The sequence below is a fragment of the Spermophilus citellus genome (genome assembly GCF_964194105.1).
Source record: "Spermophilus citellus genome assembly, chromosome: 17".
Classification (NCBI taxonomy): domain Eukaryota; kingdom Metazoa; phylum Chordata; class Mammalia; order Rodentia; family Sciuridae; genus Spermophilus; species Spermophilus citellus.
In genome coordinates, this window is record NC_138199.1 from 53,183,128 (window position 1) to 53,325,408 (window position 142,281).

General features: G+C 46.7%; 4 protein-coding genes and 1 long non-coding RNA gene across 6 annotated transcripts in view; 1 reads left to right on the top strand and 4 right to left on the bottom strand.

Moving 5' to 3' along the window:
- The window catches only part of GJD3 (gap junction protein delta 3), a 4,476-nt gene extending 4,065 nt beyond the window's left edge, over positions 1–411 (bottom strand). For both annotated transcript variants that reach the window (XR_014019506.1, XM_081272568.1), the window contains exon 1: positions 1–411. This exon is cut by the window's left edge. The gene's annotated coding sequence lies outside the window, so the exon portion shown is untranslated.
- An 11,505-nt stretch (positions 412–11,916) lies between these two features.
- Positions 11,917–37,921, bottom strand: TOP2A (DNA topoisomerase II alpha). The gene is made up of 35 exons (XM_081272797.1): positions 37,768–37,921; positions 36,500–36,655; positions 36,159–36,249; positions 35,605–35,668; positions 33,685–33,830; positions 33,402–33,499; positions 32,849–33,061; positions 32,351–32,524; positions 32,097–32,198; positions 31,857–31,994; positions 30,240–30,378; positions 28,148–28,305; positions 27,715–27,840; positions 27,217–27,327; positions 26,992–27,097; positions 26,793–26,902; positions 26,262–26,354; positions 25,290–25,404; positions 25,069–25,190; positions 23,778–23,926; positions 22,778–23,009; positions 22,458–22,592; positions 22,153–22,353; positions 21,752–21,947; positions 20,305–20,396; positions 19,846–20,010; positions 19,637–19,720; positions 18,284–18,466; positions 17,844–17,934; positions 15,766–15,918; positions 15,467–15,590; positions 15,028–15,071; positions 14,219–14,356; positions 13,292–13,491; positions 11,917–12,916 (listed from the first exon to the last, which is right to left on the bottom strand). Exons 1-35 carry the CDS (start codon positions 37,786–37,788, stop codon positions 12,788–12,790), a joined length of 4,599 nt encoding a protein of 1,532 aa, XP_081128923.1. The 5' UTR covers positions 37,789–37,921; the 3' UTR covers positions 11,917–12,787.
- Positions 37,922–40,743: 2,822 nt separating this feature from the next.
- On the bottom strand, positions 40,744–55,392 carry LOC308635755. Its single transcript, XR_014019257.1, has 4 exons — positions 55,296–55,392; positions 51,860–51,987; positions 42,088–42,144; positions 40,744–40,875 (listed from the first exon to the last, which is right to left on the bottom strand). It is a non-coding gene; the product is annotated as an uncharacterized lncRNA (long non-coding RNA).
- Positions 53,548–65,629, top strand: IGFBP4 (insulin like growth factor binding protein 4). The gene is made up of 4 exons (XM_081270487.1): positions 53,548–54,328; positions 61,212–61,369; positions 62,293–62,427; positions 64,406–65,629. The coding sequence occupies exons 1-4, from the start codon at positions 53,980–53,982 to the stop codon at positions 64,538–64,540; spliced, it is 777 nt and encodes a 258-aa protein (XP_081126613.1). The 5' UTR covers positions 53,548–53,979; the 3' UTR covers positions 64,541–65,629.
- A 13,139-nt stretch (positions 65,630–78,768) lies between these two features.
- On the bottom strand, positions 78,769–94,719 carry TNS4 (tensin 4; the record flags this gene model as incomplete). Its single annotated transcript, XM_081272311.1, has 12 exons — positions 78,769–78,910; positions 79,368–79,394; positions 79,858–79,926; positions 80,606–80,774; positions 81,622–81,696; positions 82,619–82,696; positions 82,816–82,908; positions 84,347–84,472; positions 84,788–84,874; positions 87,213–87,637; positions 88,630–88,993; positions 94,281–94,719. The coding sequence occupies 12 exons, from the start codon at positions 94,717–94,719 to the stop codon at positions 78,769–78,771; spliced, it is 2,094 nt and encodes a 697-aa protein (XP_081128437.1).
- Positions 94,720–142,281: the final 47,562 nt, after the last annotated feature.

Here is a 142,281-nt window from a genome sequence, read left to right on the forward strand (position 1 = left end):
AGATGCCCCCAACTGGAAGCCTAGATCTGCTATAAATGTTCCTTTTGAAGGTGGTCTTTGATGCCAGGAGGAAGTTCTTACTGGTGTTTAGGAGGCAACATACATCTAATGGTTTCTGGTTCCAGCTCTGCCACTTCTTGACCTGGATAAGTCATTCCACTCTTCTGGGCCAGGATCTCCATCCAAGGAAGCTGGGCCAGCTGACCCCCAAGTTTGGTCTGGCTCACCATCTTAATGCTCAGGTCTCAGCCATGTTACAGAAAACCAAAAGCCCTGTGCTTGGAAATGTCATGTGGAACAACATCAAGGTATCCAGAGTGACTGGCTTTGGTAGTTAAACAAAGGCTTTGGCTTCTTTTCTGCTTTTCTGTAATTTCCAGATTTATTATGTTGACCATGTTATATTATAAGCCTTTTTCATCCATCAGGAGGCTCTGAATCAATGGTCTCCTACTCTTGTAGGTGGCAGGAGAGGCTGTCTCATTGGGGAGGGGAGTTAGGATGACTGATGGGAGCCTGAGCAGCTAGGGAGTCCTAGGAGTCTGCCCAGCTAGCACACTGCCCCCGCTCACTTGCTGGACAGGGCCTGGAGCCTGGACACACCCATTTGCTCATTCAGTCCTCCTACCAACCCTGGCAGGAGGGCACTCTTTACAGCCAGGGAAACTGAGACTCAGAGGGTCTAAGCTACTTGCCTGCAGTCATGCCACCAGTCATGCCACAGCAGATCCTGGCCTCACACTCTGCCTGACTGGTTCTTAAGCCTGTGTGTCTTTCCTCTGACCTGGCTGGGATTCCCAGGTGATGTCCCAGAGCCTGCCACGTGACATTTCCTCTTTCAGTCAGCCACAGGGACCTGCATGGTTTTCCATTTGCTGATAGGGACCCCCTGGTCTGCTTTCAGGAAGGGGTGGGAAATGTGCCCTTCACCCCCACTGGCTCAGGGGCCCAGCCCAGCCTGGAAAAACGTAGGTGAAGCCCTGCGTGGGTGTGCCGGGGGAACCTCCCACCCTCCTGCAGGGGTGCCTTGGGAGTGGTCCTGGGTGGGGGGTGCTGCCCTGGATGAAGGCCAAAGGGAAGAGCACGTGATAGGGTCTCACATTCTGAAAACAGGATGTGTGGAGGGGGCACTGCTGACCTCTCCCTCCCCATTCTCCATCTGTCCTCAGCAAAGTTGCTGCCCATGCCCTGTCCTCAACCACAGGGGTTCAGGGTCACGCCTCATCTCTCCTGACTGTCCAGGATGGTCCCTGCCCCATCCCTGTGGCCCTGCTGGGTCAGGCCATTGGCCCAGCCTGGGAAAAAACCCAACTCCTGTCTGGCAGGAGTGCAAAGGGAGTAGAAAGGGGCTGAGGTGTGCACTGGGGGGGGGGTAGAGAGCCCATGGTCATCCTGCACTGTTCCCTGGCCCCCCAAGTCACAGGGCCAGACATAGGAGACACTATAATCTCCAGGGCCCATCCTCCTTCTCAGATAGTGCTGTCTGGGCTGGGAGAGGTGTCGCTGACAATGCCCAGAGCACTGGCCCCTCTTGGCCCTGCTTGAAGATGAATACAGCCCTTCCTGCCCTGCTCCAGTCTGTTCCAGACACTTCACCCTGGTCTGCTGGGATGTGAAGACACTTCCTTCATTAGTCACAAAGGGGCACACATAATGCAGCACGCACATGTTTGTACTTATCAAGTTAATACCATGCCATAGCGAGACATAAGTGTATTTTCTTCTCCCACACCCCTTCAATATTTTAAAGTCTATACCGAGCCGGACACCATGATGCATGCCTGTAATCCCAGCTATTTAGGAGAGTGAGGCAGGAGGATCCCAAATTCAAGGCCAGCCTCAACATCTTAGTGAGACCCTGTCAATTTTTTTTCCCCCAAGGGAGGGACTGATCCCAGGAACACCCTACCACTGAGTCACATCCCCAGCCCTTTTTATGTTTTTTTACTTTTGAAATAAGGTTTTGTTAAATTGCTCAGGCTGGCCATGAACTTGTGATTCTCCTGCCTCTGCCTACTGAGTTGCTGGGATTGCAGGCATGGGCAACCAGGCCAAGATCTTCTCTTAAAATAGAATAAAAAGAGCCAGGCATGGTGGTGCAGGTCTATAATCTCAGCAGCTGGGGAGGCTGAGGCAGGAGGATCTTGAGTTCAAAGCCAGCCTCAGCAACAGCAAGGTGCTAAACAACTCAGTGAGACCCTGTCTCTAAATAAAATACAAAATAGGGCTGGGGAGTGGCTCAGTGGTGGAGTGCCTCAGGTTCAATCCCTGGTAACCCCCACCCCAACAAAAAATAAAAATTAATAAGGACTGGAGATGGAGCTCAGTGGTAGAACACTTGTTAGCAGAAGGCCTTGGGTTTGCTACCTACTGCAGCAAAAAACATCTTCACAGGAAAGCTGCCTTTTAGTGAGTGAGGCTTTCCCTAGTGGCCCTACCTGAATGTAACCCCCTACTTCCTACCTCTTCTCAGCTTTATTTCCTCTGCACTGATCACTACATAACATACTTTGTTTTTCTTATTTATCCTGTGCAGCATCTACCCCGGCCTCCCACATTGGCACCTAGGCTCCATGACTGCAGGCTTTTTGGTTTTCTTCCCTGTCCAATCCCCAGCACTTAAACACTGGTGGAAGTTCCGTAATATCTATTGGGTGGGCAAATGGATGAAGTGGAGTGGGAGGGTTGGGGAGGATGCAGATCTATATCCTGGGTCCCACCCACAACTACTCACTCTGGTCTCTAGAGCTTGTGCTCCACTTAAGTGGCCAACTCAGTCTCAGGTCTATACTCAGAATGTGCAATGCGGGGCAGAGAGGAATCAGAGAACCCCTGTGGTTGAGGGCAGGGCATGGGCAGGAGTCCTCTCTGGCTCAGGGGGCCATGTGCCAAAAGCCTGGGCAGGGAAAGACAGGGAGTGGGCAATGTGCGCAGGTGGTTGGTTCTGGGCTACTTCACCAGGTACTTCTGCAACCTCCCTCTTCTCCCCAGCGCTTAGCCCCAGGCTCCCAACACACCCCTAGGGCTCTGCGATTTACCTACAACTGGGACCCGCTTCCTTTTCCCGCTTTGACTCCTCCTTTGGCTCTAAAGTTATTCAAGACTAGGCTTGGCTGTAGGAGCAACAAGAACTGTAGAACACTGCTTTCTCGCCAGGAAGGGAGACACAGGGGAGGGAGCGTCGCGCGGATTGGGCCAAGCCCCTCCCTACAGCGCTCTGGCTCCCAGAGAGGCCGAGGGCTGCCACATGACCTGTCTACGCGAAGTCATTGGTTAGGACCGGCTCTCTAGGCCCTGTGCAAGGGAGCCTGGGAAATGTAGTCTTTATTCTAGGGGAACTTGTACTCTCTCACTGTCCTATATCTGTGTCTGGCATTGATCCTCCACGCTGAGTTGGGGCGTCGGGGACACTCAGTTTTCTCCAAGTCCCTATCCTTACCAGCTGCCCCTGTATAGTTTCTCCTGGAGGAAGAGGGAAACTCCTCAGTCTGGTTTGTCACCTCGTCCCCAGGCCCTTCCAAGTGACTGCACCTCTGGCCTTTCTTCATGGGCCTCTGCCGAGCTCCATCCTTTCCCATCCTTGGGCAGAGGGGTCACTGCCTTCCAAAAGGAGGCCTCTACCTATCTTTTTCCTCCTTTTCACCCATTTTTTAGGTTACACATATAGCAAACTTACTCCGGGGTGGGTCCTGCGTTGGCTCATCTGACAGGCTAAGAGGCTTGGGAGTCGCTCTCTTCCTTTCCTTGAAAGCCCCAAAAGAACTGACAGGTGAGAGAAATGCTCTGAGATTAAGAGTGGGGAAAGGCTTGAGTCTTTTTTTTTTTTTTTTTAATATTTATTCTTTAGTTTTAGGTGAACACAGTATCTTTATTTTACATTTATGTGGTGTGCCTCCTGCATACTAGGCGAGCGCTCTACCACTGAGCTACAACCCAAGCCCCAGGTTTGAGTCTTTTAAGAAGCATCTTTCATGGGCTGGGGATGTGGCTCAAGCGGTAGCTCGCTCGCCTGGCATGCGTGCGGCCCGGGTTCGATCCTCAGCACCACATACCAACAAAGATGTTGTGTCCGCTGAGAACTAAAAAATAAATATTAAAAATTCTCTCTCTCTCTCTCTCTCTCTCTCTCTCTCTCTCTCTCTCTCTCTCTCTCTCTCTCCCCCCTTTTCCCTCCATACAGCCTTACATGGCCCGTTTGTGAAGTCACAATCCCTGGCCTGTAGCCAGGGGTCCTGATCCCTGTCTGTCACCCCAGCCTCATGATTCTAGACCTGGAGTGGTATTGAGAGAGGTCTCCAAGATTTCTTCCCTTCCAGCAGTTCTCAAGGAGGATGATGCAGGGTGGGATTTCTATCAGGTCACCTCCAGGTCAATTGACTGGCTGACCATAGGTGACTCCCTCCCTGAAAGCAATTCTCCTGTGCCCAAAGAACTCCGCTTGGAACAGGTCTTAGAATCAGATTACTGGGTGCAGAAGACAAGATCACTGTAGATAGAACCTCTTTTCGTCCAGCTAAAGTAACATTTATTGGTATTTCTTTTGACACTCACCAGGATGTACTGGGGACGCCTTGAGGCCGGTGAATATACTGTCTGACTCAAAAGAAATGCAAATCTGACCCCTGAAGGTATAGAGGAAAAATGTAAGTGGCTGTGGGGGGAGGGATACAAAAATGATACAAAGCTGGCTTTGAAAAGCAGTTCCTCAGCTTCTTATAAAGTTAAACATACACTTGCCTGGATCAGTGGCAAACACCTGTATTCCCAGCGACTAGGAAGACTAAGGCAGGAGGATTGCACGTTCAAGATCAACCTGGGCAATGTAGTGATACCCTGTCTCAAAATAAAATTTAGAGAAAGGGCTGAGATGTAGTTCAGAATCCTCTTGGGTTTGATCCCCAATTAAAAGAAGAAAAAAAAAGGATTAAATGTACACTTAACATATGAGTCAAAGATTCCATTCCTAGGTATTTACCCAAGAGAAATGAAAAAAAAGGATATGTATTCTAGTGATCAGAGCAACTTTATTCATAATAGGCCCAAGCTGGAAACAACCCAAATGTCCGTCAGCAGGTGAACGGATAAACAAATCCATGCAGTGGAATCACATTTAGCAATAACATGAAAAAGGCACTCTTAGGGCTGGGAATGTAGCTCAGTTGGTAAAGACCTTGCCTTTCATGCACAAGGCTCTGGGTTCAGTCCCCCCAGCACCACACACACACACACACACACACACACACACACACACACACACGGCACTATTAATACATGTAAAAGGGCTGAATTTTAAAAAGCCACTCTGCTAAATGAAAGAAGTCTGAGATAAAAGTGATCATATTGTGTGATTCTATTCATATGAAATTCTAGAATAGGTAAAAGTAACCTCTATTGGTGGAAGTCGGGTCAGTGTTTGGGGCCAGGAGTTGAGGAGACACATGTTTTGGAGTGATGGAAAGACTTTATATCTTCATCGTGATGGTGATTACACAGGATATATGTGTGCCGAATGTCAATCTGTACAATTAGAATGGCTGAATTTTGTGTATGTAAATTATACTTCAATAAAATAAGAGAAAAAAGCAGTGTTGATCTGTACTGAAAGTCTCTGATGGGGAAGTGAAAAACACAGAGTAAGACTGTCATCCTCGTCTGAGTCTCTCTCCCCTTCTCTAGATGGCTCTTTCCTCCCCCTTCTTCTCTTCTACCCTCCTCCTCTTCCCCTCACATCCACGCTGGTCCTCTTATCCCCCTTTATCATCTGCTTCTCTCCAGTTCTTTACGAAATAAAGTAGTTTGTCTTGTCCTAATAGTTTGAGTTTGTAATTCAGGATAAGGACTTCTGTGCTCAAACTTGTGATCCTCCTGCCTCAGCCTCCAGCGTCACTGAGATTACAGGCAGTGTGCCACGGCATCTGGCCTTGTGTGCAAAGCTTGGTCAACATTGGCTGTGATGCTGTTGGGCAGGTAGTGGAGTCTTTGGGAAGTGGAACCTAGTAGAAGGAAGGTAGGTCATGGGGGTGTGGCCTTGAAGGGAATATTGGCCCCTCTCTCTCACTTTCTTTGTATCCTGGCTGCTCCAAGCTGAGCAGTTTTCCCTACCACACGCTCTGCCTTGCTACAGGTCCAAAGTGACTGGGCCAAGTGACTATAGACTGAAACCTCTGAAACTGTGAACCAAAATAAATCTTTCCTCTTTTTTGTTTTCTCAGGTACTGACAATTGAACCCAGTGATGTTTAACCACTAAGCCATATCCTCATTTTTTTTCCTCTTTGAATTTTTTTAAAAATATTTTTTTTAGTTGTAACTGGACACAATGTATTTATTTTATTAATTTATGTGGTGCTGAGGATGGAACCCAGGGCCTCACACGTGCTAGATGAGTGATCTACCACTGAGCCACAATCCCAGCCTTTGTATTTTGAGATAGGGTCTCACTAAGTTGCTGAGGCTGGCCTGTAACTTACAATCTTCCTGCCTCAGCCTTCCAATTTGCGGGATTTAAGTTGTTTATCTCAGGATTTTTTGTCACATCAATGGCAAGTTGACTCACACAGCCTTCAAGTTCAATTTATACAATGTGTCATTCTGGTTATACACTTAGTAATTAAGGTATAGAATAAAAATACTTTTCACTTATTCCTTCTTTAATTCTTTCTTTTATTTTTTGAGGGGAGTACTGGGGATTGAATTCAGGGGCAGTCGACCACTGCGCCATACACCAACCCTATTTTGTATTTTATTTAGAGACAGGGTCTCACTGAGTTGCTTAGTGCCTCGCTTTGGCTGAAGCTGGCTTTGAACTCACCATCCTCCTGTCTCAGCCTCCTAAACCACTGGGATTACAGGCATGTGCCACCACATCCGGCTCACTTATTTCTTAATTTCTAATTATAATTTTAATGATCTAAACTTGCCTAAGTTATAAATAATAATTATAAACCTAATTGATGAATTTTTTAGACACTTTTAAAAAATTACTAAATTGCCTGATGTGACTGACCACTATCACAAGTAATATCTTCCTACATATTAAAACAACTCTTGCAAACCTAATAAACTAATTTTACAATTGTGGAATTGCAAAGTCTTTAAAATTTACAATGTGGGCCAGGCATAGTAATGCGTGCCTGTAATGCCAGCAACTTGGAGGCTGAGGCAGGAGGATTGCAAGTTCCAGGCCAGCCTCAGCAATTTCATCAGGCCCTAAGCAATTTAGAAAGACCCTGTCTTGAAATAAAAAATAAAAAAGGTGAGGGGGTGTGGCTCAGTCATTAAGTTCCCCTGGGTTCAATGCCAATACAAAGAAAAAAAAAAAGTCAAGACTGAGACAGGGCTGGGTGGAATATACCTGCCTGTAATCCCAGCTACTTGGGAGGCTGAGGCAGGAGGATCTCAAGTTTGGCAATTTATCAAAACTCTATTCCAAATTAAAAATTAAGGACTGGGGACTGGGGGGTGGCTCATTGGTAGAGAGCTCACCTAGCATGCACGAGGCACTGGGTTCAATCCTTAGCACCACATAAATGTAAAATAAAGATATTGTGTCCACCTAAAACTAAAAAATAATTTAAAAAAGAATTAAGGGGCTGGGGATGTGGCTCAAGCGGTAGCGCGCTCGTCTGGCATGCGTGCGGCCCGGGTTCGATCCTCAGCACCACATACCAACAAAGATGTTGTGTCCGCCGATAACTAAAAAATAAATATTAAAAAATTCTCTCTCTCTCTCTCCCTCTATCACTCTCTCTTTAAAAAAAAAAAAAAAGAATTAAGGACTGGGAATGTGGATCAGTGGAAGAATGCTTGCCTAGCATGCATAATGCCTGGGTTGGATTCTCAGCACCACACCAGAAAAAAAAAGTAAAGGGCTGGGCATGTAGCTCAGTGGTAAAGTTCACTCAACTCCACTCTTGAAATGAGTGGATATTGTGAACATATTCCACATTTTCTTTGTCCATTCATTTATGAGATGTGTTTACCGTTAGTACTGCTGTGCTGTAAACAAACTACACAAGTTGGCATTTAAAATATGATGACAAGTGCTCGCTTCGGCAGCACATATGCTAAAATTGGAACAAGACAGAGAAGATTAGCAAGGCCCCTTCTCGAGGATGACATGCCAATTCGTAAAGTGTTCCATATTTTTTTTGAAAATGCAGAATTTTGTTTAAAAATAAATAAATGATATATGACAATGTAAGTGCATGGAGAATTCTAGGCTCTCAGCTCCCAGTGTGTAAGAATGTAAAAGTAGAACTCTGTGCCACTGATGAGTGCGTGGCTGCTGTTTACCCTTTAAGTGGCCTGTTGAGCGGAATTGTACTATGTGACTGTTAAGCAATGAAAGGTTAGAAACCAACTTTTGATCTGAAGAAAAGATGACATGATTATTCTGTGACATAAAGTATAAAGGTTCCTTGCCCCTCACCCCAAATCCTTGCAGCATCTGGATCCCCTGTACCCAGGATTGAATACAGGAGTGACCCCCTACTGAGAGACATCCCCAGACTTTTTGAAATTTTTTAAAAATTTGAGACAGGGCCTCGCTAAGTTGCTGAGGCTAGTTTTGAACTTGAAATCCTTCTGCTTCAGCCTCCCCAGTCACTGTGATTACAGCCATGTATCACTATGCCTGGCATTGTTTTGGGGGCTGGGGATCTAACCCAGGGGTGTTTAATTCCTGAGCCACATCCCCAGACCTTTTTTTTTTTAAGAGAGAATTTTTTAATATTTATTTTTCAGTTTTCGGTGGACACAACATCTTTATTTTATTTTTATGTGGTACTGAGGATCGAACCCAGCGCTGCGCGCATGCCAGGCAAGCGCGTTACGCTTGAGCCACATCCCCAGCCCCGCAAACCTTTTTAAAATATTTTATTTAGAGACAGGATCTTGCTAAAGTTTCTTAGAGTCTTGCTAAATTGCTTAGGCTGGCTTTGAACTCGAAATCCTCCTGCGGAGCCACTGGGATTACAGATGTGCACCACTGTGCCCAGCTTGTTTTTTGTACTTTTTTTTTTTTTTGGTACTGGAGATTGAACTCAGGGGCACTCACCACTGAGCCACATTCCTGGCCCTTTTTGTATTTTATTTAGAGACAGGGTCTCACTGAGTTGCTTAGCGCCTCACTTTTGCTGAGGCTGGGTTTGAATTTGCGATCCTCCTGCCTCAGCCTCCTGAGCTGCTGGGATTACAGGCATGAGCCACCACACCTGGCTGTTTTTTTTGTATTCTTGATAATAGACATTCTGTCTGGGGTCAGATGGAATCTCAATATAGTTTTTTTTTTAATTTTTTTAATGTTGACGGACCTTTATTTTATTCATTCATTTATATGCAGTGCTGAGAATTGAACCCAGTGATTCACACATGTGAGGCAAGCACCCCACCACTGAGCCACAACCCCAGCCCCTCAATGAAGTTTTGATTTGCATTTCCCTGATGGCTAACATGGTAGAACATTTTTTTTTCATACACATATAATTATTTGTTCTTCTTTGGAGAAGTGTCAGTTCAGCTCATTTTTCCATGTTGTAAAAATTCTGCTTGGATTTGCAAATGCATCTCACTGCATATGAATGAAAGATAAAAACATCTGTGATCAATTCCTGATGTGATTCCAGTTCATTATGTTAGAACTATAATCCATGTTACTTTTATTTTAAATAAAAAAAAATTGGCAGTACTGGGGATGGAATCCATGGTGCTTTACCACTGAGCTACATCCCCAGCCCTTTTAAATTTTATTTTAAGTTAGGGTCTCAACAAGTTGCCCAGGATGGCCTAGAATCCTGCCTCAGCCTCCCAAATAACTGGGATTACAGGCGTGCACCACCACACCTGACATTAAACAAAATTTGAATTTTTATAGAATTTTCCAAAGTAGAATTACTAAGGATTCTGAATAAGCAAGAACAGATTATCTTCTTTTTAAAATATATTTAAAAAAATTTTTAGTTGTAGATGGACACAATTCCTTTGTTTTATTTATTTTTATGTGGTGTGGAGGATGGAACCTAGGGTCTCACACGCGCCAGGCGAGCACTCTACTGCTGAGCCACAACCCCAGCACCGCCCGCCTCCCATATTCTTTTTTTCTTTTTGGTGGTGCTGGGATCTAACCCAGGGCTTGGTGCATGCTAGGCCAGGGCTCTATCACCAAGCCACAGCTCAGCCCTATACATCACTCTAGAAAAAGTTAACCAAACATTTTTCTAGCTGAACACAATGGTACGCATCTGTACCTGGGAGGTTGAGGTAGGAGGACTGTGAATTCAAGCCCAGCCTGGACAACTGTTTTAAAGGGTTGGGGATGTAGTTCAATGGTAGAGTACTATATGAGTGGGGCCCTGAGTTCAATCCCCAATACCACCAAAAAATAAAAACCAAAACTTGATTGCATTTTGAGGAAATATGGTTGAAAACCACTTTTAAAAATCCACTGTAGCAGTAACAGGGGGAGATGTTGGACAGTGGCCCATGCCTGAATTCTAGCTACTTGGGGGAATTGAGTTCAAGGCCAGCTGCAACAATTTGGTGAAGCACTCAGTAATTTAGCAAGACCCTGACTCAAAAAACAAAAACTAAAAAGACTGGGGGCTGTAGCTTAGTGGTAAAGAAGTGCTCCTGGGTTCAATACCCAGTACCAAAAAAAAAAAAAAAAAAAAAAAAAGAAAGAAAGAAAAAAGGCTTACTAAATTGATTACTGAATCATTTATCCACTAATGCAATTTTAAAATCTCATTTCTCCCTTTGTAATTTGTATTAATTTATCTAAGCCATTTCTCATATGCATAGGAAAAAATACATTCTAGAAAAGGTCTAAATGATTTAAGTTTATTAAGCACTGCAATTTTATTTTTTTAGAGAGAGAATTTTTAAAAAATATTTACTTTTTAGTTTTTGGCAGACATATCTTTTGTTTGTATGTGGTGCTGAGGATTGAACCCGGGCCACATACATGCCAGGCGAGCGCGCTACCGCTTGAGCCACATCCCCAGCCCACACTGCAATTTTTGTCTCCTTGAATGCCAGTAGCTTAAAGATAACATGTAGAGAGTCAAGGAACAAACTTTTCTTATAGTTAGTAAGCTCTTTTCTAATCTGGAGCAAACTTCTTTTAAGAAATATTTCAGATTTTTCTTCTAATGAGGGTTTATATGCCTTTTCCCCCACTATTTATCTTGTAAACAAGACAGGGATTTCACCTTTGATTTGTAACCTGCTTTTTTTCACTCAGCAATGTCACAGAACAGTTTTTCTTGTGAATAAACACACATGATCACACTTAATAGGTACCTGATATTCTACCTTTACAATTTGTTTAACCCAATTGTTTTATCAGAAGTCCTCTATTGTTGGACACTTATTTCCCGTTTTATTGTTACAGAACTATATATTAGTATCTTCCTGCTTGGAAATAATTGTGGATTCATGTTAAGTTTTAAAAGAAATATAGGTAGGTGGTGTTGTGGGTATAAGTCAGTGGTAGAGCACGCCTAGCATGTAAAAGGTCCTGAATCCATCCCTAGCACCACAAAGGCTGGCCTTGAACTTGTGATCTTCCTGCTTGCAGTTTCTGGATTTGTTGGGATTACAGGTGTGCACTAGTGAGTGCACCTGGCTAAGGGATATATATATATATATATATATATATATATATATCTCACACATATTTTGGTACCAGGGATTGAACTCAGGGTCGCTTAACCACTAAGCCACACTCCCAGCCCTTTGTTCATGTAACTTGCAATCCTGCCTCAGCCTCCCAAGTAGCTGAGATTTATAGGGGCATGCCATTCTACCCAGTTTTTTAAAGTAAGGTGTAGTGTGGGTCATAAAAGGGGGCAATGAATGGCTTGCAATGTTTAGAACATTTTATTAAAGTACAAAATTGTTGGAGTTAAGCTAAATAGAAAAACATAGTAAATATTTACAAAAACATTGATAACATCACTCAAGTAACAATACACAAACAATGCATAGAAAGGTCTTAAAAGGTTTACAAGTTGAAATTATGAAGATTTCCCAAAAGGGATCTAAGGTTCACTGCTGAGAATGGTTTTAATGTCATATGTAAGATCTCTGAGCAAATGATATCCCCCACTCTGCAATATAGTGCTCCCTAGATATTAATCCTTTGGGAGATTCTGACTTAGAGGCAGCAGAGGGGACAAGTCAAAAGTTGAGACAGTCCTATGACTGGCCTGATATTCTCATCCTGTTGACTGGGTCGAGGTCATACAGATACAGTCAAGGTAATTTTCTTCAGCTTCTGATGATTTTCAGGAGGATATAAGCAATTTCTCATTCTTTGAACAAAAATTCAGTACATAAAGGCTGAACAGAAGAGTACTGGATTAGAACTATCAAGTTCTATCTGATGGACTATTATCAATAAAACAAAGATAATATGGAATTTATCATGCTCTATTTCATATTTAATGAAAATAGGAAAGAAGGCAGAGTGGTACTTTTAAATCAAAGTGCTCTAGTTTTAGCTTAATGAATGGTCAACAATTTCCTGAAGTGACCACCTCACTATTACTAGAGTCCAGAAGAATTTAAAATCAGACTTTAAAGACCAAAGAAAACAGATGTAACATACAAAGCAGAGAAGAAAACAATGCCCAGGAAAGAGTCACTACTCACTTTGCTCTTGACAGTTGTATATTAAAATACCTTCCCAAAACTAATTCAGAGGAGAGGAATTTAAGAATTTTAGGTGACTTTAAAAGCAGTCTTGGGCTCAGTAAGACCATTCCTTAAAATAAACACTTCATGTTTTAAAACAAATCATCCTCATCTGACTCTTCGAGGTACTTTATAGGTTTCTTTGCCCGTCCAGATTTTGCTCGAGGAGCCACAGTTGAGTCCAAGTCCAGATGAAAGTCATCGCTCTCCCCCTTGGGTTTCTAAAGAGGAATGGTCAAGTAATTTGCATAATGTAAACATGATAGCATAATTCTAATTCAACGAGTTTTCTACCTTCTACTAAGTAGTAAGAAATAGATCTAAGGAAACTATCCCATTGATATTTAAATAAGTGCCTTACTTAATTTTTTTTGGCACTAGGGATTGAACTCAGGGGCACTTTACCACTTTTGCTGGGATTACAGGTGTGCTCTACCATATCCAGCCATATTTAATTTTTCTTATAGCTAAACTATCCACAGCAAAAACTAATGAATTTGAGATTTAAAATTCTTAAAAATATATCAAATTAACAGGGAAAATGTAGTTAGGTATTTCAAAACATCTAGAATAAAAAGACTAAACAGAAATAATACCTTGCTTGCGGCTGCTTTAGAAATGACTTTCTCAAAATTACTGTCAGAATCATCAGAAGTGGATGGCTTCCTTTTGCGTTGATTCTTGGTTTTGGCAGGTTCAGGCTTTTGAGAGACATCAGAGTTCAAGTTTGGATCCTTCTTAGTTCCTTTTGGTGCAGCCCTTTTTTTGGGACCAGTAGTGGAGGTGGAAGACTGACCTGCAAGTCAATACAGGAAATCATCATGGCTGCTCTTAGGGGTGAAGTATTCTCATTGTGAGCTTTCTTTTCCTTTCCTTCCTCCTTTTTTTTTTTTTTTTTTTGCAGTACTGGGGATTGAACCCAGTGGGCTCTACCACTGAGTCACATCACTATCCCTTTTTACTTATTTTGAGACAGGGTCTTACTAGGTTGTCCAGGCTGGCCTGTCACTTGGGATCCATCTGCCTCGGTCTCCCAAGTAGCTGGGATTGTAGGTGTACACTACTGTGCCCAGCTCATTTTGAACTTTCTTTAACAACTTGAGGACTATATGTGACACAGGAAAAGATAATCTAATACAGATGAAAATATCTGAGAGTAAACCTATTAACTATCTCATTTGATTATAAAGATCTAAAACTGCTTCCATTTGGAAAAGTTTAATTTTAATATCAATAGTAGTAAATTTTTTCTGGGCCAGTGGTGAACACCTATAATTCAGTGTCTCAGGAGGTTGAAGCAAGGCAGGAGGACTGTAGTTTGAGAGCAGCCTGGGCAATGTAGTGACACCCTGCCTCAAAATAAATAAAAATACTGGAGATGTAACTCAGTGATAGTGTCCTTGAGTTCAAATCCCATACAAAATAATAATAATAAAAAAGTAAAATTTCAGTATAAAAAAGTTATGCCAACTTGGGAAAGCGAATTAGTTTGGTATTAATCTATTTCAAAGATTTAGGCTTACTATTTGTTGTTGTCTTCTTCACAGTCACATTCTTTTTTGAAGATGGCTTCTTCATTTCAACTGGGAGATCAGCTACAGGAGGGCTCGAAGAAGATGGTACGCTATCTTTAGTATCATCGTCATCATCGATGTCAATCACTTCAAATGGAAAGTAAAACAATATATATGAGCAACATATGAAATACATTTACTGGGCTGGGGATGTGGCTCAAGCGGTAGCGCGCTCGCCTGGCATACGTGCACCCCAGGTTCGATCCTCAGCACCACATACAAACAAAAATGTTGTGTCTGCCGAAAACTATAATAAACATTAAAAAAAATTCTCTCTCTCTCCTTAAAAAAAAAAAAAAAAAAAAAAAATTTACTGTTTTGTCCCTGCTATGAATTCCCATTTAGACATTTTCTGGAAAATTTATATTATGTTATTTCATTTTTATTTACTTATTTTTGATATTGGGGATCGAACCTAGGGGTACTTAACCACTGACCAACAACATCTCTAACTCTTTTACCAATTATTTTATTTACCAGCCCTAATTTCTGAATTCTTTATCAGCAAAGAGTTTTTATTTTTTTGTATCTAGCATGAAGCATAGTACCCGGGACAAGTGGTTGAATTAGTTTTAGTATATTAAACGTGGAGTGTATTTATGTGCAAAAACTAAATGAATGATGGTAATAGAATGCTAATACAAACTCATGTTTATTTTCAAATGAAGTACTTGGATATTATAGTCAAGATTAGAACCTAATTGGACCTGTGAGTCCCAGTAAAGTAGATGTCTTAATTATTTTTACTAAATACATACCTGACATGGTATCTTTCTGTGGCTTCAGTTCTTTTTCAGTATGTCTAGAATAAAAAAAAAAAAAAATATATATATATATATATATATATATATATATATATATATATATATATATATAAAATAAAATCCTGACAACCAATTCTAAGTATGTCAAATATCAAAGATTATCTAATTATTAAAAAAAATCAGAGTTGGGTACGGTGGCACACGCCCGTAATCCCAGTGGTTCATAGGCTGAGGCAGGAGGATCCAGAGTTCAAAGCTAGCCTCAGCAACAGCAAGGCACTAAGCAACTCAGTGAGACCCTGTCTCTAAATAAAATACAAAATAGGGCTGGGGATGTGGCTCAGTAGTCAAGTGCCCCTGAGTTCAATCCCCAGTACAAAAAAAAAAAAAAAAAAAAAATCAGGTTAAGATCTACATTAGATAAGATACATACTTTGGTGAAGTTTTGGTCTTAGGTGGGCTAGCATCTGATGGCACAAAATCTTCATCTTCAGATTTTTCATCAAAGTCTGAAAAATCTTCATCTGAATCCAAATCCATTGTGAATTTGGTTTTTGCTGTTTAACAAGGAAAGAGGGCAAGAGAAATATTTAATTCATAGACTGATGAAACATTTCATGAGCACATAAGCTTCACTTTAACCTCCTAAAAAAGATGCTTCAGTTTTTATGGGATTAAGTATCTTGAAGTTATTGGCCATAGCATATCCACCATGTTCTTTGGTCTCCTTACCTGCAGCTCTCCGTGGCTCTGTTTCTCGTGGAGGGACATCAAAATTACTTTCAGTACTGCTCATATCTGATTCAGAATCGGACCAGGGGTTTCTCTTTTTGCCTTTTTTGACAGGTTTAAACGTCAATGTAGTCTGTTTCTTTGCCTTGGTGCCTAGAAAGGAAAAAAAGATATTAACCATACATATATTCTTAGGCTCAGTTTTCTTCATCTATCATCCACCCATCCTTTAAATATTTATCTAGCACCGTGATGGTGCTGGGAATGTCAATAGTGAATAGAAATAGATGCAGCATAGAACTCAATCATTTTATCACACAAATAAACTCAATATGTTTATGTAAGGAATGTGGTATATATCCATAAATATCAGGTTTCTTTAAGAAAGAGATGCTTGAGCTGAGATGTGAAGGTTTAAGAAGCTAATTAGCTGAAGGTAAGTGAAGAAACATTCTAACTCAGGATGTTGCATGTATAAAAGTTCTGGGAAGAAATAGCATACTTAGAAAACTGCAAGTTCACTATTACTAGAAAGCAGAAGTTGGGGAATATGACCATATTTGCACTTTTAAAAACAACTTCTCTCAAGTTGCAATATGGAGACTGGAAAAGGGCAAGAATAAATGTAAAACAATGAAATGTACTGCTGAACTCAAGGCAAGGGAGACAGTTTAAAGTGGCTGCGACTATCTTGAGGGGTACTTAATAGTAAGTTTCCAAGTGTCTCTCATACCTATCCTTTGTTTATGTCCTTCATCTTGTCCCACTAAGATTATAAGTGCAGTTTCCTTACAGGTTTGATTTGGTTTTTTACCTTTATAATCTTTAGGAGCCTATATGGATCTCAACTTTTCTCTAGATCCCTAAAATGACTAGTATATGCTACTCAATTTTTTCTTTATAAATCTGAGGGTTAATTCCATGCTTTCCCACTTCTTGTACCTTCAGAATATTGGATACAGCAGTAGGTACATGAATGTTCAAAACACTAAGCTGACCTATTAGTTGTACAGTATAAATTATTTCTAGCTAGGTTTTAGTTAAACATGTGTTGCATTATAAGGTCAATACGTAATGTTGCAAAACATGGCACACATAAAATATTAAGAAAAAAACTAAGATATTTCCATTTGCTTTTTTTTATTTTGTGTATAAACTGATATATATGTGTGCCCACAGAATTGAGCACATATATCTATCTAAAGTAGATTCTTAAGAATAGATATAGATTCTATATTCAGATCAATCAGTAGGATAGCACTGAGAGTCCATAAATGAATCAACATTTACAGTCAATTGATTTTGAAAAAGGTGAAGATAATAGGGAAATTAATCTTTCAATATGTGGTACTTAGGGGGCTGGGGATGTGGCTCAAGTGGTAGCGTGCTCGCCTAGCATGCATGAAATACTACTTCACAATAAAAATGAATATACTACTGATAAATGTTACTATGTAGATAGATGACCCATGAAAACATGCCAAGTAAAAGATGTCAGTCACAAAAGAACACATGATACTAATCATATGAAATGCCTAGCATAGGTAAACCTAGAGACAGTTAAGTTTTTATTGATTGGTGGGAAATGGGGAGTGACTGATAATGGGTAGTTTCTTTTGGGGGTGATAAACTGTTCAAAAACCTCTGTGATTATACTGAAACCATTAAATAGTACACTTAAAATAGGCAAATTTGGTATGTGAAGATTGGTTAATTGAACCCTTGATTCTGTGTGGTATCATTACCTAGAATCCAGGGATGATGTTGAACTCTAGAGATGACCAAGATGTGGTCACTGGCCTCAAGAAACTTTATACTTCAACATTAAAATTGGCTAGAAAGTGAATTTTTTTTTTTTTTTTAAATATTTATTTTTTAGTTCTCGGCGGACACAACATCTTTGTTGGTATGTGGTGCTGAGGATCGAACCCGGGCCGCACGCTTGCCAGGCGAGCGCGCTACCACTTGAGCCACATCCCCAGCCCCTAGAAAGTGAAATTTAATAAACTGGTGGATGTTTTCTTAGATCTAACTTTTTATTTCAACTTTATACTGTTTTCTTTAAATTGTGGTAATACCTGGTTCTTTTTTCAATTTCTTCTCCAGTCTTTGTTTTAGGCCATCTGGTTCTACACCATCTTCCTTAGAGGTTCCCTCAGGATTTTCACTCTAAAAGACAGCAAGATATTAAAATAAATAAATAAATAAATAAATAAGAATGATCCAGTTCTATATACTGTATTGAAAATAATATAGAGTCGAATATATGAATATGTATATTACCAAAGAATGTTTTTCTTTGGGTTTTGGTTAAGAGCTCTTTGGTACAGGTATGATTTCTTCAAGATACTTAAATATTAAAAAACTAGGTGCTTAAGAAAAAAAAAAAAAAATCCACTGTCCTCTCCCCAGTGCTAAGGACTGAACCCAGGGCCTGTGCTTGCTAGCTCTTCAAGAGCTCTTCACTGAGCTACATCCCCAGTCCACAAAGTATGTGTAATGATTTCAAGAGTATTACCTTAATTTTCTTTTTAATTTTCTTTTCTGCCTCTGCTTTCATCTCTTCAGTAACTCGGGGAATGACTCTTTTTCCTCGTGGAGAAGGCAAAACTTCAGTCATTTGTGCTTTTTTCCCCTTTGCCTTTCCCCCTTTCCCTGGTAGTCCTACTTGTTCATCTTGCTTTTCCTTGGCTTCAACAGCCTATAAAACAGATGTAAGAACTCATTATTGTGTATAATTAACATGCGATAATAAAGGTAAATAAATGTGGAAATAGAAGATTGGGTTTTATATGTAATTCTATCACTTAACCTTTCTGAGGATAAAAAGGAGAAACTGTTAAAGATAAACCTCTCTCTGTCCATCTATATACACACACACATATACATTAATTCACTTGTAAGAAAGGATAAGTACATACTCACTAATGTACACTTACCTAATCAACTGATTAGAATAAGGTAAATATTTATACCAAAGTACCATAATATAAATTTGTGTGTTAAGTTTAATTATGAAGTGCAATTATTTTTCCTATGCCAACTTGTCCCCAAAATACTTATTTATTTATTTTAGTTGGCTACAACATCTGTATTTTATTTATTTATTTTTATGTGGTGCTGAGGATTGAACCTAGGGCCTCACACGTGCTAGGTGAGCGCTCTACTGCTGAGCCACAACCCCAGCATCCCTATGCCAACTTTTTCCCCCCTTTGTTGGTTCTGGAATTGAGCCCAGGGGCACTCTTCCACTAAGTTACATCCCTAGTCCTTTATATTTTAAGACAGTGTCTTGCTAAATTGATGAAGCTGAATTTGAGTTTGTAATCTCCTGAATAGCTGGGATTACAGGTGCTACCGTGCCAGCTATGTTAAAATAATTTTAAGAAACAAGTATTATTTGGAAGACTTAAGTAATAAAAGGATCTTCTGAAACTTTCTGATTGATTTGCCCCAAAAGGCTTTGCTTAATTTTAAGTTGACTTAGGGGACCGGGTGGGTCTTCTTCCACATTTAGGGTCTCTATCTTCTTAGTCCTAATAGGTCTTTCCTATTTAATTTTATAAAAGAGTCAACTCCAGTTCTTTCCTCAAAAACTTCTGTTCCTGGCCTCATATCCTTTATTCTAAGTAGCATTTAATTATCTGTTTTCTTGTATTATTTTGGAATGTATCCTTATGCTGCCTATATCCTTTCTATTGTCAACTGTAAAGTTTCTTGACAAAAAGAAGTATTATAGGAACACATTAAAAAACAACAAAGTGCTAGTTATTGAACCCAGGGCCATGTGCATGCTAGGGAAGCACTTGACCACTAAGCTGTACCCCTAGACCCTACAATATTTCATAAATAAAAACTTTAAACTACACACCTCCAATTCCTCAATAAAAGCAGCTAAGTCTTCTTTCCACAAATCTGATGGACTCTTTCTCTTTAATGAGTCCAGTTCTTGCTCCTTTAGAAAATTAACAGAAAATTAAGTCAACAAATGTGTATTAACAGCATTTTTATGTAGCCCAGTTTTTACTTTTACCATTATAATAATGTGAAGTAATATGCACCATCCTATCAATAACTTACCTTTTCATTTCTTTGTTTGCACAGTTCATCTTTCTTTTCTTTGGTTAAATACCAAAGGGGCATGTCAAGAAGGTAGTTGAAGGTTGGCCCAGAATCTGTTACAGAGTCACTCTTTTCTGTCTCCTTTTCATTGTCACTCTCTTCATTCTCTTCTTCATCTGGAACCTAAAGGACAAATTAAAATGTAGAATTAATAGAAAATGTGAAACACAAACATATCAGGTATTTTTATTTTTTTGGTATCAGGAATTGAACTCAGGGGTACTCAACAACTGAGCCACATCCCCAACCTATTTTGTATTTTATTTTGAAATGAGCTCTCACTGAGTTGCTTAGTGCCTCACTGTTGCTGAGGCTGGCTTTGAACTTGTGATCCTCCTCAGCCACTGGAATTACAGGCGTGCACCACTACACCTGCCCATACCTGGTATTTAACAAAACTGCTAACCAAGAAGTTACCTTTTGCTGGGCTTCTTTCCAGGCCTTCACAGGATCCGAATCATATCCTCTCTGAATTAGAACTTTAATTAACTCTTTTTTAGGCTTATTTTCTATTAAAAGAAAAAAATGTGAACAGAGATAAGGGTTTTGAGCAAGATTTTATGACAAAGTTTTATCACATTGTCAAAAGAATAAAACTGGAATTCAGATGGTCTCTGTTGTGCATATATTTGTACAACCTGGTATATCGCTTAAGTCTTCTCCTTAAACAACTGACAATTGTAAATTATGAGGGGCAGTCAAATCATGATGGAAGTTATGATCTAATTATAACTCTTACAAGAACAGAAGAGACTCAAACCTTTATTTAGAATACACTTCTACCTAAATTATGCTCCCTAATTTTTTTTATTTCTACATTTCTACTACCCATTCAAAGATTGATTTCTCTTAATCACGACAACACTGTAATCATTCCTTCCCTTTTTTGGGTAATACCTCTCTTTCTGTGTCTACTGCAGTTAATTTTTTATACTTTGACCTAAGAGTCACTAGCTAAACCGTTTTGGAGTACCACCTTTAATCAATTAACTTGACAGACTACACATTTAAACTTTCTATATTCCTCAAGAAGACTGGATAGTCCCTAATATTTCCTAATTCCATTCAGCTAAAAACATTCTTTTTTCCCCCTCTAGTCATGTCCAGTATCACTCATCTTAGCCTTGCCTTAAGCAAAAATATCTGTGAAATAAGGAGGATGATAGGCTAGTCTTCATACCCCCACTTTGGTGAAAATATTTTCTTTCTCATCACTTAAATCCTGATTTTGTTGCTTATAGAATTTCTTTTTTTTTCCCCTGGTGCTGGGGATTGAACCCAGGGCTTTGTGCTTTCGAGACAAGTACTCTACTGAGCTATACTCCCAGCCCCTAAAATTTCTTTAAAAAAGAAAATTCCTAAGACTTGTCCAAGAATTTAGTAGTCTGATTTACTTGGAAGTCATTTATAATCTTCCTTTCTTTCTTTTCTTTTCTATCAGGTTTATTATCTCTTTTTGTGATCAACCAGTTGATACAAGGTATTCTAGCTCTATTCATCCCTGTCTAAATGTCAACTAATCTTAATCTTTTTAAGATGCTTAATCTAGTGGGCTAGAAAATGTAACTCAGTTGTAGAGGTAGCAGGCTTAGATTCACAAAGCCCTGGGTTCAGTCTCCAGCACTGGAGTGTGTGTGTATGGAGCGGGGGAGGGGGTACAACAAAAAACCTCAATCTAGGAAAAGCTATCTCTTGAAAACTACAAATATTTAATCAGATATTTAAATGAAATGTATATAAATAACTAGCTGAACTAAATGGATTTTTGTCCTCCCTCCTCCCCACCATTGCTCTCACCAAAAATATTTAAAGAAAGTTTAGCATAACTGTAGTTTTAGTATAAGCAATTATTTAAAAAACATACCAATGATTATTTTGCCATCTATTTTCTCTAAGATAAAGCGAGCCTGATTGTTCAATTTAGCAGATTCAGCACCAAGCATTCCTAGAAGCCATTCTTTTCTTAATCCATAATATTTAAGCCTGAGTTCGAAGAAGTCTCTTAGAATATCCAACACTGTGTCATATTTCTTTAAACAGCCTACATGGTCAAAAAGCACCTGGAAAAGGAAAACAAGATTACAACAAAGAATCAATAAATTTGGTAAACTTTATAAAATTGCTATTTGCTATTAATTCTTAAAATAATCTGAAACCTCTCACAAAATAAGACATATCATCCACGTATGTATAATGTCAAAATATATTCTACTGTCATGTAAAATAAATTTTAAAAATACATAAATTAAAAAAAAAAAGACATACCATAGAGTTGCAGGTGAGACTAGTTTGGAGTTTGAAGACTTTGTGTAGCCCAACTCTCTCTGCCTCTGCCAATTTTCCCTCAGTCATCTTTACAACAAACTTCACAGTGGTATCTGTGTGGTATTCCCTGTAGTCTGTTATGAGAGGGGGTGTCTTCTCAGTGCCATTCAACATGGGTTCTAGGACCTGTTCTTTGTATGTCTGAAGAAAGAAGAAATCCTTTTGTAAGGAATCTCTAAACAGTCAACAGAAATAGTACAAAACAAAAAATCCCAACAAAACAAACAAAAACCACAATTACTTACTTGGGTCCATGTTCTGATGGGAAGTTCTGAGATTTCAATGGTTGTGGAATTAAGAATAGCTATTTCGCCATTAATCACATATTGATTTGGAGCCAGCTCTTCAATAGTACCTTTGAAGTTTTTGTAACTTGGAAGCTAAATTGACATTATAAAAAAGAAGGTCTTTTAAATGTGATACTAAAAACAGAAGTCACAAAGGTATAACAAGAAATCTAATTATAAGGTATGAAATAAACTTTACATTTGTATCCCCTTTAAATTGTATAATCCAAACTGAAACCCGAGGAAAGGTAATGTTGCTACCATGCACAGAATGTTACCATTGGCAAAGGTTCTTCTCCATCCATCAAACGCCTGATGTTATTTACAACTTCACGAACATCAAAGTTGGGAATTTTGCAGGACCACCCAGTACCAATTCCTTCAGCACCATTTATCAGGACCATGGGTATAATGGGAATGTACCATTCAGGCTCAACTCGTTGGTTGTCATCATATAAGAACTTCAATGTATGATCATCTTTTGGTGGAAATAACAACCGAGCCAAAGGGCTAAAGGAAACAATCAAACAATGTTATTGTACAAAATATTTGCTTTCTGAAGTAAAGGGTCACTCCGGGGTTTTTTGCCTGAGAAATCAGAAGTAAGGTCTTTCATTTACAAAGACAGGAAAACTAAGGATTCAGTTTTGGGTTTAATATTTGAAATACTTATTAGACATCCAAGTGAGAAATGTTGAGAGGGCAGTCAGGCATAAAAGTTTAGAAATCAGGGGAGAAGTCAGGACTGGAGATGTAAAGTTATGAGACTGGATGGATGGGAGATCATTTGGGAAGTGAGTTTAGATAGTAGACAGAGATCTGATGAAGGAGCCTTAGGCAGACCAGTATTTAGAGCCAGGGAAGATGAGAAGTACCAGCAAAGAAGGCTAATAAGGAAAAGAACTTCTATTGTTGAACAAGACAAATAAAGAAGAGTTTCAAGGAAGATAGTGATAACTGTGTTGAATGCTGCTGAAAAGATGAAGATAAAAGCTGAAAATCAACTATTTATAACATCCTACAGATTTGTAAAGTGAAATTTCAATTGCAATATTTAGGAAGAATCTAAGTTTTCTTTATTTGAACCCAAAGTCTACCTCAGGGATTTCAACCTTGACACTACTGGCATTTTGGGCTGAATAATTCTTTGTTGTGAGGAGCTGACATTATTGTAGCATCCCTGGCTTCTGCCCAGTATTTCCTAATTAATTGAATTTTTGTCTCACATCGTTTCAAAACTGGCCATGGCAAGTCACTAGAAATTAAAAACCTACTCACCTGAGCATTGTGAAGATGTATCGAGGGCTAGCAGAATCCTTGCCACCATGTAGGCGGGTACCAAACTGACCAATGGGTTGCAAGAGGTTCAGATTATTGCTACCCACAAAATTCTGAGCCAAATTGATGATGGTCATCATTAGTGACATCTGAGGAGGAAAAAGATTGATTAATCTGACCAAAAGTCTTTTAATAATACATATTGATTATTGTGACCAAGCCTCATTATAATCTTAGGTTTATAGTGATTGTTCAAAGATAGATGGCAGACCTAGTACCTAAACCTAAGACTTCCAGTTCCAAGTTCAGGGGTCTTTTTTAAGAGCAATTTTCTTTTAAATATTTATTTTTTTAGTTGTAGTTGGGACACAATACCTTTATTTTATTTTTATGTGGTGCTGAGGAGAGAAGCCAGAGTCTCACACATGTTAGGCGAGAGCTCTACTGCTGAGCCACAACCTCAGCCCCTCTAATAGCAATTTCTATCTATTAAATCCTATGAACTTGGAAGAAATAGTTTCTCCCCTAACCCTCAGCAAAATGAAATACTTTCACCTTTGTGTCATTAACACTTTGGTTATTTCTAGTCTAGCATAGATCACTTTATTCGATAGAATGTGTGTTGGCTTTCTGGATAAATTGTGATTATACCTTGAAAGTACATAAAGTATTTTATATTCATACTTATATACCTGGTACAGGTAGGCATTCAACAAATGTTTGCTGAGTGAATATTTATCAAGTCCTCACTATATTTTGATTTAAAATAGTAAGTAGGTCAACCATTACATTGAAATTTCTAGAAGCTTGTTAGTACCTCACTTCTAATGAGGCTGGCTTTGATGCTCCTGCCTCAGTCTCATGAGCCACTAGGATAACAGATATGTGCCACCATGCCTGGTCAGCACCCTTAATTCTTTAAAATTGTTTTACAGAGTAAGTGCAAAAAATGTAATTCAATGTTATGTAACTGCATAGTTTTACTTATGTCAATGAGTCCATACGAACATTTGTGACAACTTATAACAATTTCCCAGTTGATGGTCATTTTGGATGTCTAAAATTTGACATTGCAAAGTTATAATAAATATCCTTATAGGAATATTATTTCCAGAGATAAAATTGTTTGGTCAGAGGGTGATCACATTTCACTATAATTTAATAGACTATACCAAATTATTCCCTATCATGGATGTAACAGCTTATAGTTGCACCAAACACATTTGGAGAATGACCTTGAAATTGTTTATGATATAATGCTTTCAGGAAATATTATGGGCTGTATGTTTACCTCACCATGATGGTATGAGGACATTTCTGCCACTGATCCAGCTAATTGGGCAACCTTCACCTCTCGTTTGTCATTCCTTTTGAAACAAGTAAATAAAACCTTTCTTTGACCGGGTTTCAAACCTGTTAAGATAAAAGAAGGGCAAATATCAGCATTCTCAATTTAATCATTTCTGGGCACAAGATTTCTTCCTTACAAAAAAGACTAAAACTGGAACTCACCATCCACCATAGATGGGATAGATCTCTCATTATCAGAATTTGAGAACAGGATAAGTTCCTTGTTTATAAAGTCATTATATGTCAAATAAGTGGTAGCTTGCCCATACAAATAATCCTGAAGGATCAAAGAGAATATTACATTATCTGGTTTAAAATAAAACATTGGTCTTAACAATGCTTAACACAAAAATAATAAGCATCATTTCTATAATTCTGAAGCCCCCCAATATAATTATGCACAAGTATTTTATGTTTTAAAGATAATGCAAACTTAATTGCTATACAGTTAGAAAAAAGGTGCATTGTCTTTTAAATTATTTTTCCAGGACCAATACATTTATGCAATAGTCTAAATAAGAATATTTATAAAGTCATGCACAGTTTTAATTATGGAGATACATTCTGAGAAACACATTAGCTGATTTTGTCCTTTGAATATCATCGCTTATACTTAGACAAACCTATACAGTATGTGTATATAGATACACATGCCTAGGCTAAATGTTATAAATATATACTAGAGCCTATTGCTCCTAGGGCCATGATGAACATAGAAACCATGATGTTAAATGAAGCAAAAGAGAAAATGATGTCATCAAGAGACTTTGTAACACAAGATGTATAATGTTACTGCTGGTATAACATAGCATAATATATTATGCACTATAAATAATTGCATGTGCTCTACTTTTACATGAATGGTAGGTAATTCAACGTCTTTATTTACACCAGCATCGTCACAAACATAAGTAACACTTTGCAGTATGACTTCGTGGCTATGGTATTAGGAGATAAGAATTTTCCAGCTCCATTATAATCTTATAGGACCACTGTTGCATAAGTGACCCATCACTGTTATATGGTACATGACTATAGTTATTGATTATATTAAATAAGTTTAATTTGCTACAATATCAATTCTAAAAAGTCTACCATATAGCACATTTTGTGGGATATATTTAAAATTTTTACCTCAGGAAGGCCAAGTAACTTTCGCTGTCTTCTATCCTCCATGAAATGAGTTAACCATTCCTTTCGATCATCTATCTGCTTTTTGCTAAAGGCCTACAAAAGGATGGGACTGTTAATAATAGGTTCCAAAATATCTCTTCTATAAGAAATAAACAAGGGCTGGGGATGTGGCTCAAGCGGTAGCGCGCTCGCCTGGCATGCGTGCGGCCCGGGTTCGATCCTCAGCACCACATACCAACAAAGATGTTGTGTCCGCCGAGAACTAAAAAATAAATATTAAAAAAAATTCTCTCTCTCTCTCTCTCCTCTCTCTTTAAAAAATAAATAAATAAATAAACAACAAAAAATACCATTTTCTAAAATATCTGGTTCCTTCTCTGGGATATGAAAAATATTCTATTTTATAAAACACTCATATAAAGATCTAAATGTTTCAATTGACCAACATAGTAATTTCTAAAATTAGGGAAAAAAAAATATATATATATATATAATTTATTTATATATAAATAAAATATAACTCAAACTCACCAGGCTGATTGCAGCATCATCTTCAGGCCCAGTATATTTAAATTGAATACGATGTCTTTTCATATCTGCAAAGTATTCCTTAGCTTCTTTTGATGTACTGGTGCCCAAACCTACAAACCAAGGATACCACGTTATCCCATATGATCATGCATAATGGTATAAAACAAAATAAAGAATTTCTATGAATTTCATTACAAACCTTTGTAATACTTGACTTTCCATTTTTTATGGTTTGGAGTAGAACTTTTCCATTCTTCAAATTCAGGAAGGCTGTAGAATGCAATTTCTTGCTTGTTTTTAGATACCTATGGAAAGGACACATTGTAAAGTGGCTCACCTGCATACCAACATATATCATTGGAGATTCAGGTTTGAGGAATAGAGTCTTAGAATGTCTATTTTTGTATCCTAAAAATTAGTATACCTTTACAATGGGAGTGATAAACTCCTCCAGAAAACGATGTCGCAGAAGAGAGGGCCAGTTGTGATGGATAAAATTAATCAGCAAGCCTTTGATATGGGAACCATCTTGGTCCTAGAAATATTTAAAAAGCCAAAGCATAAAAGAACTGTTTAGAAACTTTAAAAAAGTGTTTAAATCTAAACTCACTTATGCTGTATGTAATATACACATGATATGAACATATCTGATTAGATATTGGTTGGAGATAATGAATAAAGCTCCTAGTTATAAAGTAATTTGTCTTTATGGTGGGAAAGCAATGTAACAGTAAGACATTAGCCAGTGTGGTATGTACACCTGTAATCCTAGTTACTCAGGAGGCTGAGGCAGAAGGATCACTTGAACCCAGTTTGACGCCAGCCTCAGCAAAATAGTGAGACTGTCTCAAAAAAGCAAATAAATGACAAAAAAAATTTTAATTTAGTTTAACAGTTTAAAATATTTGATAACAAATCTGACCTGATCTGTCATAATCATTATCTTCCCATAACGAAGAGTCTTTAATGAATCTTCATCTTCATAGTTTTTCTTATACTGAAGACCCACAATTTTGATGATATTGTTAATTTCAGCATTTTCCATGATCTGAAAGACACATACCAAAAGAGTAGTTTTGTTTATAAATTTGAAAATAACAAATAAGATGCTTGAGTTTTTGTGAGTTCCTGTATTTTGAATTGTTAGTGTATTAAGTCAGAAATATCTGTAAGATATGCTACAATATATATAATTTCTTCTTTTTCTGTTTTTTTTCTTTTAGAACCCAGGTTCTCACAAATGCTAAACACACAAAATAACAACCTAAGATTCATTTCAATGAGAAAATGGAGTAGAAACATGAAATCTACATTATAAACTAGATTTAAATGCTAAAGTTAGTTTTATACTCTACCTGTTTATGAGAGGCTTCTCGGACATTGAGTATTTTTCCTCTAAGAGGGAAAACACCATACTTGTCTCTCCCTACAACACCAAGGCCTGAAACAGCCAAAGTTTTGGCTGAATCTCCCTCAGTCAGGATAAGTGTACACTCAGTGGAGTTTCGACTTCCTAAAGTAAAAATACACAAATTAATTTTAGCACATTTAGTTCAATCCCAAATATTATGTTAATAGCCTTGTAACAAAACACATGAGTTAGAAATTCAATAATAAATTGGCTTAGGAGTAAAATGAGACAATAATTAGTTACATATTTTGGTTAAAATTCATAGTAAATAAAAAATACCATGCCCCTACCTTGTCCCTGGTTTCTCTGTCTTAAAAAAAAAAAAAAGGTCCTAAGGGCAATTCCTTTTTTTTAAAGTTGTTGATGGACCTTTATTTTATTCATTTATTTATATGTGGCGCTGAGAATCAAACCCAGTGCTACACACATGCTAGGCAAGCGTTCTACCACTGAGCCCCAACTCCAGTCCTCCCTGTTACCTATAATCAACCATGGTCCTAAAGTATTAAATGGAAAACTTCAGCAATAAACAATTCATAAGTTTTAAATTACGTACTGTTCTGAGTGGTGTGATGAAACTTCACAGTTCCACCTAGGTCATGAATCATTAGTTTGTCCAGTGCATCCACAATGTGTCTGTTATCTATCTACTTGTTAGTCTTTTTTTTTGGTACTGAGGATTGAACTTAGGGGGCACTCAATCACTGAGCCACATCCCCAGCCCTATTTTGTATTTTATTTATTTATTTATATTTTAAAAAAATATTTATTTTTTAGTTGGACACAATACCCTTATTCATTTATTTTTATGTGGTGCTGAGGATCGAACCTAGGGCCTCAAACATGCTAGGCAAGTACTCTACCACTGAGCCACAACCCCAGCCCCCCTATTTTGTATTTTATTTAGAGGCAGGGTCTCACTGAGTTGCTAAGCACCTCACCATTGCCGAGGCTAGCTTTGAACTCGCAATCCTCCTATCTCAGCCTCCCAAATTGCTGGGATCACAGGCATGCACCACCACACCCGGCTAACTTTTTAGTCTTTTAATAGCTCTCTTGGTTATCAGGTCAATGGTCTTGGTATCCCATTGCTTGTATTCAAATCCAAATGCTACACCACAATGCCTATATCATTCATAATGCCTATATAAACACTGTTAATATCTTACATCACAAGAAGGGAAAATACAAGACATAATAATAATGGAATAGCTTTTTTAAAAAAAATATTTTTAGGCTGGGCTCAGTGGTACTTGCCTGTTATCTCAGCAGCTCGAGAGGCTGAGATAGGAGGATCTAGAGTTCAAAGCCAGCCTCAACAATGGTGAGGAACTAAGCAACTCAGTGAGACCCTCTCTCTAAATAAAATACAAAATAAGGCTGGGGATGTGGCACAGTGGTCAAGTGCTCCTGATGAGTTCCTCCCCAGTACTCAAAAGTACATTTGTGTGTGTGTGTGGTGGTGCTGGGGATTGATCCTCTTGTACATGCAAGGCAAGCACTCTACCAACTGAGCTATATACCCAGCCCCTTATAGCACATTGTTATAATTGTTCTATTTTATTATTAGTTACTACTGTTAATCTTTTACTGTGACTATATTATCATATATGTGTGTGTGTGGGGGAGATAATATATAGAGAGTTGGATAATATTAATGGTTTCAGGTATCCTGTGGGGGTGGGAGGGTGTGTCTTAGAATATATGCCCTGAAGTTAAGGAAGGACTACTAGATCTAGTTTCTTAAATTTCTCATAATACTTACACTGCTGCTAAATTATCAGTTTGATATTATACTGAAGATATTTACTAGGGTTAGATTTGACCCATTCTTGTTTTATATCTACTCCAAATCATCTCAATGTTGTAACAGCCCCAAACTGAAAATGAACTAAATAACAGAAGATTAGTTGAGTTTTTAATTAAGTAATCTGTTGAATATTAAATGTCAAAGGGAAAATATCCATGGTATTCTGGTAATGAATAAACAACTGAAGTATGAGATTTAAAGTTTGGAAACATTAGTAAACGTGTACCTGCATCATTGGCATCATCAAGTTTTGGAATTCCCTTGATTCTGTTATGCTTCACAGCTGAACATTTCTTGTTTAGCTGAACTTGGGCCTTAAATTTCACCCAGTTTAGTACGCTTTCTACAATACCACAGCCAATTGCCTGAAAACAAGAAGATTCATATTAGGAAAAAAGAATTCTTTCTGAATTCTAGAATACAGCCAGGTGCAATGGTACATGCCTGTAATCCCAGTAGCCTGGGAGGCTGAAGCAGGAGGATCTTGAGTTCAAAGACAGCAACTTAGTGAGTCCCCACACAACTTAGACCCTGTCTCTAAATAAAAACTGTAAAAATACAAGTGGCTTGTTGGTACATACCTGTAATCTCAGTGTCTTGGGAGACTAAGGCAGGAGGATCACAAATTTGTGGCCAGCCTCAGCAACTTAGCTTGAGACACTGTTTCCAAATTAAAATGACTGGGGTACACATAGCTCACTGGCAGAGTACCCATGAGTTTAATCATCAGTACAAAAACAAACAAACAAAAATCTAGAATATGAATGAGCCCCCAAGAAAATGAACAATAATTTAAAGATTGAAAAGTGAAGAGAATAATTTCCGAACAGAGGTTAGAGGTTAGTATGTTGATTTTGTGATCTTTCTGTTTTAGGTTATCACCAGTGAGGGAAGCAGGTTCTTTTGATTAATTTAATAAATATTTACTGTGTACTTATACTGTGCTAGGTGTTAACATGGTACTTGTTCTCATGGGGTTTAATGATAGAAATAAGTGAGAAGAGTTATGATTAAATGAAAAGTTTGCTAAACAATAATACAGGTTCAGTGTTACATTGGAACCAACTTGGGGTGAAGAGTAGAAAATAAAGGCTCTGAGGAAATGGAATTTGGACTTCCTGAGTGGAAGCTATTGAAAGATTTCAAGAGGGTAAAAACAAAAATGTATGCTTCGACACAAGAAGGTCATTCAATAGCATTACAGGGCTGGGGCTTGGGCTGAGTGGTAGAGCGCTTGCCCAGCATGCATGAGGCACTGGGTTTGATCCTTAGCACCACATAAAAATAAAATAAAACAAATAAAATAAAGGCATTCTGTCCATCTACAAAAAGATGAAAAAAAAAAAAAAAAAAAGAGAGATCGAGCGAGCATTGCAAAGAAAAGCCTGAAACAATAAGAAAATTAAGAACCTGTTATAATAATCCATAAGAAATAATGGTGGGAGACTACTAAGATATTCAAGAGATGATTCATGTTTAGAGGTAGATAATGACAAGGATACTACCTTTTTTGAGGTACTAAGTATTGAATCCAGAGAGCTTAACCACTGGGCCACATCCTCAGCCCCTCCATACCTTCATTTATTTTTCAAAATTTGAGACAGGGTCTTGCTAAGTTGCCTAGGCTGGACTCGAACTTGCAATCCTTCTGCCTCAATTTTCCCAGCAGTTAGGATTATAGGCATGCACTATAGTGGGTTTTTACTAAAACAGGAAGTTGCTGTTGCTTTTTTAAAATTTCCTTTTCAGAATGGGAAGGCTTGAAGAAGTACTGTATGGGAGGAATCATTTCGGCAGAGTTGAAAAGGCAATTTTTGATTTTTATTTCTTTTTAAGTACTCACAGCTTTGATGAATTTTTCACTTAATTGGCATGTTGATCCAAAGCTTTTGGCTTGCAAAGTCATATTTTCTTTGGTCTGAGAGTCAAAGGTTGGATTTTCAATTAAGGCATTCACAAAAATCCACATGTGATTTTTCACCTGCAATAAAAGTTGATAAAGTCACTAAAATGTCCTAATGCTTTACTTAAAGATTTTCTTCTCCCTGGACTTTAGAAAAAGAGAACTGCCAAAATACCATACCTGATGTGCTTTTACTGCAACACCACCCTTGTTCTTCTTCTTCACTACATCAACAAGTTTAGTCACAATCTGATCAGCTACATAATCAACATGTCTGCCACCCTAATGAGGAAAAACCCCAAACTGTTAAAACTCAGCATCCTCAAATTACAATAGTCAAACACTTAAAAACATGTAGCTTGGATTCTTTATACCAAGACAGTCAAATATTCAAGTCTATTTCATTTATTAATAACAAGAACATAAGACATTACCTTGGAAGTAGCAATGCTATTGACGAAACTAATTTGCTGAAAGCCTTTTTCACTCATTGTTAGGCACACCTCCCACCTGTGGTTTACTTGTTCATGTATTACTTTCAATGGGTTGCCAGTTTCATCCAACTTATCCTTCAAATACATATCCACATAACTGCGGAATCCTTTTACCTATACCGCAATTAAAGGTAATAGTATTAACAAAAGTTATAACAAGTAGGTCCAATAACATTACGAAGATTTTCCAAAACCAATGTTCACTGAAGGACTGGGAGAATGGTCACTAAAGAGCACAAAAGTATTTATTTTAGGTGTTTCTTTGGGAAAGAAATTCCTTCAGTACTTTAAAAATGAGTTTATTATTTCATTATTGTTTTTTCAGGAACAAATATAAAGTGATCAGAAAAACAATTGTGAGGAAAAAAATCAATTTTGCTCTCAACAATGATCACAGATTCCCTTATGTCCTTAATTAACACTCAAGAAAATACTCACTGGCAGCTTAATTCCATTAAGAAAGACTTTGACATCTTTAGTGGATCCAGCAATATCATATGCTCTTCTAACCATCAATGCAACAATATCTTTGTCGAGGCTTTGCATTTTAAACTTAGACAAATCAGGCTGGAAGGTGATACAGGTATAATCTTCTCCATTAAAAGGCTTGAGCTCCATCTCACCAGCTCGTCCCATGTTATCCATCCAAGTCTATGGAAACAAAGAATAGGAAATTTTTTTTTTTTAATATTTATTTATTTTTTTAGTTCTCGGCGGACACAACATCTTTGTTGGTATGTGGTGCTGAGGATCGAACCCGGGCCGCCCGCATGCCAGGCGAGCGCGCTACCGCTTGAGCCACATCCCCAGCCCAAGAATAGGAAATTTAAAAAACTCAAATCAGGGTTGGGATTGTGGCTCAGTGGTAGAGCACTTGCCTAGCATGTATGTGACACTGGGTTCAATTCTCAGCACAGCATATAATTAAATGAATAAAAAAAAAGGTCATCAACATCTAAAAAAAAAAAAAAAAAGATATCTATTTACTTGCCTGTTTGAACATTTTCTTGTATTCTCTACTGGCTGTTTCCACAGTAAACTTGGTACTGAATATATTACATAATTTGGCTCCATAGCCATTTCGACCACCTAGGCAAATAAATTAAAAATGCTACTTTATTATCTCATCGACAACTTTATTTCTTAATTACTGGCAAAGCTTTTTAATTAAAAACATTTATTCTCATATTTTTAACCTTCATGCTACAGTCATTTAAAAAAGTGATTTTTTTCCCAGCAACAAATATGTTCTTCATTTTCCTTCAATCCTTTACCTGTTACTTTCTTTTCATCATCATCATAGTTACTAGAAGTTAAGAGTTGTCCAAATATAAGAGCTGGGACATACACCTTTTCAACTTTGTGTTCAACAACAGGAATTCCTTTTCCATTATTCCATATGCTAATTAAATTGTTTTCTCTAAGAAAAGAAGATTGAAAATTTTATTGTAAAAACAAATGTTAAACTAATACTTATAATTTAAAAATATTTAAATACCATTATTTCTAAAATATATAAATTTATGTCTTAATTTCATTATGACTCTTTTCATACATGCCTTCTAAAATTGAGCACGAAAACCTTTTCTTCCATGTTTAGTTACTGACACATCTGAAATAGGAACAGGAGTGGGGGATAAAGGGAGAAACCTTTCCAACATCTGTGTAGACACTGATAATATTGAAAAAATATAAAATTTAAAAAGGTTAGGATAACAAAGGGAAATGAATTATGCCCAATGGAAAGAACAAAATTTGGAAACAAGGGGCTGGGGATGTGGCTCAAGCGGTAGCGCGCTCGCCTGACATGCGTGCGGCCCGGGTTCGATCCTCAGCACCACATACATACAAAGATGTTGTGTCCGCCAAAAACTAAAAAATAAATATTAAAAAATTCTCTCTCTCTCTGTCTAAAAAAAAAAAATTGGAAACAATATTATACTACTTCTTTTTTGAGGTACTGGGGGGGTGAAACTCTGGCTCACACATGTTAGGCAAATATATCTCTAGTTCATGTCGCTTTTAGGAGGATCATCTGTATATACTTAGTTCCCTTAGCTTTCTCAACCAACAAAGCACACTATGAAACAGAAGAGAAAAACATTATCCATCAGAAACTTTCCTGCTTGCCAATAAAATGCTGAAAGCTTACTTGAACTTATTTCTCTTATTTTAGGATAATTCTCAGAATATTTAAGTTATAATGGAACATATACTATGGTTCTTATTCCAAGTAGTATTTAAAAAAGAAAGACTAAAACTAGCTCAACATTTTTTGAAAGATTATGATACTAAGCATTTAGAAAGTTTTGAGTAAGTAATCATTAGCACATTACTAAAAATAACCTTAAGCCTGGGTGCAGTAGATCACACCTATAGACCCAGTGACTCAGGAAACTGAGGCAGGAAAATCTCACGTTTGAGGCCAGCTCCTGTAACTCCGAGATCTTTTCTCAAAATAGAACTGGGGAAGCAGCTCAGTGGTAAAATGCCCCTGGGTCTTATCTCCAGTACATAAATAAATAAATAAATAAATCATAAAAAAAACAAACTGTAAGTATATTTTATGTGATAATTGACCTGGCTAATAAACAGGTGAAACAAGCACCCAACCACCCACGAAGGAATACCATCATTTAAAACCTGAAATGTTAGATCAAATTCTTCTCTATTGCCACCTGCTGGTTTGCTGTTTGAGTTGCATTTTGAGAAAAAAATTTAAATTCTGCAGTCATGAATGCTTGGAGTAATTATTGGAGATGTTTGAGACATATTTAGAGATTAAGTGTCATAATGTCTATACTTTAAAATGATTCAGGAAAAAAATACAGATTAAGTAAACATGAAAAAATGTGGACAACTAGCAGGGTATGGTGGTGCACACCTGAAATCCCAGTGACTCAGGAGGCTGAGGCAGGAGGATTGCAAGTTCAAGGTCCTAACCAATTTGGTGAGACCCTGTCTCAAAATAAAAATAGGCTGGTGATGTAGCTCAGTGGTGAAGTGCCCTCAGTTTCAATCCCCCCTGCCAAAAAAAAAAAAAAAAAAAAAAAAGTTGACAACTATTTGGTATTCATGTTATTTATTATTCTGCTTTTCTGTACTTCTGCAAATCTTCATTTGAAAAACAGCTAATTCCATTAGCAACCAAAGTAAATGCAAATAACAACAATGAGGTATTTAACAGAACTTACGGGTCAATAGTGACTCTAATACAAGACATTTTTGGGTCCCTTTGTTTGTTGTCTGCAGCATTAACTGAAAGAAAATAAAATATACATTTATAAGAAATTAAATCTTTAAGATGTGGGAAGAAAGCTGGATGTGTTGGCACATTTCTATAATTTCCAGTGACTCTAGAGGCTGAGGCAGGAGGACTGAAAGTTGAAGGCCAGCTTTAGTACAACTTACTGAGACTGTCTCAAAACAAAAGGGCTGGGGATGTAGTTCAGTGGTAAAGCACTCCTGGGTTCAATCCTCAGAACCAAGGGGAGAGGGTAAAATGATGTAGAAAAAACAAATCCCAAGTAACAAAAAAGTAGTATTAATAAGGTGTTAATTTGTAGCAATTTTTGTTCATAGAACTATTTCTAGGAAAAAACTCAACTTCTTGGACTTTAGTAGACTGCCTCACTTTTGCCAACTAATTATGTGAAATCACAGGAGGTCTGGCTACAGAGGATTTGACAGAAATGATATTTCTTATGAAGGACTTGACCAGTATACTTGTATGAAAAAATTTACTCACCTAGAATCTCATCAAAGATTTTGTACAAACCAGGAACAAAAGTGATTTCCCTATAGTTCATGCCAATGTCTTCATCGTAAACCCACATTTGCTAGAAATTGGACAAAGAAATAGGTATTTTTATTCTATATTAGAATATTATAGAAATAGGTATTATTATTCTATATTATTTTATTCTATATTAGTTGTCATTATTACTATAAAGCCTTATAAATGAAATACTTGTACATAAACACATACATGAACAATAATAGTTAGGCCAGTGATACTATTAACTGCAAACTAAACTGGAAATGTATGTATTTCAACTAACTAATTGCACTTAATTAGCTTGATTTTACCTGGGTCACTAATTCCACAGAGCCAATGTAAGTATCTGGGCGGAGCAATATATGTTCCAATTGCGTTTTCTTCTGGTAGATTCTTTCAATAGACAGTCTTTTCTTAGCATCTTCATTTTTCTTAATTTTGTTCACTTGCATATTTTCATTTATAGGCTAGAATTTAAAAAAAAAGAATTTTCCATCACAAATTTATTGGAAACAATGAATAAAAATGTACCTTGATACACTAGAACACACTATGTCATAAACTGGTATCTGTGAGTGTGTATAGGTGGACTTGACAAAAGTTTGGAACAAAAATGGCAAATTAAGTTAGGCACAGCCAAGGCTCCAGGTGTCGGTTTTAAAAAAACATTCTAGCCAGCAGGGTAGTGGCAGGCCTACAAACCCAGGGATTAGGGAAGCTGAGGATCGCAAGTCCAAGGTCAGCCTCAACAATTTAGCCAAACCCCCCGTTTCCAAATAAAAGGGCTGGAGTTGTTGGCTCAGTGGTAAAGTGCCCCGGGGGCACTTATCTCACCAAATGCATCTGACATGGAAACTTCCTGAACAAAGTTTTATTAAAAAAAAAATTAAATAAAAAGAATTTAAATAGTTGTAGATGGACAGAATGCCTTTATTTAATTAATTTATTTTTTTAACGTGGTGCTGAGGGTCGAACCCAGTGCCTCACACATGCCAGGCAGGTGCTCTGCCGCTGAGCCCCAGCCCCAGCCCTTGGACAAAGTTTTTGATGTCCAAGAAAAAAAAAAAAAAAGCACCCGCTTCTTTCCTTTACTGCACATTTACTGAATGCCTCCGCTATCCCAGGCAAATGATGGCATTTTGGAATGCCATCGACTCGACCCCTGGGCCACGTGAACATTTTGAACACAGAAAGGGCGCTTTGGGGGGGGGCGGGGGGAGCAAGGGATTCCGCCAGCTCTTCAATGGGAGCCGCTCACTGCCCTTGCTCTGCACCTTCCAAGATGGAAGGCATTCAATGTCCTTTTCAGCCTTGAGGGCAGGTGGGCAAAGGCTACAGCCTCCCAGAGGTGAACCCCGCCCCTACGAACTGTAACACCCTAGAAGGGAGCTGAGCCGATAAAGCCTCACTACCCGCATGGTTAGGGGCTTCAGCCTGTTCGCGATGCCCAGGGCCCAGAGGTGGGGGTCAACACCGAAGATGGGTTCCCAGACCTTCGCAGGCGGGTCCACAGTCCAGGAGCCTCACCCCTCACCGGCGGCCAGAAGCTCCGCCACCCGGCCCCTTCCGCGAGCTCTACCTGCAGTGGTGACACCTCCATGGTGATGGTCGTGAAGGGGCTCGAGAACCCCGAAAGCGACTAAACCGGCAGGATCCACGAGACGATCAAACACCCGGACGCTCCTCCACAGACGCGCGTCGGTTAGGAGAGCGCCTCCAGTGTCTCTAAAGCCTTCGCCTAGCCCGCCCAAATCAGATAATCCAATCACCGATTCTTTCTCACCAGCTCTGTCTAGAATAACCAATCGCAGCTGGTATTTCATCTCTACCAATGAATGTCTGAGTAGGCCAGTGGGTTCGAACGAACCTATTAGGCGAGGGAGGCGGGACTAGGGTTTTTTTTTTCAAAATACACCACTCGGAATCGTAGCGCAGAGACTGACAGGCAATCTGGCCACTGGGGAGGAACCGTTTATTCTCTTCTTGCCGAAAACGAAGGCGAGAGGGAGCTGCAGAAGCTGGAGGGGGCTTGTCTTGAGGCGCCTGGCCGATTAGAGAAGGGGAGAAAGGGGTGTGTATTTCCCAGCAACTAAGAATCTACTTCCGATCCCTGAAATGCTGCGCTCTGAGGTCGTTAGCAAGAAGAATAGGCGTTCCTCCATTTTTTCTGAGGAAACTGAACGCCGGCTTTCTTTCCAGGGGGTCTGGCCATTTGGTAAAGCAAACAGGTTTCTGGTTTCTGCTTCAAACCCGCCCCACCCCCAATAACTTATTTGCAAAGAAAAAGAAATTCTACTGATGTGGGTTTGGCTTCCATATAACGGAAGGATGTCCAGAGAGGATGCAAAATAGAGGGCAACATTCAAATCGCCAGCAGAGCAGTGTTGGGGAAGAACTGAGACAATATTTATGACGGTGGCCTCCCGGGCTGAGGGCGAGTTAGGGGCCTTCTTGGGGCTGAAACCTTTTCCTCACACAGCCCGTGAGATACCCCTACAGTTCTTGTGACTTTTGCTCTCCTCTGAGAACTCTTCAGGCCAGAGCAACCGTGCCAGTGTGAGGAGGAAATGCCAAAAGTGGACTGAAGTTTGCCCAAACCGCGCCCCCGTGTATAAATGTTCGAGTGCACTTATATTTTCTTTGCCAGTCCACGAGTTAAGACAACCAGGAGGAAAAAAAAAAAGATTGCCCTAACAAAATACTAGGGGAAAAAAATAATAACTGCACGATATGAATGTCTACTAATTCCATCAGAATCACTTCCGTTCATTACTCCCTTAGTCCGCCTGGGTTTCAAATCCAGCTTGTCAATTTGCTAGTTGTGTCATTTTGGTGAAGGAAGCTTCTTTGAGTTTCCTCTGCTTAAAAAAAAAAAAAAAAAAAAAAAAAAAAATATATATATATATATATATATATATATATATATATATATATATATATATAAAAAATGATTCACAAACTTTTAAACAATAGGCTAAAGCTGGGGATGTAGTTCAGCCGAAGCATGTTTGCTTAGCATGCTGGAAGTCCCCTGGGTTAAAAAAAAAAAAAAAGGCTATCAGAAATAGGAAGCAGAATCTGGTGGTTTTTAATTTTTTTTTTAAATTTCTAAAAGAAACCTGAGGGGGCTGGGGATGTGGCTCAAGCGGTAGCGCGCTCGCCTGGCATGCGTGCGGCCCGGGTTCGATCCTCAGCACCACATACAAACAGGGATGTTGTGTCCGCCGATAACTAAAAAATAAATATTAAAAATTCTCTCTCTCTCTCTCTCTCTCTCTCTCTCTCTCTCTCTCTCCTCTCTCACTCTCTCTTAAAATAAATAAATAAATAAAATAAAAGAAACCTGAGGTCAACCTTTCTAAAGTAAGCCCAGCAGGTCCGATGTCCACTCTGCTAGCCAACCCCAAGGGAAGACCAATGAGGATAGGGTGTGATGTGGCTCAAAGTACCTACCCTAGATTAGGTAGAGAGAAGTGATGGGAGGGGAGGGGAGGGTTTGGGGAGATAGGAAGGATAGTAGAATGAAGCAGACATTACTGTGTTATATATGTGAATACATGACCAGTGTGATTCTGCAACTTCTATACTCAGAAAAATGAGATATTATATCCCATCTGATTCAAATGTGTGATATGTCAAGGTCATTGTACCGCCATGTGTAACTAATTAAAAAAAAAAAAGATAGGATGACTGGAAAAGCTAAAGGAAAAGAGCTTTGGCATCCGTCTGGTTCCTGTCCTTTGGTTCCTGTTACCCAGCAGTCCCTAAGCATTGTTTTTTTTTTCTAATTTTTTTTAGTTGTAGATGGACATGATACTTTATTTATTTTTATGTGGTGCTGAGGATTGAACCCAGAGCTTCACACATGCAAGGGGAGCACTCTACCACTGAGCCACAACCCCCCCCCTCCCTAAGCAGGTTTTTTTTTTAGCTCCACTGTGCTGACTACATGTGTTGAATAAAAAAAGGCAACCTCAGTGTACATGACCACTAGAATCTCAGAGCAGTTATGATATCTATCTAGTCTATCTAGTTGCTTCTGCCCAGTCAGAAGGCTGACCAGGTCCTGGGCTCCAAGGCCAGTGTATCACTCTTCTGTAATTTGCCTAGGATAGCCTGACAGTCAGAAGTCAGTCACACTGCCTTCTCCCTCCTGGGGCACAGAGTCCCCAAGGTGGTAGGGGTGTGTGGGAATGCTTCCCCCAAGAATGGCAGTCCAGCCTTTGCAGCACTGAGCCTGTAACCTGTAGCTCATTCAGGTTGCAATACCCTGTAAGACCCATCTGGAAATGAGACAACAGGAATTTAAGAAGTTGCTCCCTTCGGATTTTCTGGGACCCAGTTTTAAATCTCCCCTTAAGTTTAGCATGATCCTGATTGTATGCATGTCTGTTCCAAAATCCCAGAAGTAGAACTGTGGAGTGAAAAGGACTTTGGATTTAAACACACCTGAATAAGAATAATACTGAGCCTCAGTTTTTCTCCCCATGTAATTTTCCTTTGTCAAAGATACAGAGGGCTGAATGAAATACGGAAGCACGTAGGATTCTTCCCTCTTGTTTCCTTTTCTTCTGGGCACAAGTTCTTTCTCTGTCAGACTACTGAAGGACGAAGTAGGTGGGGGGTCCTGTACAGGTGGGTCTGGGAATTCCCACCTGGAATTCCAGGTGTGTGGCTGACTCTAGTCCTGGAAGGAAAGAAGGGGTTGGGACTCAGTTCTAGGGCCTATGGTGGGGGGAGGGGGAAATTGTTGTCTTCATTATTTCCTATCTTCCCTCCCTACTCAGCAGGGGCCCAGCCTTTAGCCCCACCTGGCCTTCACCTGTGGGGAAGGTTGAGTATATGATCTTGGGTATATGATCTTGGGCAAGTCACTCAGCCTTGCTTTGCCTCCATTTCTTCACTAAAATAGGGATAGCTGGGTGTGATGATGCATGCTTATAATCCCAGCAATTTAGGAGGCTGAGGCAAGAGGATCACAAATTGGAGGCCAGCTTGGGCAATTTAACAAGACACTGTCTCAAAAAAAAGGGGGGGCTGGGGATGTAGCTCAGTGGTAGGGAGTCCCTGGGTTTAATCCCCAGAACCAGGGGATGGGGTGAGTTGGGACAATGAAAGTAACTCCTCATCTGAGGGTGAATCAACACAGGTAAAGTGCTTAGTGCATTGCCTGGCAAATAGCAAGTGCTAAAAACACTTTTGCAATTATTCCCTCTGCTGCTTTCCAGAACTTTCTCAGTCAGTCTCATAAGTCCCTTCTTCCAAAACCAGTCCAAAATTCTCCTCTCTAGGGAGTCTTCTCAGTCAATCTCTTTAGTTGAAGCTCATTCAAGTCTTCTGAAGTAAATTTGCCAATGTGCATGAGTTTCTTTCAAAATTATTCTTTGGTTGTTTTCTCTTGAATATGGTGTTTTTCTGGTCTCCCAGCTCAGTGGCAGGGGGAGAAGTACTGAGGAAACTGAGTTTCCACCATTAATCTGGGAGATCTAGATGAAGCCTTGTTCCCTTTCTCCTGTGGGCTGACTGAGCAGAAGGGGCTGGACTGAAAGTGTGGCTCTGGATTGGGGTTTGGACATGGATAAGCTAGAGCCCTCTGGGAATTCCTGGAACTTGACCTATGCCTGCTGGAGGCTTGGTCAGTAAGACCTGGGCAAACATAGTAAGCCCCTCACTGCTCCCTTATTCTGATTCTCTAGCCTTTAATGTTCTTCCTCTATACCCCACTAGAATGGAAGTGGCAAAGGGGGTGGGTCAGGAGACTGTGGTCCTTCCTTCTCACATCAAGGCCAGGGAAGAACTTCTCTAGTCTCTCAACTTCTCACACCAAGATGAGGCAGAACTGAATTGTGATCTTGATGGCCCTCGGGCTACTTGAATGCACACCCCCATTACATTTTACCTGGTCACTGTGGCACATGGAAGATCATCACTGAAGAATTCTGTCCAAGTCCTCCACCTAGACAGAACAACAAAAAGGGATATCTTTCTGGGCATGGTGATGCAAGCCTTAATCTCAGCAGCTGGGGAGGTTGAGAGAGGAGGACCACAAGTTCAAATCCGGCCTCAGCAATGGCATGGTGCAAAGCAACTCAGTGAGGCCCTGTCTCTAAATAAAATACAAATTAGGGCTGGGAATGTGGCTCAGTGATTCAGTGCCCTTGAGGTCAATCCCTGGTACAAAAAAAAAAAAAAAAAAGAGAGGGGGAGCATCTTGAGGTGTCTTCCCTCTGATGCTAATCTGACAGGCTTCCTTTCCACTGATACTGTTGTAGCCATCAGGGCCTGTTTAGGTCTACAGGGGCCCCTTTGCAGATGATATGAGGTACCAGGCAGATTAGAAAGGGACGGAGTAGAGTGAGGAGCAAATCTTTCATCTGAAGAAAAATAGAAAGCTATCTCTTGTTTAGGATGAAAGAAAATCGTGGTGTTCCCAAGGGCCTGCTTTTTTTGCAGTATTGGGCAAGCCCTCATGTATGCTTGGCCAGAGTTCTACCTCTGAGCTACATCTCCAGCTCTCTCTTCATCTTCTTGCTAATGAAAGGAGAGAAGCTATGGGAACAGAAAGGTGGGGATTGTTCAGAGAACAGAGATGACTGTCAGTTGGTGCAAGCCATTAGTCTTCTGCTCATTAGAGGAGGAAGCCCACAGACACCTTTAAAATCAAGCTTTTTTTTTTTTTTTTTTTTTTTGTACTGGGGATTGAACTCAGGGGCACTAAACCACCGAGCCACATCTCCAGCTCTATTTTGTGTTTAAGAGACAAGGTCTTGTTGAATTGCTTAGCACCTTGCTTTTGCAAGGCTGGCTTTGAACTTGTGATCCTCCTACCTCAGCCTCCTGAGCCACTGGGTCAAGCTGTCTTAAATTCTGGCCATCTCACTTTTGGGGGCCCTAGACCCTTCTCTTTTCCAAGGCCACATTTGCTCAGCAGGGGTAAATATTAATCTGGTCTGAAAAAGTGTCGGGGAGACACTCCCATTTGTTAGTGGGAGTCAGGGTGGGAGTAGGAGCAGAGGACCAGCATTCCAGGTAGCTGCTCCCCCACCTCTGACTTTGGAGTCAGAATAAAGTTGTCTGAATTGAGGAGGAGGATGCCTGGCGCTGCAGAATTCCATCTTCCAGTCTACTTCCCCCAGAGGATTCTTGGGGGCTGCTGGGAGCAGAGTTAGTGGGTAGATGTGGCTCTGAGACCTGGTGCAGCTTGACAGCTACTATCTCCCTCTGAAAAATGAATGAATGACTCTGTGGGAAGCCATTCTCGCACGTGATTGGGCACCTCCGAATGGGTGTGACGAGTTCTGGCTAAACTGTGTGGGAACTAATCCCCACCCTTTCTAGGTGCGAGAGCCTATCCGTGTGTGGGAGTGTGACTGACCATTGACCCTGAGACCAATCACTGACCCTGACCTTGGAATGCTGTCCCCCTCAACCTTCATTGGATGGAATTTTCCCCTGAATTTCTTGTTCCCCAATAAAAGGCCACTCTCTGGCGTGCCTTGCCTCTCTCTCTCTCTCCTGCTAGTCTGTGTAAACCTTGCTGCCCCATCAGGTGGCTCGAGGCAGGAGCCAGAGGGGAGAGCTGTCTCAGACCTGGTCAAAGAAAAAGGTAATTTGAGTTTGTGTGTTTATTTTGATCTCACTAGTTAACTTCTATGCTTGGAACCTCTAGTATGAAGCCAGCGTGCTGGTCGTGTGGCTGATGACTCAAGTTCGGGGAATCTAGAGCCACTCTCCAGGCTTTTCCTTTTCATCACATCTATTCATTCTTCTCTTCCTTTCTAGGTCTTGGTGCTACTGTATGTTTCAGTCCTTCCATCTCTTGGCTTTTTCTTTGCTATTACTTTGTATCCTGTTCTCTATGTTCTAAAGCATGACAGAATATTGGAACCAAGACACCCAAGAGGGTCATAATAGTGATGTCATCTATTTGTAATCTGCTTTCTGGCACATTTAGACTTTCACTTATGTAGATAGCTTCATTTGATGTAGCTAAACAGCCCTGCAGAGTGAAATAGGGATTGGCAACCCCATTTTACAGATAAAGAAGCTAAGGTCCATCATGTCAAGTGAAAAGCCCATAGTGCATTGCCAATAAGGGCAGAGCTGGGATTGGAACTCTTGGCTCTGACGCCAGATCAGGGCTGTCTGCCCCACAGCTTGTGCATCGCCATCTCGGGGCAGAAGGCTTCTCCCTTGTGGGTTTTCTGGCATCCCCCTGGTTTGGGGCCCAGTTTCTGCAGCTCTGGAGATCACCATGACTAACTAGGTGGGGTAAGGATTATATTGCTGGATTACTGGTTCCAAACATCAAGTCTTAGGAAATAGGGAGGGCTGAGGGAATAAATCTAGGTTTCAGGAGAGAAGATGAGGGCTGTGATTGGGCACTCTGGGCACTCTGTTTCTGGGTCCACCCATTCCTATTCTTCAGCCCTAAAGTTCCCTTCAGTCCTCTCTGGTCATCTTTAGGAGCACCCCTTTCTCTCTCAGATCAAGCACAATTCCTATTGCAGCAGAAAAGCCCCTGGCATAGGAAGCCTGGTGGGCACTGGGGCTTTTCTCCAAGAATCCCCCTCTTCCCACAGCTGGGGTTACATCTTGGGTCTGAGACTATATCCCCAGTACCCTGATTGAGGGTTTAAGAAATGTTAGGTTGGGGGCTGGGGTTATAGCTCAGTGGTAGAGCTCTTGCCTAGCATGTGTGAGGGACTGGGTTTAATTCTCAGCACCACATAAAAAAATACATAAACAAAATAAAGGTATCATGTCCATCTACAACTAAAAATATTAAAAAACAACAACAACAACAGCAACAAAAAACTTTCAGGTTGGTGCTAGAACTGAGTCACAGGAAGAACACAATAGTCTCTGGGCACATAGAGCCTGACCAGCTGCAGCTGGAAGGGCAAGGGTTTCAGTGGTAGCAGGGCCACCTGGCAAGGGGAGAAAGTGCTGTCTGGGTTTGGAAAACACTTTGAGGCCGTGGTGCTTTTGGAGGTAGGTGTGGCAGGGTGTCAGTTGAAGGCTGGGTGTGCCTGGAGCACAGGTTCTGTTGTTTCACAGCTGGGTATAAATCACATTGAATTGCATGTGGCCTTAGGCCAGTCTTTTTTGGGGAAAGTTAAGGGGTACCAGGAATTAACCCAGGAGCACATCTCCGGCCTTTTGTTATATTTTGTTAGAGACAGGGTCTCTCTGAGTTGCTTTTAGGACCTCGCTAAGTTACTGAGGCTGGCTTTGAACTGGCCAATTCCTGCCTCAACCTTCTGAGCCTCTGGGATTACTGGCATGTACTTCTGCATCCATCCAGCTAGGCCAGTCTTTTTACTGCCCAGAAACTCATCTATAAATTGGGTTTATATGGTTACCATGGTAATCAACGATCACATGGCTAACATGTGTTGAGATTTACTCTGTGCCAGGCAGCATTAAGTGCTTTACCCACATCATCTCGGCAAGTTTTCTTGTAGGCCTATGAGGCTGGGCTGGCATTATCTCTCTGTTACAACTGAGGGCACTTGAGGATAAGAGGAAATATGCCATTTGCCAAAGTCACAGAGCTAGTTAATGGCAAATCCAGGGTTCAGTGCAGGCATTTTGGCTCCAGGCTCTTAGTCTCACTCACTTGGCTGGTCACGACTAATGACTTGCACTGACTGGGCGCCTACAATGTGACAGGTGCCATTTTAAATGTTTTACACAGATTCATTCATCTTTTGTCTTATCGACCCTATACGATAGTCACTTAATAAGAAAGATGAAGCCACTGAGGCACAGACTAACATCTTGAATCTATTCCAGGAATCTAGTCCAGGCAGGCTGACTTGAAAGTGAATGGTGTAAAAAATAATTTATTTATTTATTTATTTATTTTTTAGTTGTAGTTGGACAAAATATCTTTATTTCATTTATTTATTTATTTATTTATTTATTTATTTATTTATTTATTTTTAAATTTTTTTTTATGGTGCTGGGATTGAACCTGGGGCTTGCTAGGCAAGGACTCTACCAACTGAAATACATCCCAGCTCTCATTTATTTATTTTTATGTGATGCTGAGGATTGAACCCAGCACCTCGCACGTATTGGGCGAGTGCTCTACTGCTGAGCCACAATCCCAGACCCTAAAAATATTATTATTATTTATTATTTTATTTATTTTTTAATTTTTTGGTGTGTGTGCTGGGTATTGAATCTAGGGATGCTTTACCAGTGAGTTACATCCTAAGCCCTTTTTAGTTTTTATTTTGAGACAGGGTCTCACTGATTTGCTGACGCCTCACTAAGTTGCTGAGGTTGCGCTTAAACTTGCCATCCTTTTTTTTTTAATATTTATTTTTTAGTTTTCGGCGGATATAACATCTTTGTTTGTATGTGGTGCTGAGGATTGAACCCGGGCCACACGCATGCCAGGCGAGCGCACTACCGCTTGAGCCACATCCCCAACCCCAAACTTGCCATCCTTTGTCTCAGACTCCCAAGTCACTGGGATTACAGGCACATACCACTGTGCCTAGCTAAAAAGTCATTTTTTTTTACTTAAAAAAATTGAAGTAGGAGCTGGGGTTGTGGCTTAGTGGTAGCATGCTTGCCTAGCACATGTGAAGTACTGGGTTTGATCCTCAGCACCACATAAAAATAAATAAATAAAAAATGAAGTCATCGTGTCCATCTATAAATAAAAAATATTTTTAAAAAGTTGAAGTATAACATACATATAGAAAAGTTAATGTTTAGTTCAATGAATGTTCACATAGTAAGTATACCATTTAACTAAGTAATAAATGTTACTCATATTCCCTGAGACTGTCTCCATCCTTCCTCTTAGAGGTAAACTTTATCCTGATTTTAAAAACTGTTTTGAATTTTATATAGAGTCATAGAATAGTAATTTTAAAAATATATTTATTTTTTAGGTGGACACAATATCTTTATTTTATTTTTATGTGGTGCTGAGGATCAAACCCAGTGCCTCATTCATATTAGGTGAGCTCTCTACCTCTGAGCCACAACCCCAGCCCTAGAATAGTAATCTTTTGATCAACATATGAGTCATCTATATTTTTGGATGTAGCAATAACTTATTCAAATATAGATTTACTATTCTACAATTGATTCCATTTTTGGCTATTGTATAGAGCACTTCTGTGAACACTCTTGAACATATGTTTTGGAATGTGCACACACATATTTCTATTGGGTGTATATCTAGAGGTGGAATTGTTGGTTGCTTCCAAGAGATTGTACAAATTTGTTTTCTTTAGTAGCATTATGTAAGAATCTCCTTACTTCACATCCTGGTATTGTCAGTATTTTAAAATTTTACCAATCTGTCGGGTATGTAGTGGTATCCCTCATGGTTTTCTATGTCTATTTATTAAATAAAGCAGAACTGAAAGCAAGTACCCATAACACCTACTACATAGCTTCTCATAATAATCCCATGAGCTAGGTAGGTATTTTGCAGATGGGCAAATGGAGATACACAGTTACTCCTTCTTGCTTTCTTCTCCTCCCATCCCCTCACCTTTTTGGGGGGCCCCTTTCTACTTTTCCTGGTGGTGTTAGGATTAATGTCTGGTCACACACCCTGGGAGGTCCCTCAGGCCATGATGTTCTCTTGGGTAGGGAAAAGGGGAGGAGGTTAGGGTGAAGTGTGCAGGAGTGGGAAGGATGAATCATAAAGGCTGTCAAGGGGGCTCTGGGTGTGGAGTGATGGGGCCAGAAGAGTCTGGGAGTAATTAGAAGGCATGACTCTAGTGCTGGTGGGGACAGGGAGGCATGCAGTTGTATATATCCAGGTATTGGGGATCTCTCTGGATCCCAAGCCCTTTCTCTGGGATTTAATGATTCTGAAGACCCCTCCATGGAATCTCTTTAAGCATAGAGACTTTTCAAGGATCTCTGTGGGTTCAGAGGTCTCATTAAAGTTAGGTGGCACTTTGTTCCCAGAGCTGGGAGAGCAGGAGGTCGGGCCAGAAAGCCCTTCAGGGAATGTAGGGAAAAGACAGAGAGTCTCCTTTGATTCTGATCTGTCAAATCAAGAGGTACATTGGTAAGAAGGCACACTTCTCTTTGACATGACAGGTCTCAGGAGAGGCAGGGCAAGAGTTTTTCCTACCCTAATATCTGGCTCTGTCTGCCCAGATTTTCTGTCTCCACTTTTGCAGGTGTCTTGCATAGATTCACCCAAGTTGTACTTTCTTCTTGCTTAAGTTCTGAGCCTGTGGCTCACTGGTGATGGCTCTGGCAGCAGAGGCAGGATGGCCCAGAGGAGGTGCTAGGGTTGTTGGCTGTGTGCTCTTTTTTTGAGGTGAGGTACCAGAGATTGAACTCAGGGACACTCAATCACTGAGCCACATCCCCAGCCCTTTTTTATATTTTATTTAGAGACAGGGTCTCAGTTGCTGAGCGCCTCACTTTTGCTAAGGCTGGGTTTGAACTCATGATCCTCCTGCCTCAGCCTCCAGAGCCACTGGGACTACAGGCGTGCACCACCACGCCCTGCTTAGCTGTGTGCTCTTGAGTGACCCTCATCATCTCTCTGGGTGGTATCAGAGCTCTCATTAAGCCCAACATTGTTCATTTGGCTAGTCTCTCGTGCAGGCCTCAGACAATGAGAAAGGGGTGCTGTTGGTGCCAATAGGCCTGGAGAGACTGCATACTCTGGAGGGTTGGGAGCCCTGCCAGAGTGGGACCTTGAAACCTGCAAAAGGACCTCAGAGGTTTCAGTTTCCTAGACTTTCAGAGCTGGAAGGGGCTTCACAATTCAGCAAATTCCCCTCCCTCTTTTGTACAGATGGTGGAACTGAAGCTGGGGAAGGGGAAGTGGTCACAAAGCTGGCAGGTAGCGGAGCCGGCTGGCCTGGAGATATGAAGCCAGATTCTGGCCAATGCAACTGCAACGGACTCTGCTTTCCCCTGCTCCTCCCCTCCCTTGCTCTTCACTGCTGAAGCCACAAGTCCTGAGGGAAGGACCCAGGTTCCATGCTCTGGAGCCAGGACCTCCCTCTGTGCCTTGAGGTCTCTGTGGAGATTCTGGCTCTACTGGCAGGAAGTAGGGCAGGAAGGTGAGTGTACTGATAGACTATTGCTCAGGTCTACACCTGAAGTGACCATGGAGATGCCCTACCTGGGACCTGAATGTCAAATCACATAGAGGGGAGCTGAACCCCCTACTCAGTGTAGACATAACAGACAGTCCAGGTAGTCAGGAGGGGGCTGGGAAGCCTAAGTTACCAAGAGGACTGGGGCCTAGTCCCATACCAATGCCATCGGTGCCTGATCCCCACACCACATGCACTCTATGTCATAATCTTCTGTCCTCATTGGTGTTTCGGAAGGCAGTGAGCCTAGGGGTTAATTGTGCAGTCTCTGGAGCAAGACTTCCTGGGTTCACATCCCTGTTCTTCCACCTTACTTGCCGTGTGACTTTGAGTAAATTATATACCTCTCTGTGCCTTAGTTTCCCCATCTTAAAAAAAGGATGATGATAGCACCTATGTCATGAGTTTGGGAAGCACACAAGGTCTGTGCGTGTTGTTTGCTAACTATCATTATTGTGTTTATTTTGTACACTCCATCAGATAGGATGCTCCCTAAAGCAAGCCCATCAGATTAGGGGTTCCTGGAAGGCAGAACTCTATGTCCTTATAGTTAAGCTGTTTTTCTTCCTATTTTCTTTCTTTTTTTTTTTTTTTTTAGAGAGAGAGAGAGAGAGAATTTTTTTTAAATATTTATTTTTTAGTTTTCAGCGGACACAACATCTTTGTTTGTATGTGGTGCTGAGGATCGAACGCGGGCCGCACGCATGCCAGGCGAGCACGCTACCACTTGAGCCACATCCCCAGCCCTCTTCCTATTTTCTAAGAGCCCAATGTATGCTTCTCAGAGGTTTTTGAAGTTGTACCAGCACTCTGAGCAACAAGCCAATAAGGGTGTGAGGTGTAGAAGAGGCCTGGAGCCTGTTGTGGGGGCCAGGGGGAGGGGTTCCTTCATCTGTGAATTAGAAGTAGCTAGCATCTTCCCGGCCCTCAGGAGCCAGGGAGAGGCAAGGCTGCTGCCGCCGCCGTCTATGTGTCTGTGAGTGGTATGTTGGTGGTGGTGGTGCTGCTTGATTTTCTATATTAGCCCTGAGCTGGGAAGGAGGGATGAGTTTTGCCTTTCAGAAGGTCCTAGTCAGAGCTCCCAGTCCCTAAGGAGGCAGCATTTGGGTAGAAGAAACCAATAACCAGCACCTGTACCTGTACCCAGCTCCTTGAGTTCCAGAGCCCTTGCCTCATTTTCCCTCTCAACCATCCTGTGAGAGTAAGCCTAAATATTTTCTTTTTCTCTGTGTGTGTGGTACTAAGGATTGTACCCAAATCCTTGCACATGCTAGACCAGCACTCTACCCATGAGCTTCATCCCCAGCCCTAGCCCTCTTTATAAAAATATTTATTGTGGAACAGGTTATCACCAAGTTGCCCAGGAGGGCCTCAAACCTGTGAGCCTCCTGCTTCAGCCTTCCGAGTGGCTGGGAAGAAAACCGAGAGCCTCATACACACTAGACCCCTGAGCTAAACGCACCCCCTCACCAGCCCTCATTTTTCTTTCAACAAAGGATGAAAATAACCCTTTATGTGGACAATACCTGTGATCCTAGTGACTCTGGAGGCTAAAGCAGGAGGTTTGCAAATTCAAGGCCATCCTGGGTAACTTAGCAAGAACCCTGTCTCAAAATAAAATAAAAAGGGCTAGGGATTTAACTCAATTGGAGGGCATTTGCCAAGCATGGGTTTGATCCCCAGGACTGGGGAAAAAAGAAAATAACCCCTCAAGATATTAAAAGGGAGATCTAAGATCACACAGCTAAGTGGCTATGCTGCAACTGAACCCAGGTTCCCTGATGCCAAGTCCCTTTATATACTGCCTCTCTCAGATACCACAGGCTTAGATGGGGACACTAAACCTGATCTTCTGAGAGTTTCCTTTGTTGGGGGTGTGGGGAGATAAAAGTCCTGTCACCAGGGATCTCCAGCCACTAGGGAAGTTAGTTTCCAATAGGAAGGGATGGAGGTAGAAAACATTTGGGGTCCTCTATGTGCTGGGTGCTTTGAACAGTTCTTTCTCTTTCTCTTGCTGCAAAGTTCCATTTTCTAGACAAGGCCTGAAGCTCAGGAGCTTAAGTAACTCTCTAGCGTGTTCCTAGTGACAAAGCTGGGATTAGAACCCAGTGCAGTCTGGCCATGCTGACACCCATAATTTTTCCTCTAGCATGAAAGTTGTGGCCCCAGCGCCACCTCCTCAGCAAAGGCTTTCCATGCTCTGAGTGTAAAATTGACCACTTATGCCTGTGGGTGCCCACAGTTCCCTATGTAAACATCTCTCCGGACATGTGTGCACCTCTTAGACTTATTTTATTTACACACCTGACTTTTGTCACTAGGCAGTGAGCTCCTTTAGGCACAGAGTAGTCTTGTGCCAAGACAGAGCACAAAGTCACGCATCATAGGTACTCAGTAATTGTGGGTTGCATGAATGGTGGGAAGTGCTTGGAAGGCCTCCTCCTGTTATTCTCCTGCCTCTTTGGAACGACCCCACCCCAGTGATGGTGGGGTGGGGTGAGGAAGATGCTGAAGGATGGACTGGGGGCCGGGGAGGTGTTGCGTCTGAGGTGTGGGCATCAGTCTCACCTGGATACCTGTCCAGATTCTTCACCCTTGTGGGCACTCATGCTCTATCCTTGGCATGCCTCTTGGCTCCGTCCAGCCTCTTCTCATCTTGCCTCCGGCCTCAGGACCTTTACCTTTCCTGGGTTCATCTAGGGGACAAGTCTAGCATTGGGATCAGAATCATCTTTCTTGGTCCATTTTATTTTCACAAGATTTTTAAGGGGTGAGAAGGGTGGAGATGACTTACCTCATTTTTACAGAAAGGGACAGTCAAACTCCAAATCCATCCATTAAATTGTGGCAGGAACTGGGTCCAGTGATAATGGAGGGGGATGGGGCAGAGGGGAAGTTTTCTGAATCAGGTACAGTTTGGGTTTCCCTCAGGAACTTGAGGAACCTGGCTCTATATGCCCTTCTCCAAGGCAGACAAGGTAGAAGGGACCCCACATTCTCTTTGTGATGGGACAGAGAAAATCCTAGACTCTTGTTCCTGGCTGTGACTCCCCAGCCCTTCTGCAGTCTCCATGGCTGCCAGTAGGTGCCGTCAGTTTGCAACTTTTTGATTTGTCCGACAGGTCCATTCCCAGGCCCTCTCTTCTCCAGTCACCCCAGTTGTCTGCAATTGCAGAAAGTAGGTGGCTCAACCCCTGTGAGGTGGAAAGACCCCTGCTCTTGGAGAAGCAGCAGAAAGGGGGTTCTTTGTACTTCAGCTTGGCAGTTTTGCAGGTTTCTAGGCCAAGCTAAAAATAATTGACAGTGGGCCACTAATGATGCCTGGACAGGCCCCCTTCCCCTAAAGTCAACTCCAGGCTAGTAGGAGCCTTTGTGAGGGAGGAAGGGTGAGTGTTAGGGCACCAGAGAAGGAAGCTAGGAAATGGGTGAGTTTCTGCTTCAAATGCTATTCTAGATCTCCTCCCAATCCTAGCATTGGGGCAAGGGTGGGAGATATGGCACCAATAAGATTCAAAGGAAGGGTGAGCCAGCCCTGACACTAGCCCAAAGAGTGGCACTAAGTGAATTATAAAAGGGCACTTCTTCCTCAAAACCTTGACTGCCATCTGCTGGAAAACCGTCACAAAAGCTATACAAATAAACAATGACTACAAGGAATGGTGCCCCCTGGAGTTGTTCAATGCACAGCTTGTACTTTGCAAGTGGTGATCTCCCAGGCCAATCTCTCTCCAGAGCCCATGTGGGCAGTAGAGGCAAACATCCAGGAAGGAGGAAGAGGCTTGGCACCTCTCTCCATGATTTGGGTTGATTCCATCCTGGGAAGGCAGGGTGGACCAGGGCCCAAGCGAACCCTGGGGAGACTGAAGGGGGAAGGTTCCCAGGGGGCAAGTGGGAAGAGAGCCTATTAGCGTCTTAGGGTCACCAGGCCTTTCCATGACCCTTGTTGCCCATATGCCTTGCGCCTTGCCCCACCTCACCAGTCCAGTGGTGGAGACTGGAAGAACTGGGGAAGGGTGGAAAGGACTCTGGTCAGGGAGACTGAATAAGCCGACCCCGGAGTCGGCTAGGAGGCCAGGTTCTCTTAAGGTTAGGGAGGTATCCTCCGAAATCGGGGAGGGAGCCAAACAGCAGCACCTTCGTTTCCCCTCTTCCTGCCTCCCCTCCCCAGCTCCAGTTCAGAGGCGCACTGGGCGCTTGCCACCTCTTCCAAACTGCGCCGCTTCCTTCTACGGTGCAAAGGACTTTCAGATGTTGCAGCGGCGGCGACTCAGGACAGCGCCCCCTCCCCCTGACGGCCGCCTCTCCCTGCCCCCCTCGCCCGCCCGGGCTCCCCCACCTCGGGGAAGGCGCTGGGGGTGTGGCCAGGGGCCGGTATAAAGTCCGGGGAGCTGGTCCGGGGCAGCCGCTCAGCCCCCTGCCCCCAGCCGCCCGCCTTCTGCCTGGGCCGGGCCGAGGATGCGGCGCAGCGCCTCGGCTGCCAGGCTCGCTCCGCTCCGGCGCGCTTGCTAACTTCCCTCGGCTCTGTCATTGCCCGCCAGCCGGGCCGCCCCGTTTCCCCGCGCTCTCCGCGCTCTCCGGGTGGGGTCCTCCAGGCGCGCCGGGCGCTGCCGCCGGGTACCCACGCTTCCCGCCCGCGTGCCCGCGCTCCCCGCCTGCGCCCAGCGCCCGCTCCAGGTCCTCGCGCGGTCATGCTGCCCCTGTGCCTCGTGGCCGCCCTGCTGCTGGCCTCAGGGCCCGGGCCGAGCCTGGGCGACGAAGCCATCCACTGCCCGCTCTGCTCCGAGGAGAAGCTGGCGCGCTGCCGCCCCCCGGTGGGCTGTGAGGAGCTGGTGCGGGAGCCCGGCTGCGGCTGTTGCGCCACTTGCGCCCTGGGCTTAGGGATGCCCTGTGGGGTGTATACTCCCCGCTGCGGCTCGGGCCTGCGCTGCTACCCACCCCGTGGGGTAGAGAAGCCCCTGCACACGCTGATGCACGGGCAAGGCGTGTGCATGGAGCTGGCGGAGATCGAGGCCATCCAGGAAAGCCTTCAGCCCTCTGGTAAGATCCCTACCCTCCCACACCCTTCCCAGTGCACTCTTTCTCAGTAACTTATTTCCAATTCATGGCTGGCTTGGAAGGCCCTTGAAAATCCCCTTTTAATTGAGGCGCAAGCAGGTACGTGGCAGGGCCCGACTGGCATGGGACAGGACCAGCCAAGGAAACTGCTCCTGAATTCCTAGCTGTAATTGCCACCATCAAGGGGAACTTTGTCTCATCCCTCCATCTCAAACATCCCAGGGGTGCCTATTTGTTTTTTTCTTTAATTTAATTTTGTGTGTGTGTGTGTGTGTGTGTGTGTGTGTGTGGTGGGGGGCTGGGGATTGAACCCAGGGCTTTGTGCATGCATTCTATCACTGAGTTACATCCCCAGTCCGCAGGGAGTGCCTATTTGGGAAGAAGGGTCTCAATGATAGGCCTGGCTGCTGATGCAAGAGTGGAAAATCAAGTGACTTCATCAGGTCAAGTCAGCCGTCTAGGTTCAGAAAACTGGGGGATGGAATGGGGTGTCTATGGGGGTTGGGGGCAGCTTTCTGTTCCTGATCCAGAGGCCACCCCTCACTCTTGCCACAGGTAACGTCACCCCTCCCTCAGTCTGAGGAACCAGGACATGGACTTCCTCATCCTATAGTGGGGTGGGTTGTACAAATCATAGGGACTTTGATGGTGAGGGGCATCAGACTTGCCCTTTCCCAAAACCCTGAGCTCCTTTCTCTTGCTTATTGAGTGGAAAGACAAGGGTCTTTCTGCCAGACCCTGGCAACTCTCCCTGCCCTGGTATGCAGGATCTCTACTCTTTTCTCCTGGCAGGTGCCATCTGAGGTGGCAGAAGAGAAGTTTTGGCTCCCAGCCCAGAATTGCAGAAACCTTAGGGGCATGGGATAGGGAATAGAGGAAGGGGGAGTGAGAAAGAAAGAGAGAAGACAGAAGACTCTGAGAAGACCCACTGCCCCAACCTCATTCTTACACTTTCTCTTTGTCCATTTCTCGGTTGGCCATTTCCAGTTTCTCCTTAGAATCCTTCTCAGTCTTTTTCCTTCCTTCTCTTGTTCTTTTGTTGTTTCCTGCCGTGCCTCTCGGCTTCTAGTTTCGCCATTACAATCTTTTTTTTTTCCTTCTCTTTCCACATTTCTTATTGGTGCATTATAGTTGTACATAATGGTGGGATTTGTTGTTACATATTGGTACATGCACACAATATAATAACAGAATTGTCCAGTACTGCTCCCCAGGAACCCCTCCCCCCACCCCTCACCATAGTATTCATTTTTTTAAAATATATTTTAATTTGTAGATGGACACAATACCTTTATTTTATTTTTATGTGGTGCTGAGGTTTGAACCCAGTGCCTCCCACATGCCAGGCGAGTGCTCTACCACTGAGCTACAGCCCCAGCCCCTCATCATAACATTCTGAAGTTCTCTTTTCACAATGTCTTCTGTGCATTATCAGTTTCTTTCCCTTTTTCCACATTGTTCGGTTTTCCTGCTTCTCTGACTTTTGCCTCTCTGTCTCTGTGTCCCTTACCATGTCTGCCTCTTGTCTTTCTGATCTCTGCTTTTTCGCCTCTCTGCCTCTGGTTCTCCTTCCCTCTCTGATTTTTTGCTCTCCCTGTGCCTCTCTGTGCCTGTCCCTTTTCCTGGTGCTTGAGGCTTCCATTGTTGCAGTCCGGATGCTGAGACTCTGGCCCCAAGCTTCCTGCCCTGGGTCCCAGACCGCTTCACTTCCTCAATCCTCTGTAGCTTGTTAGCTGGAGGAGAGCAGGATGCAGGGAAAACAGGAAGGAGGTGGACCCCAGGGGTCTGGGCCTCCAGCCTTTCTGCCCTTCCTGCCCCTGGGCAGGGAGAGATGGTTCAGCAGAAAACCTTCTAGGGGAAATGCCAGCCTGACACCCAGCACTCCTGGGGTGGGAAGTCCTGGGGGAGTAAGTCACTGATTTGGAGGCAGAGTTGCCAGTGGCAGTGAGAACAGGAGTGAGGGCTGAGCCCCTGGGTTCCCTGAGTACAGCAGGGCCACTTCCCTTTGAATTTCCATCCTCCACCAGCCAGTGGGTAACTGGCAGCAGATAAGGATGTCTGGTGGCTCCTTTTCTCTCATCAACTTGAACATAAAGCAGAAGAGCCCTTTGAGGGTCTTCTTCTCTGACTGGGTAGGAGAATCCTAGAGGAGGAAAATCTGATTCTTCAGGGGATCAGGGAGGGCATGGCATGGACAGTTTGTGATTGACATGTGAACATAATGCAAACCAGCCTTGAGAGATGTCTAGAAATGAAGTGGCTTTAGATCCCCTTTGGAAAACAGAGCCCAGGTCTCTGATGGCCTTGTCCTCTACCATGTTGTACATGCAAACACATAGAGAGGGAAAAAGAATCAGAAGGACCCTGGGGAAACTAGGTACATAACAACAAGCTCTGCCCATGCCCTCTCATCCCGTCATCATAGAAGTACTCCTTCTTGTGCCTTGGCCTTGGCCACACTGCACCATGGGAAGCGTACCCCCTAGGATTGTGCAGCATCTCTGCTGGGGTTCTGGTGAGATAAAATGAGCAGGGCTTAGACCCTAAACCCACTATCCTCTTTAGCTTTACACTATTAACAGACCACTGTTCCTACAGGCTCCCAGACTTGAGCCCTCTGGACTGGAATAGCTTGGTAGAGATGTCAGGTCATTTTTGTGCTTTCCTCTTGGGGCTGAGCTTCTTCGGCAGGTGGTCAGGGAGGATGGTCAGTTGGCAGGCTCCTGTCCCTGGCCTGTGATGGTTTGGGTGCCTCCTGTTAACCCCAGGGGCAGGCCTCTCCTTCCATCTCCAGCCAACCCTGCCCCGCTTTCTCAGATTGCCAGATTGTGGATTAACACTGCTGAGGTCACCAGAGGTCGGGGTGGGCATGTGCTTCAGAAGCCCACAAGTCAGCATCGTGGTACTGATCCCTCCACTCATAGAAGCTGGGGGAGTGTTCGGTGGGGAGATCAGGCCTAGGACAGGGAGTTCCTAAACTGGGCTCTGGGTCCCTCCAGGACAGGGTTAGAGAGCAGGCAGACTGGGTTAATTTTTAGTCAACGCAGCAAATATTGTCCTCCCTACTTCAGTACTGGGAATCCAGTCGTGTCATGGAAACAGGGCCTTCCCAGAAATTCTGTGTCTTGGGGGAGGGGAAAGGAGGAGCATGGCTGCTTAGCATTTTTTCTTTAGTATTGGCAAAGTCCAAATTATTGGTGCCTTGGCCATCAGAAATCTTTCCATTTAAAGACATAGGGGCAGCAGAGACATGCTTTACTCCTTCCCTCCACCCATGTGACTTCAGTGTCCCCATCTGCAAAGTGGGAATGGTAGTGGGTAATAGCATGGGGGGGGGCCTGGCATGGAGTAAGAGCTCAGTAAATTGGAGTAATGATGAAGATGGAGATGAAGAGCAGCTGGTGCTGGGACTGTGGTGGCCTCTAGGGCAGAGGAACCAAGGTAGGGGACATTCAGAGGAGCTGAGAGGGGTCGGTTGCCTTTGAGGGCCTTTTCCTGCTTTACAGGGATACACCAGGCTACATGCCTTCCTGAGGCTGGTGGCTTGGTACAATGGTGAGGGGACACTCTTGAGCCAGACCTTAAAGAAAGGGCCTGGCACCCCACACATGCGGTCTTGCCTTCTCCAGCCAGAGTCCAGGAGAAGAAGGAATAGAATTCTTGCAGGGCAGGTGGGTGACCCTCAAGGGCAAGGCCGAAACTTCTGTGTCTGGGTGGTGGGGTCCATCTGGTTCACAGCTTGGGGATGGGACTGGAATTGGGGAAAAATCATGGGGGTGAATTCAGGCAGCAGGAACTTTGTAGCCATTGATAACAAAGCTGTGCCCCCTCTTCTGCCCCTGGGCTGTGGAGCGCGGACCAAGGCTCCCTGGTACTGCAAGGCAGTTGGTTTAGCTCCAGCTGCCTCCAAGCTGGGGCTGGAGGAGAAGACCTCCCTGACCTTGGAAGTTCCACCTCCCAAACAAGCTTTCGGGAGGGGTCTGACTCCAGATTCTGTTCAGAGAAGAACCTGGGGGCCTTGGGACTTCTGCAGAGGGCACTATCAGGGTGAATACTGGAAAGTTAATGTTTTCAGAGACCCAGTGCTATAATATAACCCTTATCCCCTAAACCCGTGCCTAGGGGTGGATTCCTGGGGTGGTTCCTCAGTCTGCCAGTTAAGCAAAACTGGGCAAGGAAAAGTTACAGATTAAGTGGAAAGTCAACAAATTTATGTTACAGAGAGACTGGGAAGTCATCATGCCCTGCCTTGGGTCTACGTCTCTGACCCAGGGCAGGGTCAGAGTGCCTGAGTGCATGTGCTTGTGTGTACGTGGATGAGTGTGTCTGGACACGTGATTGTTTGTATGTTTGTGATTCTTGAGGTCCAGCCTGTCTGAGTGTGGGGGCAGATAAGGACTTATTCTGTGGACCTGAGTCCCCAGGTCAGTCAGTAAGGCGCTACTCTCCCAATCTGGTGGGTTCTACTCTTAACTTAGATGTGATCTAGGGATCAGTGGCTGGGCCAAGGGGCGACCAACAGTGGGTAGGCCAGCAGCCCTCTGCCTCAGCCTTGCTGAGAAAATCCTCTCTGTATTACATGGGGTCATTCCAACACAAGAGCATAAGCTATGTTTCCGGGCTTACCTTCTACCCCATGCAGCCCTGGGTTTCAGAGGGCTACCCAATTGTCCTCTTTAGAGGTGACCATTCCCAATATCCATGGATGATTCCTTGAGGTGTAATCCTTTGTGAGTTTCCACTCATAGAAGCTCCGTGCTGGAAAGCACAGAGGATCAAGCCTCTGCTCCCTCTCCCTCCGGCTTCCTAAGGCTCCCCCACACCAAGGCTAGGCATCTCCAGGGTGAGGAGCTCTCTGTTTTCTGAGACAGCCCCTTTCTTCAGAAAACGTACTCCTTGAACTCCCTGAGGCTAGGAACATTCTGTCCATTTACTAAGAGGGACAAGAGTCCCCGTGCAAAGTCATGCTTTCCTTCATGGTTGTGAAAAGAAGGCACACTCCACACTCAGGAAGAATGAAGGCCTTCTGGGTTGGAAAGGTGTCCCTAGAGTCAGTGTCCCGGGCTGTGGCTAAGGACCAGTGATCCACTCCAGCCTTTCACAGGTGGAATGATGAGGTTTTTGCTGGCACCTCAGCTTGGCTTCTGTCCCTCTGCGATGGGGTGCTAATTCTTTTATGTCTTCTATTCCCTCTTTCTCTCCACTCCCCAGCTCTATCCTGTACCCCTGAAACCTTGTGGCAGGTCTTGCTGCAGTGTCTTCTCTTTGGCTGGCTCTCAGGAGCTGGATGTGGAACTGGAGCCCCCTTTCGCATCTTTCTGGGGATGTCACTCGGGCAGAAGGGTGGCTTGGATGTATCCGCTCCATTCCCTCCTTCCTTTCGACTCCTCTTTCTAAGCCAGCTCTCCACTCGTGACACAATCTTCCATCCTTGGTGACTCAATTTTATGAATAACCTTCACAAAGACTTTCTGGTGGTCTAAAGTCTCCCTCCTCAGGTTTCCCTTTATCTATGTGCTTCCCTCCTCTTCCCCCCAAACTAGAAGAAAAAGAGAAGCACCCCCCCACCCCACCCCACCAGTGTTGGCTGGGCAGAAAAATACCATTTGACCCTGAGGCAGCTCTGGGACTGCTGCCATGCACGGAGGAACCTGCTAACTCCTCAGGAAAAAAATCCTGACGCAAACCAGATGTAACCTCTTGTCCGGCTGCCAACATCTGGAATGCTGGCAGGGGCTCTGCACTCAGGCCTTGAGCGAGCTGCCAAGCCCGAGCATTTCAGAGGTGGCTCTGATGTGCAGAAAGGCCTTCCAGTCCCGGCCTCCTTCTCCAGCTCTGCCCTGCATTCCAGTTTTGGCCGCCTGGAGCACATTATCATGGGGGGACTTCTGGATAGGGTTTCTCTGGAGCTCAGATGGCGCCTTCAGGAGATCCAGTGGAGGGATCTCCTGATCCAGATGTCCACTGCCTTGGCTCTGAGTGACATGACACCTAAGGTCTAGGGATGGGACAGTTAGAGATGGAGGGCTGGAGGAAATGTGCAGCTGTCCTCTTGTCCCTGGGGCCACACAGGTTGTCACTCATACACACACCCCCACCCCCACACTCACTTTCGCATGCAGGCAGTGGGGAGAGCCTTTGGGGTCACATTTCTCCTCACTCATGGACAGTCTGATTATGGCCCTCAGGATCCCTCACAGGCCCTGCCAGACATTTGGAAAGAGCAAGAATGGAGACAGGAAGAGCCAGCTGACTGAGAGGGGGATGTTGGGAGGAGCTGAATGAGGGAGACAAGATCCGGTAGGGGGCCCCCTGCTTGCCTCAGACCTCCCTGCAGGGCCCAGGGGACCCTCCTGCCATCTGGGCAGCTGCAGCTGGTGACTCATCTGTGGACTGGACTGGGTGGGGTGAGGGACAAGTCAAGGACTTCAAGAGGAATGTTCTCCTGAGGAGGTCCAGGGGAGTGGGGTGGGCTGGGGGGCTGCTTTCATTTCTTCCTGTCTCCCAGGTTCCCTGCTTTTCTCCAGCACCAGGCTGATGAACTCTGTGGAGGGGAGAAAGCAGGTGGGAGGTGGGGCTGGTGTGAAGCCCTGTTCTCTTCTTTTTTTGGGGGGGATGTACTGGAGATTGAACTCGGGGGCACTCAACCACTGAGCCACATCCCCAGCCCTATTTTGTATTTTATTTAGAGACAGGGTCTCCCTGAGTTGCTGAGTGTCTCACTGGGTTGCTGAGGCTGGCTTTGAACTCGTGATCCTCTTGTCCCAGCATTCTGAGCTGCTGGGATTACAGGTGTGCGCCACCGCACCTGGCAAGCCCTGTTCTGTTCTGGTGCTGACTTCTGCCCTTCTTGCCTTGACTGCAGACAAAGATGAAGGTGACCATCCTAACAACAGCTTCAGCCCTTGCAGCGCTCATGACCGCAGGTGCCTGCAAAAGCACTTCGCCAAAATGCGGGACCGGAGCACCAGTGGGGGCAAGATGAAAGTCATCGGGACGCCTCGGGAGGAAGTCCGGCCTGTGGTGAGGACCTCTGCCCCACAGATATGCATGTGCATGGACACCACCACCATCACCACCAGATCTGGACTCTGTTCACCCAGCAGGCATTGATATCTACTGTGTGCAAGATGCACTTCAAGAGAGAATCCTTACTCCTTTCTTTGCATTTCCTTCCTGCTCCTCAGTTATAAACATTGGTGTAGCTGAAGCTGAAGTGATAGTTCAATACTGGTATACTTCCTTGTTCTGATTGGTAAGAAGCAGGGTTCCAACCCCCCTGGTGCTTCTTGGACCTTCTTTTGGATTCCCCACCCCAGACTTCAGTAACTAAAGGGGGAATGCTGGCCAAAGCAGGGGTCCTTGGGACCCTGCTCCAGGGTCTGGCTAATGTCCTTTATGATACATGGTACTGATGGACCTGAACTGGGCCTTACAAGTTATTTATTTATTTAGTTTTTGGGTGCGGGGTATTGAACTCAGGGACACTCAACCACTGAGCCCTATTTTGTATTTTATTTAGAGACAGGGTCTCACTGAGTTGCTTAGCACCTCGCTTTTGCTGAGGCTGGCTTTGAACTCTGGATCCTCCTGCCTCAGCCTCCCGAACCGCTAGGATTAGCCCCCGCACCAGGCCACAAGTTTTTAATTCTGTGATTTTTGTCTATCCCTCCTGTGTAGACATCCCCCTGTTCTGACCTCCATAGGTCTCCACAGCTCCATTCCACACCAGGTCCCTTCCTCAATTTACACTCCTCCTTTATAGAAATTCTTTGGCTTGAGACCCTCTCCTCAGTGTCCCTCTCTTCCCCCCACTAATGTCCCCTGAGCCTGAGACCTTGCCTCCACCTCTTCAGGTCCCTCCCAGCTTCCAGGCATTCCAGGCCTTCCGCCCCTGTTTAGTTCTGAGTTCCAGAGCTCTCACTCCTCTCTCCTCTCCTCCCCAGCCCCAGGGCTCCTGCCAGAGCGAGCTGCACCGGGCCCTGGAGCGCCTGGCTGCCTCACAGAGTCGCACCCACGAGGACCTCTTCATCATCCCCATCCCCAACTGCGACCGCAATGGCAACTTCCACCCCAAGCAGGTGGGTCTTGGTTTCCTGGCTCAGCCCTGCCTGAGTTCCAGGGGCATCCTTGGACTCTCTGCAGGATGGTCCTGGGTGGAAATCTTCGGAAGGGGGTCCTCCTCAACCCAAACCCAATCCCTCCGCCTTCCTGAAGCCCTATCCCAACCCTGGAGCCTCAGTTCGCTCTTCCCAACCCAGATGAAGAGACTGAGACCCAGAGAGGTATAAAAGGGTCCTGGTTGGCCCGAAATCATTGCACTGAGTTCACAGCACAGATTCTCACCACTTCCAGGGATGCTTCTGTCATCTCTGGATTCTCTGTCTATGGAGTAGATGTCCTGCCAACCTCTGCTCCAGCCCTCACCCTGCTCTAGTCCTAGGAAGAGGTCTCCCTTGTCACTAATGTCTGATGTTTCACCTGGGCCCAGAAGGGTCCAAGTCATAAGGAGTCAGGGAGGACTCCCAGCCCACCCAGCTGAGTGGCAGAACCAGCTGGTGCAGCAAGGATGGAGGTAGAGCCAGAGTTAGCAGCCCCCTACAGGCATTTTGGTTGGAAGCAGAGGAGGGAGGGACAAGAGAGAAGTTATAAAGGCAGCAGCCTCCATATTCCCTCCTACCCTTACAGTGTGGGGTCTCTGACGGCTCTCTGGAGGCTAGGATGTCCCTCAGGGTTGCCCGTCTCCAGCCCATCTCTGGCCCATCAACAGGGTAGCACATCTGGACAGAGTGCTGGGGGTGGCCATGCAGCCCTGACCTGGGTCTCCTCCAGCATTTGTGGACATAGACACACATGCCTTTGTGTGAGCTGTGGGCACACATGCCCTCCCACATGCTGTGGACACGTCTACAACCTGGGTTGCCATGTGACCAGCAGAGGCCTTGCTAGGAGGGCAAAGGCTGCTTCTGGGTCTATAAATCCCAGCATGGCATGAGAAGGGCCTTACATAGTACGTAGTGAGCGGTGGACTAGAGGGAGCTCCCCAGAACCAGTGCCTGGCCCATCTCCAGCCTTTACCCCAACACAAATTCTATCCTTGTCCTTGTTCTGTAAGTTCCTCCACAATTAAAAAACAAAAACCTAATAAAACTAATAAACTACATCCCTGCCCACCCCCCTTTTTAAATTTTTAAGACAGGGTCTTGCTAAGTTACTTAAGGCCTTGCTATGTTATTGAGGCTGGCCTTGAACTTGCAATCTTCCTGCCTCAGCCTCCCAATACCCTGCGACTATAGGTGTGCACAACCATGCCTGGACAAGATTTTTTTGTTGTTATTTTTAGCAGTTTTAGGTTTACAAAAAATTGAGTAGAAAGTAGAGTTCCCATATCTTGCCTCCTCCTCGCCCCAGTCTTGCCTATTATTAACATCTTACATTAGTGTGGTCCATTTGATGCAGTTGGTGAGCCAATGTTGATGTATTATCATTAACTGAAGTTTAGAGTTTACATCAGCCTTCACTTTTTGTGTTGTACAATTTTATATCTTTTTCCTTCTTCCAATTTTTATTGCAGTGAAAGTTGTGACTCTTGACCCTTTATCCCAGGCCAATTCTGCGTCAACCTTCATTTGAATTCTAATTCTGACTCTGGACTATACTTTTATCTCCACCAGTGTCTTTTTTTTTTTTTTTTTTGGTAGTACTAGGGATTGAACCCAGGGGTGCTTAACCACTGAGCCACATCCCCAGTCCGTTTTGTTTTTTATTTTGAGACAGGGTCTCACTAAATTGCTTAGAGCCTCGATAAGTTGCTGAGGCTGGCCTTGGACTTGTGATCCTCCTGCTGAGCCACCAGAATTACAGGCATGTGCCACTGTGCCTGGCTGGACCCTTCCTTCTTGGCCAAGTTCTCCCAGTGAGCTCACAGAACCTGTACTCAGAAAGAGCCTTCACCTTCCGATGCCATCTTGGAGTGGCAACTGTCTGACTTGGGGGCTGGACTGGAATAGGGGCAGGCTGCCTGGAATCATCTGACCCCTCATGCCCTTGTCTTGGCAGTGTCACCCAGCTCTGGATGGGCAGCGCGGCAAGTGCTGGTGTGTGGACCGGAAGACAGGCGTGAAGCTTCCAGGAGGCCTGGAGCCCAAAGGGGAGCTGGACTGCCACCAACTGGCTGACAGCTATCGAGAGTGACACCTGCTAGCAGGCAGGGGGCTTGGTGCCCCCTACTACCCCCATGCTTGGGGGCTGCAGAGTTGACCTGGAGTGGAGTCTGAGTCTGGGTCCAAGCTTTGCCTTTGACCCAGAAGTTTCCCTTGGCGTGTGTGCATGTGTGCGCGTGTGTATGTTTATGGGCACGAGTGTGCCCTTGGGGTAAGCCAGAGCCTGGAGTGTCCTCTTTGAGCTTAGATAGCCCAAGAGGTCTGAGAGTGGCAATGGGGAGCCCCGTTGTGTTTCCAGATCAATCCTGGATTCATTCATGCATTCAGTCATCTAAAAACATTTATTGACCACATATTATGTGCCAGCTGTAGTTTCCAGCCCTGGGTACCCTTGTTCTGACTTCCTCTAATTGTGGCATATGAGCCATTCCCGTAAAGTGAATGTAGGCCTGTGGGAGAAGAGAAACCTCTTTCCTAGAGTCAGAGAGAAAGAGAGACATGCATATTGTCTCTTCCCTTATCTAGTCACAGGGTGGGAGCCAGCTCAAGGACCATGAGACCTAGATCCACACCCAAGGCTTAGGCTTGCCGGGCTCCCCTGCTCTTCTTCCCCACCCCCCATTCCCCATTGTGGGGGAAAGGACCTGGGAGACAAACCTGCTTTGGGGCCTGGGTGTTGTGCCATCTGCTTGATTGCTTGGCAGCTGAGACCCTGTTTTGAGGGAGGGAGAGGGGACAGAGGAAGGCATGCAGGACAGAGGGTTCAGGTCAGGCTATGCCTTTGAGCAGTCAGGTGGGAAAAGGGATTGCAAGGTTGGGTTGAGTGTGCCTGATGGATGATGTACGTGTTGGGGGATGAAGGGCTTGCCTGGGGTCTTGTTTCCTATCCTGTTTGTGGTCACAGCTATGAAATCACCAGGGTGACCCCGTCTTTCCAGTGGCTCTGCCTTCCTCCCAACATCTCTTTCCCCTACACCTTCCACAAGTCCCTCTGAGCATTTTCTAGCTTGACTGGAGACTTAGGGACCCGCTGGTCAGCTGGGGTGTTTGTCTTTCTCCTCCCTCCTGCCTCACCCCCACTTTTTTTTTTAACAAAACCAAAAAAAAAATGTCCAGATAATTGTGTTTGGTTGATTTATTTACTATCAGAGACGTGGATGGACCAGGGGTGGAGAGAGGTGGGCACTGTGGGGTCCCCATTCCTTCCTGCATGGCAGAACACTTGAGAGGACAGTCCTCCCTGAAGAGGCCTGTCTGGGCTCTCAGATTCCTGGTGGGCGGACTGGCTTCTGAAGGGAGGGTGTCGCCAAGGACAGCCCTGTTGGGACAGAGCTGCCTTCTGGATTAGCTGGTATGTGGAGCTGGGGCATTTCCTAGGGCACGAGGCAGATTGGGTTTGCATCTGGAGTTGATTTATTAATTTACTGGGGGGGGGCAGGGGGCACTCCCTGCCTTGGGAAAGGGGCGAGAACTCTGCAGCACATTCCACAGCTCTTTACTGGGGGGTGGTTTTGAGTTTGATTCTGAGGAGCTGGGAATGGAGACATCCTTGACCTGGCTGTGGGCTCTCAGTGCTAGCCCCTGCTTCAGAACTTGTGGCCACGTGGATTCCTGGCCATCTTGCAATACCCCTCCTGCTCCCACACCTCTTTTTGTGTAGGGTTAGGCTGATCTCTCACATGGGGGTCCCTTCCCAGGAGGCCACAGACAGCCTGGAGACCCTGTGCCCTGAGTGCTGCCTGCTGGGGAAAAGAGTGTGTCCTGTCCCTCTCCTCCCCCATTCCGGGGTGCTCCCAGGCTTGTGACTACACTGGCCCCTGACTTCCTTAGCACCTGTGCTACCAGCATCCTGAGCCCAGGGCTGCTGTCTCCAGCTTTCTAGCAAGTCTAGCTCTGCCTCAGCGGGCGCAGCCTGCAGCCGCCTGCAGCCATCTGGTCTCCCAGGCGCCAGGCTGCTGCCAGCAGAAGGAGATAAAGAACAAAGTGGTGTTGAGAGTAGCTCCCCGGCCCGCTGGCCACCCTTCCCAGAGCCCCCTCCTTCTGAGGCCTGGGCCAAGGCATGTTGGGCTAGGAGGTGGTGCAGCCCCAAGATTAAGTTTTAGGTCCTGAGTAGAAGGATCTCTTTCCCTGAAATGTATCTTTCCAACCCCCTTCCCAGTGCTTGAACCCTTGGCAGGTTGTGGGAGTTTTTTTTTTTTTTTCCCTTGCACGGGTCTCCAAGAAAAGCAGGCTCCAGCATAGCATTCACTGGGCCCGGGATTCAGTCCCCAGTACCACACACACACACACACACACACACACACACAGAGCTGATTTTTAAGCAGAGTCTGTGTGGAGGTAGCACTGTGTATGGCCTGGGGTGTGTCCGTGTGACAGATACACGGTCATGGGATTTGTGTGGGGGGGTGCGTGTGTGAAGGTAGCCTGGTGAGGCCTGGGAGTAGGGGCTTTTACCCATGGGTGTAGATGAGACACATTTGTGTGGTGTTTGTGTGGGCAGTGTGAATCTGAGCGCGTCTGTGTGAGGTGAGAAGAGAGAACGAGACATTTACAGAGCCTGTCACTTCCTTCTAGGCTATGGGTGAGTGGACCCTCACTCATTAGGTGTCCCCATTGAAGGTTTTAAGGGAGTTGTCTAACACTGGAGAACAGAGCATATATACTGTTGAGGGGGTTCCTCACTCCACCACTCCCCTCTGAGAGCTGGTCCCATGACCCTGGGGCTAGGTGCTAGTGTCAAAAGCAAATAAAGCTGGGTGCCATGGCGCTTATAATCCCAGCAACATGGGAGGCTGAGGCAGAAGGATTGCAAGTTTGAGGCTAGCCTGAGCAATTTGGTGAGACCTGTCTCAAAAAATAAAAAAGGTGGTGGAGTGGGCTCACCCCCAGTACCACAAAGAAAGAAAAAAAAAAAGGAAAAAAAGAAAACAATAAAAGCAGATCTATATTTGCATGTAGGGCCTTCCACCCTGCCTTCTGCTTTTGGATAACCTTGAATGGTCCCTTGAGTTCCACAGGGAGTGTCCACACCTCTGGCAGCACTGGAGGGAGGTGATAAGGACCAAGTCCTGGTGGGGGCCACCCCACTACACCCGGAAGAACCTGAGAACTGAGGTCCTGCGTGCTCGGCTCTGCCTCCCCAGGAAATGACCCTTTCTCCTGCCTTGGAGCAGGGGGATGGGCACGCTGTGCCGTCCCGGGTCCCCTAGCCCACTGGTGCCGATCTACAGCAAGCATTTGGTTTCCATTTCCCAGCTCATTAGGGGAGATCAAGCCCTGATGGGCTGGGGGCTGGGTTTTCCCGCTGGCAAGAAGGCAGGTGGGGGAAGGGAGGAAATGCAGAGCGTTGAACTGACTCTCCTGGATTTGGGCAGCATAATCCCCGAGGGATGGCCAAGCCTCCAGCCTGTTCCCCATCAATGTTCTGAGGTTCAGCAGCTGCCACCCCTTCAGCTCCTTGCAGGAAAAGCCCATTGTCCCAACCCCTTGGCTCTCAGAGCCAGATTTTGCCACCAAGCTGCTCCAGGAATGTCATGAGGCATGTAGGATTTGGGGTGCCTGCTCAGCCCCCCCCTTCCGGAGGGTATATGGCTATGTGGTTAATGACCCTGAAACATTTCCAGCCAGAGAAACTCCCCCTGCATTCCAGGCCCCTGTGGCAGTGTCACCTCTGACCCAGAAGTGGTTGGATGGAGCTGGGAGGCTGCAGCAGCTGCCTTCTGGGTCCTCACGGAAGAGGGGGAAAAGGGGGCAGTCTGTGGTTGTGAGGGAAGGACGACAGGAAGGAAGGGATTCAAGAGGGAGAAGGAGGTAAGCAGAGGAGGGTCAGTGGAGCCGGTGGCTTTGTCCTACCCCTGGGGGTGGACAGATATCACCCTGGCCAACCAAGGGTCTCATTAGATCCTCACTATTGGAGTGACCTGTCCCCTCTGTGTCTGAGGCCCCAGGGGTTGGGGAGGGCTGAGGTCAGAAAGAAGATGGGGGGGGGGTGTGTGCTGCAGATAATTAGAAACATGCTCTACTGAGTGAGCTGGCGCCACCAAGACCACCTCTCCCCTCCCCTCCCCTGTCCTTTCCTCAGGTCCCCCACCCCCTTCCTCTGGACCTGGACAATTCCAGCCAGACTGGGGGAGGGGCCGGTGGAGCCTGGGGGGAGAAACTCCGTGGGACTGGCTCCCCGGGCCCTTACACAGTCTCTAAAGTGCAAACAACATATTTTTGCTATGCAGTGGTATTTAATTACACATAAAAACAGAGCCATTAAACTGAAATTAAACCCTTGTTGGAATCACTTAATTCAGGGCATGACAAATTGCTTTCAGTGGGGGCGGCAGTACAGTCCCCTGGGGAGGGGCGGAGGGAAGATGGAGATTAGCGGCTTCCATGGATGGCTGGGTCCCATCATTCTCTTGGCCCCCTTGCCAACTCTGCATTCGGAAATTAGGGCCAGAATCCTTTTCCTAAAGACCACCCAGGCCAGGGGGAAGCCTCTAGGTTTGTTCAGGGTGACAGGAACGAAAGGATGGGGGAGTCACTAAATCACAGTTCAACCCGGTTTTAGACGGCCCGGTCCATTTTATTGCTAGGGATGTTGAGGCCCATCCAGAGCCAGGATGAGAACTCTGGCACCAAACCCTGTCCACTGAGGCTGCTAGTTGAGGCTCGTATCCTCTGACTCTGGCCTGAGAAGAAGTTGAGACTGGGGCCGTCCTTCGTGCTGACTGTGGGAATCAGAGCAGATCCTGATGGCTTCCCGGAGGGCAGCTTGGTGTCCACACTCTGGAATCAGATACCAGGTTACTTACTACCTGGGTGAGCTGGACAGTTGAGACCTCTGGCTCCCTGAGCCTCGGTTTCCCTATCTGTCCAGTGGGGCTGATGCTTCTATTGTTCAGAGCTGCTGTGAAGGAGTGGGCATAAGGCATGCACCAGGCACACGGGGCAGATTCAGTGAATTCTAGTGGACTTCCTTCTCTGGACTCTTCCCCGTGAGCCGTGAGCGCCAGCTGGGACCTGATGGCTTCCGGGACCTCTGCTTGCTCTTTATTTGCAGCCCTTCCTCCTCCCCCCAGCCCCTACTTTCCTTTCTTCTTTCCTTTGTGGTTTGAAGGTTTAAGTAGGGACGAGGTCAGGGATCTTTTTTCTTCAGTACACAGGGAAGAAAAAAGGTGGCCCTCCCCACCCCCACAGGATTTCCCTCTGTCTTCCAGGGGCCATGGGAGACTCATCTGGGAGGCGAGAGGAGACAAATGGGATGGGGGGTTCATTCTGGGGAGGAAGCACTGGGGTTGTGATCCGGGTTGCTTGTCCTCAGGCCTCCCTCCCCATGTTCCTCTGTGACCTGGGAACCTGTTCTCCTGATTGGAACCAGATGTGTCACTGTGGCTGGAGGCCTGTCTGAACAGTCCCCACACCAAGAGGGGCAGGGGGACACACCAAGGGGAAATGGAGGTGTGGGAGGCCGCTCTTTGCTGGGTCTGGGGGGGAATGCCCTCTTCCTTTTCCTTCCTCTCCAGGTTCACAATCTGGAAATCTATTAGTCGGTGGAGGCTGGTGATGGGGAGGTGTCAGCTTAGGACAAGCCTGTCACTGAGGCTTAGGTGGCATTCTTGTACCTTAGGATGACATCCTCTGCTCCTACTTCCCCAAGCCTGAAGCTCGGCTGACGGACCCATTGCCAAGTGGGGACTGACCATGCCCCTGGTTTCTTGGAGTGGCCTGAAAGCTATTCCCCTCACCTCTTGCCTCTGTGGTCTACACTGGGGGCTGCAGTGGGAGAGTGGGGGCCAGGCTAGGCCCAGGCTGGGGCCCAGGGTACCCGTCATTTCAGGCCTGGTGATTCCCTTGCGGCAGATGGGTCCCCTACTAGCCTGGCAGCCACTCAAATTCTTTACAACTATATTTCTATCTGTTTTCCTGAGAACTTGGGGCACAGAGGGCTGCATGTGAGAGCCAGGCCGGGCCGGGGGCAGGCCAAGACAGCTGCTGCGCAAAGCCAGGTTGCTGAGAGAGCCGGAATAGCAAGGAAACATGAAGCTCCAAAGAAAGCTTCCCCAGCCCGCAGGGGTTGGGGCAGGGGCCCAGGGCCCAGGCTCAGGGTCTCTGTCTCCTTTCCTGCTCTTGGTCTGTGAGCAGAGCCAGATCTTCCAAGCTGGAGCAGCCAGGAGGGGAGCGCAGCCTTGTCCCCACCCAGGGGAAATTAGAGCTGACTGCTCAGGAAATCAATGCAATTTTCCAGCATCATGGAAGGATAGTTGGACAATAGAGGGTTTTTTTTTCCCCCAAAAAACATTTAAAAAAAAAAATGGTCCAATTGCCTTTGGCTGAGCTGTTTCCCAACTTCATTTCTCAGCTGCAGTTCAAGGCTTCTCATTCAAAATGACATTTGACTGCTCAGTGACCCTGGCCCTGTCGGCGGCCATGCTAGGGGTCAGGCCAGGCCAGCACAGAACCTTTCCTCCCAGGGTCTGTGGCCACCCTTACTTCCAAAAGCCCCTGGAGCCTGTTCTGAAGACCAGCAGGGTGTGGGACCCTCTCTGGGCAGCCCAGCCCCTCACTCCCCAAAGACAGAGTGGATTTAGGGACTGCTTATTCCTAAATCCCAGGCAACAGGCCTTCTAGGGTTTATGTTCTAATGGAAATTGGCGCCTTAAAAGTGTAAAGAAAGTTTTTATTTTTTCCGCTGGGGAGAAGGGAGGTTGCCCCTGGAAGGCAAGAGGCCCTTGTCAACCCTGCATGGAGATGTTCTTGGGGGCTCTAAGAGGGAAGAAGGCCCTGTGGGCTGTGGAAGGGCTAGCTTCCAGTCCTACTCTCTGCAGGTAGTGGCCTTGTCGGGGACAGTGGTCACTGGCAGAGGTAGACAGTCAGCACAATCCAGACTAGAGGGTGGACCATGGGGGGCATGGGGGGAGCAGAAGTTGCCAGGAGGCAGATTTGGAGGTTCTGTGGTGAGTGGTAGCAAAGGAGCTAGGGGAGAGAAGGACAGTGCCACTCTGGGGAGGAGAGAGCAGGGCTTATGTGTGGGGGTGGGGGAACGGAGTGTGGGGGGCTCTAACCCTACTGGCCAAGAAAGGCTGGGAGCAACTTCAAGGTCTCCCCCTCCTTGTCACCAAGGTGTGTGGGTGACGTGCTTGTCTGAAGGCATACATGAGCTGATGGCAGAAGAGGTTAGAACCAACATCTCCCAGGGAGGCTAGAGGGAACCTTTGAGCCCCTCCAGGAAGAGACCCTCAGGTACCAGAAAGGCGAAGCTCAGTCATGGCTATTGTTAGGGAAGAAGGAAGGAAGGAGGTACCTGACTCCATGTAAAGGTATGGATGTGTCTGAGCACCAAGGGGCTGTGGGGGCCACAAACCTAGGCACCAAGGAGAGGGTGTCTGTATGGGCCAGGCTCAGTGGAGAAGAATTTCCCCAAGGCCTTGACTAAACTCCTCAGAGGGCTCACTTTGAATGCCCTGCATTTGCCTGTAAGTCTTTCTATCCATAGCTCTTCTCTAGCCCCTGTTTTATGACTCCCACCAGCCTCAGGGCCTTTGTACATGTTGTTTCCACTACCAGAATCACTCTTTCCCCTGCCTTTCACAAGGTGGCTCCTCAGCTTTCAGCCTTTAGCCCAATGTCACTTCCTTTGAGAGGTTGTCCCTGGCCATCCCGGGTAGAGTATGTCCCTTCATCTTACTTTTCTATCATACTTATTTTTTTTTCTACATTATGTTTTCACAATTGCTATTTTTCTCCCTATTTTTCTAAAATACACAACTGCCTCATTTATTTACATCTGAATATCTGGAGCCTGGCACACAGTAGGTGCTCAGTGGATGTTGATTAGATAAATTAATAAAAAAGACAACAGTTGAGGAAGGTGGTAGTAGGTGGCTGGAGGCCAAGGCCCCCTGCTCAGTGCTGTTTTCCCCCTCCCCTCCTGTCCTGGTCCTGCTGGTCCTAAGGGTGGCTCTGGTGGCAGGAGAAGCCTCACTGAGACAGGAAATATCAGTGAACAGGAGAGCCAGCACTTGGATAGCCTCTGGGAGAGGAGGTTGCTGGGGAGATGTCCCAACTTCCAGGCAGAGTGGGGTGGTGATTTTTTCAATATCCTGAGCAGCCTGGGGCTAGGGACAGAGGTGGGGCAAGGATGGGGCTGCTAATGGAAGCCGAAGGATTTGGCAGAGACACTGGAAGCAGACGACTCTGGTGTGCCTGGAGGCAGGGTACTGGATCTGATGATCCCTGATTTAATACGCTGTCATCTCCTTCCGCATCATTGTGGGTTTGGGTCCAGATAGCCTGGGCGCGAATCCCACTTTGTCACTTATTATGTTTGGACCTTGGGTAGTTTACCTAATCTCTCAATCCTCAGTTCCATATCCATCAACTGAGGATAAATAATAGTACTTACACAGTGTTGTTTTCAAGATTTAATGAGATAAATCTGGTCAGGTGGAGCATGCCTGTCATCTCGGGGACTCAGGAAACTGAGGCAGGAGGATCGCGAGTTTGAGGACAGCCTCAGTAACTTAACAAGACCTTGTCTCAAAATAAAAAAAAAAAATGGGAAGGGCTGGGGATGTAGCTCAGTTTGTAAAGCAACCCTGGGTTCAAGCCCCAGTAGTAGGGAAAAAAAATTAAATGAGATAACATGTGGCAAAGCTTCTAACAGATACTTCCCAAAGGTCTCTTGTGTGCGAGGCACTGTACTGGGTCCTGGGATTCAGCAGTGAACAAGATGAGCCACTTTTCTCTCGAGTCCCATTCCTGTGATATGGCGCTTGGCATACACTGAGTGCTCAATGACAGAACTGTCATTCTTCTCATAAGGAACGTTTATTTGTGCAGCGTCCCACAGGCTATAAAGTAGGCTCACGTCTGATGTATTTTTTTAGGCTTCCCACATCTTAATTTTGTGAGGTGGGTATTAGGGCTGAGGAAACCAAGGCTCGGTGCCCGGAGAAGTGACTTCTCCCAAACCACGCAGCTAGTCAATGGCTGAAAGGATCTGCCACCCAGATCTGCCTGACCACCCAGGCTTCTAATTCTTGATGCTAAAGAGGGAAAGGGAAACGTGTGTGTGTGTGTGTGTGTGTGTGTGTGTGTGTGTGTGTGTGTGTAGGTGGGAGTGGGGTGAACTAAGGATATGTCCCATTTTAGTGTTCACTGAGTGTCAAATCTGCCATTCAGGGTGCATCCTGGGGTGCTCGGAGGCCCCACCTCCTGCCCAACCCCTGGCTGACCTGTTCTGCACTGTTCTGTTTGGGGTTCAACACAAATTTGTGCAATGTGGAATAAGCAAGCCTGGGTCAGTCTCCCTCCTCTTCCTCTCTTGGCTTCCCTTCCTTCCCCTGAAGAGTGTCCTTGTCCCGACCTGCTCCCAGCCAAGAGACACTGCCCCCACCCGCGTCCTGGCTGCAGCCAGCTGGGGAGAAGTGAATGACTGAGGGCCAAGGCCCCCTGCTCAGTGCTGTTTCCCCCCTCCCCTCCTGTCCTGGTCCCTCTGGTCCTAAGGACAGCTCTGGTGGAAGGAGAAGCTGGCTGGCTGGCTCCGAGGAGCACAGGGTCTGCCTTCCTGGGGCCAGGAGCTCCAGCCTGATAGGGACTGGGGGGATGGAAGGGGTGAGGGACAGTGGAGGGCAGGACCCTGGCTGGAGAGGGCTCTGGATTGAATTGTTTCCTGCAAATTTACCTATTGACGTCTCCCCAGTGTGACTGTATGTAGAGATAGGAATTTTCGGAGGTAATTAGGGTTAAATGAGGTCATATGGTTAGAGTCCTAATCAGGATTGGTGGCTTTATAAGAGGAAGAGAGAGTTCCTCCTGGAGGGCACCTGTGAGCCCACAGTGAGAGATCTGTAAGCTAGGAAGAGGGCTCTTTCAGGGCCTGACAATGTAGACTCCCACATCTCCAACTGCAGCCTCAGAGCTGTGAGAAAATTTCTATTGTTGAAGACACACAATGGATAAGAAGTACTACAACAAAATATGGTAGCCCGAGATGAGGGAAATGGGGTCCCTGGTCCTCTTCTTTCCTACATGATCCTCAGCCTGCCTCTTTCCTTTTCTTCCTCTTTCATCTACTCCCTTACGTCCCATATTCTTTGGCCACGTTAAACATGGCACACCTTGGGTACCATGTTCTTTAGCCACACTAAACATGGCACACCTTTTTATATCTGTGTGCTTCACATACAAATTTGCCCATCTGCTTGTCTGAGAGTGCTGGGCAGTAGGACGGGAGTGGACTTGGAATGCTGTTTCTCTGCCACTTACAAGTTCATTCTTTGAGATTCATTTTTCTAATCTGCAGAATGAGATTAAATATAGAATATGACTCACATTGCATTTAGCACATTGAATCCCCACAATAAAAGTTGGTTTCTCCCCTTCTTTGCATGGCAAAGTCCTATTCACCCTGGAAGACTCTCCTGTCCTCTGAGGGGATAAAGTTGATCTTGCCTGTTTCTACTTTCACCACCAAGCCTGCATGGCATTTGCAAACTTTGTTCATTTAAAAAATTTTTTAAAAAAATTGAGCCAGGTGTGGTGGCACATGCTGGTAATCCCAGTGGCTCGGAGGCTGAGGCAGGAGGATCACGAGTTCAAGACTAGCCTCAGCCACTTACTGAGGCCCTAAGCAACTCAGTGAGACTCTGTCTCTAAATAAAATACAAATTAGGGCTGGGGATGTGACTCAGTGGTCGAGTGCCCTTGAGTTCAATCCCTTGTATCCTCCCTGCCAAAAAAAAAAAAAAAAGATTTTTTAAAATTGATACTGAGGATTAAATCCAGGAGCACTTTACCACTGAGTTACATCCGTTAGTCCTTTTTATCATTTATTTTTGAGACAGGGTCCTGCTAAGTTGCTTAGGGACTCGCTAAGTTGCTGAGACTGGCTTCCAACTTGCGATCCTCTTGCCTCAGCTCTCCTGTTGCCAGGATTACAGGTATGTGCCACTGTACCCAGGTAGTAAATATCTATATATATTTTTTTTCTTTTTGGCACCAAGGATTGAACCTAGGGGTGCTGACCACTGAGCCACAATCTCCAGCCCTTTTAATTTTTTCTTTTGAGACAGAGTATTGCTAAGTTGCTGAGGCTGGCTTTGAACTTGTGATCCTCCAGCCTCAGCCTCCCAAGCTGCTGGGATTATAGCATGTACCACCACGTCTGGCTTGCAAACTTTTTTTATAACGCTGTCATGTTTATCTGTTTCACTAGTTCATGTAGCCGAAGCTTGCTGCCAGAAAACATTTGCTGCATGAATTGAGGCCCTCTGAGTTGAGGGCCCTTAGCCACCACCCCTTGCCCTGGCTCTCAATCCTCAGATTATTGGGTGGCACCAGGGTGATGGCTCAGAAGCCAAAGATGAAACTTTAGAGGTGAGCAGCGTTGGCCCACAATGAGACACGAGTGTGGGGAGGTGGCTCACCAGAAGTCAGAGGTTGTGGGTGAGGAGCTTTAGCCTTCCAGAGAGCTGGCTTTCCAGCTGGAGACAGGAGGCAGGGTGGAGGGATGTGGGAATCTGGGTTTTGCAGCGGGGTCTGCAGCACAGGGGCTGCCTCCTCCCTTCTCATTATCCCCAGCAGCTGGGCTTTGCTGTGGGTCCAGCCGCCTGGACAAAGAGGCAAAGGAAGGAAGTTGGAAAAGAGCAAGAGGGAGGGAAGGGTTTTCTGGAAAGAGTGAGGATGGGCTTGGGGTTGGAGGGTTGGGTAGAAGGCTGATGAGAAGGGGCTAGGAAGGAGAGAGGAAGCGAGAGAGGGACAGTGAGGGAGGGAGGTGGGGTCAGGGTGTATAGAGATGAAGAAAGGGATGGGAAGGATGGAAAGACTGAGGGAGAGGGACACGGGAGGGGGGTCCAAGGACTGTGAGACCTGGATCCTCCTGGAGAGAAGACCGGGATGCCACTGTGTGGGTGCGAAGGCCCTCTGCCCTCTGACTCCTGGTTCCCCTCTGCCTCCAGCCCTCCCACTCTTACTGGGCTGACTGTTGTGCCTATCAGCAAAAGACTGAGTCAGGGTCTCTGCTAAAACTTCTTGGAGAAAAGATGAATGATGATGGCAAATGCTGCAGAGATGGTCACCTTCCATGAGCTTTGTTCCTGACTAGGCTGAAAGGCCCAGATGCAGAGGGGCTGAGAGGAGCTCCAGGCTGGAGAGGCAGTTGGGAGGGGGAGCAGGGGCTGGCCAATGGTGGATCAAGGCTGTTGGGAAGGTCTCTTCACAGGCCCTTTGGAAGAGCCCCTGCCACTGAGGTCACATCACTCAGGCTCTGCAGGACAACAGATAGCCCGGCAGCCCTCCCCCTGCACTTGGTGACCTCATGGCATGCCCTACTATCTCAGGACCCGGGACTGGAGTGGGGAGGGCTTCCAGTTAGCAGAAGCTAGGGTAGAATACCCGAGGAGGCTCAGGGTGGGATGAAGGGGCCACTGTCCAGTTCTTCAGGACTGAGCTGGTAGCTTGGGGGTCATTTGGGTTCGGATATTCTTCTAGATTCCTGTTGAGCTGCTTTGCTTCCCTGGACTCTCCTCACAATGCAGGAGGCTAAGTGAGACTTTGGAACTCATCAGGGTGCCATAAACTCACCTTAGGCCCTGGACATAGGGGAACTCCAATCCTTCTGTTTTCTGCACAGAGGCATGAAGAAGGAAAGGGGTGTGCTGGGCATGTGGGGGACAGAGTGGTTTAAGCAATGGGTTGTGACATGGGAATCAGTGGAAGCCTGTATTTTTGTGGCCAGGGGAGGGAGGCACACCTGATTTTCTCTGAGATGTAGTCACTACCTGATAAGCTGAGTCCCCTTCTCTGTTTAACATTCCATCTCTGAGGGGACAGCCCTGAGTGCCTCTGGATCAAATGTTATGCAAAGACAGACACTTTATTTTTATGATGGGAGCCATACGGGAACCCATGAGTTTACAGGGGACTACGCCAGCAACCCTCTTCCCCCTGCCATAGGACTGAGCACTGTGACCTTGAGGACCTTGGCAGATTCCAAGGGTGGCGCAGTAACTGACCACAGCCTGGGTGGGCTGGGCTCAGCCTGTCCCGCAGCCCAGGGCTACTCCTGTCTGGTCTGGTTTCCTGGTTGAAATCATAACCTGTCAGGCCCAATCTTGGCCAAAGATAATGATGCTCTGGCAGAGCTAGTTCGAGGTGGTAGGTGTTTGCTCTGCATAGAGCCAGAGTGGGCTTCTTCCCTGAGCCTCCCTTTCCAGCCGTGGTGTGGTTTCCTTAGGAACCTGGGTCTGTTAGAGAAAAGGCTCCAGCTTCTGGGTTGGTTTAGTTCTGGGCAAAGATGAACAGGAAAGGGCTCAGCTTCTTCTAGCTTCGAGGAAGACGCCTCTTTGCATTCCTGACTCTCTGCTGCCCCCTTGTGGCTATGAGGCCAGTTGATGCCACACAGCTGTGGAGTGAGTGTGTGTGTGTGTGTGTGTGTGTGTGTGTGTGTGTGTGTGTGTGTAGGGAGGACTCAGCAAGACTGGAGCTGAGGCAGAACCACAGAGAGCTGCTCTTACATTTGCTCTAGAAAGGGGTCTTTCTACCCACATCTACCAGATGTAGGTTGTATAAGCAACACTAGGGAAGCTGAGTTTTGGGCCATTTGATTACCAAGTAGGGTTAATGCTCATTTGCAATGGGAAGAGGAGATTAGACAGAATGAACAACTGCGTCTTCTCTGATCATAAGGGAAAGCCCCACTCCTCTACACCAGAGCTGCCACAACCACCACATCCTGGTCAACTTGCTGGGCTGGTGGATGCAACAGGCTATCAGGAAAGGGAGGGAAAGAAGACAGTCTGTCCTCAATCCTCATAAACCATCACCAGCCTCAGACTGGGATCCTCATGGGTCACAACTCAGAACCTGTTGTTTGCCATGAGACAGGGGCCACAGATCTGTAGCTCCGACTATTATTCTAATTCTCTTCTAGCTGATAGAGTCAGAGGTTCTTGGAGGTGATTTTCAGTAGTGGTTGTCAGATGTGGGTGTGCCTCAGAGTCATGGAGGAGCATGCTGAAGATGCCCACTAATGTCTCAGAAGAGCAGCTGGTCTTGTGTACCAGACTCCTTTTTCAGTTGAGGAAACAGGCTCGGGGGGGTTACTGCTGAAGGTCAGAGCAGGTTCAGGGTTCCAGCTGGATAACTGTTCTCCAGTCCAATAGACTCTTCTATTAGTGTAGCCACACCCCACTGTTCAGGGGCGGAGATGGCTCTTGGACAAGCCCCTCAGGATGTCTGGGAAGGTACACAGGAGGCTCCCTCCTCCTACATCCTTTCTGTGTCCTGCAGCAGAGCAGTCACCAGGTCGATGACCTGTGAGGCTGGCTGGACCATGTCATACTCTGCAAAGAGGTGGCACACGTTCTCCTGTGGTTCCATCTGGCTCTTGGCCACAAATCCAAAGATCCTGATGGGAGAGTGCAGTCTGAGTTGGTGGTGGGATGCAGGGGGCATCAGGCTGATGGCACTGGGGTGGGATAGTGGGTCTATACCTCATTCCTCCCCCACACCTCCCCCAGGCAATTTGCTCCAGCACCTCATTATAATGGAGCTCTCTTAGGGAAATGCCTTCTCTCTGGGTTCAAGCTCTGGGTTTCCTCCATTTTAAGGACAGGACCTCTGTATTTCCTTGTTAAGAGTAGAAGCTCCTTGAAGGCAAAGATGTATCTTGACCATCAGCTTGGGGCATCCCTGTAGGCCAAGGTTCCCTGACGACAGGGCCTGTCCCCTCCTTGACACCATGAGCTTTTAGGGTTAAGAGGAGGCCTCCCTTCTTTCTGAGATCCTTTGCTCTGTTGGGTCTGTCTGGGGCCCTGCCACAGGGACATCTCTTAGGGTGGCTGAGGGGGTCAGGAAAGTCTTACCGAGAGGGCTTGCAGTACTTCTGCCACCTATAGGAAAGGAACATGAGACACTGAGGAGGGAGGTTTTGCTTTATTCTGCAGGACCCTGGATGAGCGGTGACAGGGCCTGGCCAGTCAAGTCCCCACCCAACCATGCCCCTCCTGCCCTCATTCTGTCACCCCTGACCTCTTGGAGTTCATGGTTCCTTCTGCCATCCCAATCCCAGAGTCATTAAGAAAGTTGGTGGGGAGCCATGCCCTGGGTGGCCTTTTTTTTGGTACTGAGGATTGAACCCACGGGGCATTCTACCACTGAGCTACATCCCCAGCCCTTTTTATTTTTATTTTGAGCCAAGTTCTCATGAAGTTGCTTAGGGCCTTGCTAAATTGCTTAGGCTGGCCTTGAACTTGCAATCCTCCTGTCTCAGCCTCTCGAGCTGCTGGGCTTACAGGCCTGCACCACTGTGCCTGGCTGGCTGGCCTTCTTATTTTGACCCAGTTTTGAACTTACTTCCGTTGCTCAGGGTCCATGCTGCAGAAACGGAGGGTGATGAGTGGGTAATGGCGCCGGAAAAACACCCTGGTGGAGGCCAGGAGAGAAAGGAAGCCGATGAGGGCCTATGCTGGGCCCACATTCTGCCTCCAGCATCTCTGGGTCCCCCAAAGCTCAGATGTCCTATCCTCCAAGAAGTCTCCCAGTGAGATCCTTCTGACTGCTGTGGCCTCCCCATTGTGCTTGTGCCTCTCTACTCCCACCCAGGGCTTCTGCCTGTGTCCTCACGTTCTGGTCCTCTGCCATCTCCCCACCATGTCATTAACTTTTTAAGGATGGAGTTACATCCTGGTTCTATCTTGTATCTCCCAGATAAGTGCCCAGCTCAGAATCGGGCTCCTGCTCGACTGAGTCCCTGAGCCCCAGGAAGCAGTGATCTCATTCCAATCTGTGTCCCAGCAGTCAGCCAGCATCTGGCCTATGAACGATGTCCCCTCATTAGGCGCACACTTAATCAGCACCCAGTGAGGAATAGTTAATTCCATCTCCAAAATCAGTCACCATGAGGGAGGCTTGGCAGGGGGTCATTGGAGACAGGCCTGGAGAAGACAGGGAACTTGCCTGGAGTCACCCAGCAGGTCACCAGTCCCATCTGGTCCAGGACCCTGAACTCTGCCTTTCTCTCTGATACTCAGCATCAGTCTCACCATCCCTGCAGCCCTACGCTGCCCATCCCTGCAGCCCCAGGACGAGGGAAGGCCCTTACTTCCTCTGGACGTCAGTCAGGGTGATGCCCTGCTCAGTGACTTTGAAGTGGACCACAGTGGGTGTGGGGAGGACCTCTCTCTCCAAGATAGTTGAGATGGCCTTCTGCACGGCTAAGGCTCCCGTCAGGGTCTCCACGCTCATGGAGCTCAGGTACAAAGTGTGGCAGCCTGTGGGATGCAGATATTGCCCGAGTCTGCAGCCAGGGTCCTTGGAGTGGGTGGGGGAGTCACCAGGCCCAGATCTTCCCTCTGCCCAGAGCCAGGGGAGGGGGATTTCTTCTTCAGAATTCTCATGAGGTTCCCCTTAGAACTGGCCACCAGATAGGCAGGGAGAGGGTGACAGAGAGTTGAGGCCAACCTCAGAGGACTTTTGGACATCTCTTGCTTTGTGTTGCTCTGGCCCTTGGCCCTTTGGGGTGGGTGAGGGAAGGGAGGGGATGTTGCCTTATGTCTAGGGTCACTCAGGAGAACTGCCTTCTGTCTGGACCTATCCCGCCCCCAAACCCCATCCCACCTCCTCCTTTGGTGAGAGCAGGGAGAGAAATTAAGAATATGGAGGAGAGACATTGTGTCTGGGGGCACAGAGTAGGAGCTGTCACGGAGACAGGGCTGATCTTTATCTGGCCCTTGGATGAGGGATGGTGGTGGTGGGGTGGTGGGTGGGGGTGGGAGTGGGGGCAGGGTTCTTTCCTGTACTGACGCCCTCAGGGCTCCGGATACCCTTCAGAGGATCCCCATCTAGACACCTCCTCCAGGGCAGGTATATCAGACCCATACATGTGTGTCCGTGTTTGCACAGGATGGGGTGTAAGCCCTGCTAGCACCCCACCCACTTCCCTGGGGTCAGTGCCTGCAGCCTCTCATCTTCTGGTTTAAAGGGGGGCCGGGGGCTGTGACACCTTGTTAAACTGCAGAAACAAAGCCATGATGGGAAACATGTGTGGGCCTGTGTGGAGGGCTGGGAGGGGCCCTCTGGGGGCACAGCCAGGCCTGGCGCCGCCCCCACACCACTCACCCGCAGATTTCTTCAGGCAGGAGGACGGGCTGTCTGTGGAGGAGTCCGAGGCCACCCCATCTGCGCCTCCCAGTTCTGAGCCAAGGTAAAGGAACAGGCCCCCAAGGGGACGTGGATGGAATGAGTGGACCCCCTTCAGAGGAACAGGCCCCATGAATCCCTTTGAACATCTCCTACCTCTACCCCCACCCCACCCCCACCCCCAGGAAGTGACTGCCAGAGAAACCAGGTGTGATTAGGGTAATTAGGCAAACAGGGCCACTTTGGGCTCCCAAATGCATTGCTTGGAAGTCTTTTGATCCCTTCTCCCCCTGCTCCCTGCCCCCACAGCGCCCCCCCCCAGCCCCCTCCACCCCCCTCTCCATCTCCCACCCCCCTCATGGGCTTGTGGGCTTGTCCTCATGGGATCCAGACCTCACTTCTTTCAGAACCCATCCCAAACCCAGGCTTTTCTTTGTAGAAAGTAGAGGTGCTTTTACACCTAACTTCCCCTGCCTGTCCTGAGGTGACCGGCTCTGTCTGGGCTGTGCATTTTGGATAGGGCTTGCTGATAGTCCTTGGGTGTGACTTCGTGGGCCTTTGGGCCAGAGTGAAATGGGACATAGCAGTACTGTCTACTTCATAAGGTCCTGGTGGGCAGTGAATGAGTGCGTGCTCAACCAATCCCGGTGGGATGGCGGGGGGAACCACCTCTGTTTTTAATTCATCTTTTTGGGGTAAAGCGTTGTGCTACGGGCCTGGTGGGCACTCTTTCCTTCCACCTACATCCCAATGTTTTAGGGAGGTATGATGACGATTGTTCCTATTTTATAGAAGAGGAAACTGAGGCTCAGAGGTGCACATTCTCAAATTCACACAGCTAAGGAAGTAGAGCTAGACTTTTGTTCATGACTCTAAAGAAATCCATAAACAGGGTAGAAGGTGACTATCGAGAGCCTTCCTAGAGGAAACGGACAGGTTTGGCACTCGACATTGCCTCCTTTAGGCTCAGACCTACCTTTCTGTGGGATGGCGAGTTTGCAGGGCAGGGCCAGGGCCATGATGGAATGCTGGCACACGAAGGCAGAGAGGCTCCCTGCAGGAAAACAGGTGGCCCTGCATGAGGAAGGCTCTCCTGACCCACCGCCCGCCTACCGTAGTAGCTCAGAAGAGTGAGACCCCCACCCCAGGGGCCTGGAGGTTGGGGCAGCTCACCAAAGTAGGGCTCCTCATCTGCTCCTTTGAGATGAACCCCTTTGGCAGAAGACTCGATGAGGAAGTGACGGATCAGATCATTGCTATCCTCACCTGGACGAAGGAAGAAGAAGGAGTTCCAGAGCCCTGTGGTAGCCAAACCCAGTCCAACTCCTTCCCCGACCCACCTCCTCCAGGGCCATCCAAAGGTTATCTTGCTGTCCCCTGCCTTGGACAGAACAGCAGTGGAGATCCTACGTTCAAGGACTCCCCCAAAGTGGTGCCAACACATTTGCTCAAAGGCTTCTGCGTCCAGTCATTTCCCCTTCAGGAAAACTCTCTCTTGGTTAAGATTTATCAGGGATGGTCCCAATTACTGTTTAGACTAAATATCCGCTCTTCTGTCTGGTTTCTGTCTCTTTCTCCACACCCCAGCCCTGATGCTATTATTTTCTACTAGATCATCCCTGCCAGAGCCAGGCTGGCCCTGGAAGGGTACAGAGTGCCCTCCAGACCATAGATTCCCTCCTCCATATGGGTTCCCTGCTTCTTGCCAGGCTTCCTTGATGACCAATACTCGTCCCAGTTTTCTTGTTCCAACAGTGAGATATGGCATAAAGAACGCAAGGTTGGGCCAGGTACTGGTGGAGCATGCCTGTAATCCCAGCTGCTTGGGAGGCTAAGGCAGGAGGATCGCAAGTTCAAGGCCAGCCTTGGCAACTTAGTGTCAACGTGTCTCAAATTAAAAATAAAAAGGGCTGGGGATGGTAGAGGGGCAGAGAGCTTGCCTAGCATGCACACGGTCCTGGGTTCAATCCCCAGTCCAAAAAAATAGAATATAAGGTTGGAGTTTTCATTCTCCCTCTGACACTTAATTGCTCTGGGGTCATTACCTCTGAGCCTCAGTTATCTCATCTGTTAAATGAGAAGTACAACCTGAAGCTTGGGGGAGGGACTGGGACCCAGGTACCTTGTACTATAATTATGTGTTTTCCTCTCTTTCCCTAACGCAGTGGCCTCTGCGTGAAACTCCTCTGTATCCCTGTTGCTCACACATTGCAGAGACCTCATAGATGTGTGCTGAGTTATCGGACGAGCATGTGAAATCATGAGAAAGTACGTGATAAGCTATCACATGTGTGATAAGCCATTAACACACGAGATAGGCTATCACACGCATGTAATGAGCTATTGCACAAATGTGATAAGCCATTCACACATATTATTACATTAGGTTGATGAGACAGGGGTGGCTACCCACAAGAGCAACCTAGGGAAGGGCTGAGGTCTTCCTCTTCCTCTTCCTATTACAAAGGGAGAGCAGGGAATTTGGGGGTATTCAGGAGGACAGGGATGCTGGCAGTGAAAGGTTTTTTTTTTTTTTTTTTTTTTTTTCCTGTGGTGGCTCAGGGCTGGAGGCAGCTGCTCCTACCCAGACTTGCTATGGGACTGGCCCAAGGTCACCCTGAAATCTAGCATCAGGCTGGGATGGAACCCACCACCCCTCATGGCCTCAGTGAGGCCTTGAGTGAGCACAGAGACAGGTGCGTACCTGGTCGGTTGTGGGCAGACGTCGGAGCCTCTTGCACCTTCAAGGCGAGGCCGAAGGAGCCTCGGTATGAGGAACTGTCCCTGATGACAAAAGCCCCTGGCTCCTCCTTCCTCAGCAGCTCGATGGCTGGAAGAATGCTGGGGTCAGAGGCAGATACCACTCCACAGGAACACTCTCTGGCCCCAGCCCCCTAGGGTCTTCCCAGAGCAGTCATTACAGAATTACCTTAGCTCCCAGGACGTCCTCTGAATTGTCTAATGTCTACCATTTTTACTGTAGGTCCTATTTCCTCTTGAGGTCACTAGGACTCTCTCCTTCCCTGGGCCTACTCTTTGCTATTCCCTTTTTTCCAATGACTCAGGCCCCCATCTGCCTCATGTGTGGACCCAGACCTGATTCCTAGGGTCAATTGTCCGCTGAAACACACGGCTTCCTTTTTACCTTGCTCTCGGGTGATGCTTGGTTTAAACCAGTATTTAGATGTGTCCATCACGAACTTCATGGTGGGCTGCATGTCCCTGGAAGGACCTGGAAACACAGAGGAGGGAATTCTGTAGGTGAGCTGGAGGGTTGCTGAGGGATGATCATCAGAGAAGCCTGGAGACCCTCTCCTGCTCCTCCGCCCAGAGGTCCCATTTGACCCACTCTCCCTGCCCCCATCCCCAGTTATCTCCAAACTGCCTAAAGAAGCAAAACCAAACAGAAGGGTTCCAGGGCTTGGGTCATCTGGGACCGGAGAAGTCCCCTGTATCCTTGGTAATGAATCAAAAACAAATAGATAACAAACCTGACGTTGCCTGGTGGGGACTGAAATAGGGATAGATAAAGAATTCTCAGACGCATGTTTGGTTTCACATTGTTCTTAGCAATTCTGAGTTCCTTAGAGTATATTTGGCTTGGGAAAGAAAATTAAAGGAAAGATGAAGAGCAAGAAATTAGCAGATCTGTGCTCAGAGGTTGGGAGCCTGAGTACTTGACTGACTTGGAATAGTGGTTCAGCTCTTGAAGCCCAGAGGAGACAGAGTGGGCTCTACAACCTCTGATGATCTTTTTTTGTTTGTTGGCTAGTTAGTTTTTTGTTACTGAGGATTGAACCCAGGGGTGCATAACCACTGAGCCACATTCCCAGCCCTTTTTATTTTTTATCTATCTATTTATTTTGGTACCGGTGATTGAACTCTGGGGCACTCAACCACTGAGCCACATCCCCAGCCCTATTTTGTATTTTATTTAGAGACAGGGTCTCACTGAGTTGCTTAGTGCCTCGCTAAGTTGCTGAGGCTGGCTTTGAACTCTTGATCCTCCTACCTCAGCCTCCTGAGTTACTGGGATTATATGGTGCACCATCATGCCCAGCTTCTGACCGTCTTTAATCTTCTAAGAACATAGGAAATTAGAATGAATTTTGTTTTGAGAATGTTTTTCAGAATTTGATAAGATCCTGGAGTACCATTAGTGATATCCGGGCATCACCATTGCAGGATGGAAATATCACCTGTCTATGCAAAAGTGCTCTTTGAAATGACAAAATGACCATGTTCCTGGCTTCCTAAGGCAGACAGCAACGGTTCTTAGTTTCGGCACTTTTTAAAAAATATTTTTTAGTTGTCAATGGACCTTTATTTTATTTATTTATATGCGGTGCTGAGAATCGAACCCAGTGCCTCACACATGCTAGGTAAGCACTCTACCACTTAGCCACAACCCCAGCCCTTAATTTCAGCATCTTAAGAAGGTGTGTGGTGGTCAGTTGAGAGTAACTCATTATAAAAAATGCACTACAATCACTACATGATTTGCCCAAGAAAGTGATCTGACGGATTCAAAGTCAGGCCTAACGTACCATTTTCTCCCACTTGCATTGCCTGGGAGTGAGCAATAGGCTAGTGAGCACCTCACCCCTCGGCTCCACCTTTGGAATTCCTGGGACAGAGATAACCCAGGAAGGGGGAGCTGGGACAGCGTGCCTGGGGCTCTGCTCTGCCTGTGGGGTGTTGTGGCTCAGCCTTTGTGTTTACTGCTGTGGGTTCTTGTTGATTGTGCTCTTCTTGGACGCCTGCAGTCACAGACTCCGGGAAGGAGGGTGTTTGCTGTTTTGTGGTTTTCTGTCTCGGTATGTGTTGTCTCCATTCCCTGTGCGCCCCCTCTGTGTTCTCGTCATCCATGAACGTCAGAGTGAGCTCCGACGCGCCCTCTGGCTCTCCCTGGGTTAGTCATCAGGCTTGCTCCTTCCACATCCCCAGGGTTGCCTGGCTCTGTTCTCTCTCCTCCACCCCCACTGCCCCACCCTGGATCTTGCCATGGCAATCTATCTTTCATACAGCTGCCAGCGTGAGCCACCAAGCCAGCCTCCCCCCTGTCTGGGACTCTCTGATGGTCCCCTGTTGCCTAAAGTGTAAAATCCACTTTTTAACTTGACATTCAAGGTTTTTCACAATCTGCCTCCAGATTACTCCCAATGACCTGCACCCAACATTCTAAGCATCTTCTAAATGTGTTCTGTGCGTGGTGACTGTGGAGTCCCTGTTCTCTCTGCAGGGAATGCCCTTTCTCTCCTTCCCTGGACACAAACCTCTGATCTGCTTTCCCGATCCAGCTCAGAGTCACTTCCTCTGTTCTCCAGACTGTAAGCATCACTCCTTCCTCTGTTGCCCCATAAGCTCGAGTGTCTTTACTTGTGCTTATCTGACTCTGTAGTGATTCTTGCTTTTGGTCTCCTTTCTAGACTGTGTCTTCACAACCTGGCCCAGGGCCAGGCACATAGTAGGTACTCAATAAATGGGTTGACTGGCTATTATAGAAATCCACTGATGCTTTGTCTCTTACCCTTAACCAAACCTTTCAGCACTCGAGGTTTATAACTTACCCTCTGGGGACGTGGTGAAGGAGGCATCTGGCAGGGTCTGGCTGTGGCTCTTGGTGGCTTGACGGGGATGGCTGGAAGAAGCTGTTCCAGGCTGGACAAACCCTTGCTGTCCTGGTGTCCACTGGGGTGGGGGAGACTGTGCTTGTGGGCAGCCATTGATCAGCACAATGGGTATGTCCACCATGGAATTGGTGACAGATGGGGGGCAGCTGCTGGCATGCTCCTTGGCCAGTGGAGGAGAGTGGTTGGCTCTGGGCTGGCCCATGCTCAGAGCAGGGTTGCTGGGGGCCTGGACATCACTGGGTCTCATAAAGAGGGACACTGGACCAAGGCTGTGGAGGCTGGAGGAAGAGCTGGCTGGACTTTCCAAGGATCTAGAAGATGATTGAGGGCTGGAGATGCTAGACTGGAGGAGGGACTGGCTGCTGCAGGGGAGAGACCAGGAACAAAGTGTTAGGGAGTCAGGGTGGACACTTAGGGCCAGAGCCAAGTTCCAAAATCTAATGATTTGGGAGCCATGGTTTTGGCCAAACAGATCATATCCTGCTACCCCAAACCCAGATCAAAGAGCAAAGAGCATGACCACGTTATCCCTTCCACACAGATCCTATGCTGAAGGTCAAAGAAGTCTAGCCATAGGGTCTTTGGTCATTTTAAGTAGCCCATAGGCTGACCTCCTGCAGGCTGCATGGCTTAGGCTGGCTTGAATTCCCTCTGCCTTTCCAGCCAGGCAGGTCTGCCTGAACGGTCACACTGGTCTGTCCCCTGTGCATCATTCCCAGGAGCCTTGCAGTCAGGGTGAACATGGATTGGGCACATCCATGCTGATCCAGGGGCAACATCCCAGTTGGAGGAGGCCAGCTCTGCATCCAGCTGGTGGGCATGGCTGCAGAAACCCTGCAGGATGGGGTGTGTTTGCAGTTGTATTGCAAGGCCTGGGGAAAAGTGAGCTGGGACCGTCGCAAGTAATGCCCAGGTATGGGGGCCTCCTTCTACTAGGTCTTGCCAGCAACAAAGAGTATGTCAGCACAATGGCTTCTCATTCCTGAACGTTTATTTCAGGCCTCCAATGTCTACATACATCCCTGTGGTTTGGAGTTTTAAAAAGCCCTTTCTGGAGATGGGTTGTGCCAGGGCTGGAGAGGAGACAGGTGAGCCTTATCAATGCAGCGGCTCCATTCCCAAAAGGCAGATAGATGGGAACACAGTTTTTGAATTAGATTCTAAATGCTTGAGGAAAACACGAAATCCCAATGGCTGTGATGGCAGAAAAGACAATAATCATCCTTTTAGTCTTAGTGCATGCTCAGATTTTGCTCAGATAGAGCAGGGTGCCCGCGGTGATTTTAGGATCTGTGTGGAAGCGTGTGCGTGCGTGTGCGTGCTGGGGAGCAAGGTTGGAAACCAGGGAACCTACCTCCCGAACACATAGCTGACATCAGATGCTGGACTGGCTGACAGCACAGAGACCCTGCTGCCCCGCTGTGAAGCCAGGGCCCTCAGTGGGGAGCCCAGGCCATGAGGGCCTGAAGCTCTGCTCCCCACGCCAGGGATGGAGACGCTGGGTGAGGCGGAGGGGTGAGGGGAGGCACCCCGGCCTTGGTTCCCAGAGAAGATGAGACTGTCGCTGCTGCTTCGAGTCTCTCGGGGGATATCTCTGGAAAGGAGGGGGCCACCACTGCGTGGAGAGCCAAAAGGCGGCGTGACAGATGGGCTGGAGCAGCGCTGAGAGCCATCGTGGCACCTCGATTGGGTGGAGTTCACTTCGATGTACTTTATATCTTTAGGGAGAAAAAGCAGAACATTGGTGAAACCCAGGAGCCTGGACGCTCAGGATGGAAACGCTGGAAGGAGCCTGAAGATCCTCGGGTCCCTCCTCTTTTACACAGATGCGGAAACAGGCCCAGAATCGGAATTAACACCCAACTCCACCTTCAGGGCTCAGTTCCAAAGTCACCCTTTCTGCGATGTTGTTCCTTGGGTGAGGAGAGGCAGTGGCCTTGGAATCAGATAGACCTAGGTTTGAGGTATGACTCTGCCACTTGAGATCGGAGAGCTCAGTCAAGTGACTTTACCACTTAGAGCCTCAAGATCCCGTAGAAGGAGGCTGCCTTGCCCAGCCTCTCGGTGACACAGGAAGGATGAAACGGATCTGGCACTTAGTAGGTATTTAAAATCTGAAGGATCATCTCCATCTTTCTGATGGAGAGGCTTCCAATGCCTTCCTCAATCAGGATGCGTAAGGGCTGCTTCTCTGTACCCACAAATGAAGGCCAGAGTTCTCAAGCCCGGTCACACCCTAGAATCATGCAGGAGCTTATAAAAGTCCCACTGCCCCATGCTAACTAGATCAGGATCTGAAGGGTCCCCCAGATCTCGGGTTGGTTTATGATTTTGCTTTCTTAGTTTCCCAGGTGATTCTGATGCTGGAGCCTTAGCACCACATCTCTTGGGAGCTGGCCATTGGCAGAACCTCAGGCTCTACCCTAGACCTTTGGAATCAGAATTTGCACTTCTATGAGACCCTCTGGGCACCTGAGTGCAGAGTAGAGTTTGAGAACTCCTTAAGAGCAGGGCTGGCTGTGTCACAGGCCTCCCACTGCGGCTGTCCCCACACTCATAGCTGGTTCCCGTGAGCACAGGGTGGGTGGGGGTGGGGGGAGCTGATGATTTACTCCTGGGCCCCAATGCGGGCATCCAGGACTCTTGGGTTTCCGACACCCTGTTCCTCCTCCAGAGATGGAGTGAGGTGCCCTGTGGTTTTTCCTGTGGGGAGGATGGACACTCTTCCTCCCAACCTGGGGCAGGAGCGCTGTCCTGGTGCTGTACCAGCAAAGGTGGTGGAAGGTAGGGGTCGCCAGCTACCCGCTTCTGGAGGGCTATGAGTCAGAGTCAGGGAGAATCCGCACCCTTGGCTCCTGTCTGCCGGCCTCCCACCTCCCCTGGGCCTGGCACATTCACATCCCTCCCACCCCAAGCCTGTGGAGTCCCAGCCTGCCCCAGCCCGCTCCTGGGTAGGGCCTCCTGGCCTTGCTCTCGGTGGAGCCTCTGCCTGAGCCTGTTGGAGCAGGGTGGAGGAGGGGGGATTGCGTCAGGTGAGCGGGACTGGAGGGCTGACCTGGGCTTGCTGTCCTAGCCTGTGCAGTAACGGCTTTGCAGTCACATGAACTTGGGTGTGAGTCTTGGCTTTGTCACTTGGCAGCCAACAGGCACTGGGTTAGGTTTCATAACTTCACTGAGCCTCAGTTTCCTTTTCTGCAGATTGTTGATTTAAACCCAACCTTCGGGGAGTTTACATGCAGAACGGAGCTGGAGCCTGGTCCAGGGCGGCCCTTGAGGCGGGGAACAGCAGATGTCCTTCTCCTTAGGAAGATGAGGGCACGAGGGGAGCATTTTGGGGCACTATATTATAGGCTCTTAAAGAGAAGAAATCTAGACTGGGGTGGATTCTTCTGGAAGACTGGCAAGTGCAACTTCTCTTTTTATAGGATTTTATAGTGTTTATATCCATAACTACCTTTGGACCTCATAACAGTCCTTAGGCAGGACAGGTATTGTTGTTAGAGAAGGTAACTGAGGCTTAGAGATAAGTAGAACTGTAGCTAGCATTTATTGGACAATTTTTTTTTTTTTTAATAAAGACTGGTATTTGAGTGCTACATACCAGCGCTGCTGCAAATAAGTTAACTGTATTGTCTCATTTAACTCTCACAACAACTCAATAAAAGTAGGCAATATTACAAATGAGAAATCAAGGCTCAGGGAGGTTAAGCGAGCTGTCCAATGCCACACAGCTAGGGAGTAGAGGAACCCAACTCCTGCTCCTGAGTTCTTTTTATGCCTATGTCAGGAAGAGGAGTGGGCTCCTTGAGACCTCATTTCAAGGGACCACTTGGCTTTGGGGAAGGCTTCTGGGCCTGATAAATTTCCTGGTCCCCTGCTTCCTGGATCACACAAAGACCCCTGGGGGATGGGGGGCTGAGCAGGCAGCGCAGGGTGGGAAGAGAAGGAGGAGCCCTGGCACCCGCTGCTGTGCTGAGGTGGATGTGGCTGGAGAGGTAGGGGCCCCCACCCCAACACTGGGGCACAGTCGCTGTTTACAGGCCTGTGGGGCAAGTCTGAGCAGTGCAGGGTGGATGCGGGCGCCAGCAGCAGGCTGGGCAGGCCGAGGGAGGGCACGTGGGTGGGGGGTGGAGAGACGGTTATTAAATACCCTTCCCTCGGGACTGGCAAGCTGCCTCGCCTGGCAGAAATTGCTGGAAAATGAAATGTGGGGGCCTGTTCCCAAGATGGGGTGGGAGGTCATGGGAGAGGAGAAAGGAGGGGTTTGGTGTCGGATTCTAGGAGCCACGCTCCCTGTGGGAGGGGGACCCTGCAGGGCAGGCCTAAGAGAAGGTGAGCAGGAGGCAGAGAGGCAGGGGACTCAGGGGAAGGTTGGCCAAGTGCTGGGGAGGCTGAGCCTCAGAGGCGGGGCCCTCAGGCTACCTCCAAACAGATATTTTGTGATGCCCCAGCTGGCAGAAAATTAGCCTCAAGAAATAGAAAACAATGGGAACAAGAACTTTGTTTTTGTTTGGGGGGATGCTGGGAATTGAACCCAGGGGCATGAGCCACATTCTCAGTCCACTTTATTTTATTATTTTTTTGTAAATTTTGAGACAGGGGTCTTGCTAAGTTGCTGAGGCTCACCTTGAACTTGTGATCCTCCTGCCTCAGCCTCCCAAGTCGCCGGAGTTACAGATATGTGTGCCATGCCTGGCAGGACTGTGGACTTTGGAGCCCAGCAATGTGGGGTTTGAGGTCTGACCTAACCTCCTCCTGGCCAGGGGCCATCACTTCCCTCCTTGAGTCTCAATTTCCTTGTCGGTAAAATGAGGTTACCACTATTTCCTTTATGGGAGCCTGTATTACACAGTCTAAGTTTAAAAAAAAAAAAATCTCTCTCTCTCTCTCTCTCTCTCTCTCTCTCTCTCTCTCCCTCTCCCTCTCCCTCTCCAGGGGACATGTCAGTATAGGATGGCCAATGGTCTGAACTTTGCCAAGGTGGGACAGGGAGGAACAGTGAACACCCTCCAATGAACATAATATCAGGATCCTCACCTTCAGCACCCCCAAAAGAGAGAGGATGAGATTACACAGCAGTGTGCGTGCAGGGGAGCCCTCCATATTGAATGTGTAACTCACCACAATTCCCAGAATTAGTTCCACTGCCCTGGGCCTGTGAGAGCTTTGTCACCAGTGCTGGTGGTCTGCAGGTGGGCTTGGGGAGACCTGAGATGCATGGGAAGGTAGCAGACCCCGCGGTGGACAGGTGCCTGACATTCTTAGTGATGGTAGAGAACTTCGTCATGGGAAGGTAACCTGGCTGGGCTCTCTTAGGAGGTAGTGAGCGCTTAGGCCTGAGGAGTGTCTAAGCAGGGGTTAGAGGAGAGGATATTTTCCCTCTCTCTATTAGAAGGAGCTAGAGCAGACCTAGGCAGCTTTGGGGGCACCCTCTGACTTCTGCCAGCTCCCTGATCCCCAGAGTTAGGTGGATCATTTTCATAACACTGGGCACCCAAGGACATGGACCACTGCCCATTGGCCCCCTCCAGTGGGGGAAGTGCCTAGATGTTATCAACCCCCACCCCACGCATGTGGATGCCGTTCAGAGACTGGTCTTGCCCTGGCTGGCCTTGGACGTGTGGAACCCCTGCCTTGGGGCATGAACATTAAAACCCTGGGCTTGCTCCTGCCAGTCGCGATTAGGCCCAAGACGCTTCCCTGCAGTGACGTGCCCACAACTGGTCTTAGGCCGCAGGAAGGCTCCTGAGGGAGGAGGCAGCTCCTTTAATAGGCCTGGCAGGCCATGCGTGGTGGGAGGAGGGGAGCAGGCTGGAAGCCAGGGGCGGCCTAGGGCAGAGGTGCCAGGCTGACCTCCACCCCAGAGCCCAATCCTACCCTGGGGCTGGGCCTCCATGCAATCCCAGCGTTTAATAAAACAGCCACCATTTGAAATGACTCATGGCGTGCCAGGGTTTGTGACTACCAGCTAACAAATGCTACTTCTTTTAATCCCGGCAACACTCCGTTTTTCAGATGGAGTTATTATCTCTATTTTATAGACGAGGACTCGAAGACACAAAGAAGTGAAGTAAACAGCTTGGATAAGGTCTGCCCAACTCCTTGATTAGGCTCCTTTCTCAACCCCCTCAACCTGTTTTTTTTCCCTTCTGTAAAATGGGCATGAAGTGCTCATCTCATGGGCATGAGCTGGGAGGATGAAGGATTCTATATAGAGAACTCAGCACAGAGTCTGGTAAATAATTCATACTTAATAAGTGGAAGTTAGGATAGACTCTCTCTGTAATTCTAACTGTGCCCTTGCTCCCGCTGATGGTTTAAACTCCCAGGAAGCCTCAGTCTTCCTGTCTGACCAATGGGGCTGCTGTACTTTAACCCTTATCCTCAGAGCGCACATGAAGCTCTTTGTGTGGGAAACTGAATCCAGATGTAGGGCTTTCCAGATTCCCTTGGACTCAGTGGCGAACGGGTGTTGGCTTGTACCAGCTTGTTAAGTGCTGATTGTTAAATTTGCAAGATTTCATCCAGCTAGCTGGTTGCTAAACTCCGCCATTATTAAAGCTTACATTATTTAAAACTTGCGATGAAATAATTTACAGTCCTATCATAATTTCAGGAGGGCCCCAGTCAGGACCTAAAGAGAGACACTGTAGAATGTACGGTTCAGGGACTCCACATTTATCAAGCTCTTAACTCCTAGGCACGGCATTGCACAAACTACTTAGATGGATTAGCTTACTGACAATCTCAAAAAAAAAAAATTAATACAAAACATGTTTCCATCACTTTCCAAACTCAGGAACCAAAGAGAACTGGATAGTGAGGGAAACTTGTATTTATCCCTCTTGTGTAGCAGAGAAGAACAGAGCGGTTAATAACTTAGTTAGAGATGCACTGCACCTCCCCACAGGGGAATGTCTCCTGTTCCTCTGATTCTATAGGACAGTCCTTCTGCAGGAGCTCCGGACCCCAGCCCTCCTGCTGACACTGTGTCCCAGTCCTTACCCAGGGCTTCAGTTTCCTCTTTCTTGCTCCTCAAGGTGGTGCTTTGGGCAGGCTCAGCCTGGGGACCACCAGCCCCTGAAGGAAGCAGCTGAAAGGTGGGGTCCAGTTCCAGGATCATCTGGTTGAGGCTTTCCAGTGAGAAGTCAATGTAGGAGTCAAGGTCCTGTGGGGTCCCCATGGCCTGCTCACCTGGGCTCTGCTGGAAGCTGTGGGCTTTGGCCTCTGCCTGTGGGGTCTTCTGGAGCCTGCTGGGGGGCCCCTTGCAGGGCACGGGGGCCATCAGGGCCTGAGCTCCCCAGCCTTCCGTGGTGTAATAAGGACACTGGGGCGGCAGGCTGGAGCCGGGCGCTGGGTGCAAGGCCCTTCTGGGTTCTTCACAGGGAGCCAAGCCGACTGCAGGGCCTCCCGTCAGCAGGGGGCTGGACATCACCTGGGACATGGTGGGGCTGGCGCGCCAGGCGGTCTACCTCTGGCTCCCAACCAGCTCACTTACATCCCAGAGCTATCACTTGCCAAAAGGAGATCAACGGACCTGAAACAGGTGAGGGTGGGAACTGAGTTACTTCTGTAGGGAAAACTCCTGCCTCCATTGCCCCAAACAAGGGCATATTCATTCATTCATTCATTCATTCATTCATTCATACATTCATAAAAGCTTGGGGGCCTGAATTTGCACCCTGACTCTACCACTCACTAGCTGGGTAAGTTTGGGTAAGTTCATTAGCTTTTCTGGGCCTCAGTTTCCTCATTTATAAAATAAGCTGATATTTATGATGTGTTTGGGCCAGTGTAGCATGTCCCAAGCATTCTGCAAGTGATTGTGAGATAACTTCAGGAGACACTTACAGAATGTCTACTATATCTGAGGCATATTTATTCAATAGATTAGCTAATGTTTATTGAGGAACTGTTATGTACACGGGCCCTGATACTTACACATAAAGCCCTTCAAAGTCCTCATAACAACCTTATAAGGTAGGTATTATTTTACAATGAAAGAACTGATACACTGAGAGATAAGTGACTTGCCCTAAAGTCACACTGCCCTCAAGTGTCAGAGCAGGACCAGACCCCAGGATGCCTGCTGTTTGGGCCCTGCACTTGGGCCAGTGGGTGAAATAGAGAGGTGCCCAGGTCAGCTGCTGGGAGCTGATGGGGTGGAGAGGAAGCAGGTTCTGTGGGTGCTGGTGGGGAGGTCAGGAGGAATTCCTAGAGGAGGGGATGTGGAGAGGAAGATAAAGAGGAAAAATAGGAACTGGCTGGGCAAGGCCTGAGGGAGTGAGGAGGCGGGGCAGCGTTCAAAGCAGCAGGGAAAGGTGTGCAAAGGTGAGCAGACAGACAGGGGCCATGAGACGTCCCAGAGCATCCGGGAAACAGAGAGCACCTGGATGGACGGAGGGAGGGCTGCTAGCCAGACCCTGCAGGGCCTTGCAGGCTTGGCTCAGGATAGCCAACTCAACCGGAGGGCAGCCAGCGGGGAGCCGCAGAAGTGTTTTGAGCTGGGGAGTGACATCATCAGACAGTATTCGCTCCCTGAAGGCTCATGCAGGAAAAATATGTCCCAATGTTTTAATTTCCCTTACTGTGGAAGGTTTTCCCCAGGTGGGGATGGGAAGGAGGTAGCAGGCTGCTAAGAAAACTGGAGCTAAGACAGGCTGGCCACACTCCCACCACCTGCCCTGAGACTTGATGCCTGTCCCCCTCAACTCTCTCCTTTTCCATGATGCCTCCTCCACATTCTGCTTCAGAGTCCGACTAGTGCGGGAAAAGGCAGTTGAGGCCAGCCTGGGACAAATGATAGGAAAGCAGACTCTGGAATTTGGGGGTTCACACTCGAGTCCAAGATAAAAAAAATCCTACTGGTGTGACTCTGACTCTCAGTTTCCTCATCTGTGAGATGGGGGATGAGAACTCTGCTTCCTCCCAGAGACGACTGTGGAAGCAAAGAGGTGCTGCTTGTGAAAGAATCAGGATGATTCTGTTTAGCAATTGGGCTCATGAAGAATGACACCCTCATCATGGTGGGTCCCATTCACTGAGAACTTGCCAAGTGCCAGGCAGTGATCAACATCATTTGCATATGAGTTGCCTGTGGGAACTGAACCCTCTCACAGTCTATTATCAGCCCATTTAGCAGATGAGTATACTGAGACCCAGAAGGGTTAAGAAAACCGCATAGGCCACACATCCAGAAAGGTGGTGGAGTTGGGCTACCCACCCAGGCCTTGGGAACTTGACATCTTAACTCCTTGCGCCATATGGAGTTCAAGTACAGAGTATCACCTGAGGTCCACACAGCGGCCTAATTTGCCCAAGGTTGTACAGTCAGTTAATGACAGAAACCAGGCCTTTCTCTCCCCTCTTCCTCCTCCCGGGGCTCCTGTAGGCTTGTTGCCAAACTTCTCCTTGGCCGAGACCTGGAGGGGGTGGCGCCACCCCTGAGCGGGGAAGTGTGTCTATAAATGGCAGTGGAAAGGAGTCGGCCTCTGCGATCCTTCCCCGGGGGCAGCCGAGGACACAGAGCCGGAGCTGCAGCTTTTTCCACATGGACTCCAAGTGTCCTGGGTTTGTTGGGACAGGACCCAGGAGCACCCTGCAGAGTTCTCCAGCCAGGCCCAGAGAGAAAGAAGGCTGGGGCCACTGACTTTGCAGAGTGCACCGGGGGACTGGATCTCCCCAGGACCAGGGCCCAGGAGGCCAGTCTACTGATTTGGACCCAGCTTTTGTGCCAGCTTGGGCCAAAGTCCTTTCCTTTCCGGGAGGGTCTCATTGGTCTCCTCTGCATAATGGAGACATGATAATCACAGACCCGTAAAACTTGTTTCATTTTCACAGTTGTTCTGTGAGGAGGGTACAGGCTGAGGGTTTTGCTCAGGGTCATGCCACCAAGGGTGGAACTGGGGTTTGCATCTGGGCATGCTTGGCCCCCTGGTACCACATGCTCACCCTGGGCTGCTGTTCCACAGCTAATGCTGAAGCCCCCTTCTACCTGCCCCTTCTGGGATTCTGGAACTGAGTGGGTCAGACTGGGATTGAGCAAAGGGCACAGTCTCTCAGCTCTTCTCCAAGCTCTTCTCCAAATCACCTCTAGACTCCCCAGTGGCCGGGGCTCACTCTGGTGTTCCTAGATGCTGCTCCCTTTCCAGCCCCACCAACGCACTTGACCGGCTCGCTCACTCTTTCCTGGTCTTTCCCGCTCTAAGCCGGAGGGGAGAGTTCTTGGGCTCGGACTGTGTGTGCATGAGTGTGTGAGTGTGTGTGTGTAGTGTATAGCGGTGGGGAAGGCTCCTGACGGCTCTGCCCTATTTATGGGTCTCTCTCAACTTCTCCCTCTTTAGATGCTGGCTCTAGTCTCTTTCTTTGTTCTGACAGAGGCCAGAGCCAGGGGAATCCTGGGACCCCGACAGACCTCCTCTTGCCCTGGTTTACTCTCTTTTCCTACAAGTGCAGGTCAGTGAGAGGAGAGGGTGAAGCCTGAATCTTCCCCAGAGCACATCACCCCAATAGCCCAATCCTCTCCCCACCAACCCTCAAAGTGCGCCTCCTGATCATCCCTTTCCTTCCACCCAGATCCAGTGAGACAGGACCTGGAAGGGCAGGCAGGGACTCCTGGGACCAGACCCCCATTCCTGCCTGACTCAGAAGGGCACGGTGCTCTGGCTGGGAGGCAGGTTCTGTGTCCAGTCCCTTCTTAAGCGTCTGTGAACTCAGGCCAGCCTGTTCCTCTCCCTGGACCTGGGTCCTCTCAAAACCCACTTAGTTCCCCTAAAGTTCTGACCTTGGGGTCTGTGATCCTGAGACCACCTCTAATCCACAGTCTCCTCTGCATTTCTCTCCACCTTCCCTCTGAGCCCCAGGAGAGCTAGAGAAGCTGAGGGTAATAGGTGAACTAAGTCAGGGCCAAGGGGCTGTGTCCCTCAGCTTCCTCAGCTCCTTAGAGAATGCATGCACCTACCTGGTGTCCGTGGTTGGGCAGGCTGCCGTGTTCACTACTGGCTCCAGGGACCAAGACGCTCAGAGTCCAGGTGAGGAGTAAGGGGAGGCTCCACCTCACCTCCAGACCTGCCTTAAGAGCAGCCCGCCCTTCCTGGCCCTCCCCTACACGTGGCTTGACAGCACCAGGCCCCGCCCCTGCTGTGTACCAGTGAGCTCAGGTGGGGCCCCCTGTGCAGGCCAGGGGAGGGGAAGCCCTGGTTGGCGGCCAGCCCTGGTGCGGGTTGGGTGTGTGTGTGTGGGGGGAGCTCCCAGCCTCCCTACTTGGCGCTCTGGGTGCACCACGTGGTGAGGGAGCCCTTGCTTGGACAGGATGTTGCCAGGACCAAGGTGTGCGGTGGGCCTCCTTCTCATCCAGTGTGCCCGCCTCGGGGAGAGACCATGGGTTGGCAGAGCCGGCAGAGAGGGAGAACTTGGCCTTGGCAAAGCAGGACGATAGTGGGCAGCAGACCCTTCTCCAGCCCCATCCTGTGTTTCCAGGGGTCCCACCGCAGCAGGCCCAGGGAAGGCGCCTGCTGGTAGCAAGCTGGGCACAGATCCTGTCTTTTCTTTTTTCTTTCTTTTACAGTGGTATCTCCTGGCCTGGAAATCAGGCTTCTAACTTGAGGGCAGGAAGCTTGGATACCTGAAGGGCTTTGGAAGGGGCTTGTGGTCCACTTATTCATTCATCCTGTGTGTGATCTGGTCTGGATGAGGGCAGGAAGTTGCTCCCTCCCTTTTCATGGCTTCCAACTTCCTTCCTGGGCTGGGGGAGGGGGTGTCCCAGGATGTTATAAGACGATATCCAGCCATGGTGGTGGGGGGCAGTGGTGGCAGAACCCATCTGGGCAAGTTGGTCTGAAGTGAGGGAACAGGCAGTGTCTCCATCCCAGAGACTCATAGTGACCCCAGTAGGTTATTCTTAGGGGCGGCTTGCTCAGTGCCCCCACCGTACTTTGTGCACTGTTTTCTGGCCTTACTGTTTTTGGTGCCCCGTGGTTTTGCTTAGGCATGATGAGCCTGCACTGGGGGAGGCCAGTGAGGGAAGCTGTACAAGGTGCTCTCTATTGATGGTGGCATTTAAAGGTGCCCTTGATGTCCATGCAGCACAGCTGGCCCAGGGCTGGATGAGCAATTTTGTCTTTGAATGAAGACAAATCCCTTGGGGCAGATGTAGCTGCAAACTGAGAGACCTTAGCCTCGAGGCTGTAGCTAAGGACAGTGGTGGGTGGGAGAGGCAACTTCTGAGTCTCTTGGGAGGAAGGGGCAGGTGTTAGGAAGATGAAGTGTCAAGCCAAGATTGCATCAGCTCCCAGCTACCTCTCCTGAGTCCCGAGGACAACCTTGTAGCAGTTTAGGGCCAGTAGTTAGAGGTGCCTCCTTGTCACAGGCTCCCATGCCTGAGGATTACAGGTTGACTTTTTTGATACCAGGATTTAACCCAGGGGCACTTTACCACTGAGTCACATCCTCAGCCCCTTTTTATTGGTATTTTTTATTTTTTTTGAGACAGAGTCTCTCTAAATTGCTTCGGGTCTTGCTAAATTGCTGAGGTTGGCCTCAAACTTGCAATCCTCCTGCCTCAGCCTTCCTAGTCACTGGGATTTTGGTATGTGTCACCACGCCCGACGGTGGGTTGACTTTTGGTTCACATCCAGCTTCCTACAACTTACCTGGTCCCAGATAACTGATTCTGGTTTCAGCAGCTCGACAGACCCTGCCCGGTCCCTCTCTGGCCTTTGACATGATCTGCCTTTCCAAGGGGTAGAATGGAATTTCTTTCTCTATCGATTGGTAGGATTATGCGATTTTTCTTCTTCAACCTGTTGATGTGAAGGGTTATGTTAATTGGTTTTCAAATGTTGAACCAGCCTTTCACATCTCAGATAAATGCTCCTTGGTTATGGTATCTAATTCTTTTTTTATTGATTGATGGATTTGATTTGCTAACATTTGGTTGAGTTTTGCATTGATGTTCATGAAAAATATTGTTTCATCGTCATCCTTTCTCGTAATAGCTTTGGTTTTGGTGTTAGGATAACACTCGCCTTAAAAAATGAGTTGGGGGGCTGGGGATATGGCTCAAGTGGTAGCGCGCTCGCCTGGCGTGCGTGCGGCCCGGGTTCAATCCTCAGCACCACATACAAACAAAGATGTTGTATTCACCGAGAACTAAAAAATAAATATTAAAAAATTCTCTCTCTCTCTCTCTCTCTCTCTCTCTCTCTCTCTCTCTCTCTCTTTAAAAAAATGAGTTAGGAAGGATCCCTTTTCCCTCTATCTTCTGAAAAGAGACTGTAAAGATTTGGTACAATTTCATCCTTCAATGTTTGGTGCCTTCACTAGGTGAAACCATCTAGCCCTGGCATTTTCTATTTGGGGAGGTAATTACCATTACTCCTCCTCCCTTATTCATGAGGGTTCCCCCCTCATGGATTCAACCAACTGAGGATTGAAAATAATAGCTGCTGGTCAGCATAGTAGTGGACCTTGGGGTTTAGAGCAGTGTCCACCTTGGTGGGCATTGAGAGGTTGTTGCCAAAGTGGCTTCCTTAGTTCTGGGGGTCAGTTATGAAGATGGTTCTTGAAGTCAACAGACCCTGAGAAGCTCCTGATCCTCACAGTGCTAGAGGGGACCCTGTTTGGGAGTCACTCCTGCAGGTGTGACTGGCTCTATCTCCTCCAAAGATTTGATAAGCATAGAAAGTAACTGCATGAAATTCGCTCTGCTCAAATTAGCTGGTATGACTTTTTTTTTTTTAAGAGAGAGTGAGAGAGGGGAGAGAGAGAGAGAGAGAGAGTTTTTAATATTTATTTTTTAGTTCTCGGCGGACACAACATCTTTGTTTGTATGTGGTGCTGAGGATCGAACCCGGGCCGCACGCATGCCAGGCGAGCGCGCTACCGCTTGAGCCACATCCCCAGCCCGCTGGTCTGACTTCTGTTGTATGTAGGTGACGGATACAACGGGTTGGCAACAGCCAGTCAAGGTCATGTAAGTTGGTCTAAACAGCGTAGATTTTCTATTGGGTACAACAGAGATGTACGAGGAGCCTTTAGGCGGGGAAAGAACAGAGAGGGAATGACCTGAATGTATCTGAGCCTTAGGAAGTTCCTTTTGCTACTAACCTGGGCACTTAGCCTCCTCGACATTCTAGGCTTTCTTTCTTTCTTTTTTTTTTTTTTTGATTTTTTAAATATTTATTTTTTAGTTTTTGGTGGACACAACATCTTTGTTGGTATGTGGTGCTGAGGATCGAACCCGGGCGCACACATGCCAGGCGAGCACGCTACCACTTGAGTCACATCCCCAGCCCCTCTAGGCTTTCTTTGCAGCATATAAATCTAGAAATAATAGCAGGAAGGACTTCCTAACAGAGGCAATAGGGACAGTTTCAATAACCAAAACCCAGGCTCTGTATCAAGATCCAGAGAGAGCAGAGCAGATGAAAGTCCAGACCTGGCACTCTGGGTGTCTGAATTCACTCCTAGTCTACACTAGCAGTTTGCTGGAGTCCCTCTGTGCACAAAGAAAACCCCTTCTTTCTCCCGTTGAGTGGGAGGGGTAAGGAAGAATGGAGAGAGGTTCTTATTCCAGGGGAGGAGAAAATGGCCTTCACTCTCTGCTGTCTTATTCTTTTGGACCTTTGACTTCTTACCTATAAAACTCACGTGCCTGAAATCCTAGCTGACCTTTCGCCCCTGCAGGGGCAGGAAAAGTCCAGTCCAGGAACATCTTTATTATGAAGGCCCACACCCAGGAAAGGGTGGGCCCACATAGTCTCCACCCAGAAGTGGAGGGGGCCTTTTGGCTCTGCCAATATCCTTGAACTTCAATTTTATTGTTTACATATCCCATCAGTTAAAAAAAAAGTTGAACCATCACTCTGAGATCCATTTATTTATGAATTATACACGTAGAACCTTATAAATTATACATGTGAGCTACATCCATGAATATAGATTAGTGCTTACATTATAAAAATATATGTACATTAAAATATATTATGACCACTATACGTATATCCATAAACGACATCTATTATGTGCATTATAAAACTGTAAGTAGAAATGAAAGAACATATAATAAATATAAATGAACAATATTTAAAAGAAATTTTCATGGTGTTTCATTTAATAGAAATCCCTTTTGCTCTCACAGTAGGAGCAATGTGATTGAATAGGCTTGTTTATTTTTGAAAATTCTGGTTTTTACACTTTGTGGGACAGTGATTTGAATGTCTCATTCTAAATCTGGTTTATTTCAATATTCAATTTTAATGGCTGTCACAGCTGAAAGGGAGGCCTCACAAAGACACCTAGATCCAGATGGACGAGGTGCATTGTGGGCTCAGCTCATTAAATCATGACATTAATTTTCAATTTTCAATTCCATCCTCCAATTATGCAAAGGTTTTGTTCAAAATTGGCTTGCAAATTTCCATATTCTCTCATGTCAATCAGTTGTTCTTGCAAAGAAATTGGAATATGTTGCATTTTAATACTTTCAGCAAATGGATTTCAAACCCACTCAAACTCTTCATTTAGATTTTTAAGCAAATTAAAATTTTCTTTTTTTGGTTCGCTGTTTGAAGGGCAGATATGAACGATCTTGGGAATACACAAGATTTTCAGCAAAAAAAAAATAATATATATATATAAAACAATGGGAATACTTTCAAACTTTATTTCCAAATGCCTTATCATATCATATTCCTTCCCCCAGAGCTTCTTCCTCCATAACTGTTTAATCTTCACCTCTATCCTGATGAAAAGAGATTTCATCTTTGTAAATCTCTACTGTAGCACTCAACAGGCTGAACTTACTTTTCCTTTATGATATCATAAATGAAACTGAGTCTTTGGATTGGGAAATGCTATTTTCTTGCTGTTTCAATGCTGAAATCTTTTGGGGTCGTTTGTCCACCTCCTCCCACCACTTTTTGTTTTTTTTTTTTTAAAGAGGACTAACTTAGTTTGAATCAGACATTATAAACTGTGATTTCAGCAGACTGGGCCCATGTAGATGTCAATACATAACAATATGTTGAAAATCAAGCATCAGAGCGAGGGTATGGCCGTGAAGTTCTCTGCCTGGTGGAGCATACTCACCCCTTCCAGAAACCAAATAATGCAGGGGACAAGACTGGCTGACAATCAAGGAGTGAGCCAAGCATGGTAAGCCTAACACGGGAGGATGAGGCAGGAGGATCTCAAGTTGGAGGCTAGCTTTAGCACCTTGGTGAGACTCTGAGCACACTAATGAGACCAGCTCTCCAAAAAAAAAAAAAAAAAAAAAAAAAAGGACTGGGATGTGACTCAGTTGTTACATGCCCTGGGCTCAAGCTCAATCCCTGGTACCAAAAAAAAAAAAAAAAAATGGAGTGAGGAGGCCTGGGGTCAGGCTGTATATTAAATATTAGAAGATCTGAGTTTCTTTCTTTCTTTTGGCTAGAAATTCATATGTATTAAATCCTAAAATTTTCTTTTCTTTTTTTTTTTTTTAAAGAGAGAGGGAGGGGGGGGGAGAGAGAGAATTTTTAATATTTATTTTTTAGTTTTTGGTGGACACAACATCTTTGTTTGTATGTGGTGCTGAGGATCGAACCCGGGCCGCACGCATGCCAGGCGAGCTCGCTACGGCTTGAGCCACATCCCCAGCCCCTAAATCCTAAAATTTTCTTTGCACAATCTGTGCAACTGTACTTGGAGATCAAATCTCTGTGGACTGAGAGGTTAACTGAGGTTGGGGTGGAGATTGCTTAAGGATCCCATTGCCAGCAGGGTGACAGAGCCAAACTCAAGTCCTTGCCTTCCAGAGCTCCCCCCATACCTTGACAGGGTGGGTGTGCAGGTGGTACAGAGGGAGCAGCGCAGACCCATCCTCAGAGTCTCCCAGTCTACCCACACTGCACGTGGTTCCGTGGTCCCAGGAACATCTGTTCCCTTGGGGCCCGGGGCTGGAGCCCGGATATCTCCTCCTCTCTGTACTCTCTGGGGAGCAGCACTGTGTGGGTACCCAGAGCAGGTGAAGACGGGCTTCTGATGAGAATACCCTTTTCCTTTCTCACCCTCTTCCTCCCTTAGAACAGAGTTAGGCCTCTTAGACACAGTCTGCATCACATGACCCTCTTTAGACCAAAGAATTTGTACTTGGCTTTGGGACCTAATTGGCTGATTCTTACACCTAAGAGAAAGAATAAGCTACTTAGCTCCACAAACCCCCAGCTGGACGCACAGCCCTGACACCCTTCATCTGTGTGCTCCAGCCTCTCCCTCTCCCCAGGGAGGGAAGGTATAAGGACACTTTGGGGGACCTTAGTGCTTGTGGCTTCCCATGTCTGGGAGCAGCAATGACTCAAGCTGCTGGGCCAGGGGCTGACCAGGAGAGAGGGGTCCCTGGCCAGCTGAGAGAGCTCACAGGTGGAGGTGAGCTCACTGGGTGAACAGCCCTCCTGCTGAGCCTGAGAGACAGAGTACCGTGCTGTATGTGTTCCTCAAATTCAAATTCCTTGTTCCTTTTGAGCACACAGAGGGACATTTCCCAGCCTCCCCTGCAGTTAGATGTGGTCACGGATTGAGTACTGGCCAGTGGAGTGTGGCCAAAGGGTTGTAAGCCATGCTATGACTGGTCTGGTTCTAGAAAAATTTGCCTTGGCTGGCTTTCTTCCCTGTCTCCTGGTAGGATGTGGAAGGCTCAGAGGAGGGTGTCAAGGCCTCACCTTGGTGGGGTGGAATGGGCCTGGGTCTCTGCAGGCCTCTGAGCCGCGGAGCCACACCTCCTGCACCCTCAGGAGAAAGACGTCTTTATGTGTGAAGTCACCGAGATGCTGCAGTGAGCTCAGCAGTCGTGGCAGCCTGGTGACAGTGCCTGACCTCAGATGGGAAGTCCAGTGCCTTGAGTTCTTTAGGATTTTTTTTTTTTTTAAAGAGAGGGGGGAGAGAGAGAGAGAGAGAGAGAGAGAGAGAGAGAGAGAGAGAGAGAGAGAGAGAGAGAGAATTTTTAATATTTATTTTTAGTTCTCGGCAGACACAACATCTTTGTTGGTATGTGGTGCTGAGGATCGAACCCGGGCCGCACGCATGCGAGGCGAGCGCGCTACCGCTTGAGCCACATCCCCAGCCCCTCTTTAGGATTTTTTTTGAGATAATGTAGGAGTTAAAGGTTTGGGCTCCAGTGGGAAAATGGATTCAAATTTCTGAGCCTCAATTCCTCACCTGTGTGTAGATCAGGGTGTGTGGGGGCAGTATTGCAATGACCAGCACACCACGCATTCCGTGAGTGGCCACTGTGATTAGATTCATTGGTCCTGAGGGATTGTGAGGGAGTCCTCCAAGGCAGGGCCTAACTTTGGTTCATCTCTCTGCATTCCTGCTGGGACAGTCACGATCTCTGGTGACAGCTGGCCTCTGCTCCAGATTGTGCCTGGTCTAGAGGCTGCGGAGACTCAGAGCTCTCAGCTGTAATTTAAGGCCAGTTGGGACAGGCCAGAGAAGGATACCAGCAAAATCCTCTCAGAGAGACTCAGAGGGATTCTGCCTGGGATGCAGTTGGTTGAAGGAGAAATGGCAGCATGTGAAGCACAGAGGCAGAGGGTGTTAAGTCCTGAGGAAGAAAAGAGAGCTGGACATGCCTGGCTGGAGCAGGTGTCTCCTGACATTGTCAAGGTCTGGAGTAAAGTTATAAGTACCCAGAGTGTGGCAGGCATATCCCAAGACTTCCATCCCCTGGTTACTCAGTCAACACAAATTCAAAGACTGCTGTGGAGGGATTTTGCAGAAGTAGTTAAATCCCAAGTCAAATGACCTCAGAATATGCAGATATCCTAGGTGGGCCTGACCTAATCAGGGGAGCTCCTAAGCATTTTTCTTTCATGTGGTAACAGAAGAGGGTGTTAGAAAGAATGGAAGCATAAAAAGGATTTAATTTAAACGTGACCCTTGGTGGATAGCCGGCAAGGATATGGAGACCTCAGTCCTACAACCTTGTAGAACCAAATTCTGCTGAATGTCCCTAGAAGTAGATCCTTCTTCACAGCCTATAAATAAGAACCAAGCCTAGCTGACACTTAGATTTTGGCTTTTTTCCCAAGCAGGGAACTCAGTTGAGCACACACAGGTATCTGACCTTTGGAACTAATAATAACTAATAACTAACTCCTTTTGGAGTTAATAAATTTTGATTGATTGATTGACTGATGGATGGATGGATTGTACTGGGGATTGAACCCATGGACTTGAGCTAGGCAAGTGCTCTACCAATGAGCTACTTCCCCAGCCCTTTTTATTTTTTTATTTTGAGAGAAGATCTTGGTTAAGTTGCTGAGGATGGCCTTGAACTCAAGATCCTCTTGCCTCAGCCTCCAGAGTCACTGGGACTACAGGCATGCACCATCATGCCCAGCTCTGACCCTTCTTTTTCTCTCATTCCCTGTTCCATCCTGTACCAGTGCCAAGAAGTCAACTTCCACACACTCTCCTACAAACAGCTGTCCCTTGGGCCCAGGATGTGGTTTGCCTTTGAGGAAATGAACCTATAGGAGCCAGGCTTGTCTGGGGAGGAATGCCCCGTTCTTGTGTGTGCCAGCTGAGATCTAGAAAAGACACCATGGCTTTGGTGGGTACATCCTCCTGGACCCAGACACCTCATTCCGTGGGGGTGGCCAGAGCTGGACCCCTCTCTAACTGGGGACCTAGGGCAGGGACCTTTCACTTTTTTCCTTTATTGTGGTAAAATACACATGGCATAAAACTGATTGTTCATGACATCTAGAACATTTACAATATTGTGCAACCACCACTCTATCTAGTTTCAGAACATTTTTTATCACCCCAAAAGGAAACTCTATAACCATAAAGATATCATTTTCCTTCCCCCTGCCCCAGGCCCTGATAACTCCTAATCTATGTCCCATCTTTATGGCTTTACCTATTCTGGATATTTTATATAAATGGAGTCAGATAGGGCTGGGGATGTGGCTCAAGCGGTAGCGCGCTCGCCTGGCATTCGTGCGGCCCGGGTTCGATCCTCAGCACCACATACCAACAAAGATGTTGTGTCTGCCGAGAACTAAAAAAAAATAAATATTAAAAATTCTCTCTCTCTCCCCTCTCTCTCCTCTCTCACTCTCTCTTTTAAAAAAAAATGGAGTCAGATAATATGTGGCCTTTGTGTCTTTTTTCATTTAGCATAATTTCAGGTTGTTCCATGTTGGGGCATATATCAGTAATTCCCTTTTTTTTTTTTTTTTGGTACTAGGGATTGAGCCCAGGTATGCAAAAATACTAAGCCACATTCTCCGTTCCTTTTTATTTATTTATTTTTCAAATTTTTTTAATATTTATTTTTTAGTTTTTTTTTTTTTTTTGCGGACACAACATCTTTTCTTTTCTTTTTTTTTTAAAGAGAGAGAGAAGTTTTTAATATTTATTTTTTAGTTCTTGGCGGACACAACATCTTTGTTGGTATGTAGTGCTGAGGATCGAACCCGGGCCGCACGCATGCCAGGCGGGCGCGCTACCGCTTGAGCCACATCCCCAGCCCCTCCGTTCCTTTTAAAAATTTTTTTTTCAATTGTAGATGGATACAATACCTTTATTTTGTTTGTTTATTTATATGTGATGCTGAGGATCGAACCCAGTGCCCCACACATACCTGGCAAGCACTCTACCACTGAGCCACAACCCCAGTACCTCAGTTCCTTTTTATTTTATTATTATTTTTTAAAACTTTATTGTATCTTTTATTTTTTTTGAATACCTTTATTTTTTTTTTCAAAGAGAGAGTGAGAGTGAGAATTTTAATATTTATTTTTCAGTTTTCGGCGGACACAACATCTTTATTGGTATGTGGTGCTGAGGATCGAACCCGGGCCGCACGCATGCCAGGCGAGCGCGCTACCGCTTGAGCCACATCCCCAGCCCCGAATACCTTTATTTTTATGTGGTGCTGAGGATGGAGCCCAGTGCCTCCCATGTGCCAGGCAAGTGCTCTACCACTGCGCCTCACCTCCAGCTCTTCCTTTTTTTTTTTTAAAGAGAGGAGAGAGAGAGAGAGAGAGAGAGAGAGAGAGAGAGAGAGAGAGAGAGAGAGAGAGAGAGAGAGAATTTTAATATTTATTTAGTTCTCGGCGGACACAACATCTTTATTGGTATGTGGTGCTGAGGATCAAACCCGGGCCGCACGCATGCCAGGTGAGCGTGCTACCGCTTGAGCCACATCCCCAGCCCCCTCCTTTTGTTTTTTATTTTGAGATAAGTTGCTTAGGGCCCCATGAAGTTGCTGAGGCTGGCCTCAAACTTGTGACCCTCCAGCCTCAGCCCTCCGAGTCTCTGGGGTCACAGGCTTGCACCATTGTTCCCAGCTACTTCATTCCTTTTTATGGCTAACAATCCATTGCAAGGCAAGGCCACATGTGCAGGGTCCCTTCTTGCCAGGATCTAAGACGATATTGAAATGGGGGCAGGGCAGTTGGGGAACTCGATTGGTGGCTTCACCTCTTTGTCCTTTTGTCCTCTGTGCCTTGGGGTCTCTCACTCTAGAATATACTGTGGAGGCCCCGGGATCCAGGGAGACAGCCAGTCTCACCGCTGTCTCCTGATCTTTGCAACCTGATCCTGAATCCCGCCCAGTGGCTGCGGCAACATCAGACACAACTGGGGTGGACCCCTCCCAGGAGGATGCTCCTGTTTCAGGGTTCCCAACTGTGTCTGGTCAGGGTGACCCAGCTGAGTCCAGAAAAAGCTGGAGTCCATCTCTGGGAGAGTTCTGAGGTCTCCGAGGGTGGAGAGAGGCTGGTGGGGAGGGAGGGCATGGCCTCAGGAGTTGAGATTGCCCAGCCACCGAGCCTGGAAGGCAGGGGGAGTCGAGCCTGGCACTGGGGGAAGCAGTAGGCCCCAAGAGATGCTTAGATCTTCACTGGTGGAGCTTATTTTCCAGAGAAATTTAATCCCACATTGTTTGTTCTCTGCTCCGCAGACGCCTCAGCGGAGGAAACCACGGGAATCTCATTGGAAGAGGAATTTGGCCCCTCGAGCCCCCTCCCCACTCACTGGTGGGAGGGTGCCAAGACTTCAGTCACCGCCACCATGCCAGCAAATTCTAAACCACAGGAATGTGATGGGGTCACCTGGGGACAGGGGGAGTGTCTAGACAGTGAGGGGGCAGCGAGTCAGTAGGCCGGTGTCGCATGGGGGTCTGCTGTTTTGAGATAAGGGCCCTGGCCTTGGAGTCCCCAGACCTCTGTGTAGATCTGGGGTTTCTCACTCTGGTCATGGAGTGGTCAGATCTGTGGCTAACCACACTCACCTGGCCACTTTGACCCTCAGCCAGACTCAGGTGAAGAGCTGAACTTGGCAGAGAGGGGAGCCACAGCTGGGGGTGGACAGAAGGAGGTGAGTCAGGGCAGGCTGAGCTGGGAGGCACCTAGCACTCCTGACCCAGGAAAGGGCAGCCAGCCCTGCTATGGCGTCAGTTACGGGGTCAAGTACCGCTCCAGGCATTCTGCATGGTTTGTTGGATTCTCCTTACTCCCTTACAGATGAGGAAACCAAGGAAGGTGATTCACCTGGAGTAACAGGTACTAAAGGCAGAGGCTGGGCAAAGGGCCACAGTCCCCAAACACTGTGTTCTTTCTCCATCAGACTTGTTCTTTGGTGGGACCACAGCTGGGATCATGGTTGCAATGGACCCGGTATAAATCTACCATTTCACAGATGGAGAAATGGAGGCTCAGAAGAAGACTGGGGAGCAGTTTGTCCCCAGTCACCCAGGCAGATAGCAGATCCATTCCTCATGCTTTCTGGTCATTTGGCCCACACAGGATCCCTGAAGCCAAGGTTGTCTTTGGTGTCCAGGGGACAGAATCTCCTTTCTCTGCCCAGGTTCACACAGCCTATCTATTGGTCTGATCCTGCCTCTGGAGAGACTGTGGATGCTTAGTGCACATTATTATGGCAATTCCAGGTCTTGCTGGGAGGGTCGTGAGTGCCTTGCTTATTTGTCTTACCAGCCTTGTGTCACCTGTAATACAGGGTTGCCCCATTCAGTGGAAGGAGAGAGGGAGGAAAAGAGTCTTATCGGGCTCAGATGCTGTCATCTTAACCTGGTCAGTTGATATAGGGAGGATTTCCTGGAGAGCAGTCAATGTGCTAGGTGCACATCGTTGAAAATAATATCCTCGTGCTTGACAAGGTCACAGTTGGTAGGAGAGGCAGATCTGCAGCTGCCAGTGACTATCGCTCTAAGGAAGGATGTGTGCGGTGCAGCGAGTGTGTGGGGCAGTCACATCAGGCTCTCCAGAGGAGGCAGAAGGGTTATCTGCCAGGTGGACAAAAGCAGAGGTCATTGGATTTAGAAAGTCGGTCAATTGCAAGTACAAAGGAATGGACATGTGCCAGGGGAATTTGGAGCACAAGAAAGGTTGGAGCCATGTTGCCTATAATCCCAATGACTGAGGAGGCTGAAGTAGGATGATTGCAAGTTCGAGGCCAGCCTGGGCAATTTAGCAAGACCTTGACTCAAAATAAAAAAAAAAAAGGGCTGAGAATGTAGCTCAGTGGTAGGGCATTTGCCAAGCACCTGCAAAGCCCTAGGTTCGATTCCCCAGTGGAGGGGGAAAGAAATGGTTGGAGAGCACGAGGTGGGAGGGTGGTAATGACAGCATGGGCTGTCAGGTTGGTTAGTGGGTGATGCCGGATGTGAAAGTCTTTATTCCATACACAGGAGTTTGGACCTCACCCTCAGGGGAATGGGGAGGTGCGAGAGATGTCAAGTGAGAGACAGAGAAAACAGATCTGTGGTTTGGAAAGTTCATCTGGGCTGCACTGGGAGCTCCTGATAGAGGGGGAAGACAGCCAGGGTGCTGATGCAGTGATGGGGTGAGACAGGAGTGAGCTGGGGGAGGCCCCTAATGCTGGGCCCTGAGTGGACAGAGAAGTGACAGGACCGAGGTTTGTGACTGGCTAGTTTAGGAGGTGAGGAGAGGGAATTGCCTTCTGGGTGGGTGTCTGTGTAAATGGGGTGTCATTCATCCCAGCAGGGAAACTGGAGGTATGGGTCTGAGCGTGGGGCTGGGGATTTGTACGGTAAGTTTGATGATTTGGGGTGCTCCTGGGACTTCCAAAGTGGGAGATCTGGGTGGCGGTTGATATAAAGATCTGGACACCAGAGGAAAAGTGAGGGCTGGAGTTAGGGCTGAGGGTCATCACCCCAAACCAAATGCAGAGGAGTTAAAGTGCACAGAATTCTCTGGAAGCTGCAGAGGATGATTCTGGCAGCCAGCCAGTGCCCTGTGCATATCCCGTTGGCATTTGGCATTCCCCCCCGAGGCTCCCGCCTGCACCTCGGCGACACTATCAGAGGTGCTCTCTGCAGCAGGGGTGAGCTGGCCTGTCCAGGGGCAGATGGGGGATGCTGTGGACTTGATGCCCCAGGAGCAGCCTTCAACCAGTGCCAGGTGAGACCTGGACGACAAAGACCACATCCTCCTCTCCCAGAGGTCCCAGGTGTCCCCACCTCCTACTTTGCCAGCCTCACTGTGGTCACGTAGGTGTCTGCTGCTCCCTTTAGTTTTCCCCAGCTCCTTCCTCTCACGTGGCACATGCTGTTCTCTTTGCTTACACGGCTCCTTCTAGAGGCCCCGTCCCCATGTGGACACAGGCCTGGTTAACATCCCCCATCTTTGTCTCTTCCCCCCTCCCTCCCACTGCACCTCCTTCTCTTTCTCCTCCTTGTCCTTCTACTGAACCATCCTCTCCCTTGCAGGCTCTCCAGCTGAGCCAGTTGGGCCCTAGTATTCTATTCTCCCATGGATTTCTTTTTTACTCCCTTAGTTATAGGCTTATAGAATGAATATATATATTCTGTACTGGGGATTGAACCCAGGGTGTCACTCATGCTAGGCAAGTGCTCTACCACCGAGGTACATCTCAGTCTGGAATGATTTAAATAATACTTAGACGAGTGTTTTTTTCCCAAAATTATCTGATTGTGAGTCACACTAAGAAATACATGTTATGATTTTTTGAGATTGGCTAACTTCACTTAGCATTATATTCTCCAACTCCATCCATTTACCTGCAAACACCATGATTTTATTCTCTCTTAATGCCAAATAATATTCCATTGTGTATATATACCACATTTGCTTTATCCATTCATCTCCTGAAGGGCATCTAGGTTGGTTCCACAGTTTAGATATTGTGAATTGTGCTGCTTTAACATTGATGTGGCTGTGTCACTGTAGTATGCTGTTTTTAAGTCCTTTGGGTATAGACCGAGGAGAGGGATAGATGGGTCAAATGGAGGTTCCATTTCCAATTTTCCAAGGATTCTCCATCCTGCTTTCCATATTGGCTGCACCAATTTGCAGTCCCACTAACAATGTATGAGTGTGCCTTTTCCCACATCCTCGACAACACTTATTGTTTGTATTCTTAATAGCTGCCATTCTGACTGGAGTGAGATGAAACCTTAGAATAGTTTTGATTTGCATTTATCTAATTGCTAGAGATGTTGAGCATTTTTTCATACATTTGTTGATTGATAATATAAGGAGAGATGGGAAGGAGGGGGCATAGGGGTAGGAAAGACGGTGGAATGAGATGGACATCATTACCCTAAGTATGTGTATGAAGACATGAATGGTGTGACTCTACTTTGTGTACCACCAGAGATATGAAAAATTGTGCTCTATATGTACTATGAATTGTAATGCATTCTGCTGTCATATATAACAAATTGAAAAAATATATATATATAAAGAAAAAAATTTTTAAAGAATTTTAAAATATAAGCAACACTGCCCCACCCCACCCCCCAAAAAAAGAAAAGAAATACATGTTATGCAGGGACCTAGTTCACCTAAACACATCTATAACTGGGTGCTCACCCTTACTGGGTGGGATATGCTGATCTTTGCTGATCCATTTTGTTTGCATTAAAAAAAAAAAAAAACCGCTGGCTGTGACTCACTGCCTGCATGGCAGGTGGGCCATTTAAAAATGGTCTAGACGGTAGGCTGGATGGCTGCAAACTCAGAAGAGCAGGGACATGATCCACTTTTACTCACTGCTGTATGCCCAGGGCGCAGCACGGTGGTTGGCACACAGATAGGCTTTCAGTCTGTGTTTGTTGAATGACCGTAGGATACGCACACAGGCGAATGAATAAGTGAATGAATTGCCTGCCCCACCCAGACAGGAAAGTGTGGCTTTGATCAGATTCTTCTGTTACTGAAAAGAAACCAGCCCACTTCCTGTGGCTTTGATCTGCAGCCTTAATTCTCAACTGCCCTGTCTTAGGCAATGGCTCTGGCAGCTCATTTCCGGCTGGCTTTCTGACCCCTTATCTCTCTCCCTAAATACTCCTCAACTTTCTCTTTCCAGCTGAGCAGGCTCCACACCCACCAGTTCTTCCTCTCCACATCTTTGGCACAGGGTAGGGTTGACTTGTGGGGTTAAGTACTTCCCAGATCCCAGCCCTCTGGGGTGTAGGGCCTCGTGGGTCCCCATGTTCCTAGAGGGGAGGTACTGGGACTGGGCTTTGGTCCACATCCTGCTGATGGTCTTTGAGTAGGAAGGGGAGAGAGTTAGGGACGGAAAGTAGATGTTGATGAAATAACCATGCAAATGTGTAATTACAGCCTGGGAAAAAGGCTATAAAGGAGGAGATGACATTGCTTGGAGACCTGCCTCTGGGGCATCATTCCCTGGTTAATCCAAGACTTGAAGACAATAGGAATTAGCCAGGCAAAGATGTGAAGGAGAAAGGGCTTGCAGGTTGTAAGTACCAAGGTCCTAAGGTAGGTGCAATAGTGGTCCATTTGAGGATCTGAAGAAAAGTCATTGCAGCTGGTGCATGAAGAATAAAGGGCTTACATCAATGAGGCTGGAGAGGTGGCCAAGGACCAGGCCTGTGCATCAGGTTAGACAGTTTGGATTTATCCCAGAGCAGTGGGAAGTAACAGAACATTTGAAGAGTATGACGGCTTGGTGTTTCAAAAGCTCCTGTGATCGTATTGTGGCTAAAGGACCCGAGAGGAGGTCAAATGAGGAAGCCAGGAGCCCAGTTTCAAGGCTGAGGCAGCTTTGAGGAGGAATAGCTTTAGGGTGGTGGTGGTGGTGATGGCACATGACTGGCTTTGAGAAATACTGTGCTCACTAGGTAATTTGTTTCTTTGGCACTTTTAAACCCTCACACAAGTCTGCTCTGCTCTAAGTGCCAGGGAGCCAGAGAGCCTGGCCGGACTCCACTGACGGTCTTCCTGGGCAGATCATTTGGAGGCAGGACAGCCAGGTTGAAAGTGCCAAACCCTCAGGGAGATTCAGGTGGCACATATCCAAGCACACGCCCAGCGAGATGGGCACATTCCGTGGATGCCCTCCTGCAAATGCCATTGAGCTTCAGGCTTCAGCAGAGGGGACGGGACCCTGGGGAAGGCTCCACTAAGATCACCAACTGCCGCCCTCACTCACAGGGCTGCAGGGATCTTCCCTGAATGCACGGGAGTCAGCAGAGGCCCAGCAAAGGCCTTTCCCCTGGGGTAGTAGGGCTGAGGTGTGAGAGCGCCCGGGGGCCCCCTCAGCTGGAGAGAGCGGCATCCAGCCTCTTTCTCCTCTTCCTGCCTCTGAGTCAAGTTCCTTGGAAATGCCTTCCTCCATAACCTGCTTACTCATGGAGTCTCCACCCGCCACCTGAGGCCTGCACGGGTCCCTGGGGGAGGGAGTCTTGGAGGAGCCCTGAGGTCCTCCGTGAGCAGGCTGACAACCTCCTGTTCCCAAGTGAGGCCTGGATCTCCCCTTCTCAAGGGCAGGGAGATTTCTTGGCTTTGGGACTGGGGCTCCTACAAGGCTGTGCGGAGCATTTCCCACCCAGAGGCCTTGTTACCAGTAAACGGACAAAGCAGTAACCCCAAAAGGCTTTGAGGGACTCACGGGATGGCAGGTGGTGGGTAGGTACGTGGGGTTCCATCTCCTGCCTCCCCAGCTGTTTCCCTGAGGCTGAGGACTGTCCATGGTTCTAGAAGGTTCTGCTGTGGGGAACATAAGCAAACATGGAGGGGTTTCCCCCTCAGAGCCCTCTCTACCCATTCACCCACAAAGCCCCAGAGCCCACTCCCTACTGTGGCCGTGAATGGGGTCGGGGTTGATGCGACAGCTGGTGTCTGGGTGCTTGTCCTATCTGCTCTGGGTGCTGGGGGCAGTTGCCCTGCTCCCTGGCAGCTGGCTCTGTTCTCTGCCTCCCACCTGGCCTCCAGGACCTGCTTTACAAACTGGCTAACGGAACTGCCAAGGGAGGTCAGAGCTGCCTCTAGTCAGCAGAAGGTGAGAGGAAGATGAGACTCCACTGACCGGCACCAGGGCCTCTGGGGTCGCCCCACTACTGGTCCTCGGGCTGCTGGTTCAAGATCATCCAGCCTCTGCCTTCTTGCCAAAGGAAGGACTCTCTCCAACGTGAGCTGTGAACTGAAGCAGGTGCTATTCCTGTGCTGGTCTTATTACATCTTGCGTCCGCCGACCCCCTTAGATCATGGGCAGGGTTGCCTGGGAGGATGGACACCTGCTTCTCCTGCCCTCCCAGCCCTCTCAGACTTTGGAGTCCCCTGGAACCAAAGGACTTGGGAGAAGGCAGTGAGGTTTAACAGCTGTGCAGAGGTGATGGAGGGGACAGAGGAGGGAGCTGACACCTAGCAAGCGTTCCAGGTGGGGTCCTTGACAACTGGGGCACTGGGAGCCATAGGCTTCTGACCACAGAGGACCGAGAGGTTGGTTATGGGAGATCAGAGGGCATGGGGGTAGCCTGTGTCTTTGAGGGCTTCCTAAGTATCCTTTACACACTCCCTTCTAGAAGGACTGAGGAAAACCAGCATTCAAATTGGGCAGGGCAGAACCCCTGGGGGGCGAGAAAGGAGAGAGCAGGACAGGGATTCAGATACCTGGGGAAAGGGTCCAGTGGAGGTGGCCTCAGAGAGAAGCCATATGTTTAATTCACAGAGTGGCTTAATATCTTCTCTTGCCAGGACCCAAAGAAACAGCCAGAAGGACAAGTTGCCTTGAAGCTGCCCCCAAGCAGCTCAAATCCAGAGACCAGAATCACTTGTGATCAAGAAAGGAAAGAAGGTGCAAAGTCTCCCCGAGACTCACCATTTTGGGTGAGTTGGGGAACGAGAGGGTGATATAGAGCTGTCTACCCCTCCCCGTCAGCCTGACTGACAGCAGGGGGTGCTGGAAATGACTCTGCAGGGGTAAAACACCTCTGGGGCTATTTGCTCACCTGTAAAAGGGGATCCTTAACTGTTGAGAGGGGTCCTGCCCGAGGCAGAACCTTTGCACTCTGTAACAACACGTTAATGAGGGAATTAGACTCTTGGTCTGGGCCTGGGGAGTTCCCTGCTTCCTGGCCCTGGGAGTCCCCTGGTCTACTCTGACCCTCAGGGAGAGTCCCTGGCATCTTCCTCTGGGATGGAGTGCCCGTACAGTCCTCCCTCAGGCTTCTCAGGGTGAGTGGCTCCTTGAGGAATGTCCTCCCACTCTGTGAACATAGGAAATAGGGGCTGAAGGGAACTCCCTGTGGTCACCGCCCCCAGCCCCCCAAAACACACAGAGATACAAACACATGCGTATCCTGAGGTACTGAGGAAGAATTCGCCACACCCTGGAGAATGCTTTCCACAAAACATTCCCTCCCAGCCCTGAGTCACCCAGTTCCTTCACTGCACACTTCCGTCAGGGACCAGGATACTCCTTCTTTCAGTGAGGTGTCCCTGGGTGAGAGTTGGCTGTCCCTGTCCCGCTGTTCATTAATGGAAGGCCCTTGGTCAAGTGTTCTTGCTAAGCTCAGTATTTTTTTTTTTCATTTATAAGAATAAGGACAATAGTGTCACCCTTTTAAGGTGGCTGTGAGGATTAAATAAGAAAATGTGTGGACAGGAGGGAAGTTATCCAGTGAGTGAGAATTCCATCTGTTATCTTTCCCTTCTCCCTGCTCACCAGAGAAAATTCTGGTGTGGATTACTCAGGGTCTTTAATTAATTTATTTCTTGCCTTTCTTTCTTTTTCTTTTTTTTTTTTTTAAAGAGAGAGAGGAGAGAGAGAGAGAGAGAGAGAGAGAGAATTTTTAATATTTATTTTTTAGTTCTCGGCGGACACAACATCTTTGTTGGTATGTGGTGCTGAGGATCGAACCCGGGCCACACGCATGCCAGGCGAGCGCGCTACCGCTTGAGCCACATCCCCAGCCCTTTCTTGCCTTTCTTGCTCTCTGAGGAGGGTACCAATTTATTGGATTACTCCTTAGGTATTTGTGATGTAGAGAACAGAGAGGAAAGAAGGGATCAGGGCCAAGACTCAGAGGAGGTTTGAGAGCTGTGGATCTGGGAGGGAAGAGATTAGATAAGACAAAGAGATTTGAGAATCATCCCTGTGACCTGTGAGTCTCTGGTTAGGGTTAAGAAATTCAAGTCAACAAACGGAATTGTCTTGAAGTGATTGTTTCGGGGTTGCCGGCCTTGATGATAACACAGCTTTGAGGCTGGACCACTCAGTTGATGGTTCTGTAAATGATACACACGCAACACGCTCAGCACGCAGGGGACACGGGAGGTGCATCCACTGGTCCTGCATCCCCTCGGTGTGGATGACACGTGCGTGTACATGTGCTGCTGATGGGGGCTGGGATTATCCTTTTTTCCCTCTGCCACATTAAGGTGGGGCTTCTTAAGGAAAGGCACTTTGCGTTCTTGATGGTCTGAACCTGTCTAGTAGAAGGCAAAGGGAGAGGCAGGAGGAGGAGAGCGGTCAGAGCACAAGATATTTTCTTCCGTTATGCCCAAGGAGGTGAAGAGGAGAATAACAGAGAGCGCATCCGGTCCCAGCCCAGCCCCAGAGCTAAACATGTCACGTTGGCTGGAGCATGAACACTCCCATCCCCACCCAGCAGGTTCTCTGAATTCCAGGTGAGCTCAGCCTGGTCCAACCGTCTTTCTTCCCCTGATTCTGTCTCACAGGGTAGGGCCAGGGCCAAGTCAAATCAAAGCCTGTCTCGTGGAAATGAACGTGTTTACTTGTGTTTGGCAAAGTGGCAGAGTTGGGGTGGAGGTCATTATGACAACAGCTCAGAAGCGTCTTCAAGAAAGGAACAAAGAAACTATTAGAGCTAATAAATGAATTCAGCAAAGTGGCAGGATATAAAATCAACACGCATAAATCAAATGCATTCCTGTATATCAGCGACAAATCCTCTGAAACGGAAATGAGGACAACTACTCCATTAACAATATCCCCCCCAAAAATAAAATACTTGGGAATCAACCTAACAAAAGAGGCGAAAGACTTATAAATGAAAACTACAGAACCCTAAAGAGAGATATAGAAGAAGACTTTAGAAGATGGAAAAATATACCCTGTTCATGGATAGGCAGAACTAACATCATCAAAATGGCGATATTACCAAAAGTTCTCTATAAGTTCAATGCAATGCCAATCAAAATCCCAACAGCATTTCTTGTAGAAATAGATAAAACAATCATGAAATTCATATGGAATAATAAAAGACCCAGAATAGCAAAAACAATGCTAAGCAGGAAGTGTGAATCAGGCGGTATAGCGATACCAGACTTCAAACTATACTACAGAGCAATAGTAACAAAAACAGCACGGTACTGGTACCAAAACAGGTGGGTGGACCAATGGTACAGAATAGAGGACACAGTAACCAATCCGCAAAACTACAACTATCTTATATTTGATAAAGGGGCTAAAAGCATGCAATGGAGGAAGGATAGCATCTTCAACAAATGGTGCTGGGAAAACTGGAAATCCATTTGCATCAAAATGAAACTGAATCCCTTTCTCTCGCCATGCACAAAAGTTAACTCAAAATGGATCAAGGAGCTTGATATTAAATCAGAGACACGGCGGCGTCTGATAGAAGAAAAAGTTGGCTATGATCTACATACTGTGGGGTTGGGCTCCAAATTCCTCAATAGGACACCCATAGCACAAGAGTTAACAACTAGAATCAATAAATGGGACTTACTCAAACTAAGAAGTTTTTTCTCAGCAAAAGAAACAATAAGAGAGGTAAACAGGGAGCCTACATCCTGGGAACAAATCTTTACTCCACACACTTCAGATAGAGCCCTAATATCCAGAGTATACAAAGAACTCAAAAAATTAGACAATAAGATAACAAATAACCCAATCAACAAATGGGCCAAGGACCTGAACAGACACTTCTCAGAGGAGGACATACAATCAATTAATAAGTACATGAAAAAATGCTCACCATCTCAGTCAGAGAAATGCAAATCAAAACCACCCTAAGATACCATCTCACTCCAGTAAGATTGGCAGCCATTATGAAGTCCAACAACAACAAGTGCTGGAGAGGATGTGGGGAAAAGGGTACACTTGTACATTGTTGGTGGGACTGCAAATTGGTGCAGCCAATTTGGAAAGCAGTATGGAGATTTCTTGGAAAGCTGGGAATGGAACCACCATTTGACCCAGCTATTCCCCTTCTTGGTCTATTCCCTAAAGACCTAATAAGAGCATGCTACAGGGACACTGCTACATCGATGTTCATAGCAGCACAATTCACGATAGCAAGATCGTGGAACCAACCTAGATGCCCTTCAATAGATGAATGGATTAAAAAATGTGGCATTTATACACAATGGAGTATTACTCTGCATTAAAAAATGACAAAATCATAGAATTTGGAAGGAAATGGATGGCATTAGAGCAGGTTATGCTAAGTGAAGCTAGCCAATCCTTAAAAAACAAATGCCAAATGACTGCTTTGATATAAGGGGAGTAACCAAGGACAGGATAGGGATGAAGAGCTTGAGAAGAAGATTAACATTAAACAGGGATGAGAGGTGGGAGGGAAAGGGAGTGAGAAGGGAAATCGCATGGAAATGGAAGGTGATCCTCAGGGTTTTACAAAATTACATATAAGAGGAAATGAGGGTAAGAGAAGAATAATACAAGTGGAAGAAATGATTTACAGTAGAGGGGGTAGAGAGAGAAATGGAGAGGGGAGGGGAGGGGAGGGGATGGGGGATAGTAGAGAATAGGATAGACAGCAGAATACATCAGACACTAGAATGGCAATATGTCAATCAATGGAAGTGTAACTGATGTGATACAGCAATCTGTATACGGGGTAAAAATGGGAGTTCATAACCCACTTGAATCAAACTGTGAAATATGATATATTAAGAACTATGTAATGTTTTGAACGACCAACAATAAAAAAAAAAAGAAAAAATTAAAAAAGAAAAAGAAAGGAACAAAGTGTTTACATCGCGGACAAGTTAGGATCTGTCTGTCTGGGTCACAGCTTGGGTTTGGTATTGCAATCTGGCAGTGGGTTAAGGCTGCTCATAATCCAATTGGGTCTGTGGCAGTTCAATTCAATTCCAGTATCCATTGAGCACCATCGAGCACCTACTATGTGCCAGCTATGCACCATCAGGATGCTGCCTTTAAGGAATCCCTCTCTGCCAAGGGACAGGGCTGTGTACAGCATTCTGCTGCAGAGATGGGAGGTACAACGGAGATGTGATAGGTGCTGAGGGGCATCGAAGATAGAGAAGTTGATCTTCAAGGAGGTTGGAGAAGACTTTGTAAATGGGGAAATGTCTGATCTGAACCTTGAAGAATGAATAGGAACTCAAGAATTGGAGACGGGGGAGGTAGAAATAGCACAAAGCAGGGCCTGGTGAGTAGTCCAGTAGGAAGCAGGGTGGAGGAATAGTAATTAGCATTTACTGAGTACTTGCTAATCATCAGGTACTGTGGTAGGTGCTTCACACGTATATTATCTCATTTAATCTTTACAACAATCTAAGGAGGTGGGTACTAATGGAGGGACTAACATTTGGAGAATGTTAGTCCAGTAGTTTCCTGAGTATATTCTACAAATTTTTTTGGATTCCGAGGAGGTGAGTTAAGGACATGTCTGATTTTAGTCTCATATTTAAAATATAATCAACAGGCACTGAAATGTGTAATGTAACAAGAAAGTTTTCCCTTCCATATCTCTGCATATTTTTGAGTTTCATAAATGTGCCATTGATTAGGAAGGCTGAAGTTTGCTCAGGTTTATTCACATAAAACTGTAAAGGAGAGGACATTCCATGATCACTGTACCTCCAAGGCAGGTAGGACTTTCAATCCAAGGGGGCGGAGTAAATGACACAGGTTTATCTCTTCTTCCTCCAGAAATGTCTCAGTAATAAATAATAAACACATGAAGCCTTCCAAAGAAGATATACGGAAGGGGGCACCTATGGATAAGAGAAATCTCAACAATTTTCTGGAGGTGGTTTGAAGGAGGATGAAGGCTGAGTCAACACAGAGGAAGCTGTGATATAGAATATAGATGGCAGGCTGGGCGTGGAGGCACACTCTTGTAATCCCAATGGCTCGGGAGGCTGAGACAGGAGGACTGCAAGTTCAAAGCCAGCCACAGCAATTTATTTTTGATACTGAGGACTAAACCTAGGGGTGCTTAACCACTGAGCCACATCCCCAGCCCTGTTTTATATTTTATTTTTTTTTTAGACAGAGAGAATTTTTTTTTTAAAGAGAGAGTGAGAGAGGAGAGAGAGAGGGAATTTTCAATATATTTATTTTTTAGTTCTCGACGGACACAACATCTTTGTTGGTATGTGGTGCTGAGGATCGAACCCGGGTCGCACGCATGCCAGGCGAGCGCAGTACCACATCCCCAGCCCGACAGAGAGAATTTTTAATATTTATTTTTTAGTTTTCGGCGGACACAACATCTTTGTTTGTATGTGGTGCTGAGGATCGAACCCGGGCCGCACGCATGCCAGGCGAGCGCGCTACCGCTTGAGCCACATCCCCAGCCCTGTTTTATATTTTATTTAGAGACAAGGTCTTGCTGGGTTGCTAAGTGCCTCGCTAAATTGCTGAGGCTGGCTTTGAACTCGTGATCCTCCTGCCTGAGTCTTCCAAACTGCTGGGATTACAGGCATGAGCCACCATATCTGGTCTAGCCTCAGCAATTTAGTGAGGCCCTAAGCAATTCAGTGAGACCCTGTCTCTAAATAAAATATAAGAAAGGGCTGGGGATGTGGCTCAGTGGTTAAGTGCCCCTGAGTTCAATCCCTGGTACCAAAAAATACACACACACACACACACACACACACACACACACACACACAGAGCAGAATTTTCAGTTGAAGAGGGAGCTGACCTGACTACAGAAGCCTGGGGAAGCTTAGGACTTGGATGTGCAGTGAGCATGAGTATAGACTGGATTGAAAGGCTGTAAATGGAACGATGTGCTTCCCTGACTCCTGTGTTCACACTGCTCAGCCAACCAGATGTTTGCTGTGCTCTCCATTTTGCCCTTTCCCCCAGATGGAGGCTCTTCTTTAAAGAAATTAAATTGTCTGAGGAACACTAGGACAGCTGGGTTTTCAGGTGGCCTCTTAGAACAAAGCACACTGCAGGCTGACATTTAAGAGTCTCAGGGCGTAAAGACCAGCTCATTCGGAAACAAAGCTTGCCATTCATTGCCTCTTATCCATGTACACAGAGACTCCAGGAAACTTTCTACTGCTTCATTCTGAAATATGAATGGACGACCATAAGCCAGAAGCTATTTGAGGAAGGCTGAAATATGAAATAGAAAGACTAAGATAAACAAACTGAAAATAAGACCTTTGCAAGAACAAAGATAGTTCATAAGCAGAAGATAATTTTTAAAAAAAGCATTCAGGAAGATACTGTATCTATAAAACATGAGCAGTGCTTTGAAAAAAAAGCACTAATTAGAGGACCAAAAAGCCCTTGAACCCCCCAAAAAAGTACATATATAATTAAAATTCAGTAGCACTGTTGAAAGCTCAGGTGAAGATAATCTCTCAGAAAATGAAGGAAAAAGGGAAAGAAACAGAATTTTATCGGAGAAAAGATAAAAGTCAGTATACAAGGTACCTGTTTGATTAATAAGTGCTTCAGGGAGAAGAGAGAAAGAAAGGGAGAGGATTTTTTAAAAAAAATTTTTCTAGTTGTTGATAGATCTTTATTTCATTTATTTATATGCAGTACTGTGGATGGAACCCAGTACCTCACACATGCCAGGCAAGTGTGCTACCACTGAGCCCCAGCCCCAGCCCCAGCTTCAGCCCCAGCCCCAGCCTCAGCCCTGGAGTGGAATTTTCACAATAAATGGTTGAACAGAATTTTCCAGACCAAAAAGACTCAATTCCTCAGATTGATAGGTCTCATCAAGCCCCCTGCAGAAAGAACACACCCGATTCAGAGATTTTAGAATATCTTGGAAAATGAGAGACTCAGAAATTCCAGAGAGAGAAAAATATCAGCAATTAAAGAATAAAAATCCAAAATGCACCAGACTTCTCACTGGCAGTATTGGACGCCAAAAGGCAATGGAGCAATGTTTTCAACTTCTGAGGGGAAGTGATTTTCAAATAAAAATTTGATACCCAGCTAAACTGTATTTGTATGAGGGCAGTTTTAAGATTTTTAAGATACAGAAAGATTAAGAAATTTACTTCCCACAAAATCCTTCTTAGGAAATAGCTTGAACATGTGTTTGCAATAGAACAAAGGAGAAACCAAGAAAGGGGAAATATGGAATTTTTGTCCACTTGTAAATTAGGTTAGTATGTAGTTTAATTAATTGAATGTGTGTTTTCTCTTTGTTAGGTTTAGTTATCTGGGTTATGCTAGTTCTCTGTAAGACAAGCTTTTTTTTTTTTTTTTTTCTTCAATCTTTCATGGTCTGCAAATGGTTGCACAGGGAATAATCTCTTAAATGTTTGCAAAATGTATTTGTGTGTGTGTGTGTGTGTGTGTTTATTGCTAGGGATTGAACTCAGGGCCTTATACATGCCAAGCAAGTGTTCTACCACTGAATTATACCCCGGCCTATATCTTTTATTTTTATTTTTGGTACTGGGGATTGAACTTGGGGGCACTCAACCACTGAGCCACATCCTCAGCCCTATTTTGTATTTTATTTAGAGACAGGGTCTCACTGAGTTGCTTAGGGCCTTGCATTGCTGAGGCTGGCTTTGAACTCTTGATCCTCCTGTCCCAGCCTCCAGAGCCACTGTGCCTGGCTAGATCTTTTTTAAAAAGCAATTCTTTGACAATACTTTTTATCATCATTATTTTGTGACCTTTGAAACAGGTTGTTCTCTATCCAATATTAATTCTTCATCCTCTATTTAAGAAGACCTCCCTTTGTCAAATTACAAAATAAATTTCATAGTCTTTCTTTAAGAGAGGTGGGGCAAATGACACAATTGTGGTTATCAGATGAAAATGCACATTTACTAGATGGAATTTCCAGAGAAGCTATTGTTTTCCTGATGAAAAGGGGCAGACTTGCTTGTTCCTTTGTCCTCTCTTCCTCCTGCCTAAAATGTAGACAGGATATCTAGAGGTGGAGGAATAGTCTTCTGAACATGTGGACAAAGCCATTTCCTTTTTTGTTTTCTTTTCTTTCTCTTTGGTACAAGGGATTGAATTCAGGGATGCTTAACCACTGAGCCACATCCCAAGCTCTTTTTATTTTGAAGTGGGGTGTCACTAAACTGCTTATGGCCTCAGTAAGTGGCTGAGGCTGGGACAATGCCACTTTCTTTTTAAAAAAAAAAATCTATTTTTTTAGTTGTAGTTGGACAAATACCTTCATTTTACTTATTTATTTTTATGTGGGACTGAGGTTCGAACCCAGGGCTGTACATGTGCAAGGTGAGTGCTCTACCGCTGAGCCACACCCCAGCCCAGATAATGCCACCTTCTAAGGATAGTGGGGCAGAGAGACAGAAGCAGCCCTGGTCTCTGGAGCTTCACACCAGCCCAGAACTGCCTACCTCTAGGTTTCCTGTTACATAAGAGAAATGTGTCCCTTTGTAGTTGAAGTTACAGATTGTTCAATTTTTTTTCTGTTCTTTGCAGCAAATTCACTTTCAACAGACACAGCCTTTACCTGCAGACCTGCTTCCTGGAACACAGGGATTTTTAGATTCTATGAAAAGGTGCTGTGTGAATTGAAGGCTATCATTAAGGGGCACGACTTTCTCCCCATTTTCCTGTCCACCCATAAAACAGGATCTGACCTCCTATTGAAAGATCAGGAAGAAACCTTCAGACTTTCTTGGTGCCCACGTCACTGATTCCTTACAGTGGGAAGAGGTGGGACCTCTTGGGGTGGGGAGGTGGGGAAAAGGGTATCAAGCCGCCTAGCTCAGCCTGTTCCTGGAGCTCTCTCTGGGACTTACCAGACTACAGGCCGCTTGTCCTCTCTCTGCTCCATCTCCTCTAGGCACTGAGCACCAGGGCCGGCCCATTCCCTGCCTGGGAGAACTTCAATAGTCCAGCTGCTCTGCTGTGAGTGGGTGGGCAAGTTCAAGTCAGGGGAGAAGGAATAAGAAGCCCATTTGGGCCTTGGGTCTTAGCCACTTCCTCCAGTCCATCTGGACCAGCAATAAAGCTGACATTTTAATCCTTACTTGTCTCCTGTGACTGTTTCTCAACTGGATCAGAACTTGGAGAAGTAAAGGGTGTCATTAAACAGCACCCACAAAACCCAACATCTGTTGAGTTCTTAGCCCCAGTGGGAAAAGCCATGGTTAAAAGAAAGCACTGATTTTAAAAAGTTGGTAATTATTGGACAATATTTTTCTATGCTTAATTGTTCACATGTCTTTTGATCTTACTATGAAATGTGTATTACATTATTATTATTATTATTATTGAAGGTAAGAGCCTAGATTGAGAGCAATAAGCCTCTTTCTGTCTTGGCTACCATTAACTTGCTCTTTGGCTTGACTTTTCTGGGCTTCAGTTTTACTAGTTATAAAATGAAGAAGTTAGACTACATGTAGGATAGTTATGCTGTCTTTTCAATCACTCAACACTTTTTTTTTTCTTGAGTACTAGTATTGGTGACTGCGTTGACAGAGGCTGGTTATATAATATTGAACAAAACAACATTGGCTCTGCCATCTTGGAGTTTAGAATCCACTGGGAGACACAGACACAGTGCATGTGCGCTGGTAATGCATGTCCGCTGGGATGTACCCCAGTTGGTAGAGCACTTGCTCAGCATATCCAAAGTTCTGGGTTCCATTCACAGCCCTGTAAAGACAAAACAACAATAAAACCCACACACAAATAAATACTTTCAGGTCTATTCACACACACACTCGAGTGCACACACACACACACACACACATACACATATTCTTATGATCAATAAAATTTTAACAAGTGAGTAATTGGATTATACACACCTTCCTACTAGCTTTCAGTTATCCACAATCAGGAAAACCTTGCTGGTTGGCCCAACAGGCAAACATGGTGGTGCCATTAGTTGGGCCCCTGGCCACTGTGGCCTAACATAACAAAGAGATTCTCAAAGGGCTGAACTTTCAGATTAAAAACATGGTTAAGCATTTTTTTTTTCAAAAAGGCACAAATTAACAACATGCTCACTATAAAAATTTGAGCAATAGAGGAAAAAAAAAACTTAAAAAAGAAAAAATTTTCCATTTTCCCCTCCACGTTGACTTGGAAATAGAAATAATGGGTGGAAGCATTTCCTTCTAGCAATGCATACTTACTTATAGGCTGTAGGAGGGCAGGGACCGGATCCGCCTTATTCACTGTTGTATTTCTGGTGAATGCCCAGCAAATATTTGTCAACTGAATTAATAACTAAATATTGACCATACATAAATGCTCACATTTAGTTGTATTTTTGCTTTAAGATTAAAAACGAATCATGCTACATAATTTTTTTCTTTTCACCATGTTTTTTTTTTTTCACTCAAAAATTGATAATGGACATCCTTCTGTGCTTTGGGTTCTAATTTATTCACCCCCCCTTGTTATGGTTGAATTGTGTCCTCCACCCTCTGCCAAAAAAAAAAAAAGTAATTTAAATCCCAGTCCCTGGAATCTATAATTGTGATTTACTTGGAACAGGGTTTTAGGTGACCTAATCAAGTAAAGATGAGGTCATGCTATTCCAACATATCTAGTGTCCTTATAAGAAGAAAAGAATCAAAGTCACCGGGAAAATGCGGTGTGATGACAGAGACGAACATGGACATGACATGGCTGCAAGCCAAGGAATAGCAAAGATTGCTAGACACCACCAAAACCAGGATGGGGAAAGGAAGAGTTCTTCCTGGGGTCTCAGAGGAAGCATGGCCCAGCCACCTCCTTGATTTTGGCCTTGTGGTCTCCAGACTTGGGAGACAGTAAACTTCTCTCGTTCCACCCAGTTTGTGGAACTTTGCTACAGCCGCCCTAGGAGATGAAGAGGCTCTTCTTTCAGTATATTTAGGTTGCTTCCAGTGTTGAGCTACAATAAGGACAGCTGCTATGCTTTTCTGAGCTGCGTGACCTGTTTGGAGAATGGAGCTCTGGGAGTTTGTCCTTTTGTCCAGGAAACCCCTGGAACAATAAATTATGGCCCAGTCTAGGGGGGCTGTAACCTCAACTCACAACCTTGGCTGGGTCATCAGCTAGAATACAGGATACTTATGTTATATTTGGGATATACCTGGACTAAAAAAATTACTTATTGCTTATTTGAAATGCAAATTTAATGGGACTTTTGTGTTTTTATTTGCTAAATCTGGCATCTCCGATCCTCCGTCTGTGGGCAACCCACACTGTATCAGAAAGAGCCCCCAGATTCTGGTTTTCTGCTTCGTGACTGTAGGAGCTCTGAAAGATCTTTCCCAACCCTGGATCCTGGACTTTTCTTGGTTGTTCCCAGTGGAACCTGGATGTCCTGCAGCTCCTGCCTCCTCCAGAACCCTGCTGTGCCTCCCTCCCTCCCCATTTAGGAGCAACCTGTTCATTCCCTCTGCCCATCTTTGCACTAACAGCTCTGGTGCCCCTTCCTCAGCCTGCCCTCTCCTTCCCCACTTGTCCCTATTGCTCGATGCAGAGTCAGAGGTGGGCCTGGCCAGCAGGAGCCCATAGGACAGAACTAGCTCATGGTCCAGCAGGAACAGAGAGGGAAGGGCACTGTGAGAGCCAGTGACAAGGGAGAGCAGTGCCTTCCAAATTTGCCTTATTTTGAAAATCGCCTGGGGCTTGTTAAAAAAGCTCTCCCTGCTTGTCATTAGAAATCTCCAGGGAAGGGATTACTGTACCTGTGGATCGGCCTCATCTGTGAGGAAGTGGAGGAGCCAGGCAGATGAGGCTTTGGGGTCCAGGGGGAGGAAAGAGCACAGGAGGGAGGAAGGAAAGGAGAGTCTGGTAGAGACTGGAAGACTCTGGAAAAGAAAAGGAGAGAGAAGAGGAGAAAGGGCTGAACTGAGACTGGAGGAGACTTTGTTGGGCTAATTAAGAATTCAGCCTAATAATTAATGAGAATGGCCTCCAGGCAGGGACCCATGCAGCCTATTTCAAAGGGGAGCCTGAGTTGCCTCCTTTTTTTTTAGTTGTTGATAGACATTTATTTTATTTATTTATTTTTATGCGGTGCTGAGGATGGAACCCAGTGTCTCACACATACCAGGCAAGGGCTCTACCACTGAGCCACCACCCCAGCCCTTACCTCCCTTTTTTGACACTTGTCTTCTGGAAGTGTCCATGTTGTCCCCACCCCATCTCCCCAACAAGCCACTCACTGGCCCAGACCCTGCAGGAACTTTCTTCTAAGTGTGCAGGGAATACAGAGCTCCATGGGGCCTGAGGGCAGGGGCATTTGGCTCTATTGGGGTGGGGTGGCAGGGGGACTGTGCCTTGTGAGAAACGGGCACAGGCGTTCCCTGAAATATAGAAAATTTCCATATTAGACAAGTAACTTCAGCAAATATTGTTTTTGTTATTGAGAAGATGCTAAAAATGTTCAAGTCTGTGGCAGGCATACCACGTGTCCTTGAGTGATCTCCCCCGAGTGTGGGCTGGACCTAGTGACTGGCTTCTAATGAACAAAACATGGCAAAAGTGAGAGGATGTCCCTTTTTGAGATCAGACCATAAAAATCTGGGACTCCCATCTAGTTCTCAGTCACTCCCCATGACTCTTCTCCCTTATTTTATTTCATTATTTTTTTAAGTTGTAGATGGACCCAATATCTTTATTTTACTTATTTATTTTTATGCGGTGCTGAGGATCCAACCCAGTGCCTCACACGTGGGAGGCAAGTGCTCTGCCATTGAGCCCCAGCCCCAGCCCCTCTTCTCCCTTATTTTAAGGCTCTGATGGAGAAGCCAATGGAATTGAATCCTGTGACCATCATGTGACACCTTGGACATGGATCCTTCTCTTGTTGAGCCTTGCAGTGGCTGTGGCCCAGCTGACCCCTTTATGACAGCTGACAGAGACACTGCTATAGAGGATGTAGCTAGGCTGCACCAGGATCTGTGACCTACAAAAGCTGCAAAATAAGAAAAGACCTTGTTCTAGGACACTATGCTTTAGTGTGCTTTGTTACGCAGCAGTGGGTAACTAATACAAAGTGTAATTTGGGAAAGGCCAAATTTGAGCCTGGCTTTGAACTTACGATCCATCCTCATATACACATTTTATAAGTTGAAATCACAATGGGTGCACAAACTTCCAAGTCTTTTCTTACCAGTTATTATGGGAAGAGATATCATCCATCAGGGTTCATGGTCTGTGTCTATATTTCTCAGGCTCTGGTCAGAAAACAGGAACCATACCAGTTCTTGCAAGGGAATTTAATATGAAGAATTATATTGATTGATAAACCAATTCATGTGTGAAAGGTGAACACCATTGATAACCAATAATCAAAGCCATTCTCAGAAAATCCTGTTGATCATCAGGACCTGGGGCCTTGGTAAGTCAAAAGTCAAGAATTATGCGTGTTGTCCCAGGGTTCTGGAAGCGAAGGCAGGAGGATCATAAGTTCAAAGCCAGTCAGCAATTTAGCAAGGCCCTGAGCAACTTGGTGAGATCTTTTCTCTAAATATAAAAACAAAAGGGATTGGGGATGTGATTCAGTGGTTAAGCACCTCTGGGTTCTATCCCTGGCACCTAAATAAATAAATATTTAAAAATAAATAAGAATTATGTGTGTTGTTTTTGCTACTGCCTTTCAGTTTCTTTTTTATATCTTTGGAGCACTGGAAATTAAAAATTAATTTTGGGGGCTGGGAATGTGGCTCAAGCGGTAACGTGCTCGCCTGGCATGCGCGGGGCACTGGGTTTGATCCTCAGCACCACATAACAATAAAAAAATAAAGATGTGTCCACCAAAAACTGAAAAATAAATATTAAAAAACTCTCTCTCCTCTCTCTTAAAAAAAAGAATTGATTTTGGACATGAACAGAGAGTCCTCTTTCTCTCTCTCTCCCTTTCTCTGACAAACACAATTAGTTGAATTTGCTAGTTTGGCCGAAGTGGTGATGGCAATTCGCTGTGGAGTAAAAGCATTTTCCACATCCCCGTCATCCAGCTGTGGCTTTCCAGGCCCGATTGCCCAGTATGTGGACATCCCAGTTTACTAAACCACTTCCCGATTTTGGTTCCCAGCTTTTGACCTTTAAAGAAAGACTTCAGTGCACGTATTATGCAGATAATACTTGACTGCCATTTGAATTGTTTCCTTGGAATAAACTCCCAGGAATGAGATTATTGGGTCAAAGGAGGAGGAAAAGCTTAATACACTGGGCTAGGAATTGCTTTATGGCCTTCTAAAGGCACTGGACCCATTTAGCTCCAAACAATTTATAGTCCACGAAGGCTCAGCTTCACAGCAACAAAGTTATTTGCACCTAGGAAATCAGCTTCTAGTTCTTTCAAAAACTTACCCAAAAGGGCCTGGAGAAGAAGGAATCAGGTCCAGCACACAGAATCCTCAACAGAGGGGAAGGATGTCAGAAAGTTCTAGCTGCAGGGAGCAGAGGGAGGCGGGCACAAGAGGTCCTGAGCCTGAATTCTGACTTTGCCACTGAGTGACTCTGAGCAAATCACTTCATCCTTCTGAGACATTAGTTTTTTTCCATCTGTAAAACAGGAACTTCAGTGACCCAGAATCCCACTGAAGTGAGAAGAGAAGCAAATGATCTTTTATAGGGTAAGTGACCACACCAGGGACTAGCTGGCAAGCATTCAGTAGAAGACTGATTACCATTCTGATTATTCAGTGACCGAGCCTCAGTCTCCATCTAGCATCTCTGTTTCCCCGCTACTTCTCTGGGTGTCCACAAGTGACATCCCTTCCCCTGGGGGCTCTCAGGCTCTCCAGTTTTTCCTGGGGATCTCTTGAATCTCTCTGAAGCCAAATAGTAGTAATCTTGGCTTTGAGACCTTGAGTCTGATGGTCTTTGGATGCCCCCTTGTGGACAGTTGGTTCTCCTTTGCTCTCTTCCAGTTGAAGGAGAAACCAGCCTGGCACTGTGTGTGTGTGTGTGTGTGTGTGTGTGTGTGTGTGTGTGTGTCTTGTGGTAGGGAAAAAGGTGGAGGAGGCCTCTGTTTTTATGGATAAAACAAGAAACAGGACATAGCCTATTATTGCATGGTCCTCACTGGCCAGAAAGAGATGGAGCTACATATTTCCAAATAGTCACACATGGATACGTGCTGAGCGTGCTGGTGTGCAAGCGTATGTGTGGGTGCATGGGTGCATGTACTTGACACAATTCTTCTTGTCACAGGGCACTCTGAGCTTCCCTTGAGACAATGTGATTCCAGAAACAGAAGCTCTGTGCAGCCCTGAGATCTTTATAGCATATATAATCACGCTGTTTATTCATTTCCATGTTCCACTGGTATGTATTGAAAACCTACTATGTGCCAGGTCTTTTGAGACCTGGGGAGGCAACACTGACCAGAAGGACTGGTTTCTGGCCTCTCACTGTCTGGTGGGTAAGACACTGCAGTCCAAGACACTGCAGGGATGCAGTGGGGACAGAAAGCAGACTTCCTGCTGGAAGAGGGGACACTGAAACTGAGCTGTGACACTGTGGGTACTCTGGACTTTTCCCAGTTTTGAAGTGACAGCTTGGTACAAAGAGCACTGGTGGGGTTTTCAAAGTGCACGTTCCAACCCCAAAATCACTGAGTGAGGCCTTTTTTGGAGGGTCTGTTTCTATTTAGCTTAGGCTTGGGAGTTTGGCCACAGTACTCTCAGTTCTTTACTCGCCACCCCCCTTTCTTTTGGGTCCTGGGAATTGAGCTCTACCTCTGAGCTATATTCCCAGCCCTTTAAAAAATTTTTCAAAAATTTGATACAGGGGTGGATAGGTTGGCCAGGCTGGACTCTAGCTTGTGATCCTCCTGCCTTAGCCTCCCATGTGGCTGGGATCCCAGGCATGTGCCACTGAGTGGGCAGGCGGGCAGTACTCCCACTTTCTATCAATTTTGATGTTTTCTGACCTTTTATTTCCTCAGCTTGAGGGATTCTTTTTCTTCCATTCTTCTGTCATGCTCCACCCCCTTCCCTGAAGAAATGAAAAACAGACTGTGATTTAAGCAAGAAAATACAGATAAACTCAAGTCGGACACGCACATGTGCACATGTCTGCCCCGCCCCTCTCCTGCTGCGAACCTCCAGCTGCCACCCAGGTCAGACGTGACCTATCAGGGAGGGGTGGGGGGCCAGGACACAGTGTAGGTGAGAACTCTACAGACCCAGCTCCTTTTATATTTGGCCACTTGGCAAGTCACCGTGAGGAGGTCACTGAGCTTCCCAGAGCCTGCTTCCAGTCCAGCCAAGTGCGTCCTCACCTGGTGAGGCCTCTGTGATGATCAGAGGTGACATCAGAAAGAAAGAGCCCTCTCCACTCTGCACAGGACCCGAGCCAGCTCACGGCAAATGGAGGTTCAAAAGCAAATGCATTACAAAAGATCAGTGTGGGTCTGACACTTGTCTCTGTAGGGAGGAAGGTGTGACTAAACACTAGTCTGCCCTTCCCTGTCACAACAGCTGAGGGGAGGATATCAGACTTGTACCAAATGTATTGTAGGTGATTCTGCACTCTGGTCCTGTTAGACGGAGCCTTATTAACTGAGGAACTTTGGCCACGTTTCCTTACCCTTTCTTAACTGCAGTTTCTTATCTATAAGATGGTGCCAGTAGGCTGGCATGGTGGTGCACACCTGTAATCCCAGTGGCTTGGGAGGCTGGGACAGGAGGATAGTGAGTTCAAAGCCAGCCTCAGCAAAAGCGAAGCACTACGCAACTCAGCGAGACCCTGTCTCTAAATAAAAAATACAAAATAAGGCTGGAGATGTGGCTCACTGGTCAAGTACCCCTGAGTTCAATCCCTGGTACCACCCTCCTCCGCCACATGATGGTTCCAGTAGCTCCCTCTGGAACTGCTGTGAAGATCAACTGAGGTAGTGAATGTGAAAGGCCATCATATAGGAAATGCTCCATAACTTGATAGCTAATTGTTTTGGTCAGGGTAGGTTAACTGCTATAACAAATAAGCCCAAGAATGTATATTGGCTTAGAGGTAATACCAGTGTTTCCTGCCCCTATCTCAGTCTAAGGAAATACCAAGTATTTCCTGGAGCCATTTGGAGACCAGGTTGCTGAAGGCTCTGCCACTTTCATTCTACATGTGGCTCCAAGGTCATTTGGCCATCTGTATCCAGCTAATGGATGGGGAAGAAAGAGTGGGTAGGCATATTGGTTTTTCAACTACTTTGGCCCAGAAGTGGCACCTCTGCCCACATCTCATGGGTGAGAACTGGTCATATGGTCCTGTCTTAATGTCATGGGAGCTGGGAAATGTGGTCCCTGGCTGGGCAGCAGCTTCCCAGTGTCACCTTTGATACTGTCTTCAGCAGACGTCTAATATTATTATTGTTACTGCAATTTCCATCCAGGGCAGAGTGTTGTAAGACACTAAGCCATTATACATTCACTGGGTAGGAGGTTCAATCAAGCACCCTGGAGCTCTAGAGGGTCAGGTCAAGGGTGACATGTCGGGGAATCAGGGAGTGAGGGTGTGGCTCTCCGAGAGGCAGGTCTTCCCCAGGGTGAGGTGCAGACATCCAGGAGGAAGGTCACTGGGGGCTGTGGGACTCATATGAACAGAGTCAAGAGGCAGGAAAAGGCAGGCAGGGAGAGTCTGGGGTGGAAGGGGTGGAAGGTTTGCTGGCAGTCCACTAGGAAGGCCTGGAATGTCGAGATAAGGGCATGGAAGTTACGAGTCACACATGGTCTTTCGGTAGTAGGTGGTCTTGGGAAGTGGGTTCCCAGAGGAGAGGCTGGGAGAGGCAGGGGTAAGGGGAGGAAGGACAGGAAGGGGCTTTGACCGGTGCCCATCCTTCTCCCTGGGCTGCAATGTCACCTGGCAGCTTCCTTCCTGGAGGCCTGCCTACTTGGGGCCCAGCTCTCCCCAGCCCTGCTTGCAGGGAGAGGCCTTATCTCCTCTTTCTGCTTTGTTCTCCTTCCAGGAAGGAAGTGGTTCCAGATGCTGTGGGTGGGACATTCCTTGGCTCTACTCTCCGTACCCGGCTTTCTCATGATTCTTGGTGACAGAGCTGGCATCTCTAGCCAGCCTTGGAGAAGGGCAGGGTTCTTGCTCACCAGCACCCTTCACCCCAGGAAGCCAGAGTCTCCTTTTGAGCCACCCCAGTCCTCTGGGAGTCAAAGCCACCTTCAGACAGGGGCAGTTCGAATGGGCTCTGCTGGGCACCTACTATGTATCTGGCACTGTGACAGGCACCAGGGGAGACAGGACAAGACCTGCTTACAGTACACTGGAGGAATGAGATGGTACTTAGAGAACTCCGGTCCCTGTGAAGTGCCACAAACAAGCACAGACCTGTGAGGAACAAAAGGAGTTCATATTAAAATGCTACTAGGAGGGCTGGGGATATAGCTCAGTTGGTAGAGTGCTTGCTTCTCATGCACAAGGCCCTGGGTTCGATCCCCAGCACCACCACCAAAAAAAAAAAAAAAAAAAAAAAAAAAAAAAGTTACTAGGAGGAAGTGGCATTTATAATAGTACTTGAAAGAGACATAGGATTCTGACAGGTGACACACTGGGGTTGTATTTCAGGGGGAAGAAAGGATGGAGGAGGAAGGAAAATGCAGGCTTTATTAGGGAAACTAAAGAAGCTGAGGGAAGGGATCGCAAGGTATGGCTTGGCCTCCCCTTTATTGGGACTTGCCTTCCCAGATGCCTTTGCTCTGTTGTAAGACCCTTGCAGCTTTCAGGGCATGGCACATAATCAAGGATGTGGGGGGGGGGGGACTTAGGTGCAGAAAGGTTGAACTTCTGGTTTCAAGAATCAAGTCAAGTTCACTTAAAGGGCTGTGATATTGGAGTGAAGGGGAGGAAACCAGATGACCTGGGCTTGCCTCTCAGCCCTGACTGCAGGAACTGGCACATTGATAAGCCTCTCTGGGTCTTGGTTTCCTCAGTGGGACATGGAATAACAGCACTGGCGAAATAAGATAATGTCCCTGGTTTGCTCAATAGCTGTGCTTAATAAATACTAGTTTCTTCAAAATTGGGCTTGGCATGGGGACGGGGAGGAGGAGGGCGCCAACCATTCGGCCCCATGGACAGCTCAGCCTGGGGGGTGCTGCCCCTGACCTTTTCATCCAGTGCTTGAAATGCTTGGGGGAAGCCCCGCCCCTTCTCAGGCCTAACTGGCTCCTTCACCTGCTCTCCTGCCCACCTGGAGGGATGCTTCAGGCCTTGGGGTCTGTGCCATTCTGGCTGTTGTCACATCATGTGCAGCTCTATCCGGCTGGCAGGAGCAATAGAGCCCCAGAGGCTGTGGGCCTAGCATGAGACCCTATGGGAGGCCAAGAGGTGGGGCTTCAAGTCCAGGCATGCGCAGTCACACTGCCAGAGCAGGGCCAGGAATCCAGGTCATCAGCAGATGCTCTCAGGGCTGCTTGTCGACCTTCCCTGGGAGCAGAGAGAACAGAGAAGAGTCTGCAGGACAGAGCTCATTTGCCACCAGAAGGGGTGTGTCTGAGCTACCCACCTCTCTCCACCTCTTGGAAGGACACTAAATGTACTGGCCTCAACTCTCTAGACCTGGCCAGTAGGGGGAGGATCACACCAATCTTGGATATGCTGCTTACCAATGGGGTGATCTTGGGTATGTTATTAAACTCTTCCAGGCTCAGTTTCCTCAACTGTAAAACGGGAATAATGGTTACAGAGTTAGCATAGGACCAACATGTGTTAGCAGCTCCTTCAATGTCCCTTTATCATAACTCATTTTCTCCCTTGAGGGCAGAATTCTGAGAATCGAGACCTGTCTGCAGGTGAAGGCAGTCCCCCCTCCTCACAGAACCCTCCGAATCCCACACCATGGGAATAGGGTCAATGCAGCACTGATACCCATGGGGGACAGGCTCCTCAGGTATGCATCCCTAGCGTCCCAGTGAGGCTGAGACAGGCAGGAGCAACTAGCTAGAGAAGGGCGCAGGGAAGGAAGGGAACTGTCTCCTATCAAAACTCAACAGTCCAAATGTCCCAGCCCACTCTCTGCCAGCCAATTGAGAAGAAGCCAGTAGCTAATTCACACTAAAATGTTAATAGCAATAAATGAATCATTGATATTCGCACCCCAGGGGTGTTGATAGCTGTTAATGGCTTTCAGGTTCCCACAGCTGCCTGTGCCTTCAGAACCAGTCAGCTCCCCTCCGGGTGGTGCCTGTAGCGCAGCTGAGCGCTGCCTGCCTGCTGCAGGAACGAGGACCGATGTTTGGGCTCTTGTCAGGGAGCCACCCGCGGGGATCTGGAACATTGATAACCAGAGAACACAAACTAAGGGGCAGGGCAGGGCAGGACTGGGGTACACAGGGTCTGTGACCCACATCAGCTCCTAGAGGGTGGGTAGACTTCAAAGTTTAGGCCAGACAAAATGAGACTGAGCAGGTGGCTTGCTGCCTATCTCTGCTTCTGTGCTCCAAGAAAGGCAAAGTCTGGAAGGGGTGCACAGGTGACCTTGGAAGGGAGGGTAGGATGTGGACCATCATCACACACAGTAGGGGCTATTGAATCCTGCCCTTCAACACAGGCAGCTAGGACTGAGGGTGGTTTTGGTTTTTATTTTTTTTAATTTTTTAAAATTGTGTGTGTGTGTGTGTGTGTGGTGCTGGGGATTGAACCCAGGGCCTTGTGCATTCGAGGCAAGCACTCTACCACTTGAGATATATCCCCAGCCTAGGACTGAGGTTTTGACCGCAACAACTTCATTGGACCCTTTGGGCTCTTTTGGCTGGAGGGAAAAGGGAGTGGAGGCCATGAGGGGCAGGCTGTAGTCCCTCTTGGGCACAGCTGGCCGACATAGCTCTTAGGTGCCTAGGCCTGGGCTGTGCACAGTGTTGGGGAGTAGCAGTGGGCCTCACCCTTGTTGCACTTGGAATCACCTGGGGTTATTAGGCTGCAGCAGCTGGTCCTGCAGGCCTGGGAGTTGGGGAAACTGCATTGTGTACCAGCTCCCTGGGAATGCCACGGCTGCTGGTCAGGACCGTGGGGGGGTGGAGTGAGGGTGGGTAACTGTGAGTGGGAGGCCAAAGACTCTCAGCAAGACACTTTCTTGCTGTGACTCCTGGGGTTCCTTTGGCTTTGACATTTTGTGCGTCTCTAAGAGCAGGAGTTGGGCAGGGGCCAAGGATGCTAAGCGCATTCAGTCACCGCTCCAGGTGCTGTCCCAGCCCAGCAGGAGAAAGCAGGCACCCTTTGATGGTGATTAAAAATAAAAGCAGTTACCAACCCTGGAGAACTTACTGTAAAAGCACCTCATCAGAATCTTGCTCTAAGGTGCTTTTGAGGCCCTAGGGACACCAAGTTTGAAGAAAGATTGGGGATGGCAGACACTGGTTTATTTGGCAAACCGATCCACCTCTCAGGCCCTTTGAGGGGTTGAGGGTTTTATTATTTCTTTCTTGATGCCCAACAGAGCCAGTGGCCCAGCGGGGAAAGCAGACTTAGAATGCCTGAGGCACTGTCCTCTGGCTGCAGTGCCCCTGCAGTGAGGGCTCTGGGAACCCTGGCCTCCGACTGACTGACCGCAGGTAAACACTCAGCTTTGTACAGGAGGAAGCTCCTTCTCAGGGCTGAGTTCCTGTCAAGGAGACAGAGAAAGTTTCCATTGTGTGTGTGTGTGTGTGTGTGTGTGAGAGAGAGAGAAAGAGAGAGAGAGAGAGAAAGAGAGAGAGAGAGAGAGAGAGCGAGCACGAGGGAGCATGAGCATGGGCCTGCATGCTCACAAAGGTGCCCTATTATCTTTTCTTACAGAAAATCAGGTCAGTGGTTTGTTGTCATTAACCACAGGGTGCAGTGGGTAGATGGCCAAAGGTGCCCTGGCTGAGCATGAGGCCTGAAGTCTGGAGCCACCAGGCTATGGGGTCCCCAGAAAGTAGTAGAAACAGTTGCCAATCTGGGGAGGGGACGCTTCCCAACACACCCTGTTCCCTTCCAGCATCCCTCTCACGTTCCTTTCTCTTTCTTCAGGGCTATTTGCCTGGGTGTGCAGCCTCCGCTGGAGGATGCTGTTGAGAAATACGGATTGTGGTTGAAGAAAAGTGGCTGCCTTGCCCTGGGGCTCCTGGTACCGCAGGGGGTGGGAAGTGTGGAAAGTTCTGGGGTTAAATCGGGGATGGGACTCTCCCACAGGTAATAATAACAACAACAGCAAGGGCTATGCCACTGAGCACTTTCACACTGATGTCCTCACCTCGCCCACAGGCCTGGAAAGCCGGAGAGTAGGTGTTATTGTCACTGCCCCTGTGGCTGAAGGAGTGGGGGGAGGGAGGGTGGAGAGAGGGAGGGTGAAGGAGCTAGTTAAAAGGCATCCCAATTCCCACCCTGACCTCAGAACTCCCCTTCTAGGGTCCCTGAGGGCACCTGGGCCATGCCCCCCCCCCCCCCAGCTGAAGAGTAAGCTTAGCTGTTGCCCTTGGTGGGGAAGCAGGTCACCGAACCTGCAGTCTCTGCCTGGGTCAGAAATCAGGGTGGGCTTAGCTGGCTCCTTTGGCTCTGGGTCTGTCACATGGCTCTTAACTGTCGCCTGCAATTAAGATGTCAGTGGGGGCCTCTGTCATCTCCAAGTGGAATTGGGGGAGGACCTGCCTTCCCAGGCCTAAGCTCAAAATGTGTGTGTGTGGGGGGGAGGGGCAGGAGCAGCAACGTCCTCTGGCATGGGTGGCCCCTTCTGCCCTCTTCTCACCCTGTTCTTAAAGTGCACCATCGTCCTGACCACCAGTTCCACCCGTTGCCCCCCACCCCAAGTCCTTTTAGGCTCTGATTTAGGTTTCGAGGCGATCTGGCTGTGTCTCGGTTTTCTCGCGGTCTCAGACAATGGAGGCTGACGATCCAATTGCTGAGCGCACAACCTCCCCCTGCAGCCAGAAATCATCTGTTACCCATCGCCAGCGCCTTCCCTGGGGCAGGGCTGCGAGACTGAGACCTTCTCCTTCCCTCCCACTTCTTCCTGGAAATGAGCCCCTGTCTCCCCCCCTCCCCACGCCCCGCCTCCCGCCTCTCAGGCCTCCCTTGGGGAGGTTCAAGGACAGTCTGTGGCCCCGCCCACCTCTGGGCAGCCTCCCGGCGGAGTGGAAGCTGGGGCTGGTGCCCTTGGCCTCGGAGGCCCTTTTGGGAGGACAGCTCGGGATGACCTCTCTAGGTCAGCTCCGCTGCCTTGTGCTGGACACAGCCCCGGAGGAGCGGCTCGCCACGAATTTGCGAGGCTGACGTTGCGTTGTGCTGGAAATTACAGAGTGCCTGGGAGGGAAAAACAAACTGGGGTTTCAGTTCCCATGGAAACAGCATCTATTTGCAGAGGTGCCTGCGTCAGAGCCTGGGACCCTGTGCTTGGGGGGATGGGGTCAACATTAGAGGGTCGACTGTTTACCATCTGGGACCCTTCCAGGACAGCATCGGAAAGGATGCTCTTACTATTAGCCTTCCAACGCAGGGCCCTTTCTCTTTGGCATGTCTCTGCAATGCAAGGTTTTTTGGATAGATATATGCTTTTTAAGTCCGTGGTGTAGGAAGATCCCAAATTCACCACTCTTACATTTATTCCACAAACTATTTTTTTTTTCTTTTTTTGATCTATGATGTGCCAAATCCTGGGGTAGGCCAACCAATCAGAAGTTGTTCTGTACCTGCTAAATCTAGTGCCTGAAGCCTCTAGCCCTGGAAGAAAATGTGGTCAGATCAGGGTGCCCTGAGTGTCCGGTGATTTGGGAGCACCTGGACTCAGCCATGCTACTGCCCTCACTCTGTAACCAAAACAAGTGACCTCTGCCCTACTATGTCAAAGGGGCTAATTCTCACATCTCTTAGGAATGATGACCCCTAAACTCTCAGGCAAGGTACCCACAGGGGAGGTGATTAGTCCCATTACTGTTATGGAGGGGTGTCAGTTCTTACCCTTTCCACCACTTTACACATTATTAAGAGCTCTATGTCCACGACCTTCTTTAATGAAATTCTCTAAATTATTAAGTGGACTTCGAATGGGAAAACTGAGGCTGAACAGAGGAAGGTATTTAAGATACCACCAGATATTGGTGGTTATCTACTCTGTTACCCCCGTTGAAGTTTGAACATTGCAGAAGCACACTGAGGCAAGCATATAAAGCAGGGTTTATTTAGGAAGGGGTAACATAGACTTCTCCTGGGAGGAAGAAAGGGGCCATAGCTAGACCCTGGTATCCCAAGAAGTAAGGCGTTTTACCCTTTTTATATGTCCCAGGCTTCCTTTCTTTTCTTGCCTTCTTCCCCTTTCTCCTTCCTGCATACATAGCTAGGCCCAGGAATGCTTGGTGGGGTGACCAAAAGGTGGGAAACAGGTGGGCTGAAGCGGGAAGGGCAGGATGGTGCAGCCTCAGACACATTAATTAACAACCTTATAGCTCCCTGTAGGGAGGGGTAATTCCTGGGACAGGTTACCTTAGCAACAGATGGGGGGCGCAGGTTCTTGATAAGGGTGGAGGAAGGGTTCTAAAAGAATTAACATTCAATATCTCTGGGGACAGTCTCCAACTTCCTGGACTTACTCAAAATTGGCCTCCTTGATCCGACCTGACTCGATTTACCTGTCTATACTGACTGCCTGGCTAATTCTGGCTTCACTTGTGGAGGACACATGGATGATAGATGGCAAAACCAGCATGGGAATTGGGATCCCAGATGTCTTGCTTTGCCCCCTCCTCCCTGTCGAGGGGCACCTGGTGACCAGACCTCCCTCCCTGGCTGGCCTCCAACTTTCTGGCTGCTTCCCACCCCTGGGGAATGGGAACCAGCTGTAGGCGGAGGAGATGGGTTGGGGGCTGTGGGCGGGGTGGGGGGGCGGTACATGGACCATGCTATATTTGATCTCCTGGAGGGTACATATCAGAAAGATCACAGGCCCAATTCTTTCACTCACCCAAGTCATTTCACCCTTTAATGCCTCAGTAAGTTGACAGGGAAAAAAATTCAGAGATGTGAGTGATCTATGCTCTTTTAAGTATTCTAATGAGGGGCTGGGGATGTAGCTCAGTTGGTAGAGTGCCTGCCTCGATTTACCTATCTATATTAACTGCTTGTCTAATTCTGGCTTCACTATGTGGCCACTCAGGTGACCTTTCTTCCCTTCTCTGTAGGTGACTGTGGTTGGACCAAGGCATGAAGGCATGTGCCTTAGAACAGACTTGTTTTTCTGGATCATTCCTTAAGTGCTGAATGTTGAACGTTCAGGGAAGGAACAGAGCATGAAACAGTTTTGCACAGCAAAGGTCAGGGTTAGGTTACAGGGTAGAGGAAAAAGGAAAAGATCCAGGCCTAGGGGGCCTGCTTGGCTTGGAGCAGGGGCTGTGGGATCAAAAGAAGCCAACAATGAAGGTCCCCGAAGGGAGTGTGGGCCATGAATCAAATTTACCTCCTGTGTTCACATCTGGCTGGGAGGTGAGGGGAGAAGACAAGAAATAAACACATTCTGAACGTCTGCTGTTAATGAAGGGGTATAGAGTTTCTGAACCAAGAATCAGATTGCAAAGTCTAAGGAGGAGACAGGCTGGTGAATGCTGGGAGAATCCAGGAGACCAGG

Coding starts and splice junctions, on each gene's coding strand:
- TOP2A (XM_081272797.1), bottom strand. CDS start 37,788: ATGGAGGTGTCACCACTGCAG. Junction 23,010..23,777: donor TACATCTTCACAATGCTCAG/GTGAGTAGGTTT, acceptor TGTTTCCTTTAG/CCCTTTGGCTCGGTTGTTAT. Junction 20,397..21,751: donor AGATGGCAAAATAATCATTG/GTATGTTTTTTA, acceptor TTCTTTTAATAG/AAAATAAGCCTAAAAAAGAG.
- IGFBP4 (XM_081270487.1), top strand. CDS start 53,980: ATGCTGCCCCTGTGCCTCGTGGCCGCCCTGCTGCTGGCCTCAGGGCCC. Junction 54,329..61,211: donor GGAAAGCCTTCAGCCCTCTG/GTAAGATCCCTA, acceptor CCTTGACTGCAG/ACAAAGATGAAGGTGACCAT. Junction 61,370..62,292: donor GGGAGGAAGTCCGGCCTGTG/GTGAGGACCTCT, acceptor TCTCCTCCCCAG/CCCCAGGGCTCCTGCCAGAG.